We start from the raw sequence: 137590 nt of genomic DNA, 5'->3' as shown, positions 1-137590 counted from the left end.
CGTGTTCTGGTTGAGGAGATCAGGGAAGGCATAGCTTTGAACCTGCCACCACTGCTAGCCCCCTAGCCCCTCAGTTTGGATGTTGCTTGACATTAGATACATGTTTACTGATGCTTAGCTGTCCCTCACAGTATCTCTGACAGCAGTGAAAACAGTGGGTGTTCTTTTCATTTGATAGATGAAGAAAGTGAGGCAGGCTGAGGGAGGTACAGTGACATGACACATGGCAGAACCAGGGTTTTTTATTTTGCCTTTCTGACTCCAGTTAGGTGAATGAATGGTGAGTACAGCCAGAGACTGAAGCAAAGATGGGAAAGGCTCCCTGGTAGAGGAGGCTATTGGAGTCAGAGGAGATTTGTAGAAGAATTAGTTGCATAGGTACAAGCTGATTCCTCCTCCTCCACTCTTGGAAATAGGATGGGTGAGGCTCAGAAGACTCTGTGACCTCCTCTCTTCCCTCTTGATTAAGCAGGTATATGGCAGATTGAGGCAAGCTATTTTACACATGACTTCTGGAGCATGGGGCTGAATCTTTTACCTCTTATTCTCCCAGGTTCACCAGACATTGTCCGTGGAACTGGACGAAGTACTGAAAGCTCTCAGCTTTCCCAACCGAAAAGTTGCACTGCTCCTAGGTATGGGCCCTCCAGTTTCCAATGAGAGAAGGAAAGCCTCTAGGTTCTAAGATAAGACCACTTACCCAGACCAGCCTATGGATACCCCATAACTGTTCATCAAGGTCTACTCCATGACAGAGCTGGGTGGGAGATTGGGGTGGAGGCAGGAACTGGATGTGAAGATTCTTCTGTTTTCAGCTGCTATCTTAAGCTTCCTGCGGACATCCCTGCAACAGAACTTCTCCTCTGTCCTGGTGGCCTGGGTGTACTCAGGGTCCCACCCACCACCAGCCCCTGAGGACAGTGTCCTAGCTCCACTAAGAACATCACAAGTGCTATCTCTGGTCATCGGGCTGCAGAACCTTCTGGTGCAGGTAAGGCCCTTGCTGAGAAGGCCCCTGGGAGTAGGAACTGATTCTTCCAGGACAATGGGACAAGTTAACAGTGGCTCTATGAGGGCCTAGAGGGTGGCTGGTTGAGATGTAAAGCTGCAACAACAGAAACAGCTTAAATTAGCCCCTGAGTCTCCTGAGGTGACTACTGGCTTCAAGTATAACTGGTCCCAGAGGTTCAGGCAATGCCATCAGAAATCTGCTTCTGCCTTCTTGGCTCAACATTTCTGCCGAACTGGGTGGAAAGAAGCTTTTTCTTTCCCAGAAATTACTGGAATTGAGTGGCATTAACCCGGTGTGGGTAATACACTAGTCATCAGGGCTGGGGTGAGTTGTGTTCTGACCAGCCTGGCCTGGGACAGTGCCCTCTCCTGGAGCTTGAAGCATATGGTCAGCTCTCTACAGCTCATGTAGACTAGACCCAAGAAAGGGATATGTCCCCAAAGAAAGATTGTTATCAAGAAGGAATGGATCCCGGATGAGCGAAAAAGATGTCCACTCCAGAGGTGTTTAGATTTTACAGCTCAGAGGAGTGTGTGTGTGTGTGTGTGTGTGTGCGTGTGTGTGTGCGTGTGTGTGTGTGTACTGTTACAAAATAAGCTTTTAAAATCATTCTCTCTAGTCAGTCTAGGAGGTTCACAGGCAGGAAATAATGTACTACATTATAGACACTTAGCCATCTGGCCCTAATCTTAAAGTGTTTAAGATTGTGGGAGCGTAACCTTTAATTTTTAACCCTTCTCTGATGTGTGCCATCAGATATTAAGCTTCTATCGTACCTGCTAGATAATCCCTACCTTGGGTAGGATGGAAATAAGAGAAATACTTTTCCTCAATATTTCTCTAGGGGCTGAAGTTCCTTATTTAACACTCAAAACGTAGGGAATGGGACTCAAGTGGTAGAGTGCTCACTGTAAGCGAGAGTGTGAGGCCCTGAGTTCAAGCCTCTTTACTGGAAAAAAAAAATGAAGAGCATAGGGCGAGAAGAAATGATTCTCTTATATCTAATAAGACCATAAAGCTTGGCATCAATTCTGTAACATGTACAAGGGCCTGAGTTTGATTTCCTACACTGCAACCAATCAATCAATGTCATTTTTGTTGAATGATGGAATGAATGAATGAGGATACAAATAAACATGGTATAATTCCAGCCATTTAGGCACCCATAACTTTTAGGACACCAAGTTACTCCCATGATAATTCATTAATCAAGTAATAGATTAATCACCTCCCCAATGTCCTACCTCATATTAACATATGCTTTGGGGAATTAAATTGTCAAGATCTGAAGTTAAGGGACACAATCAGATTATACCGGTACTCTTTAGGTTCGTGTCTGTGATTTAAATACAGATGTCTTCCCCAGAGTGGGCCTGAGCAGAAAAGATACAAATATCCTTCTTGCTCAGATCTGGCTTCCTGCTTGGAATAAGAGGAATATGTTATCAGGTTGGAAATCACTTACTAATTGATTTTATAGCTGTAAAGCTTTAATCCCAAATATCATTTCTACAGAAGCAGGGGTTGATGTCAGGTTAAAGATTCTGTGAGATCAAGAGGTAGAGAAGATGAGAAGGAATATGCCTGTCCTGAGTTAACATATATAATTTATTCACTTTGATTCTTCTACAACTTAGAAATTACCGTCTCAGGAATTTTTTGTTTGGTTTGGTTTTTGTAAAGCTGAAACTGAAATTGTAGATTCCAGAACAATGCCCTGGTTTTCCACATGTTAGATCTGGCCATTCATTCCCATACACCAAATAAAGAAACATGGTAAAGGGCAGAGAAAATGGGGAATCACAGGAAAACAGCACTTTAGTTCCATCTTTAGCCACCTACTGGGTACAGACATACGATATAGGTTTAAGTAGATAAAAAACAGGAACGGGGCAGTCCCAATTATGATATTTTCCAGTGGTCATTATCTTGGTCCTTGTATTGGGAAATCAATGCTTTTCAACCAAAGCAGTTTTAAAGTCCCTACTACAGCACTGGGAATTGAAACCAGGGCCACGCACATGCTAAGCAAGTGTTCTATCACAGAGGCACATCCCCAGCTCCCTATCATCTCAGCTCTGTAGACAAGGAAACATCTGGTTATTAAGTAATACACCTGTGGCCACATACTATTAGGTCAGGATTCAAACTCTATGTCTTTCTAGCTCCAAAATTCATGTTCTTTCCCTGTCCCAAGGAATATATCTTGTTATCTGAGTGATATTAAAGCCAGATTCCTGGCTTCTCACCCATCATGGAGAAGACTATTGCTGATTGTATGGGCCTGGGTGAGAGTGGCAATACCCACCAGGTAGGAAAGCTGTGGCATGCGGACCTATGGGCTTTGTAGTCTTGGGTATCTGAGAAGTGGTTAGTCATGCCCACTTGTTAAGAGTTGGTTTAGCTTAGAGGAAAAGAAAAAGTTCTAGACTAGAACCTCACTCAGTCAAGCTCTAGACCTGCTACCCAGATTTCCTCTCTGGGTCTTGATTTACTTGGTTATATATAAAACAAGGTAGCTCAATCTTTTTCATGCTCTGAGCCTTTGTAGTTCTGTGGAAGAGATTTGGGGGTTGTTTTAAGAGGAGGGAATATTTCTCTCTTGGCATTTCATGGAAGTATTCATTGGGGCTAGAATATGGCCTAGTGGTAGAATGCTTGCCCCACATACACGGAGCCCTGGGTTCAATTCCTCAGTACCACATATATAGAAAAAAGCCAGAGTGGTAAAGTGCTAACCTTGAGCAAAAAGAAGCCAGGGACAGTGCTCAGCCCCTGAGTTCAAGCCCCAGGACTGGCAAAAAAAAATTCACTATTTGTTAGCAAATAGGAGAGAGACTTGTCAACTAATAAGTTTCTGCCCAGCAAAGGACATAGTTACTAAATTAGAAAGATAGACAACAGAGTAGAAGACAATCTTTACCAGCAATACATTTTGACAAGGGCCAAAATATACAAGGAGCTCAAGAAAACTAACCTACCCCCCCAAAAAACTAATAGCCCAATCAATAAATGGATAAAGGAGCTAAATAGAGATTTTTTTCAGAAGAAGTAAGGATGGCCAATAAACACATGAGTAGATGCTCAACATCCCTATGTATAAAGGCAAATCAAAACAACATTGAGATTTCATGGCATCCCAATTAAATTGGCAAGAATCAAGAATTTGAATGATAACAAAGTTCGGTGGGGATGTGGAGAAAAAGGAACTCTATTTTACTTTCGATATGAATGTACCACTCTGGAAGGCTGTTTGGAGATTCCTGAAAACACTAAACATAGAGCTACCTTATGATCCAGCCATACCACTCTTGAGCATACTCTAGAGCATTACAGGTGAGGATATGGTGAAGACACTTGCACATACATGCCCATTACTGCACTATTCATAATAGCCAAGTTATGGAAACAGCCCAGCTCTTCTACAATGGATGAGTGGATCAAGAAAATGTGGGACATAGATACAGCAGAATTTTACTCACCCATTAGGAAGAATAATATCCATCCATTAGAATAATATGTTATTTACAGAGAAATGGATGGACCTAGAAAAAATCCTGTAAGTGAAGTAAGCCAAGCTCAGAGAGACAAATGACACGTTTTCTTTCATGTGGAAGCTAGATCTAAAATACAATGTATAATAGTATATATAGGACCCAATGAATTTATACACAGACTACAGAGGAGGAATCCAAAGGTGTAACCCCTCCTAACAACAAATGTACTATTTATCAAAATGAATACCAGGAAGTGGAAATAGGTTTTGTGAGGAAGTATAGTGGGGGAGGGGAGGCGCACGATTGAAGGAAGAAAAGGTGAACAAATACAGTCATTTAATGTACATCTTATAAAAATGGAACTACATAATAAGAATTTGTCAGGTTGAGAACCATCTGCAGCAAATTCTAGACTCTATTAATCATATTACAGAAAAAGCCAACTATTCATATACTTTCTGTCATTCAAGATCCAGTGCTGCCAATGCAGCCTGCCACTTCAGTTATTCTGAATGTACCTCCTGTGCCAACACTGTCATTACACCCAACTGCATTATACCCAGCTTGCATTTGAAGCCTCATCATATTCTGCAGGGCAGTGTTATTGTAGATTTAAAACCAAAAAAAAAAACCCATCAAATTGCTTTCCAAACTGGCCATATCATTTTACCTTCCCACTAGCAATATATGAAAATTACAACTTCTCCACATTCTCACCAACACTTGGTTTTGTTGGTCATTTTACTTTTAGCTAATGGTAGGTATGTAGTTTTATGTTATGGTGGTTTTAATTTGCATTCTCTAATGACTGAGAGATTTGTTTCATATTCTTATTAGAACACAAAATTTTGTTTGATAAAAGGTTTCACTATTTAAAAAGTGGGTCAAACCCATGGGTTTAGACAAACTGTGATGTGTTCAGTGTCTAATCTATGAACCTTTTCAGAAGGTCCCAGAGTCCCATCGCCTTTTCTAACAAAACACTTTTAGAAAAGACAAATCACCCAGTATAAGCACCATGCTCTATATGTGGGTGAGAGAAGATGCAACCAACATATTGTAACTATCTATAAGGCCACACTCCAAATCTGAAGTTCTAAAATCCAAATAACTCTGAAAAAAATGGTTTTTAGTTAACATTAAAACCTGCTAGCAGTGGTTGGGGATATGGCCTAGTGGCAAGAGTGCTTGCCTTGTATACATGAGGCCCTGGTTTCAATTCCCCAGCATCACATATACAGAAAACGGCCAGAAGTGGCGCTGTGGCTCAAGTGGCAGAGTGCTAGCCTTGAGCAAAAAGAAGCCAGGGACAGTGCTCAGGCCCTGAGTCCAACACCCAGGACTGGCCAAAACAAAACAAAACAAAAACCTGCTAGCAGATTTGACCCTAATTTCTACTCTTGTTTGTTTTACAGAAGGACCCTATATTGTCTCACGCCTGTGTCAGCTGCCTGGAGGCCTTGCTTGACTACCTGAATGCCCGGAGTCCAGACTTAGGTAGAAATGTTCTCTATTCTGATGTTCCCACAGGGAAGATTGAAGGGAGCCAGCCCTCACCTTATTGCCCCCAGTCTTTCATTCCTACCCACTACGTGATTCAGACTCATCCTACTTTTTTTATTTTTGCCATTACTGGAGCTTGAATTCAGGGGCTTGCAGTCTCACTCAGCTTTGCTTGCTCCAGGCTGGTACTTTACCATTTGAACTACATCTCTGCTTCTGGCTTTTTTTTGCCTGGTTAAGTGGAGGTAAGAGGCTGCCCAGGTTGGCTTTGAACATAGATTCTCAGATCTCATTCTTCTGAGAAGCTAGTATTATAGGCACGAGCCACCAGGGTCTAGCTTACTTAACTGTTTTAACAGTGAAAGGGTATTGTCATCCCCATTATATAGATGAGGGCATCAAGGTTCAAGAGCCCTTCCTCTTGTCTGCCTCCCATAGTCATGGTGTTTATTGTTTCATTGAGCCAGCCTATAGGTAGGTAGAAGCCAATGGGAGGAAGCCAATGGAAGGTAGAAGCCTGGGGTCAGCCTATCCAATATCCCACCAGTAGCTGGCAAGTCCATTTTTGAGCCAATAGGAGAAGCTCTTCTTCAGCCGTGTGCCCTCAAGCCTTTGGAAAAGCGCTACTAACCACCTGCGGACTGGTGTTTCCTGCAGCACTCCATGTGGCCTCCCAGCCCTGGAATCGATTTGTGCTCTTCACTCTTTTGGATGCTGGAGAGAATCCCTTTCTCAGACCTGAGATACTTAGGCTTATAACCCTGGTAAGTGCAAGCTTAGTCGTATGACCTGAGGAGTGTCAGTAGGCTGGATGGTGCTGAAAAGACCCCAAAAACCAATACTTTAGGTCACCCTCACTCTGAAAGAAGGTGGAGAGGTGGGGTGGTCTTCCTGCTAGAGAAGTCCTGCTTGGAGAATTCTTTGAATTCCCACAGATCCTTATCCCAGGAAACATGCACCCATCTTTGTTCTCTTATGAAATGTTGACCAGAGTTTGCTGCAACATGCCAGGCCTACTGAAGGTGTAGCAGAGCCAAATGCTTTGCTTCTAAAGTTCCTTCAGTCTAGAGGAGACAAACAAATATATTAATAGCTAAATCTGATATTCTGAGCAGTAGAGTGGAGAAGATGCTGTGTTTGGCACATAGTAAGTGCCCACTATTTGGAGAACAAAGCGGGGAGCCTATGAGTTGTAGTGAAATGAACCCACAAAATGAACCAACAACTGTTGCTGTGGGAACACATTAAAAAAAGAGCAACTTCTGTACAATGAAGGCAGTGTTTCAGCTGAGGTTGGAAGAGTTAGTGGTGAGGAGGAAGGTGTTCCAGGTGGTAAAGTGAGAAAGGTTTTTGTAAGAGCACATGGTGGCAGGTTTTAGGAACTGAGCACCGTGTGCAGTGCGTGACAGGGAGGAGGGAGCCAGCACTGAAGCAATGAGTAAGGCCAGTTCTCTCAGGATCTTATTCTGTCTCATTTATGCCATTTTCCTGTGACACAACTCTACTCATACTCCCCAATACAGAGCTCCTTGAAGACAGGGTTCTGTGGGCTTTAGATCAGTGTCCCTAGTCCAGAGCTGAGCACAACAGGGCACAGGAAATGGCATCTCTTCCAATCACTGAATATTTGGGCTTCTCTTCCTGAGCCAGTTTGTGCGGTACCAGAGCAGTAGTGTCTTCTCTCATGAAGAAGTGGGTCAAGTTCTGCAAGCTGCAGTTTTGGCTGACTTTTCTACCCTCTCGAATACCACACTCCAGGCTCTACGTAACTTCTTCCTGCAGGTGGGTAGAAAGAGGTAATAGGAAGCCCTTTCAAGGCTAGACTGTCTTGAGGACCTTCTCCATAGAGGGTAGAAGTTTTGTCCACAAGAGCCATTAGGAAATCAGGAGTGCTGGAAGTGGGAAATTACAGAGAGCCTGCTTTCTTCACTCAGGTGCAGAGCATGGGCCTTCTGACTGACTACAACACAGCCCAGGCCCTTCAGGCCTCCCTGGAGGGCTTTTCCTCCAGCACCTTTTCTGCCCAGCCTCTTCAGGACATGCTGTATCCTTTTTTTTTTTTGCATTTGGGAGCATTGGCTTTAGTAAGGTCACTCAGGCCATGGATGCTGTGGCATCTTAGCCCAAGTAGAGAGGACTGGTGACTAGTAAGTCCTTTAGAAAGCCCATGGTTGAGACTGGTCCTGGTGGGGTGCATGCCTATAAGTCCAAGCAGTTAGGATGCTGAGAGAGGAGGATTGGGGGTTCATGTCCACCCTAGGTTGTATAGTGAGTTCCAGAGCAGCCTGGACTATATAAGGAGACTTAGACAGTTATCATGCTTCAGAGACGTTGGTGTATGGGGAGGACTGATGGGACTTCCTACCCAATACTGGTTGCCTCCCTCTCTTTCCCCTTCTCTAGCTCATGTGTTGAGGTCTCAACTTTGGAATCTACACAGCTATTTTTCAGGAGCATTTTATTTTTGTTTGGCTGTGCTTGTCCATTTGGGGCCCTGAAAGTGTGATTCTCCCCCAGTATGGTTGGATCCATTTCTCTTGTTTTCCTCTCATGGATCATACCAGCTGCCTGGGAGGGGTAGCTGTATCCCTGTCCCACATCAGAGACTAAGCCTCAGGACTTCAGAGATCCAGAAACTAAGAGCAATGAGACCTGCGGACAAAGTCAGGGCATAATTGTAGAGATGGATGACAATCTCAGCCATTCATCTGGAGCCATTTGCTCTATTGTGGAAATGGAATCCAGAAATAAAAGTGATATACATACACACACACACACACACCTTTGTGGGCTCCCACTCTAAATTCATCTTGTTTCCCTGAGGCAGTTTCTCAGCCAGTAAAAGAGTGGGCAGTTTCGACAAAGATGAATCACTTCAGGGAGAGAGCAGTTGTATTATGGCAACACTGCCTAAGGAGTATGTGGGTGTCTCACTATCCTCAGGGCTGGGAGGACAATGGAAGGCCTTAGAATTGGGGCTGCCAGTAGCTAGAAGTGAAGGTGGAGAGAGGTATGATTACCTGGCAAGGAAAGCTAGCACACGAAAACTCCCCTGGTTGCAGCCTTCCCTGGCTCAAGTGGGCCCCCTGTGTTCCTCTCCCGCACAGCTTGTTTCACGTACCCATTTGAGCAGTCCTTATTTCATGTGTGCATGCAAGTCTGAGCTCCTCAACTGTGCCCCAGCCTTGGGCTCTAGTTCCTTTCCCTCTGGCTACACCATCTGTCCACTTGGATCTGGCTGTCCTGACTCTTCGCAAAACGGTGGGGGGGGGGATGGGGGGGCTAAGTGAACGAAAAGACAACTTGGTTTGGAAGTCATTGGACGGGAGGGGAAAGCAGGGGATGCCCATACTCCATTTTGCGGACTGTGCTGGCTTCTTTAAAACAAACAAACAAACAAAAAACTTGAGTGCTAGTTTCAACCCGCCAAAATGATCCTGGGAGTTGCAATTTCCACAAAGCAAAACACGTTCACGAATGATGAAGGTGGCGCCGCCCTCAGGCCTCAGGGCCACGGTTTGCTGACGCGTGGAGCACAGATGCCACCTGCAGCTTAACTTCCTCCAACTCAACTTTAAGGAGGAGCCGCGACTGCCACCGCGGCGTCCTCCGCCAGACAACTTCAGGACTCGGTGTCGGCGCCCGGGTGGGCGGGGCCGAGCGGCGTGGGCGGGACCGGAAGTGATGTCAGCCGAGCGCGGCGGTCGCGGCCCGTTCTCATTGGCCGGGAGCAGAGCGGCGGGCGGGACGGCTCTCCGCGGTCTCTAGGAGCTGTGAGCCGGTGCTCCGCTGTTGCACGAGTCCCGCGCTACCCTGGTGGGTTTTCTGCCGAGCTGGGCTCGGAGGAGCCGAGGAGAGACTGTCTGTCCCGCCTGCCCGGTCCGCACCGCACTTTTCCGGTAGGTGATGGTGGGGCTCTGGGCTCCTGGGGCGGGGAGTGCGGGGACCGAGGGCCTCGAGCTGACTGCGGGGTGCGGGAAGGTTGTTGCGGGACTGGGACGCCTCACCTCCTTGAACAGACTCGCTCCCTCCTCCCGGAGCCCCCGGCGGGTGGGTGCGGGTCCCTGGGCCCGCGACCTCCCGGAGCCCGCTACGAGCCCGCCACCGCCACTGTCACTCCTGTAGAATGGTGGTGCAGACTCTTCCGCCGAGCGGGGAAGCGTTCTGGGACGCGTGGGACGGGAGCTTGTTTGAGAGGCTCAAGAACTAGAAGTTACTGTGGAGAAGGCCGGATCGACCGCCTAGTCTGCCTTTTTTGGCTTTCTGTCCTCCAGCCTTCTCTGGCTCCAGTCATCGTCAGCCGTCTGATACCTTCCTGCCACCACCCCCCCCCCCCCCCCCCGCCTTCTCAAGTTTTGCAGTAGCCTGGTAACGGTGGAAGATAGAAGGGTCTTGGATGAACTTGGGTTCCCTCTCTAGATTTTAGTTGTTTCGTCTGCTTATTAAGGATAGGGATTTGGTGACTTCTCTGGCCTCACGTGGTCTATAAACTGGCCATCTCTTCTCCGGGGTGGTTGTCATGGTAGATAAGTAGCCAACTGTGATCTGAGGTAGCCTATGTTCATTTAGAAAAGCAGGAAGCCGTTTGGCACCTTACACGTGTAATTCCAGCAGTTGTGATGCTACCTCAAGGGGACCCAGTGTTTGAGGTCAGCTGGGCTACATAGACCCTAGCTAAATAACAAAAAAAAAACAGGAAGGAAGGAGGAGCAAAGAACCAAGAGCCATACAGGTCTGGCCTGATGTGACTCTGGGCATTCACCTCACTTTTCTGTGGCTTTGTGGTCTTCATTATGCTAGAAGTTGGATTTCATCACAGGGTAGCTGTCACTAGAAGCCAGAGACCTCTAGATGTGTGCCTGGAACGGTGGTAAATAATTGTGGGGGTGATGCCTGAATAGAAGCAGGTGTTGTATGTGGTCCCAAAGTGAGTGAGTAGCAAAATCCCTCCAACTCTCCTACCTCCCTTCCCACTCTATACCCTTCTTTGCACTTTTATGGCAAGTTAGGGAAGGAGGGAGATAACAAGTTTTCTATACCTTCTCACTGCTTGCGTCTCCTTGACCTGATACCTTCCCTGGAGGTCAGGATAGGTGACTTCTTCAGTCCTGTGAAGCAAGGAAGCCAAGATTTAGTGAGCTGACAGTTTTCCCAGTAGCACACGAAGGCCAGAGTGACTACCTATAGCTCTAGATCCTCTACCCCTGTGCTCTAAGCATTGTTAACATTTATCTTCCTTCCTTCTCCTGTGTAACGGTCTGGTCACGGGCTCTGGGCGGATCTTAAGGGCGTCCCAAAGCTGAGTCCCAAAGCTGAGTCCTAGGTCTTTGGAGACTATGCCATGTCGGGGAAGTGGCTATTCTTTATACCCTGTGTTTTATAACATCAACCTGTAAGTCTCATTCCCTTTCTTTGGATTATTTCTCTAGCTCCACGGTCTTAGGTATGGACTTCCTTCAGTATTTAGCCTTTCTCTTTGTCCTGCTGTCTGGAACAGACACCACAGGCCCTCTGAAGCCCTTGAACCCAAGCCTCAAGATTTGTATCTTTTGGGACTTGTGATGGGATTAGTGAGCTGTCTGTGAAGAGTCAATAAGTGAGGGCTCTATGTCCCCACTCCTTGAGGGATTCCAGGAATGAGCAGATGCAACTGGTGGGATTAGGGGAGAAAAGCATAGGTGCACCAACCAGACCTTGAACAAGTCAGTTTTCTTCTGACTTTGCTTTACCATATGTTAAATGGAGAAGGCAAACACCTGATTCTCAAAGGCTCAGTGAGGACTATATTTGTGTCTAGCACCTTTTCAGCAAGACAGGACTCAGGAGTTCATCTTGAATATGTTGCTCTGGGCCAGGCCTTGAGGATGCAAAGATGAGTGAGGACCAGTCCCCAATTTTGAGACATCCATGTCCAAACAAATGGTCATTGCACTCAGTGCTCAGTGCCCTGATGAATTCAGGAGAGACTGGAAGGAACGTTGGATCTTACATAAATAGAAACTCCTAGAGAATGGCGATGGCATTCCAGGCAAGAAGGTACTGTGTGAACTGTTCAGTAAAGGTTCTGGAACAATGATTGTGAGAGACAGCAGGAAGGCCACAGTGAAATGAAGGCAGGTCCTGAAAAGTTGGCTTCAGATTACTAGGTCCAGTAGGAACTAGACAAATGATTCATTAGAGGACCCACACAATTTAAAGGCTGGAGGTATGGCTCCTGTGGTAAAGCACCTGCCTAGCCAGGGTATGATGCTGAGTTCAAACCCCAGTATCACTTAAAAAAAAAAAAGTGTATTAGTACTGAGGCTTGAACTCAGGGCCTCATGCTCTTGTTGGTTTTTTCACTCAAGGCTGGTTTGAGCCATACCTCCACTTAATGGCTTTTTGCTGGTTAGTTGAAGGTAAGAGTCTCTAGGCTTTGTCTGCCTGGGCTGGCTTTGAACCTTGATCCTCAGCTCTTATCCTCCTTAGTAGCTAGGACTACAGGTAGGAGCCAAGGTGCCCAACTTAATTTATATATAAAAATCTATCTATCTATCTACCTATCTACCTACCTATCTATCTATCTATCTATCTATCTATCTATCTATCTATAAATAGCCCCTTAGGGGTCCTAGTGATAGCCTTTACAAATCATAGTCATATGTCAAAGGCTAGTCATAGCCTTTACAAATACTTGCTGGTCAGGAATGGGTTCTCGGGGTTGGGACCACTGAATTATTCAGGCAGGGCCATCATGTCAGTTCCTTAACTTAAGCTACCCAGATAAGAAAATGTTCGAAGTGAAACGTCGGGATCAGCTGTCAGCACTGAAGAACCTGGTGCAGCTGAATGATGTTCACCAGCAGTACAAGATCCTTGACATCATGCTCAAAGGACTTTTTAAGGTGTTTGGGGACAGGGGGCAGCCTGTGGCAGGCCAGATCATTGATGTGGGCATAAATAAGTAGAAGTTCCATGAAGGGCTGGTGTTCAGTGAGAAAGACAGAAGTTGAGGCGGGATTCAAGTAAATGGGACTGGGGCCGTGAAGGACTCTACAAAGTCACTCAACCCAGGTGGGGTTCCCTCAGGTGCTGGAGGAGTCCAGGACAGTGCTCATTGCTGCTGACGTACTTCCAGATGGGCCCTTTCCCGAGGACGAGAAGCTGAAGGATGGTATGGTGTCCCTACCCTTCCCCTTTTGGCCCCACTGCTTTGGTTTTCTCTAGCTGTTCTTTCCTTTCTTCTTCTTCTATTTTTTCCTTTTGTACAGTACTGGGGCTTGAACTCGGGGCCTTGCATTCTTACTTGGCTTTTTGATCATGGATCATGCTCCTACCACTTGAGCCGTATCTCCAGTCCAGCATTTTGCTTGTTAATTGGGAGATAAGAGGCCTCTTGGACTTTGATGCTTAGGTTTCAGAGATCCTCAGAGCTGAGCTTCCTGAGTAGCTAGGATTACAGGCATGAACCGCTGGTACCTGACTTTTTTTTTTATTCTTCTTTTCTCCCTGGAGTACCCTCTTGTGTACACCTTCTAAAAGGTCTCTTTGGTAGATTAGAGCTTAGTCTGTGGTTCTTCAAGCATTTCTAGGTTTCAGAGCTGGTTTCTTTGTCTTTTTTTTTTTTTTTGGCCAGTCCTGGGCCTTGGACTCAGGGCCTAAGCACTGTCCCTGGCTTCTTCCCACTCAAGGCTAGCACTCTGCCACTTGAGCCACAGCGCCGCTTCTGGCCGTTTTCTGTATATGTGGTGCTGGGGAATCGAACCTAGGGCCTCGGGTATACCGAGGCAGGCACTCTTGCCACTAGGCTATATCCCCAGCCCTGGTTTCTTTGTCTTGACACATACTTTATGCCGTCTTATGATTTGGGTAGAGAAGCCAGGGAGGAGCCTCTGTCCATCACCATTTGGCCCTAGGGAAATAAATCAGCTTCTAGATCCAAAATGTTTAATGTTAATGGATGAGTTCAAGTAATAGAGAAATTTGAAAGCACCAGAATCTTGTTGGTCTCTTGCTTTCCTAACAACATCAGTTCCTCTGTTGGTCAACTTCTGGCGAGGAAGGCAGGAGCTGTTCAAATTTGAAGGAGAAAATATAGATGACTGTCAGTGCAGTTGTGCCACAGGGTATAATTAACAGCAGTCTTTGCTACTACCCTAAAAGGCTCACCCTGATTAAACGCTTGTGTGTGTGTGTGAGAGAGAGAGTGTGCGCATACACGCTTGCCTGACACTCTTATCACTTGAGCCACAGTACCACTTCCAGCTTTTTCTGTGTTTGTACTGAGGTATTGAGGAATTGAACCCAGGGCTCCCTGGGAGCATGCTAGGCAATCACGCTACCACTCAGCCATATTCCCAGCCCCAAGTGGTTATATTTTAACAATATTTTCTAGGTTATACTGGGAGAGGATGGAAGCAGTCCTTAAAAGTGATCTGTTAGGGGGGCTGGGGATATAGCCTAGTGGCAAGAGTGCCTGCCTCGGATACACGAGGCCCTAGGTTCGATTCCCCAGCACCACATATACAGAAAACGGCCAGAAGCGGCGCTGTGGCTCAAGTGGCAGAGTGCTAGTCTTGAGCGGGAAGAAGCCAGGGACAGTGCTCAGGCCCTGAGTCCAAGGCCCAGGACTGGCCAAAAAAAAAAAACAAAAAAAAGTGATCTGTTAGGGACTGGGTATGTGGCTTAGTGGAAGGGCACTTGCCTAGCATGCGTGAAGTCCTGGGTTTGATTCCTCAGTTATCACATAACTAGAAAAGGCCAGAAGTGCTGTGGCTCCAGAATGCTAGCTTTGAGCAAAAGAAACTCAGGGACAGTGCCCGGGCCCTGAGTTCAAGCCCCAGGACTACCAAAAACAAAACAAAACAAAAAAACATCATTATCATCTTCTATAAACTTTGCTGCAAATGCTATTTCTAATCTTCACTAAAACTATGAAGCAGGCAATGTTTCCTCCATTTTCCAGATAGAAGAGGACAAGTGATTTGCTCTGGCTTTTCCCTCTGAACCAAGCTCACTTCTGAGAGTCTCCTGAGGTTTACTATTATTCTGAAACCCAGGGGTCCGTGCTCCACTTGTCTGAGACCCAGCATGGTGTATGTTTGGTCTCTGCTTACCTCCCTTGGTGCCTGGCCAGTGCTGGGGAGGACTGCCTAGGACATCTCTGTTTCTGGAGCCAGCTTATTTATGCTCAGTGAGGCACTTGCTACCATCATGAACACTAACAAATTGACCTGTTGAGGCCGGAAGCCTGACTCAAGTGGTAGAAAGTGTTCTAGCAAGTTCCTGAGTTCAATACTGAGTTCAGTACTTCCAGGATGAACTAACTAGTTGATCGAGAAGTATATGAATAGGAAAAGTGGTAAAATTTCACTCAATTCTGTAGGTTAGTTAATATTTTGTGAGTGTCAGTGGGTGTCATTCCTTTCTCTGATTTGGGTTTGGTGTTGCCCCCATTTCCTGGAGGAGGTCTCGGGCTAGCTGGCAGCAGTGACCCCCCAACTCAGGGTCCTCTTGCCAGCTTTCTCCCATGTGGTGGAGAACACGGCTTTCTTCGGCGATGTGGTACTGCGTTTTCCCAAGATTGTGCACCATTACTTTGACCACAACTCCAACTGGAACCTGCTCATCCGCTGGGGCATCAGCTTCTGCAACCAGACAGGCGTCTTTGACCAGGGACCCCACTCACCTATCCTGAGCCTGGTAAGGATGGGTGGATGAGGCCCAGGAGCCCTCTGTCAGTGCTTAGCTTTTTGTGTGTGTGTGTGTGCATGTATATATGTATGTACGTATGTTTCTATGTATGTTTGAGAGTGGACCTCATCATATAGCCCAAGTTGGCCTTCAACTCAGAATCCTCCTGCCTCATTCTCTCAAGTGGTAGCCTTATGGTGCTGGCCACCATGCCCAGTATTTGGTTACATTTTCTGTGGTAAGTAAGCCTCTGGCCACTTTGGGCCTTGGAAGGAAGCCTCATTTCTAGAGATCCTATGCCAATCTGGGTCCCTAGAGGCCATCATTTGGCCTATATCTGCCAGGGTGGGGGACTCGAGTCCCACATGGTGGTAGTGGTGCTATTGTAAGCAGGAAGCAGAAAGCATAGAATGACTAGCTTTCTCTCATCTGCAGATGGCCCAGGAGCTGGGGATCAGCGAGAAGGACTCCGATTTCCAGAACCCATTTAAAGTAGGCCGTGCAGAGGTAAGCTTCTGGGGCCTGTGAATGTGGGATGCCTGACCAGCAGAGGCTGGGGCTTAGGTGGAATATGAAGGCTTTAGACCCAAACAAGACCTTCCTGGGTCTGGGTCTAAAGAACGGTCACTCCTTGGATCCTTTGGGCAAACCACTGTCTTCTTGAACAGACATCCCATGGCTTATTCTCTCTCACTTTATTCTTCAAGTCACCTTGTGTGTTTGGCTGAACCCTGAGGGCAGTGTCACTGCCTCAGTTGCCCTACTTTGTATAATCCAAGGCTGCCCAGACACCAGGAACAAAAGATAAACTTGGAAGGAACCAAGTTGTACCATGCTGTGTGATTACACAGGGTCACCTTTAGGGGCTGCGTTGGATAGTGTCAGGCACGGCAGAATAGTTCAGTATGTGTTGTGGATGTTTGGGTTTTCCTCTTTCCCCGATGGGAGTGACACACACACACACACACACACACACACACACACACATACACACACACACACATACACACAGCAGGTGACAGAGTGGCAGGGGTAGCTGCCACTGAGCTCAGGCAGCCCCTAGGAGGGTGGTGCTGGAGCTAAAGGACAACGCTTCATTGTTCCTGCGCCTTCTGAGTCTGTAAGTGCTGAGATTACTGCTGCAAAATCCATGTCTATCTCAGTACTGGGAGAGTCACCTTCATTAACATTTGCCCCTTCTCCCAGCCACAGGAAGGTCAAGGTGTGAGTGGTACCAGGGTAATTTTACTCATGATTTTTAGAGACAAGTTAGCCTGGTATGTAGTGCCTGCCTTTAGTTCTAGCTCTTTGGGAGGCTATAATGACAGAATCAGTTTAACCTAGACGTGCAAGGTCAGCCTTGGTGAATGGGTTGAGAAACTCTCAAAACACAAAAAAGGCCCAAGTGCTGGTTCTCAGAAATGGAATTGTTCTCATTTGCTGAGGAACCAGATGTGAGAGAGGAAGAAAGAAGCATTCAGGGTACTGAAAGGTCTTTGGCCTCAGGAAGAAGTGTCCACAGCTAGAGAGGAAATTGGGTTTGTTTCTGTACCAGGTAAGCATCTGCATGAAGATATCAAGGAGATGACTGGCCATATCTCTAGATTCACTCACAGGTGACAGTCATGCTGTGTAGAACCGCTGAAAGTCACAAGACAGGATGTGGTTGAAAAGCAGTCTGAGGATTATGGCCGGGACAGGACTACCATTAGATAATGGAGAATTGAGCGAGGCACTAGTGGCTCACGCCTGTAACCCTAGCTACTTTGAAGGCTGAGATTCAGAGGCTTACGATTCAAAACTAGTTCAAGAAGAAAAGTTTGAGATTCCACTTCCAAAAATAACCAGCACAAAGCTAGACTGAAGGGATGCCTCAAGCGCTAGGGTACCAGCAGAGCAAGCAAGCTGAGCGAGCATGAAGCCCTGAGTTCAAATACAAAGAAGAAAAGAGAAAAACAACAGGAGAAAGTTGAACCTCCACAGAGCCTCAGAAGGTATAGTCAGCTGAAGAAAATACTTTCCTAGAGATCACTTGAGAAAGCATTATAGGAGAGTGACCAGCTTGTCAAACACTGTTGAGAGTTGAAGGAAGATGAGAACTAAGAATTACTGGATTTAGAATTGAATGCTGAAGGCCATCAGTGACATATATATCACCGCCAGTCCTGGGGCTTGAACTCAGGGTCTGGGCCCTGTCCCTGAGCTTCTTTTGGTCAAGGCTAGCACTCTACCACTTGAGCCACAGTGCTACTTCTGGCCTTTTCTGTTTATGTGGTACTGAGAAATCCAACCTAGGGCTTCGTGCATGCAAGGCGAGCACTCTACCACTAAGCCACATTCCAAGCCCCCATCATTGGTCTTGACGGGAGCTGCTCTGTGTGTGCGTGTGTATGTGTATATATGTGTGTATACACATGTATTCAGAGCCATGTTCTCTAGTTTTGTTTATTCTTCTCATAGCTTGAGCCAAGCCTCTAGTCCAGCTTTTTTTGCTGGTTAATTTGAGATAGAAATCTCAGATTTTGTTGCTTCAGCTGGCTTCAAACCTCCATCCCCAGATCTCAGCCTCCTGAGTAGCTAGGATTACAGCTGTAAGCCACTAGTGCCTGGGTGATAGATGCCATTTTGATGGACAAATGAGGTAAAGATTGGGTTTCTGGAGAATAACCAGTGTACTCAGGTGAGGCAAATTTAAACAGCCATTTTGGAGGGTTTAGGTCTTGACAAGAATAAACCATTGGCAGAGTTGGGGCTGGGGGTTAAATTTTAATCAGAGAGGCAAGGAAAGCATGTTTATGTGTTGATGGGACTCTGTGGGGAGAGGCAGCTGAGCTGTTAGAGCCCCATTGGAGAGGAAGCATGATGAAAGCTGGTGTCTGGAGGGCCACCTGGTTAGACTTCCCAGCGTAGTTGTCAAAGCTAGACTTGAAGGGTAAGTAGGCATTGCCCAGCTAGGCAGGGGAGGGAGTGGGGAAAAAGGGAAGAGCATGGGCTGAGCCACCTGGAACTGGTTAAACTAGGATCTCTTGAACTACCCTTTCCCCAGCCAGAGTCAAGATTTCAGAGCCTTCTGTGATCCGAGGGGGTCTTTCAGCTCCCTTGTTTTGACGGTACTGAGGTCTGAACTTAGGGCCTTGTGCTTGCTTGCCAGGCAGGTGTTCTACTACTTGAGTCACACTCCAATCCTCCAGCTCCTCTTCTTCAGCAGCTCAGGATTCACGAATGGGATCAGAGCGGTGAGAGACCTCTTAGATTAGTCCTGGTTAGGCCTGCTTCTCTCTCTGTGACTTGCACGCATCGCTTGCCATCTCTGAGCCATGTTTGTGATTTCCCTGTCTAGAGGCATGGACTACCTACCTGGCAGGTAGATCAATAAGGCCACAAGGTGGAGCTCTTAGTTTATTTATCATGTGTACCTTGGTAGTTTGTTGTGTTTTTTTTTTTAACACTTGTTTAATTTGTTCTAGGAATGTATAAAAGGGACATGCATATTTTATAACTTGAGTTTTTGACACGATTGTCTTTCTTTGTGTGTGGTGGTGGTACTAGGCCTTGAACTGAGGACAATTTTCAGCGCTCAGCCTCCTGAGCAGATAGTTTATAGATGTGAGCACCTGGCTAGAAATTGTATTTTGTGATCACTTACTTTTAAAAAATATTTATTTTATTATTTTAATTTTTGCCAGTCCTGGGGCTTAGGCTCAGGGCCTGAGCACTGTCCTTGGCTTCTTTTTGCTCAAGGCTAGCACTCTACCTCTTGAGCCACAGTGCCACTTCCAGCTTTTTCTGTGTATGTGGTGCTGGGGAATTGAACCCAGGACTTCATGCAGGCTAGGCAAGCACTCTACCACTAGGCCACATCCCCAACTCCGTGATCACCCACTTCTTACCTGTTACTCTACCAGATTGCATGTTCCAGGAGGAACGTGTTAGCATCTGTCTGCCTCTCAGTAGCACACAATATGTAGTTTTGGGGGGACATTCTCTTTTGTTTGTTTTTTGGTAGTACTGAGGTTTGAAGAAAAAGGGCCTCCTGCTTTCTCAGTTTGCTTACTAAGCTGGCACTCTACCTGTTGAGCCACACCCCCAGCCCTGCATTTTGGTGGTTTATTTTGGTTTAATTTTTGTCCCAGCTGTCCTCAAAATGTGATCCTCTAGATCTCAGCTTCCTGAGTGGTTAAAATTACAGCACAACCCAGTGCCCAGCTCAGTGTGTGTGTGTGTGTGTGTGTGTGTGTGTGTGCGCGCGTGTGTGCTTGCTAGTCCTGGAAGTCAGGGTGTGAGCCCTGCCCTTGAATTCTTTTTGCTCAGGGCTAATGCTCTACCACTTGAGCCATAGTCTTACTTCCCACTTTAGTGATTAACTGGAGATAAAAGTCTCATGGACTTCCTGCCCAGACTAACTTTGAATTGTGATTCTCAGATCTCAGCCTCCTGAGTAGCTAGAATTACAAGGCATGAGCCACTAGCACTCAGCTTAATATGTGGGGTTTTTTTTTAATTCAAAATATAATATATTGTGCCAGTAGAAGCGTTATAAAGGCAATGATATATCAATAAATAATAGTTAAATTAAGTTCCTAAGAAAGAACCTACCACAAGAAAAGTATGTCACAGCACTATAACTGACAATAGGGAATTCCTATGAAATAGCAAAAATACAAGCAGAGTAGTCTTTAGGTTATGCCATTCATACAGATGTAAACCAGCACACAGGAATCGTTCTTAAACGTAGATAAACTTCTAAGTGTTGTTGCCTAGATATATATAAGTAACAGATATGTTATTACAATGTGGAATAATATATTGAAAAATATAATGCACCAGATCTTATAACACACACACACACACACACACACACACACACACCACAAAAAGAACTTTTTACCCACATAAATCACTGTTTGTTTGTTTTTTTGTCGGTTGGTTGAGGGACTTGAAATCAGTGCCTGGGTGCTGCCCCTGAGCGCTTTGTGCTCAAGGCTAGTTAGTGCTCTACCGCTTGAGCCACAGTTCCACTTCTGGTTTTTGAATGATTAATTGTAGAGTCTACAATTGATCTACAATTGTAGAGTCGCTGAGGAGCTCTCTGCCTGGGTGGGCTCTCAACCACAGTCCTCAGATCTCAGCCTCCTGAGTAGCTAGGATTTTAGGCGTGAACCACTGGCACCCAGCAACATAAATCACTTTAAGAGCCATACTCATTAAACTAAGGAGTATTTTGTGTGTTAATCAATGTAGCTATATATACAGCTACATGTCTAAGTAAGTACATATGGCTCTTTTTCTATTCCAATGTTACTTTGAAGGGTTTTTTTTTTAACAAAGTTTATAAAAGTGTATTGTTTAAATCAGGTTAACATTTGACACTTTAAAGCACACTTTTTTTTTAAAGTGAACCATGGGATTACTGAATTTCATGTTAAAGACTCAGCTGTCTAAGATCAGCTAATGTTGCCATGGAGGTGGTCTGTCAGGGACAAATTAAGTAGTAATAGGATCTTAGCTGTAGAATTCCACATACCAACAATAGCAAGAATGAGAACATGCTAATCAGAGAAATGGACAGAAATACATAATTAACTGCAATGTCTTGGCATAGCTGAATTCATTCCTCTTTTTTTTTTTTTTTTTTGCCAGTCCTGGGCCTTGGACTCAGGGCCTGAGCACTGTCCCTGGCTTCTTCCCACTCAAGGCTAGCACTCTGCCACTTGAGCCACAGCGCCGCTTCTGGCCGTTTTCTGTATATGTGGTGCTGGGGAATCGAACCTAGGGCCTCGTGTATCCGAGGCAGGCACTCTTGCCGCTAGGCTATATCCCCAGCCCCTGAATTCATTCCTCTTGACGTATGTGACAAATGTTGATGTTTTACTACCCTCCCCCCAAGAAACCAATCATACCCAAAGACATGTATACATTTAAAAGAATCACTTCTCATTTATACATGCATTTCTTTAACAAAACAGGAAGAAATAAAATCATGACAAGGAAGTCACACACATAATACATTAACTGTGCCCTAGAATACCTCATTTAAAAACACTGTCTAAACATATCACAGGACCTGCTTTGAATAGGAAGGAACAGTAATTTTATAATAGAAAACCTGTACTTATGCAGTACTTTCCACAGTCCAAACATCTGAACTCACACCTCTATCATTTCTTTGTTCTCACTTCCTAATATACTATAATATGCGAAAAAAAGCAAAAAGATTTTTAACATATCACAGTTCTTAAGTATGGGAAAAGAAAAACACAAAAGCAGTCTCCATGAAATCTGAACAGAGTGTAATATTCTTCAATTTCTTATTACATGCTCTTTACTTTTCATGTGTTTTCCTAAATGTGAATAAATACTATTAGACAACCAGTGTAGAAAACAACAGCAGTGAGATTTGTCAAAGCTAATCCTTATAATGTAGTTAAAAAATGATTATCAACAAAATAAGTGCTCTTTCTAACTTATACTAAATTTTTTAAATATTGTTTGAATGCAGTGAATGAAGGTCTTCAAAAGCCAATTCAAAGGCATGGTGGCGCCCCCTGCTGTCCATCACCAGAATCTAGAAATAAAGACCAACCAGACTTGAGCGCCTTAAAAAAAGTCTCTTTTGGTTTTTGGGTTTCTTTGGTGAAGACCAGAATTTAAAGTGATGTAATTAAAATAGAGTCACGAAGCTGTGGGCCTGACCTCTTACAATGCCAGGTGGCACTGAGTCATCTACACCTACACATCCATGGGCTGGCTTTCACTCTGATGCACTAGATCGGATTTCCTAAATCCAAGTTCTCAGCCTGCAAAGTAGTATATTTTTGTTTTGTTTTTCTGTTGGTCGTGGGCCTTGAACTCAGGTCCTAGTTGCTGTTTCGGAGCTCTTTTGCTCAAAGCTAGTGCTCTATCACTTTGTGCCACAGCACCACTTCTGGTTTTCAGGTGATTAATTGGAGATAAGAGCCTCACAGACCTTCCTGCCCAGGCTGGCTTTGAACCATGATCCTCAGATCTCAGCCTTGTGAGTAAACAGGATTATAGATAAGAGCCACCAACGCCTCGTGCAATGTGTGTGTGTGTGTGTGTGTGTGTGTGTGTGTGTGTGTTTAAAATTTTAAATTTGTGGGCTGGGAATATGGCCTAGTGGCAAGAGTGCTAGCCTCACATACATGAAGCCCTGGGTTCGATTCCCCAGCACCACATATACAGAAAACAGCCAGAAGGGGCGCTGTGGCTCAAGTGGCAGAATGCTAGCCTTGAGCAAAAAGAAGCCAGGGACAGTGCTCAGGCCCTGAGGCCAAGCCCCAGGACTGGCAAAAAAAAAAAAAAATTAAAAAAATTAAAAAAAATTTTTTTTTCCAGTTGTGAGGATTGAAGTCAGCCTGGGCATTGTCCTTGAGCTTTTTTGCTCAAGGGTAATGCTCTAACACTTGAGTCATAGCACTTCTGGTTTTCAGGTGATTAATTGGAGATAAGCACCACATAGAGCCTGGGCATTGTCCTTGAGCTTTTTTGCTCAAGGGTAATGCTCTAACACTTGAGTCATAGCACTTCTGGTTTTCAGGTGATTAATTGGAGATAAGCACCACATAGACTTTGCTGCCCAGGCTGGCTTTGAACCTCGACCCTCAGATCTCAGCCTCCTGAGTAGCTAAGATTACAAGCGTGTGCCACCAGTGCCCAACTTATTTATTTATTTATTTATTCATTCATTCATTTTGCTAGTCCTGGGGCTTGAACTTAGGGCCTGAGCACTGTCCCTGGCTTCTTTTTGCTCAAGGCTAGCACTCTACCACTTGAGCCATAGCACCGCTTCTGGCTTTTTCTATATATGTGGTGCTGAGGAATCGAATCCAGGGCTTCATGCAGGCTAGGCAAGCACTCTACCACTAGGCCATATTCTCAGCCCTGCTTATTTTTATTTTTATTATTGGTCATGGGGCTTGAACTCAGGGCCTGGGAGCTGTCCCTTAGCTCTTTTGCTCAAGGCTAGCACTCTACCACTTTGAGCTACAGCTCCACTTCTGGCTTTCTTGGTGGTTAATTGGAGATAAGAGTCTCACAGACTTTCCTGCCTGGGCTGGCTTTGAACTGCAATCCTCAGATCTCAGCCTCTTGAGTGGCTAGGATTAAAGGTATGAGCCACCATACCTGATTTTTGTGGGTTAATTTTATATCCTAAAATAGATATCTTTAAAAGGTAAAGACAAACAAAAATCTTATGCTTTCCCCATGCTATTCTTTGGAAGGCTGGTCAGTCTGATGGTCTGAATCCTTGTTTAGTCTCTTATAGTATGTGTGACCCTGGGCAATTTAGTTAATCTTGATGAGTGCCGATATAAAGATTACCTACATTGCTGACAGGGTTAGATGAAAATGAGAGAATGAATAAAGTTAAGCGGTGTTAAACACGGTGGCATGAGCCACCAGCACTCAGCCTAATATGTGTTTAAAAAACAACAACAAATAAATGAGAACACGAGAATATGAAAGATGAGCCAAGCATGGTGGCACATACCTGTAAATCCCAATACTTTGGAGTATTGTGAGTTTGAAGCTAGCTTGACCTGCATAGCAAGAGCCTATCCAAAACAAAATCAAATCAAATCAAATTAAAAAGCTGGGTGCAGAAACCTGAGATCTGAGGGAAGATCTGGGTTCAAAGCCAGTCCAAGTCTGTGAGGCTCTTATCTCCAGTTAGCCAGCAAAGAAAACTAGAAGTGAAGCCGTGGCTCACCCTGAATTCAAGACCCAGTACCAGCACCAAAAGGGGGCGGGGAAACCAAACCAAACCAAAACAAACAAGCTCTAAGAAGGAGTCAGCACCTAGTGTCAGGGAGCGTGCCACCAAGGAGCAGTCTCTGGAGGAGGTCCTGGGGCAATGACCGCAGAGCTGGAATTGCATAGGAACAGGCAATCCAAGAACTGGAAGATGAGGCGGCTCTGGGCTCTGGAGCCTTGCCACGTTTGGGGCTGTGTGGGAGGTGTCAGGCATTTAGACCTAGACATAGGTTTGAGGGGTAATTGGCCCCAGAGGCCAACAGAAGGGGCAGTGGGCGTGGGAGGAGCCAGCACCTTGGGTTGCAGTTGAAGATCCCTAACCAAAGTCCTTGTTTTCCACCCTTGTGCCCCTGCTCATCCTGTGTTCTGATGTCTTCCTCCCCGCTGCAGCCAGGGATCTGCCTCCGACCCACCTCTACTACTGTGTGCCACCTTACCTCGAAATTGCGCTGTGTTCACAGCAGCCGTTCCTGACCTGGACCTGTTCCCCACTTCTTGGAGGGGATGACAGGCAGGGGCTCCTGCGACTGTTCTGTCCTCAACCCCCACCCCCACCCCCAACAATGCTTCTTGTTTCTTAGTTCCCACCTCGGAACCTTTGCCTGGAAGATTCTTCTCTTCCCTGGCTTATCTTTTTTCTTTTTCTTTTTCTTTCTTTTTTTTTTTTTTTTTTTTTTTTTGCCAGTCCTGGGCCTTGGATTCAGGGCCTGAGCACTGTCCCTGGCTTCTTTTTGTTCAAGGCTAGCACTCTGCCACTTGAGCCACAGCGCCACTTCTGGCTATATTCTATATATGTGGTGCTGGGGGATTGAACCCAGGGCTTCATGTATATGAGGAGAGCACTTTTGCCATTAGGCCATATCCCCAGGCCCCCTGGCTTATCTTTTAAGAGCCACTCAGCACATTTCCTGAGCTCAGATTTTCCCACCTCCTTATCTAGGGCTCCCTGAGCCCGCACTGTGTCCAGGCAGCCCACCTTGACCTAGCTCAGAGGAAATTCCACTGCTAACAGACTAAGTGAGCCCACTCTGCTCTTCCCCTCAGTTCGTGCCCAGCACTGACTCTTTCCAGAAGGCCCTGAGGGAAGAAGAGAAACGCCGGAAGAAAGAGGAGAAGCGGAAGGAGATCCGGAAAGGGCCGAGGATCTCGAGATCCCAGTCTGAGTTGTAGTCCTGGGGCAGCTCAGAGCTCAAGGAACCACCAGGAGGCCGGTCGGGCGGAAGAGGTGATGGCCACGTGGCTACGGCTGCCCAGAGTCCTGCAGTATCATGGATCGGCGGTGAGGGTGAGCGTCGTCCGCTGCCAGACGGGGACACCACCTTCCCCCGGTCCTCAGGAGCGAAGTTGAGCCCTGACCAAAGAGACTGAGTCTCAGGGGGTCTGGTTTTCCTCCCAGGGCCCCTCAGGAAGGGGCTCTGAAGGGACCTTTAGAAGATACTGTGCTGCAGACACAACCCTGTGGGGACTCCTAGAGGAGGGAAGCGGTGCTCGCGGCCTGGGCCCCTGCTAGGTGACAGCTGATGTCCGGCTGGCCACCACGCTTGTGTAAAAGCGGAAGAACCATACCTTGAAGCCAAGTAACAACACCTGCAACGCCTGTAGCTGAGCTCCCAGCCACAGCTCCCAGCTCTCCACAGAGACACAATAAAAGCCAGCACACACATTGGCCTACCAAGGTTGGTGGAGGGGATCAGGGGCCCTCTGGGAGTTTTGAGACCAGCTTGGAGGATGTTGTTGCTTCTTCAGGAGGAGCCCCGAGCTGTGAGGGCTAGAGATGTGAGAATGTGGTTTCCGCACCAGTGTTGAGGGGGGCCCAGAAGTGTCCTGACTAGACAACCTTGACACAACATGATCTCTGCCTTTAGCTATCTGGGGACAATCATCTATCAGGCACAAGAAACAGTCACCTTGTCCTCTGTAGCAATGCAACCTGTTGGCCGTAGCTGTAGGGAACCAGCTTCTGGGGCCTGTGCTTTGTAATGGCAGGGCTGCCCTGAACCAGACTGGTCAGACGGCAAGCTTGTCTCAGGAGGTTTGCAAGCAGAGTGCCATGGCCACAGGGCAGTGTAGTTACAGGCCTTAAGCCCTGCGTGGGAAGCCTGGTTTCTGTGGACCTCAATGAGGGTAGATGCCATTCATTCCCAACCCTCCCAAGCAAGAAGGGAGGGGCTTCAGAGGAATTCAAGCCTTGCCCCTCTGACCTTGCCAAGTCCAGATCTGCTTCTTAAAGGTGCAGAGATAGGTCTCACACACCTACACCTACACGCACACAACTCACCTCCTCTCAGTTCCCAGATAAGACCTGAATCTTTCTGCCCGTCAGTCTTGCTGACTGACCTTGGCCCCACTTTTCCTTATCTGTGCTGTGGCTTCATTGGTAAAATGATATCTAAATCCTCAGCTGTTCCCTTGAAGCTACTTTCCTCCTTGCCAGGAGGCAGCCAAGGGGAGGAGGGGAGGGCGGCTAGGTCCTAGGAAGGCCTCCTGAAGAGCCCAGAACATCATGCATCCCTTCAATCATTCAGGAGAAGTCTTGAGACTGGAAGCAGCTGGGAGGAAGGCCGGAGAAGCTTTCCCATTAGAACTGCTCGGCAGCCATCTGATCTGGGAGTAGGTACCTGCAGCTCCCAGTTTGGGAGTCCAAATTGTCTGGCCTGAAAGACCTGGCCTCCTTCCCCAGCTCTGTCCCTTTTGGGCTAGGTGGCCCCAGCCACTTCCCATGAAGACTATGAGGATCGAGACACTAGTTGGTGAGCCACTGAATGAGATTCACTAACACCTGCCTTGGTACTGGCAGGTGGGGCGGGCACCAGCCCCTAGGTTCTTCCCTGCCCTCTTCATGCGGGACAGGGGTCGTGGTTGCTGACTGCTGGGAAAGGGCTTCCTCGACCTGATGGAAGAGCTTTCCAAGAACCAGGCCTGGTTGGCAGTGGACCCCGCTTTCTTGGGGGTGATGAGGAGATGAGAAGATGCCTCAGGCCAGTGCAGAGGCGGTCAGCTTTGGCTAGGGGTCCTGCTGAGACGTCTAGGTGCGCTGACAGCAGGATGCTTTTCATTTGAGGCCGGTCTGGAGAAGTGAGAGAAGCAGCCCAGTGTGGTGGGAAGACCCGGGCGGCTTGGGGCTGGCCTAGGCTCCGGCCCTTGAGCCAGGCACACCTCACTTGGATCCTTGGGCCTCCAATTTCAGACTGCTCAGACATTTGGGAGGAAAAGCTCCTGTGGGCAGAAAGTACCTAGAATTTAAGAGACTACTACAACAAGTGCCTAATGGGTCTTTGTTCATCCTACAGATTTGAGAACCCCACTGTACTTAGGACCCAAGAGCCCATTGTTGCTTCTTACATCTGGCCCATCTGGCCCCTTCTTCCTGGGCCATTGCCTCTCTACTCTCGGCCTCTTTCCACCCCAGATGGCCAAGGTTTTCCATCTGCCATCTCCAAAGAAACGTAGCCGTTCTGTTTATCCCTTCTCTCCTGTGAGCTTCCAGTGTTGATTATTTTAGCCATGTACTCTGGAAATGCACCTTAGTAGTCCTGTGCAAGCTGTGACGGCCCAAGGGAAGGTAGTTGTGAAGGCGTGTGTTTCTCCAGCCTCCTCCTGAAGATGGGATTCAACCATGCAACTGTAGCTCCACTGATTGGACATACCCAGCCTGTTTGGGAGTTGTGCTGGTGCTGTCCCTGGCCATAGATACCAAGAAGAGCAGCGGGTTCTACTGGCCAGCCCAGTAACCATTGCCTAGGAATGCCCACGATGGCGACTGAATTGTATTGTATAAGCAGTATTGGCATTGTGGTCTTGGACATTGTTGCTTTCTACTGAGCCTCCAGGTCCTGCCTATGCTATTCCTGGAACTCTGGGCTTGGGCACTGTCCCTGAGCCTCTTTGTGATCAAGGCTAGCATTCTACCAGTTGAGCCACAGAGCTACTTCTAGCTTTTTATGTGATTAATTGGATCTAAGAGTCTCAGGGACTTGTCTGTCTCGGCTGGCATCTAACTGCAATCCACAGATCTCAGTCTTCTGAGTAGGTAGGACTACAGGCATGAATAACCGGTGCCTTGCCTCTGATATTCTTTAAAGTGAGGTATCTTGACAGTGGAACTTTTTTTTTTTTTTTTTTTTTGCTGGTCCTGGGGCTTGAACTCAGGGCCTGGGCACTGTCTCTGAGCTTCTTTAGTTCAAGGCTAGCTAGCGCTCTACTACTTAAGCCACAGCGCCACTTCTGGCTTTTTATGTTTAAGTAGTGCTGAGGAATCGAGCCTATGCCTTCATGCATGCTAGACAAGCACTCTACCACTAAGCCACATTCCCAGCTGACAGTAGAACTATTGATATTTGGGGCCCCAAAACCTTGTATATGGGAGATGTCTGTCGCATGATACAGGATATTGAGCAGTATCCCTGGCCTGCTAAGATGCCGGTAGCAGTCTCTCAGTTTTGATAACTAAAACTCTAGACATTTTAACCCCTGGTTTAGATGCTGTCAGAAACCTCTCCCTGTAGTCTTTCCAGATGCAAGGAGATATTGTTGTGGGCTTCTTGTCCTAGGCCTCTGCTTTTGGTCTGTGCCTGCAACTCTCTTCCTGGCTCCTCCTTTCTCACCTGTCTCTTCAGATGGAGAGGGTTCTTTTGGCTCTCCTTTTCCTCTGGAATCTTTTTCGTGGGTAGCCATACCCTCTAGGATCTCAGAGTTGATGACATTAGCCCTGTCACCATCTTCAGTTCTTCTCAAACCAATCTTGTTTTTTCCCATCCTCTAACCTTACATTGAGGTCAAAGTCAATTTGGCTTCCTGGAGGAAGTGGTATCTGAAATAAGTCCTGAGATAATGGGAAAGGAGAAGGGGACAGGCACTAGGAGCAAAAGCCTAGAAGGAGGAATGCTAAGGAAGAAAGCAAAAACATGCAGACTGTCCAGTGGTAAATATTCTCACATAATGGTGACCTGATGTAGGTCCTCCCTTTTCAGAGCAACAGCCCAGATCCTAAGGAGCCACTGGTCAAAGGCTGCTCCAACCTGCGGAGCCCGCGATATTCTCCTTCCCCCTACAGCAGGTGTCAGCTGGAACATGTTCAGTTAGGTGGGACCCAGGGCCAAAGGGAAGCTGTCAATGCTTAGCTTAGCTGAGGCCTGTTTGCCACTACTCTTCTACCACATCTACTGGGCCTTCATTTGCACTCCCTCTGGCCACTTGGCCAGATACTGAGGCCTGCAGAGTAGGAAGCACTGTGCTCACCCTGGCCTCCTGCTGCTCAGGCAGCCTCCTGCCCAGGTTACGGGGGGGGGGGGGGGGGGGCGGGGGGGGGGGGGGGGGCTCGATCAGAGTGGGGTGTGTGGGTGTTCTTGCTGCCTTCCACCAGACTAGCAGACTGAGACTGTGCGGAGAGCTCAAGGCCAGCCTGGACTACATAGTGAGACCCTGTGTCAAAAACAGCACCAACAACCCAAAGCAGCAACCAGCTCAGTGCCAGGTCCACCCAGTTCGGGTTCTGCATGTAAACAAGAACATTCTTGTTTTATTTTCCCCAGAAGACATATGCTTATCATAAAAAGTAAATTACACAATATTAGAAAGTGAAATCTATTCCAAGTCAGCTTCTGGGAGTTTCTTACTTTTTCAATTATAACAGCTGCCTTGTCTATATTTATATGCCAGGACGTGTTCTGGCTGCAGCTCATCCTACCTACCTCATGGGCTTTGTCGATGACGTCCGTTCCTCTGTCTCATAGTTCGAGACTTAAGTGTTATTTCAACCTCCCATCCCCATGCCAGAGATTGAACCCAAGTTCTTCAGCATGCTATGCAAGCACTCTCACCACTGAGCTACCCCCTCACCCTTCAGCTCTGGTGACAGCAGATCAGGTTCCTGGTTCTCTCGTGGTGGCCTGTTACTTTCATGTTTATTTACTGCACCCCCCCTCCCACCACCAAACAGGAAGCTCTTAAGAGATCAGGAACTGTTTGCCTGCCACAGAGATGTTCTATATTGTCAAATGAATGTGAGAATTACCTCGTTTAATTTTCACAAGTATAAGTGGTGCCATTTCATCCCCATTTGAGAGATGACACAACTGAGACTTAGATATTCTGTCAACAGACCAAGCGATCTTGAGTCTTTCCACACAGCCTGTGTGCTCTTAAGCCCTAAGCAACAGTTGCGGGGAAACTCCCCTTTTGTTAGCATGTTATAGGGGCCTTTTCTTGTCAATAAATATGCATTTATGTGTCTTAATTTTTACTGGTGCTACGGTATTTCTTCATGCGGAGCTGGTTTACCCAGTGCCTTACTGGGCTTCTCAAAATCTCCCAGTTAGAAAATCTTGGGATGTTTATCTTTATAGAGACAGCTTTTCAGCAGTTCTTTGAGTACTACTCATCCTTTTCTTGGGGATAAACTGGAAGTTTGCACCTCTGTGGACAACGCAACAGCTGCGAGGTGGAGCCGTGAGGCGATTGCGGGGGGGGGGGGGGGGGCGGGGGGGAGGCGGGCTGCCAGATTACCCGCCAAACTTCTCCAGAATCCTCCGGAGAGGGGGCCGAGGTCCTTTTTAAAGGCCCGGGGTGGCTCGGAGGTGCCCAGGGCTCATAAGCTCCTGGTCATCGCAGGTTCAAAGGCGCAGAAATTGTCAAGCGTTGACCACACTCGCGCCAACCAGGGTGCTGTAGCCTGCGCTTCGGCCTTTTTACCGGGTGGGAAGCGCGCCTCTGAGTTGGGGTGGGGGTCGGGGGGGGGGTCTAACTGTGATTCCCCCCGGTTTCCCAGGCTGGGGCGGGGGTGGGGAGAGGCAGTTGGGAGGATGATGTAATGCACTCGCAGTCGCGGCTGCACCCGCAGTGCTTTAACCCTTCGGCCCCGGACCGGGAGTACGTAGTCGTCCCTGGAGCAGGTCCAACGGAAAGGGAAGCGGTTCCTTTAAGCCACGGAAAGAGGGTGGGGCTGAGGACCCCGCGGCCTCGCTCCTGGTTCGCTCCGCAGTCGTGGTGGGCGGGGTCTCTCTATGCAAATCGGAGCTGCTGATCGATGACGCGCCATCACCCCACGCGCCGCTCGGCGCGCCGATTGGCCCGGAGGAGCCTGGTCCCATTGACAACAAACGTGGGGGGGCGGGGCGAGGCGAGGCCGGCAGGCGGGGGCGCGGGCGGCGCGGGCTGGGCGGGGGAATCCCGCCCCGCCCCTTCCGCGCGGCGCCGGGGCGCAGCGCAAACATGGCGGCGACTGGCACGGGCCGGTGAGGCGGTACCGGGCGGGGGCTGGCGGGTGTCATGGGCGGTGGCGGCGGCACCGCCCCCGCGTCTCCCTGAACGGGACCGTGCTAGGGCCTCTGCGCCGCGCCGGGCGATGGACGGGAGCTCGGAGCTGGGCCTCATGGAGACCATGGAGACGCTGACGGAGCTGGGCGACGAGCTGACCCTGGGGGACATCGACGGTGAGCGGCGCGCGCGGACGCGGGGGGCGCGCGGGGAGGAAGGGGTTACGGCGGCGCGCCTGGGTGCGCGTGCGCCCACCCCGCCGCGGCCCCGGCGGGGAGAACCCGGAGCGCCGGCCGCCCCGCCGGTCCCGGACTGGCCCCCCGAACGCTCCGCGCCCCCAGGCTGTGGATCCCGGGAGGGTGGGGGGGCGTTGCGGGGGCGCCGCCCGGGACGCCGGGGGTGACAGCGCGGCCTGCGCTCCCGCGGCCCCGCGTCGCACCTGTCACTCCCGCGGGGCGGCGGGAGCGCCGCGTGCGGAGCCCCCGGACCGGGGTCCTTCCGCCCCTCCGCTCCCCGCTCCCCGCTCCCCGCCGGGGCCTCCCGGGATGGACTGACAGCTGGGTCGCCGGGCGCTCGGGACGGCGGGGGGGTGTGCGTGGGGGGGGAACAACAACAACAACAACAAAACTTTGGGCTGCTGCTAAAGCACGTTGCGGCTGGAGCGGGCGGTGGCGGCGGGCGTGGAGGCGTCCCTCCCGGGATGGAGACCCGGGCGCTGCGGCCGGCGCCCTGCCCCGGGACTTGAGCCGCCGAGGTTCTGAGCTGTGGTGGCTCCTTGGGTACAGGCTGGGGAGCGGGTGGCCTTTGTTCGTTCCTGCGGCCTTTTCAGCGGAGTGGAAGAGAACGGGTAGGAGCCCAGGGATCCCCTCTTGAATCCTCTTAGGTTCTCTCATCTCGGGACCCTAAGGTTTGGAGAGGGTGTCCCAGACTTGCCCGAGGTAACCACGCTGATGAACGCCCAGTTCTTCCAGTTCCTGAGCCAGTAGTGGTGGTTTCTTTCCACTTCACCTCTGGAGAGTCGGAGTCCAGTGAATGGGCTAGTAGTCTAAAATGGGGGTCAGCAGCGGCTGAGTTCTCCTGGTGTTCTAGAAAGGTCCCACCTACTGTTGCTTCGCTTACTCTTCCCACTGTCAGATATTCTAGAACCCTTGTTCTTAAACACTAACTTAGGGGAATTGTGCTTTTTCATTTTACAAAGTACTTTTTTGGTACCCATAATGGGACTTGAACTCAGGGTGTCGTTGCTGTCCCTTAGCTTTTTCTTCTTAAATCTGGTGCTCTACCACTTGAGGCACAGCTCCACATCTGGCTGGCGTGTGTGATGTGTGTGTGCGCGTGTGTGTGTGTGTGTGTGTGTGTGTGTGTGTGTATTGGAGATAAGAGTCATGGGGGTTTTTCTGCCCAGGTTGGCTTTGAACCATGATACTCAAGTCTCACATTCCTGAGAAGTTTAAAATTATAGGGATTAGCCACTGGTACCCTGCACAAAGTACTTTCACGTCAAGGTTCTCACAACAGTCTCACTGACCAGTATGATGGCTGTCTTCATTTTGCAAATGAAGAACCCTGTAGATTTTCTTCTAGAGGAAGAACTAAGTGGCAGCAGCTATGTGGAAAGGATGTTTGCCATTTTCCCATTTTGCTTCTGTAGCAGTCCTGCAAATGCTTCCTTTCCATTTTGGCCCTCCAGGCAGGGCAGCAAGACCTTTAATTGAGGGCCCACTTATAACCACAGACTTCTCCACTGACTGCTCTTAAACACAGAGATGGGTTATTAATAGGGGTGGGGGTTCTTGACATCTAATAAGGAGGGTTAACCATGCCTCAAGCACTCATGTCCCAGAGATTGTGTTAAGCACTCTTACACACTTCTAGTCTCCATCCTCATAACAACCCCATCCGTAGAGATCACCTCTCTCACACAGATCCTCAATTCAAGCCTAGGGCTCCCTAGTGGTTCAGATTCACTTCATCCCCATAAAATGCTGCGTAAAATGTAGACTCTGGAAGTTCAGTGGTTTTACAGGTCCCCAAACCAGGTTTAGGAAGTGCATGCAGCTTCCTGTTATCTGTTGGTCAGTATTCAAGTACTGGCTTTGGTGTCTAAACGGTAAGCAGTCACAAATGACAAGAAAGGCAGAATTTCATGGCCACATGGAGCTTGAGAGGAGTATCAGTCCGTAGTGCTGGAGATAGCTTATTATTGCCTGTGACAATAAGTGAAAATTTGATGGAGCTCCGTAGAGCCCGGTTTACTGGGAACACCAACCACATCAAAGAGCCCTTGACCTAAGCCTTAGAGGACAGGGGTTGGACAGGCTGAAGGCCAGTGATCTGTAGATCTCACTTGATCTCATCTGTTCCCTTTCCAGAATGTTAGCTAGCACAGTGAGGAGGGCGACTGAACTCTTTGCTAGGTACTTAGAACAGTACTTGCATAGTAAGAGTGCCCACTAAATATTTGTGAAGTGCCTGAATAAATATAGCGAGTGTGGGCTCCACAGGGCGCTAGATTCTATTACACGTAGACTTCAGGGTTGGATTAGATTAGGCATGGGCTAGCCAGAGATGTTTCTAGAGCTAGGTAAAGAAGCAAAGAGAATACATATTTACTTTCTTCATATGTGAACGGTGGGATAGCCTGTGCCTGCCTTCAGGAGGCGGAGGCAAACAGGCAGGAACCCTGGGTCCTTGTTCAATCCATTGGTGCCCATCGGAGGCCGTGGGCCCACGGTGGCCATACCCGTTCGCCCCTGCAGCACATAACCCACTGATGACGGATTTTAAGAGCACTCTAACTGTGCTGAGAGGTGAGGCCATCAAAGTGGAGCATAGGTAGAATTCTGGGGTCCTGCGGAAGCTTTGAGCCTGGGGCTTGGGGCAGTTAAGAAGGTAACAAGAAGAGCTGGTTTGGAGATGATGATAGTATCTTCCTCTGAAATTGAAGTAGTAGGGTGTCATGCCCAAGAAATAGGAGGCAGATGCCCTGGGAGGAGGTAAAACCTGGTAGTGGATATGGAGGTGTAGTCACTGCTGACAGAGTTGAGGGTGGGGAACTGAGGCGCGTCTGAAGAAGGGAAGTAGTAAACTGCGAGGGAGTGGGCCTTTTAAATTAGCATACATTAGTGTAGGGACTGACTTCCTGGTGAGAGGGTGAGCTTTTTAAAGAGCCCGCAGTGGGTGATGGAGCAGTGCTGCACGGGGCCGTGAAAAGATTTGGCAGTGAGAGGGTGAACCAGTAATAGAGCAATCTGTTTTTCTTTTTTTGCCAGTCCTGGGCCTTGAACTCAGGGCCTGAGCACTGTCCCTGGCTTCCTTTTGCTCAAGGCTAGCACTCTGCCATTTGACCCACAGCACCACTTCCAGCTTTTTCTGTATATGTGGTGCTGAGGAATCGAACCCAGGGTTTCATGTATACGAGGCGAGCACTTAACCACTAGGCCACATTCCCAGCCCCTAATAGATCAATCTGATGGAGGAAGAGGGGTCCTAGGCCAGATCAGTCAAACAGGAGCCAGAAGCAACTGGACAAGGGGCAAACAGAGGCAGCTGTTCTCTTTGGAAAATGTTTTCCTCAGGGGCCAGGCGTAATGATGGATTTCTGAGATCCCATCTACTTCAGGAGGCAGAGATGGAGAGGATCAAGACTTGAGACCCACCCAGCTAGTGAGCTAGTTACTGGTTGGCTCATGCCTGTAATCCTAGCTACTCTGGAAACCGAGATCTGAGGATCTCAGTTCGACTCCAGCCCAGGCAGAAAAATCCATGAGATGTATTTCTAACCAAAAAGGCAGAAATGAATCTGTGGTTCAAGTGGTAGAGCACTAGTCTTGAGTGAAAAAGCTCAGGAACAGCACCCAGGTCTCATGAGTTAAAACCCCAGGATAGCACTAGGGGAGGAAAAATGAATGAACCCCCCCCCCCCATCTCAACAAACAGGCCACTTATAGTTATTCGCATCTATGGTCCTGGCTTTGTGGGAGGTGAAGGTAAGTAGATTTTAGGAAAATGGAGGAGAACAGAAAAGGAATAGGCTGGTTAGCAGGCGAGGACTGTTTATTGAGGAACAGTGAGGGGCACAGACCTTCCCAGGAGTTTGGAGGTTGTGCGAGGGAGTGAATTTGGGATGGGGCTTATTAGGGGTCTGAGCAAGGAGGCAGAGGCTATTGAAAGCGCCACTAGGTCTAGGAAGTTGGTGGCTTTTCCTGGGGCCCACAATGGATTGTTTACAGCTGGGCTTAGGTGAATTGCCCTGCCTGCCTGCCCTGCCTGCACATCAGAGCATACCCCAGCTCATACCTGGCGTTTTGTCTGATGCCTGTATGGGCCTGGGAAAACTGGTTTGGGGTCAATACTTCAGATAAAGGCCCAAGTTCTTCCTGGACGAAAATCCCAAACCCTCATACCTTATCTGAAAAAGCTCAAAAGGGCTGTAGGCGTGGCTTAAGTGGTAGGGTGCTTGCCTAGCTAGTGCAGTTCATGCAGGGCCCTGAGTTTACCCCCAGTGGCTCAAAAAAAAAAAAAAGTTGTTTTCATGGAACTAACCTGCTTTCTGTCTTTATGTATCAGCCTGTTGTAACCCTGTCATAAGTGGAATCAGCTAGCATGTGGCTTTCTCACTTAGCGCAATGTGCAGACTCATCCACGACTCAGCCTAGCGTTTCATTGCTAGGTAGTTCATGTTTCTTTGTTAACTTTCTCCCCTTATGACTGATGGGAATCTGCTTTGTTCTCATAACTCCATGTTGCTCCCCTCTCAGCCCATTCTTTTTATGTATCCAAAGACCCTATATGAAGGATTAATTACTTGACTGTCCCTTCTAGCTCCATTCTTTCTGTGTATCCAAAGATGGACTGTGAAGGATTGATTCCTGCCTAATTATTCTCCAGGTTCAAATTAGACAACAGTCTTGACGCACATGCCTGTCCTCAGACAGTTCCAATCCGAGCCGGGCCAAGGACACCACTGTTGGTCCCCCTGGGGACAGCAGCCCCTCGCCGAGGGTGGAGCACTCCACTGTGGGGCTGGTCAAGGACGTCACCCTGGGACCATCACCCATTTTCTCTTTTCTATTTCCTTGTTAAGCCCTGTATAAGTCCACCCCAAAACCCAGTCAGCAGCACAACCTCCAAACCCGCAGGAAGGTCTCTGCCCCTCGCTGATCCTCAATGAACAAACAGTCCTTGCCTGTTGAGGATTGAGTCCGGCCTATTCCTTGTCTGTTCTCCATTTTCCCAACAGAGTACATCCTTCATCCTTCAGTAGCTTCTTCTAGGTAAATTTGGGGGGAGCTTTCATATCTAAAAGTACCCTTTTTTGGGGGGGGGGGCCAGTCCTGGGCCTTGAACTCAGTCCCTGGTTGCTGCTTCTTTTTTTTTTTTTTTTTGCTCAAGGCTAGCACTCTGCCACTTGAGCCACAGCGCCACTTCTGGCCGTTTTCTGTATATGTGGTGCTGGGGAATCGAACCCAGGGCCTCATGTATACGAGGCAAGCACTCTTGCCACTAGGCCGTTTTCTGTATATGTGGTGCTGGGGAATCGAACCCAGGGCCTCATGTATACAAGGCAAGCACTCTTGCCACTAGGCCATATCCCCAGCCCTAAAAGTACCTTTATTCTGGGCTGGGAATATGGCCTAGTGGTAGAGTGCTTGCCTCGTATACAAGAAGCCCTGAGTTCGATTTCTCAGCACCACATATATAGAAGAAGCCGGAAGTGGCGCTGTGGCTCAAGTGGTAGAGTGCTAGCCTTGAGCAAAAAAGCCAGGGATGGTGCTCAGGCCCTGAGTTCAAGCCCCAGGGACTGGAAGAAAAAAAAAAAAAACACCTTTATTCTAACCACTCCAGTTTAACAGTTGGTTGGATTTAGAATCTTAGGTGGGATATAATTTGTGTTGTTTTGTTTCTGTTTTCACACAGTCCTGGGTAACTCTGGCTGGCCTTGGACTCAGTTTTTCTGCCTCAGCTTGACAAGTGCAGTGATTATAGGGAGGTACAACCACTCAGGCACACTAGTTTTTTTCTTTTTTCCTTCGGGCTATTCTGCGGTGTTTGAACTCAGGCTTGCTAGTCAGCGCTCTCCGCTTAAGCCACTCTAGCAGCCTCCATTTCTATTCTTTTTTTTTTTTTTTTGCCAGTCCTGGGGCTTGGACTCAGGGCCTGAGCACTGTCCCTGGCTTCTTTTTGCTCAAGGCTAGCACTCTGCCACTTGAGCCACAGCGCCACTTCTGGCCGTTTTCTGTATATGTGGTACTGGGGAATCGAACCCAGGGCTTCATGTATGCGAGGCAAGCACTCTTGCCACTAGGCCATATCCCCAGCCCTCCATTTTTATTCTTTTATTTATTTATTTTTTTTGGCCAGTCCTGGGGCTTGGACTCAGGGCCTGAGCACTGTCCCTGGCTTCTTTTTGCTCAAGGCTAGCATTCTGCCACTTGAGCCACAGCGCCCCCTCTGGCCATTATTCTTGATCTCCGTTTGTGACCTGCTTTCTCCTGTGGAAACTTTTAGAATCTTGTCCTTACTCTTGGTGTTTGGGATTCCCTGACAGGGCCTCAGTGTGACTGAGGTGTCACTGATTGTCCTTACCTAGTGGGGCTCTCGAGATCTGAGTGCGTCTGAAACCTGCATTCATGCCAGGTCCCCCTGTCCTGAACCTAGTCTCCACTCCAGCCTGCCGAGGAACCACCAATTGCTGAGCCTCACGTGGCCCGGTCTCGGGTCTCTGCTGCTCTCTCCCTGCAGTCGTGCACCCTCATCCTTGGCAGAGGACTCGGCAGGACCTGACAGTGAATAGGCACTCTGTAATGGTGTGTCTAGGAGTTCAGGATATTGGGTGGCCCCAGCCTGGCGTCCACGTCATTGGCAGGTCTGGAGCCAGCGCTGGGGAGGGTGTGGTCGGCACAGCACTTGCGGTGAGGTGAGGAGGCGCACATACCGGCTTCATTCCTCCGGTGAGAGCTTTGTCAACACTGCTCAGCACGCTGCTCTGCGGTGAAGCTCGGATGGACTTTTCCCCCGTCTGAATACCTTCCTAAAGACAAAGGCTTTGTTTTGACACTAGACTACTGTTTTCTGGGGATTCTCGGACCACCAGAGCAGAGCCCTCTGGTATTTCTCCCTTCCTAGGTCTGTTTGTCCTCACCCTTCGCAAACATTCTTCACGTTCACACCCAGGCCTTTGGCCTAAATGTTCGCGAGCACTGCCTGCCTCTCCCTGAACTGTTTGTGGTCCTCATGCTCAGCCCAGATCCTTGTTGGTTTCATTTTGTTTTTTTTTTCAGAGCTGAGGACCGAGCTCAGGGCCTTGCACTTGCCAGGCAAGCGTTCTTCCGCTGAGCGAAATCCCCAACCCAGTTGGTTATTTTTTTTCTGGTACCAGTGTTTGAACTCAGTCAGCTTCCGTGCTGAGCTGTGACTCTACCGCCTGAGCTGAGCTCCTAGCCCAGTGTTTTATTGGCTGCAGCTGGAGAAAGCTGGGCTGGCTTTCCCTTCCCGGTGCTTTTCCTTTTCATGGATGCATCCAGTCCTTTTCTGATGGACATTTGAAGGCTCTTCCAATCTGTTGCTACTGAGAGCAGTACCTAGTGAATAGATTTGTAAATTTATCATTTTCAGATCTTGTGGGGTGGGAGTGCGGATGGTCTGTCTGTACCTTCCACGCTGTGAGGCTGCAGTGAGGTCATCACCATGCCCCTGGTTCTGGAGGGTTTTTTTGTTTTTGCCAGTCCCGGGGCTTGAACTCAGGGCCTGAGCACTGTCCCTGGCTCTACCACTTGAGCCACAGCGCCACTTCCGCTCTTTCCTGTTTATGTGGTGCTGAGGAATCGAACCCAGGGCTTCATGCATGTTGGGTAAGCACTCTACCACTAAGCCACATTCCCAGCCCTGTACTTGGAGTTCTGATATTGCTGTTTCTGCTGAACATTTCTCCAAGGTGCACCTGCAGCTTTACACTCCCACCAGAAGGAGGGGTCCATTTAGTCTCTTCATCTCTTCTTGCTGTGTCTTTGCCATATTCTTGCCAGTTTAACACTTGTCCCCAGCACTGCAGACCCCTCTGTCCTGACCTTCCAGCATCTCATGTAACTGTGGTCTAGTCAGGGTCACAGGAGAGGTCACTTTCTGAGAAATCCTTTCTGGTGCAGGTGTCCCCTTTGCCCAGGACCCTAGTCTTTGGAAGTGTCTTACACCTGTGCCACTTGGGTTTCTTGGAAGAACTCATCATCTGGTTTGCCTGCTGTCTTTCATGGATGTGTATATACACACATATAATGACTTGTTAATTACATAGAGTGCTCTTAGCTATCATTTGATTTGGGTTAGCTGTACATTGAAATAATAATTATTGTTCATTACTATTATACAGCACTGGGGATTGAACCTTGGGGCCTCTTGCTTGCTAGACAGGCTCTCTACCACTTGAGCCACACACCCACCCAGGCTAGGATGTCACCACTGTGACAGCTATTGAGAAGAGGTCCTTGAACCTGGGCCTTGAACCACAGTCCTTCTGATCTCAGACCTTTTAAGTAGCTAAAATTTACAGGCATGAGCCTCCAGTGCCTGGCCTTCTGAGCTGCCTGAGCAGGCTTTTTGTTTCATTCTTGGGTGGGATTGGATCCCAACATGTGATCATTGTTTTCTGTTGTGTTTGATTCTTGGTCCATGTACATAAGTAAGACCATTTCATCTTGATCTTCCAGATTGAGGATGACACCAGAGTTATCTAAGCATGACTTACCTTGTTCTTCACTGGTTATTAACTGTCCTACAGTTTCTTCTACTTTCCAGTTCTCCAGGTTTTCAAATCCATACCAGCCACTGTGTCCCCTCAGACCTTCTAAGAGGACCTGTTTTGTACTCACAAAGTAAACAAGATACTGTTTTATAACCTAACCTCTTATTATCTCATAATATATATGTAATTGTATCTAATTCTTTCTCTAAATCTAAAATGTGCTGCAGATTTAGAAACTGAGGCAGAGACCACAAAACTAGTAAATGATAGGATGATGACCAAAGTCCAGATGTGTCCAGCTCTAAACCCATGTGTTTTCCTCTCTTCTATCCCATGTCACATCTGTGTCTAATATAAGTAGGCTTCTAAGTTGGAAATGCTAGGTGTGGAATGGAGCTAGAGAAATTCAGGTCCTCTGCTCAGTTACACATTCAGTGGACATGTGCGTGTCACTGGGCACCTCAAGTGACTTCCTCCACTTCTAGGGCTTTCCTCAGCCTTCCTTTCCTCTGTGGGGCAGGGGGTTGGAGGTTTTTCATGAGTGCCGCAAGTGAGCTAGGCAGGGGCAGCCTACACCTATAATACTTGATACTTAGTAGGCTGAGATCTGAAAATTGAGATTGGAAGCCAGCCTTCGCAGAAAAGTCCATGAGACTCATATCTCCATTTAAATACCAAAAAGCTGGATGTGGAGGTGTGGCTCAGAGGGTAGAGCCCCAGCCTTGAACAAAAGAGCCACGCAAGAGCATGAGGCCCCGTACCAGCATATTGAGAACTCTTGCTCTGTGGATGAGTGGGGAGTGGGGTGAACTGCGTTTTACAAGCAGACTGTACTACCAAGGGACCTTTTTGTAGGCTATACTTTTGGAGTGTTTATTTTTTCTTTTTCATTTCGAAAGGGCTTTTATAATAAGGTGTGGTGTGTGAGACACAGAACAGTCACAGTGTAGTGTCAAGTATTCTGTTTCTGGACCACAAGACTCAGGGTCGGAAGTCCCCCAGGGACTTTAGACCATTGGAGGGCTTACAAACCGGAGCACACACCTACCTCTCCCTGCGTGTGTTTCACGCCTCGGGGATTGCTGCTGGATGTGTGTGGAAATGCCTCTAGCAGCCTCACACCTTTGTGGGGCCTAGAGGAACAGGTCTGCTGGGTTCAGAGTCTGGCTTGGAGCAGTGATGAAATCCTGAGCTGGGGAAGATGGGGAGCTGCCTGGACTCTTAGCCCTTCCCACAAGGATAAAACACAGTTCCTGAGTTGACATTCCTGCCATTCCTGCCGGGCCTCACCTAACAGTCCCCCATCACGGTGGCACTGCCAAGTGCATGCTTGAGGGTTTCTCTTTTTGTTTTTATTTTGGTTTTCTTTTTTGGTGGTACCAGGGTTTGAGCTCAGGGCTTCATGCTTGTGAGACAAACTCTCTACCCCTTGAGCTATGCTCCCAGGCTCCTCCCCCTACTTGTGCCACTCGTGGGCCTTGAACTCAGACCACTTGAGCCACAGCTCCACTTCTGGATTTTTGCTGATTAATTGGAGATAAGAGTGTTTTAGATTTTCCTGCCCAGGCTGGCTTTGAACTGTGATCCTCCTGAGTAGCTAGGATAAGAGGCATGAGCAAGCAGTGCCTGGCCTCAAACACAGTTTTGAAAAAAACAACAACAACCTTCTTTCGGTTGTGGGGCCTGAACTCTGGGCCTGGGCACTGTCCCTGAGCTCTTCAGCTCAAGGCTAGTTAGCTCTACCACTTGAGCTACGGTGCCAATTCTGCTTTTCTGGTGATTCATTGGAGATAAGAGTCTTATAGACTTTTCTGCCTGGGCAGGCTTTGAACTGCAATCTTCAGATCTCAACTTGCTGAGTAGGTAGGGTGACAGGCGTGAGCCACCACCTGGCTCAAATGCCTTCTTGATGTGTTCTTTATCAGTCAGGATTCTTGGTGGTAAGCCACATACATTATTTTTGGCTAGCTTGAAAAAAAAATTATATATATTTGTACATATATATATATATATATATTTTTTTTTTAGGGAGGCAGGAGGGCAGTAAATGAATTGACCACAGAAGCTGGAGGGTTGGGCTAGGAAGTAGACAAGGGTTACACATCAAAGCTAAGGCAAAGCAAGGAGCACCCTGATTAGAACTCACCACTTTGGTCTATTTCCATGCTTTCCTCAAGAGACATACCCAGTGACATTGTCTAAAGGAAGATGAGGATACCATCGTGGACAAATGAAAGAAAAGTGATAATATCCACATTTTCTGTGCTGCTTTTCCTGGCCTCCAAAAGGGCTGGGGATATGGCCTAATGGCAAGAGTGCCTGCCTCATATACATGAGGCCCTGGGTTCGATTCCCCAGCACCACATATACAGAAAATGGCCAGAAGTGGCGCTGTGGCTCAAGTGGCAGAGTGCTAGCCTTGAGCAAAAAGAAGCCAGGGACAGTGCTCAGGCCCTGAGTCCAAGCCCCAGGACTGGCCAAAAAATAAATAAATAAATAAATCCACACATCTTGGATGGCATCGTGGGGCTTTCTCAGTTGAACTCCAGGCATCTCAGTCTCCCCACTTTACCCATTGTTTCCCTGCTGCAACTTGGGGGACATTTCCTTTGCCTATGGCACTCTTCCCCCTTTCTGACTCAAAATCCTTTCATCCTTCTAGGCTCCCTGTCTGCTTAGATGGATGATGTTTTCTCTACCACTCTGACAACTCTTTCTTTGTGAGGAACTTGTCTGTTCTCCCCCTTGTTGGAGTTTATAAACATGTATGGGTTTTCCTGTCTTCTCTGAGGTATGTTGCCTTATGTGCTGGGGATTTAATCTGGGTCTCATGCCTGCTAGGCAAGTGCTCTTACTACTGAACCCCCCAAGCCCATCTCTGTGAGACTGAAAAGTAAAAAGAAAACCAGTACTTGCTTTCTTTCCCTCCCTCCCTCCCTCCCTCCCTTCCTTCCCCCTTTTCTTTTGTTTTGTCTTCCTTGTTATTTTGTGTTAGATGGGATCTCACTATGTAGTCCAGGCTGACCTTGAAGTCTTGATCTTCCTGCCTCAGCCTCCTGAGTGAGGATTGTAGGCATGTAATGTGAGGATTAACCACCTCTGAGTGTGAGGATTGCCGGCATGTGATGTGAGGATTAACCACCTCTGAGTGTGAGGATTGCCAGCCCAGTGCTCTCTAATTCTTGCTCTGTGCTGACTCCCACACAAGGCACTGGGGATATATAGTCCAGCTCCCAGCACTTAGCACACATCAGATGCAAGGGCTGAGTGGATGTTTCTTCATCATAGGCTGCTTTGAAAGTATGAAGTTACGGTTTCCTCCTTAGTCTTAGGGAGATTTTGAAGCTTCATTCATTAGGAATGAAAGGGTGGCGCGATGGTCCTACTTTTTTTTTTTTTCCTCGTGATTGAAAAGACTGAAAAGTGTAGAGCTGCTTTTGCTTTGTAGACTTTACCCCTAGGACCATTCTGATTGTGTGACTTGTACCTGCCTTTATTGACGGGGAGTCACCTGGCATTGTGAAACAGAGGCCTTCCTCTTTCAGAACAGAATTGTGGGGGATCAGTTCCGTGGTGTCTCACTCTCTTCATCAACTTCTAGTCTCCTGTTTCAAGAGAGTGAGAGAGAGAGCAGTGTGAAAAAGAGCTGAGGAAGACGGTGGGGGGAAGACTGGAGACGCCATGTCCTTCCCTTCCTGAGCTCAGTCATGAATGGAGCCCTGGCTCAGCACCTACCCAGTGCCCGGCTCGGAGTGGCGATATCCCCGTGATGGTGGCACCAGAGCCTCCATGTTGTGGGCGGGCAACGTGCTTGACGTTAAATCCCAGTTGTGTCATTGCTCACTGTAATGCTGGGCACGTTACCTGACCTCCCTGCAGCCTCGTTTTCTTCTCTGTAATGTGGATGATAATGACACCATCATCAAAGTGTTAGAAAGAAAAATGAATGGTAGTGTTCATTACGGTTGCTGACACATAATAAGAACCTAGTAAACACTAGCAATTTCTTTATACTCAGAGAATGAGCATTTCAAAGTAATGAATGGAGCAAGGTGGATAGCCTTACACATGGGTTGCCATGAGTGAGACGTCTTTAGCGTTAGGCAAGGATGCGGTTCCTGGGTGGGGCTCGTGCATGGGTGGGGACTTCCCAGCCATGATGAAATGGGCTCTGCTGATACTTGCTCAGAGGGAGGATGAGGAAGAATTGTGTGGAGAGTTGAATTAGGGTGACCTCTGCAGTAGGGTGCTTGGGGAAAAAAACACCGGATGGATTTGGGAGGAGAAGGGCTTCTGCCTCCATCTGCCTCTTGTCCACTCGCGTGACATTTGCTGTGCACTAGCCAGTGTCTCCCCAAAGGCTACCTGGTGGCTCACTTCTGTAACCACAGCTACATGGGAGGTAGGGGTAGAGAGGACGAGGTCCCAGGTTGGCTCAGCAGAAAGTACCAGACCCTATCTGAAAAATAACTGAAAGCCTAAGGAGCCTGTGGTACGGCTCAAGTGGTAAGGCACTGAGTTCAAACCCCAGTACTACACACAAAAAAAGAAGAAGAACAGGAATCTCATGCATACGAATGTACTTCAAAAGCTCCCTTGTGGAGTGATCATGAAGATTGTGTAACACAGTGTGTGTTCATTGTCACTACAGGCCTGCCAGACATCTTTCTCCCAAGTTGTGTGGTTAGTATGCACATAAAAACATGAAAAATGATTGCTTGACAGTGGGGAAAGCATGGGCGAAAGAGAGACAGACAAACCTTGAGTACAAGCCCAAATTCACTGTCCACTCAATCCCTTTGCAGCATAGAGGGAGGCTCACCTCATGGCATTGTGGCTGGACTCGGTGGTACTTGCTTGTCTTCTCAAGCTACAGGGAATGGTGGGGGGGAGCACATAGCTGGGAGCAGTAGTGCACACCTGTCATCGCAGTGACTAGGGGAAGCACAAATTGGAGGATCGTATGGGAGCTTTGCAGAAATCCCATATACTTGTCAACTCATCCTAGGATAATGGTAAACAAGGCCTGTAATCCTGTGACTGCTGACTGAGATCAGTGGACTGCAGTTCAAAACCAACCCAAGCAGAACAGTCCACAAGACTTCATCACTAGTTAACCAGCAAAAATACCAGACTGGAGGCATGGCTCAGGTGGTAGAGCAAGCAAACCAAGTGCAAGTGTGAGAGGCCGATTTCAAGTCCCAGTAATGGCAAAAATAAAAATACCTTATTCAGGGCTGGGGATATGGCCTAGTGGCAAGAGTGCTTCACTCATATACATGAAGCCCTGGGTTCGATTCCCCAGCACCACATATACAGAAAATGGCCAGAAGTGGCGCTGTGGCTCAAGTGGCAGAGTGCTAGCCTTGAGCAAAAAAGAAGCCAGGGACAGTGCTCAGGCCCAGAGTCCAAGCCCCAGGACTGGCAAAAAAAAACAAAAAAAAACAAAAAAAAAAACCTTATTCAGGGCTGGGAATATGGTCTAGTGGCAAGAGTGCTTCACTCATATACATGAAGCCCTGGGTTCGATTCCCCAGCACCACATATATAGAAAATGGTCAGAGTGGCGCTGTGGCTCAAGTGAGCAAAAATGAAGCCAGGGACAGTGCTCAGGCCCTGAGTCCAAGCCCCAGGACTGGCAAAACAAAACAAAACAAAACAAAAATACCTTATTCAATTATGAGGGATGTCCCTTCCAGTTTCTGGCTTGGAAAACATGATCTCCATTTTTATAGTCTGCATGAAAATTGAGTGTTTCAGTTAATCAGTGTCAGGTGTTTGGGTTTTGTTTTTGTTTTTGTTTTTTAAACTACCAGGATACTTGATACTTAGAAAAATACAGAGAAATTGGGCTGGGAATATGGCCTGGTGCTAGAGTGCTTGCCTAGCATGCATGAAGCCCTGGGTTCAATTCCTCAGCACCACATAAACAGAAAAAGCCAGAAGTGCCGCTGTGGCTCAAGTGGCAGAGTGCTAGCCTTGAGTATAAAGGAAGCCAGGGACAGTGCTCAGGCCCTGAGTTCAAGGCCCAGGACTGGCAAAAAAAAGAAAAAAAGATACAGAGAAATTGAAGCTTCTCTTCATGCACTTACAGAGCATGAGAGATTAGAAAAGCATTTATAACTACTAATTTCCAAATGTAATGTGGCAATATATGTTAAACACATTCTAATACTAGTAAGTCATGAGCATGTAATGAAATTAGCTGGATGACAAATTTGAGTCCAAGGAAAGGGCAAGAAACTCTCTTACATAGTAGAAAAAGAGGGTAGAGTCCAGGTATAGTGGCACACACCTGTGATCTTAACTTCGTGGGAGGCGGTGATCTGGAGGATCCAAGTATGAGGCCAGCACAAAGTAAAAAAAATTAGCAAGACTGCATCTCAAACGATAAGCTGGATATACTGGCACACTGTGTAGTTCCACAGTGTGGGAGGAACAGGTAGGGGGGCTCACACATCTGAGGCAAAACCAGGGGACCCTATCCAAAAATAACTCAAGTAAAAAGGGGTAAGGCTCAACTGATAGGACACCTGTAGTAAATAAGAGTCACCCAAGGTTGTGTTTCAGGAAGCATCGTGTGACTTGAAGGCAGGCAGGTGCAACAGGGTCTAGTATGACTTGAAATTGAGTACAGAGCTTTTTTTGGGGGGGTGGGGGAGGCAGTGTCTTCAAGTTTTCGATATTTTTGGTCTCCAAATGCTGGAGATCAAATGTTGGGCTGGAACTCTACTACTGAGCTACATCTTTACCTAGGTGATGTTTCCTAAAATACTTGGAATCATTATAATATGAATAATCCAATTGTCTCTACAGTTGGGCTTCAAGAGCTAACAGGTGACTGGATCTGAGATGGAGAAAGTGTCACTGATAGAAGTGATTTTGAGCTGGGCACTGGTGGCTCACAGCTGGAATCCTAAGCACTCAGAAGGCCGAGAGCTGAGGCTCACGGTTCAGAGCCAGCCCTAGAAAGAAAGTCTGTCAGACTCTCTCCAAGTAAGCACCAGAAAACTGAATGTGGAGCTGTGGCTCCAAGTGGTAAATCACTAGCCTTGAGCACAAAAGCCAGGGACAATGCCTGGGCCCTAAATTCAAGACCCAGGACCAGCACCCCCCAAAAAAAGTAATGTTGAGAGGAGGGTGTGCATGTGCACGTGTGTGCGTGCATGTGGTAGTCCTGGAGGTTGAACTCAGGACCTGGGCACTGTCACGTTCCTGAGATTCTTTTGCTCAAGGCTGGTACTCTTCCACTTGAGTCACAGCTCTCCTTCTGGCTTTTGGGTGGTTAATTGTGGTTAATAAGAATCTCCTGGACTTTCCTGCGTTAGCTGGCTTCAAACCTGGATCCTCAGATCTGAACCTTCTGAGTGGTTAGGATGACAGGCATGAGCTACTAGGGTTAGGCTGAGAGTTTTTTGAGGTTGAATGGTGACATTAGAGCAAGCAGTAAAAGTGTGCTTGGCAGTCCTGGTGTGAGGAAGCTTGCCTCGCCCGAAGGCATGTTTGAAAAGGAAGTGGGTTCCTTTGGGGGAAGGTGAAGAACTCGGTGAGTGGGAGGGGTAACGAGAGCCAATCTTCATCCGAAGCTGATACTTAAGAAATCTGATTGCGTGGGATTTGAAAGGCTGTTGGGCCGACAGGATCCTCAAAGAAGACAATTTATTTAAAGCAGGATAAGGAAGTAGAATGAAGGGATAAGGTGTAACCAGACAGAACAAGTCCAGACGGAGCCGAGGGTGGAGAGCAGGTTTTGACCGTCTTGGGCTGTAAGAGAACCTGCGAAGCCTGGACTTGCCTGTGCTCTCTGTCCACTTGTCCTGCCCAGCCGTGGCCTCTGGGACTTCTTCTGTGTTGAGCCAGAGACAGCCTAAAGGACAGTCCTAGAGTTGCTCTGGGTTTGCTGGGTGCCTTTTCTTCCTTGTTTTTTTTTGTTTTTTGATTTTTAATTTCTGCTTGTTTTCACCAGGGAATAAATCCAAGGCCTGGAACTTGCCCTGCAATCTCTACCACTTGAGCTCTGCCCTCACCCTTTTGATTAGATTGAGTCTGACCAGCTTTGCCCAGGCTGCCCTTGAACTTGCAACTCTCTTCTCTTTGCCGCCTGAATAGCTGGGAAATACAGGCTTGTGCCACCTTGCTGGGGTTTTTCCCCCCTTTTGATTTTTTTTGTTGTGGTACTGGTGGTTGTTGGTCTTTGGCTTGAACCCAGAGCCCGAGTGCTGTCCTTGGGAGCTCTTTTTGCGCATGGCTAGCACTCTACCACTTCTGGCTTTCCAGAGGGTAATTGGAGATAAGAGTCTCACAAACTTTCCTACCTGGACTGGCTTTGAACTGAGGGCCCCAGATCTCAGTCTCCTCAGTAGCTAGGATTATCGGTGTGAGCTACCGGTGCCCGGCTCCTTTTTACTTTTAACTGTTTGATTTAATATGATATTTGAACCATGCAAAGTAATAGGACACATTTGTGAATGTTCCAGAACATGAGCATTTGAGCAGCCCCGCTTTCCTACTGTTTTCCTCTGTGGTTTCTTTGCCCGTAAAAAGAATTCATTCATCTGTCATTTCACACACAGGATGCCTGAGTCACCAGTTTACTATCCTGTGTCGCTCAGTGCCTCTTTCACTCCCTTTTTCCTAGGAAGATGACCCAGAATCTCCCTTGTTCTTCCCGTGCTTGAGCTTCTTACCTTTTTTTGGTCAATTATGGGGCTTGAACTCAGGGCCTGGGCACTGTTCCTGAGTCTCTCTGTGCTCAAGGCTAGCGCTCTGCCACTTGAGCCACAGCGCCACTTCCTTAAGTTTCTTACTAAGTCCACATGCCCCTGTGTGTTTGGAGCAGTTTGAGTAGGAGTTGAGACTGAGGCTGCTGTTTGGATTTCAGGGCTTCTGGGTAGGCTACAGGGCTGGACTCCTTAAATACCTCTCCGAGTGATGTCAACAGCTGGTCCTGGGGACCGCAGGGTTGACTGCAAGAAGCAGAGTGCTAGAGAGAGGACCACAGTTGCCCCTAGTGTGGGCTTGGTTTTCATTTGACTTTGTTGCAATGGTCAGGCAAAGCCATTCTAGGAGGGGCCTTCTTGGGAGCGCTCTGGATCACAGTTATGCTCCTCTCATTCCCAAACGGTCTACACGAATAGGCATTGCAAACAATGCTGCAGGCTCCTCAGCTCTAATAGGAAGGACAAGATGAGCAACAAATAAATGAGGGAAGTTTGGTGAATAGCCCTATAATTTGGGAGGTGACTTTTTTTTCATATACTTGGGTTTGAACTCAAGATCTTGTGCTTGCTAGGCAGGTACTCTATCACTTGACACACCCTCAGTTCCTGGGATGATGGATTTTGAAAGTATAACACAAAAACTACAGTTGCCCCTTGCTATATCACGGGTCACTTATTGCGGCTTCACCATATCTCAGGTTTTGTTTAATTTTATTGTCAAGGTGATATACAGAGGGGTTACAGTTACATAGTAAGGTAGTGAGTACATTTCTTGTCAAACATGTTACCTCCTCCCTCATTTTTTCCCACCTTCCCTCCTCCCCCAACTCACACCCCCACCATTTTTAAAATACATAAGGAGTGATCCATCACCTATCTTGGGAGTTTGCGTTCCAGAGATACCACCCCTCCCCCAATGATAGGTAAAAATTTGCCAAGGACCACAGTATAGCAAGGAACGTCTGTCTAACACTGCTACTTTGCAGATTTCTACCTATTGTGGGGGAGGGGGGTCTTCTGGAATGTAACTCCCTCCAAGTGAGGGATTACTGTATCATTCACTATATAACATTAATGTCTGTACATAGTTCTTTATACAACCGTTTATGTTACTGTGACATAGGTGCATTTCTACGCTGCTATGCAAAGTCATATTTTTTAAAGGGCTCTTTGGGGAAAAGAGTTGGGGTCACAACTCTCGATGTATCATTGGGAGGAAGTGTTATTTTTAAAGATAAGAAACTGTAGCCAGGTGCTGGTGACTCACACCTGTAATCTTAGCTACTCAGGAGGCTGAGATCTGAGGACTGCAGCTCGGAGCCAATCCGGGCAGAAAAGTCCCTGTGAAACTCATCTCCAATTAACCACTCAAAAACTGGAAGTGGAACTGTGGTTCAAAGTGGTAGACATTAGCCTGAACAGAAGAGCTTAGGGACAGTGCCCACGCCCTGAGTTCAAACCCCACATCCCGCATCCAAAAAAGAAAGAAAGAAAGAAAAAGTACCTGTGTCACAGCTTTACACATTAGTGGCTAAGAAATACACAAATACCACAATAATTAAGCAGTTTGCTTTGAAAAAGACCTGGGGTTTCCTTGTGGAACTCACTGATGCTGTTAAATTGAACCCAGGGCTTCATGCATGCTAGGCAAACACACTCTACCACTTAGCCATATTCCCAACCTTAGTTTATCTTATTGGTGGTGTAGTTCTGGAGGCCAAACCAGGATCTCATATATACTAGGTAACTACTTTACCTTTCAGTTACATCCTCTGCTCTATATGTGTGCTTTTTATTTTATTTTTTGTGTGGATACTGGGGCTTGAACTCAAGGCCTAGGGCACTGTCCCTGAGCTTTTGTGCTCAGGGGTAGTGTTTACCACTTGAGTCATAGCTCCACTTCCACCTCTCTGGTAGTTAATTGGAAATAAAGAGTCTCACAGACTTTCTTGCCTCTTATGTGGCTATTTTGGCCAGCTATGTTTTTGTTTTTATGTTTTCTAGTATTTCTTTCATAAATAAACACACCCAAGATTCACATTATGCTTAAATTGTTGCTGATAAGTCTGATGCATTCAAACAAATTTGCATTTGTTTTTGTCAGTCCTGAGGCTTGAACTCAGGGCCTAGGCACTGTCTGAACCTCTTTGTGCTCAAGGCTAGCACTTGAGCCACAGTGCCATTTCCAGATTTTTCAGAGTAGTTTATTGGAGGTAAGAGTCTCACAGACTTTCCTGCATGGGCTGGCTTCAAACTGAGATCCTTAGATCTCAGCCTCCTGAGTAGCTAGGATTGCAGGCATGAGCCACCAGCACCAGCTTTGCAAATCTGTGTTTTATTTATTTGTTTGTTTTACGGGTCCTGAGACTTGAACTCTTGGCTTGGGTACAAAATGAAAAACCAAAAGCCAAACTTGGTAACTCCTCCGTACAACATCTTAATAATAACAATTTTTAAAAAGAAGAAGAAAAATAAACTTGGTACCAAACGTGGTAGCTCACATCCATAATCTCAGCTCTTTAGGAGACAGAGATAAGAGGCTCTTAGCTGGTCAGGGTAAAAGCCTAAGACGTTGTCTGAGAACACAAGGATTGGGACATAACTTAAGAGGTAAAGACGTAAAGAAAAAAGATTGAAAGCAATCATCAACCTACCATCACTAAGTGATTCAATAACTTCTGCACGCCAACCAGTACAGTGCTCTGGGACTCTTAATACAATGTTACATCCATCGTAATGATCAGCACCAGGCGATCCTCATGTTTCATGAAGCAAGCAGAGCAAGATACCACTTAGCATTCTGGATGAAATCCCATTCAATTATTTTGTAAATTTGTCTATAATGAATACATTTTTACAATGTAAAAAAAAAATGAATGCAAGTTGCATAGTAAATGCAAAATACAAAAATAAATCACCACTGCTGAGTGTGGTGCCTCATGTCTGTAATCCTAGCACTCGGGAGACAGGAAGAACTGTGAGTTCAAAGCCAGCCTGGGATGCGGAGTAAACTCTGTCACCACTTTCCCCACTCCCCAAAAACGGAACAAATGACCTTTGTAAACGAGTTTCTCCCCTTGCCTAACTAAACCAGATAAGAAATACCTACTAAAGGATTGTTGGCTAATTGCGCCCATGGGATTGTTACCCCATCCGGGAGCTTTGGATACCTGTTCTTAAAATTGATCTCTGTGGACTTCAGGATGTCTTATACGAAGCAGATGTTGCAAGGCTGAGCCGGGCACTGTAATTTATGTTACCTCCGTGTCACAAGCTCTGTGTAATACCCGTGAACTGGAGGTCTCGTGGCTGTGTGCAGTGCACGCATAACAACCAGTGCCTCTAATTTTGGTTACTTTCTGTTAAAGAGTCCAGAACCCAACTAGAGTTTCTTGGTCCCTCACATACTTTCTTGAGCAACTTATTCCTAAGTTTAAGAAGCAGCTGAAGACAGGAAAGTGATTTTGAAGAGGAGCAAGGTGTGCTCTCCCCGCCCTGGGAAGCCTGATTCTGGTACTCGCCTTTGTGAACTGCAGCAGAACCTGAATTTCATTTCCACAGCTCTATAAAACCTTCTCCCAAGCCACACTTTTCAGGTTTCATGGCCCTCCATGGAAATAAAAGCCTGTGCAACTGCAGAACACAAGTGATCAGAGCAGAAAACAGTGAGAAGACATTAAGACCGCTCCCACGCAGTGGAGCTCAAGTTAACAGGGTGAAACTGTGCCTGGGGTCTGTGTCTCGGTTCTGCTCTTGAGCTCTGTGACCAGATGGGGCCCAGAGAAAGCCAGTGCCCTGCCAGAGTAGAGGCTCTCAGAACAACCTCGTGGAATACCTCCCCTTAAAATGTTCTCCCACACACACCCCCGCCCCGGTCCTGGGGCTTGCACTCAGGGCCTGAGCACTGTCCCTGGCTTCTTTTTGCTCAAGGCTAGCACTCTGCCACTTGAGCCACAGCGCCACTCTGGCTTTTTCTGTTTGTGTGGTACTGAGGCATCGAACCCAGGACTTCATACCTGCTAGGCGAGCACTTTACCACTAAGCCACATTCCCAACCCAAAATGTGCTTCTTAAGAGACCCTCTCTGACTTCACAAGAGAAGATATAAAAATGGCAAAGAAACACATGAGGAAATGCTCAACATCCCTGGTAGTAAAGGAAATGCAAATAAAAACAACCCTGAGATACCACCTCACCCCAGTTAGAATGGCCTATACTCTGAACTCAGGCAACAACAAATGCTGGAGGGGGTGCAGGGAAAGAGGAACCCTTCTCCATTGTTGGTGGGAGTGCAAATTAGTACAACCACTTTGGAGAACAGTATAGAGGTTTCTCAAAAAGCTCAATATAGACCTACCCTATGACCCAGCCATACCACTCCTAGGCATCTATCCTAAACAGCAAAACCTAAGATATCAAAAAGACATCTGTACTTCCATGTTTATCACGGCACAATTCACAATAGCCAAAATATGGAAACAACCCAGATGCCCCTCCACAGACGAATGGATCCAAAAAATATGGTACTTATACACAATGGAATACTACATAGCGATTAGGAATGGTGAAATATTGTTATTCGCAGGGAAATGGTCAGAACTCGAACAAATAATGTTGAGCGAGACAAGCCTAGAACACAAAAAACAAAGGGGTATGATCTCCCTGATATATGACTGTTAACAAAGGGAGACGGAGAGACAGTAGAGACCAAGTCTGTGAATACTATATATGTTCTTGATACATTGTATGTTGTATATATGTCTACCTGACCTAGAGAAGGGATAGAAAAACAGGACGTAAGATATCACAAGAAATGTACACGCTGCCCTACTATGTAACTGTACCCTTTTTGCACAACACCTTGTAAAAAAAAATTTGTTCAATTAATAAACAAATAAAAAAAATCAACAGAAAAAAAAAAAGAGCCCCTCTCTTGCCACTCAGTACAAGCCTGATGCCTGGCTAACTGGAGATGGCTCCACTGGAACATTCTGTATGAGGGTTGGAAGGTGATGATGATGATGAAGAAGATGAATTTAAACAGTCACACTTTAAGTCTTATGACCTTTGCACACCAGCCCGTGTCTTCCCTCACAAAAGAGTTTCGAGAGCACTTGAGATGAACGAAGTGGGCCCGGTGTATCTGACCTGGGAGCCCCTGAAGTGCTGCTCTAAGGGCCTGCCCTCCCTCGGCGCTTTGCATAAACCACCCAGGAATTTGCAGAGCAGAGAGGCAGCCTTTTGTGGTGAGGAAATCAAAAGCGACTTAGTATTCACAGAGCTAGTTAGCTTGGCCTCCCTCCCCCCATTACTGGAATTTGAACTCAGAGCCTTTCCCTTTCTGGGGAGATGCATTACTATCATAGCCCAGCAGCCCTGTGCTGGATAAGACATGATCTTGTTAAATGGCCCAGGCTGGCCTTGAATTTAGAGTCCTCCTGCCTCATCCAGTCCAGGGCTAGGATTACAGGAGTGCCAACCTGTGCCTATCTATGAACTCTCTGTGAGGGAGAACAGGCAGCCAGACTTCAGTGCTGATTTCCCAGAGAGCTGGAATTTTATAAGGCCTCTGGAAGGTTGTTAGATTTCTCTTAACCATTTTCTTAAGCTTTCTATAAATCTTGTGTTACACTTGAAATGTGTGAGCTCTAGATTTGCGTTTGGTTTTAATTTAGTGCCAAGTCTGAGAATGTTTCTTAATTGGAATTGGACCTGTTAGGCGCGGATTGCAGTATCTGGCAATCTGCCCACTTCTCACTCCCGCACACAACAGGTCGAGTGAGGACAGAGCAGTCAAGGTGTTGGCTAGTAGTTCCACTCCCTGGGAGTTCAGTCAGCTGAAACACTTTAACCTTGCCCTTGGACTAACTGATGCTTGCGGCCCTGTAATTGAAATGCTAAGCTCTAGTTATCCTGTATGTTGATTACACTGGACCTCCCCAGATACCTCACTCGCCCCACATTCCACTCATCATCGCCCTGCCGTAAACACATGCAGTCAGAAACTTGGAGATCATTAGGGGAGGCTCAGGGAAAGGAATGGAGATGGAGGGGTTTTGTGGCTGGTTTGTGTTACAGTTCATTTGGTATCCAAATCAGAGCACCCTTTGGTCTTGAGAGTTTGGTGACGAGAGACTGTATAGTTTAAGAATATGCATTATTGGCTGGGAGTATGGCCTAGTGGCAAGAGTGCTTGCCTCGTATACATGAAGCCCTGGGTTCGATTCCCCAGCACCACATATATAGAAAACGGCCAGAAGTGGCGCTGTGGCTCAAGTGGCAGAGTGCTAGCCTTGAGCAAAGAGAAGCCAGGGACAGTGCTCAGGCCCTGAGTCCAAGGCCCAGGACTGGCAAAATAATAATAATAATAATAAATATACATATGCAGTATTAAGATGAGATAAAGGAGCGAAAAGTGGACAGTGTAGAGAAGCAGTGACATGGCTGAGTCTCCAGACTCCTAGTAGGGGAGAAAGAAGTCTAAAAGACAAATTAAGCTGGTGAGCCAGTGGCTGTGACCTATAACCCTGGCTATGTAGGAGGCTGAAATCTGAGGAATCGCGATTTGAAGCCACCCTGGGCAGAAAAATGCTTGAACCTCTCATCTCTAGTTAATCACCAAAAAGTTGGAAATAGAGCTGTGGCTCAAGCAGGGGCACTGGCCAGCAGGGAAAAAAAAAAAAAAAAAAAAAAAGCTCAGGAACAGTGTCTGGGCTCTTGAGTTCAAGACCTAGGACTGGCACGCGTGTGCACGTGCACACATACACTTCATGTTTTCAAAAGATGAATTGTCAGTCATGAAGTAAGCTAGATTTCAGTAAACTCTTGGGAGGATGGAGCCGGGAAGATGCCTTTTCAAGGGGCTGGGATTTCAAGGATCTCAAGCACTTGGAAAAGGATCTAGAAGGGAGTCAGAAGGGCCTTGTCAATTGTGGAGTCAAAGACAACGCCAGGTTGCTATGCCCTGACCTCCTGGCAGTACCTGACTAGCTGTGCGACCTTGGTCAGGTTTTCCCTGATTTCATATATGCTCTTCCCGCTCTTTCTACACCTAAAGATCTTTGACTCAGAGGCCTTCAACTTTCCAGTTGCCTCTGAATGTTTTAGTTGTGTGTGTGTGTGTGTGTGTGTGTGTGTGTGTGTGTGTGTGTGTGTGTGATGTAGGGGTTAGGACTTGGGACTTTGAATGTATTAGACAAGTGCTTTACCGCCGGGCTTGTGTTTTGAGATAGGATCCTTGCTATGTAGGCCAGGCTTGCCGCAGTCACTGTCCTGCTGTAGCCTCCCACGTGCTAGAATAACAGACGTGCACTAGCAAGCTTCTTGTCCCTGGGTTTCTGCAGGTACCAGTGGTGCCCACAGTGTGCCCTGGTTGGAGAGGAGGCCCAGTGTTTGGCTGGAAAAAGGATTAGGAGAGGTCGGGTCTGGTACCGCTGTTGTGCCACCGACAGGCTCAGGGCTGAGGTGAGAGCAAGGCCGCTCCATCCAAAGCCTTGGAGCCATGACTGCGCCCTTGGCACCCTGGTCTCCAACACACTGGGTTTCTGTGCCCCGGTTTCTTTCCTTGTTTTCTTTCTCGAGGGGAGGTGGATGGGGTGCTAAGGGTCAAACCCCAGACTTCACCCATGGTAGGGTAAGCACTGTACCTCTGAGCTGCATCCCCAGCTCCTGACTTCACTTTGTTCAGTTTGAGTTCATAGTGGGGATGGATGGCAGTCACATTACTCCTTTTCCTTTATCCACAGAGATGCTGCAGTTTGTCAGCAATCAAGTGGGAGAGTTCCCCGACTTGTTTTCAGAGCAGCTGTGTAGCTCCTTTCCTGGTGGTGGTGGTGGCGGCGGCGGCGGTGGCGGTGGTGGCGGCGGCAGCAGTGGCAGTACTGGCAGCACCGGCACCAGCAGCACCAGCAGGAGCACCAATGGCGGAGCTGGGGACCCCTCCATACAGCGGTCCTTCAGCCAGGTTCCGTTGCCTTCCTTCTCTCCCTCAGTCGCTTCCCCCCAGGCTCCCGCCCTGCAGGTCAAGATCCCTTCTACCACAGTTCCCACCCCACCACGAGCAACACCCGTGCTCCAGCCCCGGCCCCAGCCCCAGCCTCCGGCTCAGCTGCAGCAGCAGACAGTGATGATCGCCCCAACGTTTAGCACTGCTCCGCAGACCAGGATCATCCAGCAGCCTCTGATCTACCAGAACGCGGCCACCAGCTTCCAAGGTGACTCCTGAGTCTGTGTGGCAGGGGTAGGGCTGGCCCAGTAACAGAAGACGGAGGCTCGGGTAATAGCAGGCCTGAAATGTGCCTGGGCAGCAGCCAGATGTAGGCACCCACAGTTGAGAGCTGTTCATTCCACAAATGGCTCCCGAGTTCCCCTGCAGAGATGAGTCCAGCTTTTCACATTGGCCCTGCATCTCCGAGAAGCAGGCCCCAGAGCATGCCCGCAGCATGTGTTCGGGAGCGAGCAGCAGAAACACTGCTGCTTTCTGGGGTGCCTGCGTCCCAGAGGCTGTGGGGAGCCTGGGTGGGATGCGACTTGATCTGAATTTGAGGGGCTCTCCTAGTTCCTCTGTGGGTTTTGCGAATTTGTTGGAGGGTAAAAGCACAAAGCTGAGATGTGCCCAAAGCACACTTTCCCTCCAGAAAGGACGGGAGGAAATGAAGCTCCAGAGAATTGTTGATTTCCAACATCTATTAACTCTATTGCTGGGTGCAGTCATTTGTTGACTAACTTCCCTTACCCCCACCCCAGCACCCCGACTAATAAAACAGCTTGTACTCATTCCTTCAGACATGATGCAGTCCTTACGGGATGTTCTTAATCTCTAAACCAGCTTGCAAATGGCTGTGCACATCCTGGGCAGCGTGCGGGGGGGGGGGGGGGGGGCGGTTGGCATCGTTATTGCTGCAGCCACAGCAACATGCATTCCTCACCCGAGTAACCTCTCCTCTGCCCCCCTCCCCCCAAGTCCTTCAGCCTCAAGTGCAAAGCCTGGTGACGTCCTCCCAGGTACAGCCGGTCACCATCCAGCAGCAGGTGCAGACCATACAGGCCCAGCGGGTGCTGACGCAGACGGCCAACGGGACGCTGCAGACCCTCGCCCCAGCCACTGTGCAGACCGTCGCTGCGCCCCAGGTGCAGCAGGTGCCGGTAGGTGGCCAGAGGGGATTCAGAGAGGCACTGGTGGCGTTGGTTAGCTGGTCTCTTTTGGTTGAAGATAACGGTCTGCATACCAAGACAGGCTAAACAGAGTGCACATGGAACAGCATGGTAGAGGCACCAGGATGTACCTGTGAGCCTGGCACCAAGACTTGGCCGAGACTCATCTGCAGCTTCACACTGCGCCCACACACCCATGGCCCCTCAGGACAGGGTGTGTGATCACGTGGCCCACAGCCCCTCAGGACAGGCGGTACATGGACCATGAACACATACACATAAAGAGTGTAAAACTAGGAAGAAATATTCCAAATCACTATCTCTCAGGTGATTTTTTTTTATGACTCTCTATTTTCCTTATTTTCTTTTTTTTTTTTTTTTGGCCAGTCCTGGGCCTTGGACTCAGGGCCTGAGCACTGTCCCTGGCTTCTTCCCGCTCAAGGCTAGCACTCTGCCACTTGAGCCACAGCGCCGCTTCTGGCCGTTTTCTGTATATGTGGTGCTGGGGAATCGAACCTAGGGCCTCGTGTATCCGAGGCAGGCACTCTTGCCACTAGGCTATATCCCCAGCCATCTATTTTCCTTATTTTCTTTTTCCAGTCGTGGGGCTTGAACTTGGCTGGCCTGTGTGTTTGTTGTCCCTGAGCTCTTCAGCTCAAGGCTAGTGATCTACCACTTGAACCACAGTACCACTTTCAGTTTTCTGGTGGTTAATTGGAGCTAAGAGTCCCATGGACTTTCCTGCCCGGGATGGCTTTGAACCGAGATCCTTAGATCTCAACCCCGTGAGTAGCTGGGATTACAGGCGTAAGCCACCGGCACCTGGCAAATAGCTAGCTTCTACAAGGACTTTTATGAGATTTTTCCGGCAACTTTTTGATTCTCAGTTTCATGAAAATTCCATTTGCTTATTCTTTCTTGGAGGGTCTATGTGGTAAGAAACAAATGCAAAATAAGAAGAACCACTGCTTAGCTGTTAACATTTTATATTGAAGTATAAATTAAATATTGTCTTTCCCAAAGAAAGAAAATAAATGCTGCTTTTTTCTTCTTACTCCTTTCCCTCCAGGTCCTAGTCCAGCCTCAGATCATCAAGACAGATTCCCTTGTTTTGACCACACTGAAGACAGATGGCAGCCCTGTGATGGCGACCGTCCAGAACCCAGCCCTCACCGCCCTCACCACCCCCATCCAGACAGCCGCCCTCCAAGTACCGGTGAGCTCTGCCCCTCCCCCCCTTCCACTTCTACTGCTGAGAACGAGTTGGGCAATTGTGAGTCCCACTCCACTTTTAGCTTTGTTTTCCCTTGAAGCAGTACTGCTATTGTTTGTTACATGGGAGTCTTGGGATCTGTATGAGAACGGGAAAAATGCCAGAGAGTCCTGTTCCTGGGTGACAGCTCCACACGAGACCATCATCCCTTAGGCCCTATGCTGATGGAGATTTGGCTTGTAACGGATGTTGGAGAGGGGGGAGTCTCAGCCATTTTCAGCATCTGAAACAAGAGTCTGATCCAGAGGAAGGTGACTAAATTCAGGAGCACTAGCTTTATTCATAACAGCAAGAACTGGGAGCGAACCAAATGTCTATCCACATAAGAAAAAACACCCTGTACTCAAAAATGCCAGCTGGGCACTGGTGGCTCATACTTGTAATCCTAGCTACTCACGAGGCTGAGATCTGAGGATCACAGTTAGAAGTCAGCCCTGGCAGGAAAGTCCACAAGACTAATAGCAGTTAGCCAGCAAAAAGTCAGAATTGGAAGTGTACTGAAATGGTAGAGGTGTGTGGGTACTAGCCGTAAAGGAAAAAGCCAAGCAAGAACATTAATAAGTAAAGTTAAATAATTGAAGGTGCTCCACAATAAATATATATACATAGATATATAGATATATATAGATATATATGAATAAAACCACATGTCCAGGGCTGGGAATATGGCCTAGTGGCAAGAGTGCTTGCCTTGAATACATGAAGCCCTGGGTTCAATTCCTCAGCACCACATATATAGAAAAGGCCAGAAGTGGTGCTGTGGCTCAAGTGGCAGAGTGCTAGCCTTGAGCAAAAAGAAGCCAGGGACAGTGCTCAGGCCCTGAGTCCAAGGCCCAGGACTGGCAAAAAAAAAAAAAAAATGTCCAAACCCCAAAATAATATGGAGCAAAGAAGCCCATCACAGAAGAGTTGATACCAGTGATACATTAATATGAAGATCAAGAAGAGACTGTGGTGACAGCGAGAACTTTCCTGAGAACTTTCCTGAAGCAGGGAGGCTATAGCTTGGCCTGGTGGTTTTATATGTTGTATTCATATGCAAAACCTCATCATCTGTGAGTTATCTATCTCTTAATTACAAATGAAATTGAACAACGTTTTGTCTATTGGCCATTTAGTTACTAAAGCCAAAACTAAAATTGGTAGACCTAGAAACAAAGAAGGAAAAGAGAAATGAGGAAACGAAGGGGGAGCCTCTGTGGTTGGCCTTGTCATTTAAGAAAATAGTTCTGGGTGGGGAATGTGGCCTAGTGGTAGAGTGCTGGCCTCTTATTCATGAAGCCCTTGGTTCGATTCCGCAGCACCACATAAACAGAAAAGGCCAGAAGTGGTGCTGTGGCTCAAGTGGTAGAGTGCTAGCCTTGAGAGTGCTAGCACAGGGACAGTGCTCAGGCCCTGAGTTCAAGCCCAGGACTGGCAAAAAAAAAGAAAGAAAAGATGGTTCTGATTGATAGTGTTCATTTTGCCTTTGAACTTTCTGAGGCTGAATTGTGGGAAGAAATGCAATAGTTTACTTGTCATTTGTGAGAAAAAGAAAGTGTGTCCCGTGCCGAGAGAAATTTTTCTCTGGTGCCAACTAAGTATGGCTCACTCAACATGAGTCAGAGATGGTTAAAATTTGACAGCAAAACAAAAATCACATAACATGTTTCTGGTACCCATTAGATCAAAAGTTAAGACATAGCCCAACTAGTCCTTTGGTGGTGTAATGTATTGACAGTGATTGTGAAAAAGAGGTAATACCTGAAGTGACTCCTGAGGCCCTTTGATCCTGACTTCACTAGCCCAAGAAGGGTCTGAGACTGCACAGAGCGTTATGAGCTGAGGCCCTGCGGTCAGGAGCAAGCCAGCTTGTGCTTCAAGAGCGTTTTGCTTTACTCACACTAACAAAGGAATATTTCTCCCCTTGTTTTAGACGTTGGTGGGCAGCAATGGGACCATTCTGACCACAATGCCTGTGATGATGGGACAAGAGAAAGTGCCCATTAAACAGGTACCTGGGGGTGTCAAGCAGCTAGAGCCCCCGAAAGAAGGAGAAAGGCGGACCACACACAATATCATCGAGAAGCGGTACCGTTCCTCCATCAATGACAAAATCATCGAGTTGAAGGATCTGGTCATGGGCACAGATGCTAAGGTGAGTGCCACGCAGGCTGCTATTTTATGCCCTGCTGTCCTAGGCTTCAGTGAGTGAATACAGGAATGAAAAAGATAGGCTTGTTTGTTTGTACACCAGTACTGAGGCTTTGAACTCAGGACCTTGAACTCTCAAGCTACTTTTTTCATTCATGGTTGGCCCTCTACCAGTTGGGCCACACCTGCAGTTCTGGCTTTTTGCTGGTTAATTAGAGATAAGATTCTAATGGATTTGTCTGTCTAGACTGTCTTCTAACCACAGTCCTCAGATCTCAACCTCCTGAGTAGCTGGGATCCTAGGTATGAGTCATTGGCACCTGGCAAAGAGGTGCTCACTGAAGTATCTTGGTGTTTGTTAGGATTATAAAATATTAACTAATGTGAGGGGACAGTGTGGAGAGTTGGTAAACCAGTGGCCTGCTACGACCTTTGACTCCTTTGAGTGCTACTGAGAGATAGCTGTCACTTCACCAGTGGCCATGTACAGGACTGTGTGTACTTGGAAGCAGCTGAGGTTATTGCTAACATATTTTTAGCTGTATTAACAGGTGGGTAGCAGTAATTTTACCTTTTATGGAATAAGAGAAAGAAAGTAGAGGTTGGATCTTTGGCCAAGAGTAATAAACAGGAAGTTGAGTTTTCTCGCGTTTTGGTGAATGCATCTAGCAAATGGGAAGGGTTTTTGTTTTGTTTTACCTATTATCTATTTCATGTCAACTCTGTTTTGAAAGAGTTTCATTATTTGCCTATAACCTACAAATCTATAAAGTATGGGTTTTAAGTAAAAATATATACTATTACTTAACTCTCTTTTCTTTTTTTTTTTTTTTTAGTCTTGGGGCTTAAACTCAGGGCCTGAACACTGTCCCTGGCTTCTTTTTGCTCAAGGCTAGCACTCTGCCACTTGAGCCACAGCACCACTTCTGCAGTTTTCTGTATATGTGGTGCTGGGGAATCGAACCCAGGGCTTCATGTATTAGAGGCAAGCACTCTTGCCACTAGGCCATATCCCCAGCCCCCAGTCTTAGGTCTTGACCTCAGTGTCTGAGCACTGTCCCTGGCTTCTTTTTGCTCAAGGCTATCACTCATACAACTTGAGCCACAGAGCCATAGCACCACTTCTGGCTTTTTCTGTGTATGTGGTGCTTATGAGGAATTGAACCCTGGGCTTCATGCATGCTAGGCAAGCACTCTACCATTGGACTACATGAGCTCTCCATGGGACTCTTATCTCCAATTAACTACTGAGAAAAACCAGAAGTAGCACTGTGGCTCAGGTGGTTGAGTACTAGTCTTGAGCAAAAGAAGCTCAGGGACAGCACCTAGGCCCTGAGTTCAAAACCCAGGACCATGGGCTGGGAATATGGCCTAGTGGCAAGAGTGCTTGCCTCCTATGCATGAAGCCCTGGGTTCAGTTCCCCAGCACCACATATATAGAAAATGGCCAGAAGTGGCGCTGTGGCTCAAGTGGCAGAGTGCTAGCTTTGAGCAAAAAGAAGCCAGGGACAGTGCTCAGGCCCTGAGTCCAAGGCCCAGGACTGGCACAAAAGCAAAAACAAACAAAACCCAGGACCAGCACGCCAAAAAGAAAAAAAGAAAGAAAAATTAAAAAAAATTAATTTTAAATGTATATGTATATAGTTGTATGCTAATATTAGTATAAGCAGTAGGAACAGTAGCTAATATTTATTGTGTTGAATATGTGCTAAGCTCAAAGCTAAACCTCACGCGTTTTCTCATTTAGTCCTCACTGCTATGCTAGCCTGTGGTTTAGATGGTCTTGTTATTCTCATGTTAAGGAAGAAAGAAGTTCAGAAATAAAAAGTTACGTAGTCCAGACAGCCACCAATTAAACCCTCAGCCATGCCCCCGTCCACAAGCTCAGGGCTCTGCTTCAGCCTGCACAGGTTTTATGGCATTTTATGCATTTTCTTTCTCAGATGCACAAGTCTGGTGTTCTGAGGAAGGCCATTGATTACATCAAATACCTGCAGCAGGTCAATCACAAACTTCGTCAAGAGAATATGGTGCTGAAACTGGCAAATCAGAAAAACAGTAAGTATGCTTGCTGGGAAATGGCCGTGAGACCTTGGCGGTGTGTGAGAAGCCTGAGATGGGCACTAGCGAGGGGCCACAGATGGGTTCATGGCCCAGCACTGCCCCAGTGCAGGTGGATTTTTTATTTGCAGAGTTCTTGAAGGGCATTGACCTAGGCAGTCTGGTGGACAACGATGTGGACCTAAAGATTGACGACTTTAATCAGAATGTCCTGCTGATGTCTCCCCCGGCCTCCGACTCGGGGTCCCAGGCCGGCTTCTCTCCCTACTCCATTGATTCGGAGCCAGGAAGTCCTCTGTTGGACGATGCAAAGGTATGCGCTTTTGAAATTCCCCATTCTTTGAAATCTCTTCCGTTTCTTTTAAGAAAATAACAGGGAGACCACAGAGAAGTGGTCAAGCCAAGTGTTAAGAGGACTAGAGAGGAACGGGAATTCTGTGAGGTTATCTAGGAACTAGATAAAGAAACAGGATACACCTGTATTCTCAGCACTGAATAGGTTGAGTAGGAGAATTACAAGTTTTTTTTTTTGCCAGTCCTGGGCCTTGGACTCAGGGCCTGAGCACTGTCCCTGGCTTCTTTTTGCTCAAAGTTAACACTCTGCCACTTGAGTCACAGCGTCACTTCTGGCCATTTTCTGTATATGTGGTGCAGGGGAATTGAACCCAGGGCTTCATGCATATGAGGCAGGCTCTCTTGCCACTAGGCCGGCCATATCCCCAGCCCGAGAATTACAAGTTTGAGGCTGCCTGGACTACACAGTAAGATCCTACTGAAAGCAAGAAAAGGGAAGAGAGGAGAGTAGGGAAAAGGAGGGCTAGAGGGAAGGAAGGAAGGAAGGAAGGAAGGACGGAAAGGGATAGAAAAGAGAAAAAACATAAAAGAGGAGGAAAAGTAATGGAAGTGTTGAGATTGATCAAGATAAAATATTTGCATGAATAGACATGTCCAAATGAAATTACCAGCTAGGCACTGGTGGTTCATACCTGTAATCCTAGCTACTCAGGAGGCTGAGTGCTGAGGACTGAGGTTCAAAGCCAGTCTGGACAGTAAAGTTCAGAATTAGATTATTATAAGCACGCCTCCCAAAGTGGAGGTGTGACTCAAGTGGTAGAACATCAACCTTTAGCACAAAAGCTAAGGAACAACACCCAAGCCCCGAGTTCACGCTCCAGTCCCGGCAGGTGTGCGCACACACACACACACACACACACTACAAGTAATTGCTGCAAATAAACATATACACACAAAGGAGAAAACTGACTGGAGGGTAAGGTGAAGGGTGGAACTCATTGTTCCTCAGGTTTAACTGGGCCTTGCTAGAAGGCTCTGGAAGGCCCATCAGAGAAGAACGAGTGCCAGGTATGGAATGGGGACCCAGGGGCTCTGGGAATTGCTGGGGCGCCTCGTTACCTCCATTGTCTGAAACGGGCTTGGCAGGACCACTCCGTGAGGCTGATCGCTTTATTTAGGATGAGGCTACCTTGGGTCCTCTTTCTGGAAATGACTACAATTTGAAATCTTAACAGACAACATTCCAACCAAGGGCTTTAAATTGTTTAAAAAGCAGAAGAAAAGACCTCTAGTTGGAGCTTAATGGAATTAGTTAAAAGAGGCTCTAAGCCTAATGATGTCCCGGGGGACCTTAGAGACCACTGGGTCCCATATTGTGTTTTCACATTCCAGTTTCTGACTCCAAAAGCAAAGTTTCTTCCTGGTGAATGTTTTTTGACTAAGCTGTGTATTGTATCATATACTTACTTTTCCTAAAGAAGTTCTATTTTTGAAATGTCTTATAAATGTGATTCTGTTTGGTAACAGCAAGCCCTATGACATATAATTTGAATTAGGGAGGCTTCTGAGTCATCCAAAGGAATTTTCAGTTCGTATTAAAATATTGGGAGTGACATTGTTCACATCAGGGCCCAGGGGCCGTGTGGGGCCGGCCTTCCTTCCACGCCCGCCCTGGGCTGCCAGGGCCTTTGCCGCCACCCTCTGTAAAGTGGGAGAGAAAAAAAGAAATGTTCAGGGCTCGGGGACGTGGCTCAGTTGGTGGGGTGCTAGCCAGTGAGCCTTTTAAAACGTCATATACTGAGTTCCAGTCCAGGTCTCAAACCTTAAAAAAAGGGTGGGAGGGGGGAATGTTTAGATGTTAAAAAAGGAAAACTCAGGCAGATCCATGCTAAAACATTGTCTTTTGTCATCCTTGTTGAAGTATAACTTAAAAGCAGTAAGATATACCTATTTTAAATATACAGTGCCATGAGTTTTAACATATGGGTGCACCTCTGTTACTGTTACTATAATCAAAATGTGGTACGTTTCCACCAGCCCTAAGAGCTCTTTGTACACCTCTGCAGATGTTCACATACCTCTCTCCAGTCTCGAGCACCTACTAATCTGAAGGCTTCCAGGCACTCAGTTTCCTTTCACCTCCTCTAGAATTACACAGAAACCTAATCCCGCCTTGTTTTCTCTTTTATTATGGGAAGATGCACTTTAAAAGAAAGTCTCTCGGGCTGGGAATATGGCCTAGTGGCAAGAGCGCTTGCCTCCTACACATGAAGCTCTCAGTTCGATTCCCCAGCACCACATATATGGAAAACAGCCAGCAGGGGCGCTGTGGCTCAGGTGGCACAGTGCTAGCCTTGAGCAGGAAGAAGCCAGGGACAGTGCTCAGGCCCTGAGTCCAAGGCCCAGGACTGGCCAAAAAAAAGAAAGAAAGAAAGTCTCTCTGCCTTTGGTCTCTGGAACATGTGCTTTGCTCTTGTCAGGGAGAGGAATAACGTGCCAGCGTTTAAGCAACAGATTGTAAATTGTGGACTTGTTAGCTCGCTCCTGGCTTTCTTCCTATCTAACCTAATGGTCTTGAACTTAAACCTTCTAGTCTGTAGAAATCCATGAAGCAATCATTCTAACCCTGAGGCTCTGTTTTGAAGGTCAAAGATGAACCAGACTCTCCTCCAGCAGCCCTGGGCATGGTGGATCGCTCTCGGATTCTGCTGTGTGTCCTCACGTTCCTGGGTCTCTCCTTTAATCCACTGACTTCCCTGCTGCAGTGGGGAGGGGCCCACGACGCTGACCAGCACCCATACTCGGGCTCCGGCCGCAGCATGCTCTCATTGGAGTCAGGTAGATTGAGGGAGGGACTGGAGGGGCAGAGTGCCATGTGCAAACCATGTGGCTATTCACTTAGTTCCACAGGGAAAGCACCCCCCCCCCGCCCCCTCCGCTTGCTTCTGACACAGAGGCTGGCCTCAGTTACATTTTGGAGGCAACAAGGCAAACCCAAGTCTGGAAGAGCAAAACAAATCAGGATTCCATATTGTTTCAAGTACTCTGGGCAAGAGGAATGGGGACAAAGAGAGTAGAACCAATTCATGGAAGGATGTGGTGATTTTTTTTCCCCCTGAATTGTGAAACCGGTGAGATGCCCCTCTTTAGGTTCTGGAGGCTGGTTTGATTGGATGGTGCCAACTCTCCTGCTGTGGCTGGTAAACGGTGTGATTGTCCTGAGCGTCCTGGTGAAGCTCCTGGTCCACGGGGAGCCCGTGACCCGGCCACACTCCCGCTCCTCTGTCACCTTTTGGAGGCACCGGAAGCAGGCAGACCTGGACCTTGCCAGGGTAAGTTCTGTCTCTACTTTCTCTCCTCATTGAGCTTGGCCAAGAACTCAACAGCCAGTGTTGAGGCCACGAGTGGATAAAGTCCTATGTCAGGTGCCTTGGTGACAGAGAGGAGAAAGGGACCCTCTGAGTAGTCACAGGACAGTGGAGGAGAGGGCACCTGTTCATAGAGGGTGTGTGGACACAAGGTCTTCCTCTGCCATGGGAATTTGATGACTGAGGGGATGGAGGATATGAATGGGACTCTCCAAATCAGATAGGACAGAAAGGCACAGACAAGGACCGTCCAGGTGACAGTGTTATACTTGGGCTATTTGGGGACTGGCAAGTTTGATGGGTGTATGTTGGGTGCAAGATATGTGGGAGAGGGAAGAGAGTAAAAACTACTAATGTTTTTGGTTTTTTTTGGCCAGTCCTGGGCCTTGGACTCAGGGCCTGAGCACTGTCCCTGGCTTCTCTTTGCTCAAGGCTAGCACTCTGCCACTTGAGCCAGAGCGCCACTTCTGGCCGTTTTCTGTATATGTGGTGCTGGGGAATCAAACCCAGGGCCTCATGTATACAAGGCAAGCTCTCTTGCCACTAGGCCATATCCCCAGCCCTAAAAACTACTAATGTAACTTGGCCTAAATTGGAGTGAGGGTGACTCTTAAACTGACATAGGGCTTTATTTGCAGTTCTCTAGAATACCGGGCAAGGTTTTGAGCAGGAAAATTAGCTGAAAGATTTTACTCAAAATCAACAATGGGAGTTTATAGGGAGGAATCTTTGGTAATTCACAGCCCTGAAAGAAAAGCTACACGTTTGAAGGTCTTAGGAGACATGTGAATCAACATTCCGAAGGGGCAGTAAACTGTGAGCCTATTTTCCCCTCCTCCAAAGTCTATTAGGACAAAAATGCTACAGCAAAGCCAATGACCATTGTACACTTTTTTTCCAGTCCACAGTTTTTGTTTATTTTTTATTTTATTTATTTATTTATTTTGCCAGTCCTGGGCCTTGGACTCAGGGCCTGAGCACTGTCCCTGGCTTCTTTTTGCTCAAGGCTAGCACTCTGCCACTTGAGCCACAGTGGCACTTCTGGCCGCTTTCTATATATGTGGTGCTTGGGAATCGAACCCAGGCCTTCATGTATACGAGGCGAGCACTCTTGCCACTAGGCCATATCCCCAGCCCCCACGGTATTGGTTTATTTATCAAGAGAAACTATTCATTAGCCCAAATATTCATGTTTCACAGTTCAGGAACACAGGTCGTTCCAAATTCACTTTGCACTCTGAAAGATACCGGCCTTCCTCATCTCCTCAAAATCCGTCATGGAACTTCATGGATTCATAATTCCTGTAGAAATCTGCATATGCCTTTTCTTGGTTCAGCCACTCCATAGTTACAGAGAGCTGAGGCTTCCAGAGAGATGATGGGTGCTCCAACAATATGAATCCGCAGACACTTGGCCAGGAAACCTTGGGTCTGTGGCTTTGCCAATGCACCGGAAGCCATGGTAGCAACAACTGTCCTCGACACCCACGCCCTTCCCCATTGCATACTCTTTCTGCTCTTTTAGGGAGATTTTGCAGCAGCTGCTGCCAACCTACAAACCTGCCTGTCTGTTTTGGGCCGGGCACTGCCCACCTCCCGCCTGGACCTGGCCTGCAGCCTCTCCTGGAACATGATCCGCTACAGCCTGCAGAAGTTGCGGCTGGTGCGCTGGCTGCTCAAGAAGGTCTTCCAGCGCTGGCGGGCTACAGCAGCCAATGCGGCCGGCTTTGAGGACGAAGCCAAGAGCAGTGCTCGGGATGCAGCCCTGGCCTATCACAGGCTGCACCAGCTGCACATCACAGGTGAGTGGCAGCTGCTGCTTTCTGGCCTGCTGAAATGTCCCCGGGCCATCTCCCCCTTAGTTTGCTTGCCAGGTCTTCACCATGGTTGAAGCCCCTTTTACACTATTGAAACCAACCTTCCACCTGTGTGCATAGCAGCACACTTCACCATCTTCTAAGATGCTTTTTATTTTTGCCAGTCCTGGGGCTTGAACTCAGAAACTGAGCACTGTTCCTGGCTTCTTTTGACTCAAGGCTAGCACTCTGCCACCTGAACCACAGCACCACTTCTGGCTTTTTCTATATATGTGGTGCTGAGGAATAGAACCCGGGGCTTCATGTATACGAGGCAAGCACTCTACCACTAGGCCATATTTCCAGCTCCATAAAATGCATTTTTTAAAATAGTAATGTCTCGGGCTGGGGATATAGCCTAGTGGCAAGAGTGCCTGCCTCGGATACACGAGGCCCTAGGTTCGATTCCCCAGCACCACATATACAGAAAACGGCCAGAAGCGGTGCTGTGGCTCAAGTGGCAGAGTGCTAGCCTTGAGCGGGAAGAAGCCAGGGACAGTGCTTAGGCCCTGAGTCCAAGGCCCAGGACTGGCCAAAAAAAATAGTAATGTCTCTATATGCTTCATGTATCCAGTGAGAAGGGACACATCATGAATTATTCGGCAATGATAGTTAATGGTAAAACTTAAAATTATGACATCATAGATTTGATGAAATGCAGACCTTTATTTCAGTAAGCCTCTGCTCTAATAGAAAGGCAGACAGGTCATCGGATGAGTGACAGCTCAGTGTATGTGAAGTCTGGGCTTCCTGCAGAAGGTGTGCAGGTGTCCTGCAACGGAGAAGCCCCGCCTCGGGCAGCTTCATAGCCGCAGCTTGAGCCTAGCATGGGGAGGCTAGCGGAGCTCAGACCCGAAAAAGCAGGAGGATCTGGATGCTAGGGGGTCTTGTGGTGTGTGCATACAATACAGTGAAAGGTGTTAGGAAATAAGGACCCCAACAGACTGGCATCCCTGCATTTGAAGACGATCCCTCCAGTGGTAGACAGAGGCTGGGAAAGAGAGCCGTGAGGCTAGAGTCAGGGATCAAATAGGAGCTGATGCAGCCAGAAGACAAGAGATGCCTCAAAGCCAGATAGAAAATGAGCAGGTGGAATTGAATTGACAGGGCTTGAGAAGGCTGGATGTGATAGGTAAGGAAAAACCCTGACTCGGATGATTCTCTGGCTGGCTTGGGAGTCCGGTTGGACAGTGGTGCCGCTGGCATCGGTAAAGGAAACGAGAGGAGGAGTTTTCCCAAGAAAGGCTTGACCCACTGTTTTGGACACTTGTCTGTAGGACATGGAGGGGAAGTATTCATTAGGCAGCTGGACTTGGAAGAGACGGTCAAGAAGTCTGTGGCTTCCATACTGTACTCGTCCTCCCCCTTCCCCTCTCCCCCTGCTGCCAAAAGAAAGCTTTATGAGAAAAACAGATGCACCAGGCCCGTGCAGAATGAATTACGAAGGCTGAGCACTCCCCACGCCGCCATGGGGACAGCCCAGGGGAAGACCCCTCAGCTGAGTGAGAGGAGGAAGCCCAACTCTGCCACCACCGGGGCCTCAGCACACCCTTCATTGGCCAACCCTGAGATAAGGAGCCTGCTTGGCCTTGTAGTGAGCAAGCAACCGTATGAAAGCCTCAGGACAGTTGTGCTGTGCAGGGGCACCTTGTCCCCTGACCTCAAGATGACCACCCTCCTCCGGTGCAGCTTTTCCAGGTCCTCAACCTATGACCCCACACGTGTTGAGGCTCAGTGCTCGGTCTTGTTATTTTCCTGTCCATAGGATGTTTAATTCTATATGGATCGTGCATATATATGCTCAGCTCAGTTTGGGGCTTACAGGTTCGAGTTTTACGTTGGCTGTTACCTCCCCTGAAGTGTTTGGAACCTTAGAACTGTATCAGCAGAATATGGCCATGCTGTTGACACTTTTGAGTCCTGTGCAAGGATCAGCAGTCCTGCCAGCTCCCATTCTGCAGAGCCCCATGGCGTGTCCCTGGCCGTGCCGGGAGGGACCGCAGACAGGACCACACAGCTCCTACGTGGCAGAGCCTGGCGTCACATCTGGGCCTCTCCTCTCACGGACTCACCTTTCTTTCCTGCTCCCACTGTAGCAGATTGCCAGCAAAGCAGGGAGGTGTCTGGTTTGGAGATCTGTCCACATGAGCGTCTTTCTGCCTGCCCTAGGGAAGCTTCCGGCGGGATCTGCCTGCTCCGATGTGCACATGGCCCTGTGCGCCGTGAACCTGGCTGAGTGTGCTGAGGAGAAGATCCCACCCAGCACTCTGGTTGAGATCCACCTGACGGCGGCCATGGGGCTGAAGACCCGCTGCGGAGGCAAGCTGGGCTTCCTGGCCGTGAGTACCTTCCCTGCTGAGCGCCTTCCCCAGCCCGGAGCTGCAAATCAGGGTGCCTGCCCCCCCTCCCATTCCACGACCCAAAGGAAGCTCTTCCTAACCTCAGGTCCCAATTCAGGGCTGACCTGAGCTCTTTGCAGATAAGCACTGGTTTCCTTCCTTCCTTCTCTTCCTTTCCTTCCCTTCCCTTCCCCCCTCCCTTCTTCTTTCTTTGTGTGACAGTCCTGGGGCTTGAACTCAGGGTCTGGGCACTGTACCTGAGCTTTTTTTTTTTTTGCCAGTCCTGGGCCTTGGGGGGCCCATTCCCCCCTCCCATTCTACTTACAGCAGAGAGCAAAATGGACCAAGATCCCTTCCCTCTTGGCTCGACAGCTTTATAAAAACATTTTGTTGCCCTGAAGAAAGAACAGTGGTTCAGAGATATAATGAGACGTCTCATAGGGATTCATATTCAACTCTTCATTCTTGGAGGTTGTGATTTTTATCTCCTGTGTTGTTTTTTTTAATTTACTCAACAGTATTTATTGGGCACCTTGTAGGTCTCACAGCATTGTAGATCTAGAAATAAAACCTAGTGCTAGCCACGCACCGCTAGCTCAGTCACTCCTAGCCACTCAGGAAGCTGAGATCTGACGATCACGGCCTGAAGCTAGGAAAGTCTGTGAGACTCTTATCTCCAGCTCACTATCAAAAAGTAGTGGAGCTGTGGCTCAATGGTAGAGTGCTAGCCTCGAGCAAAAAAAAAGCTGGGGGGGCTGGGGATATGGCCTAGTGGCAAGAGAGCTTGCCTCCCATACATATGAAGCCCTAGGTTCAATTCCCTAGCACCACGTATACAGAAAACGGCCAGAAGGGGCGCTGTGGCTCAAGTGGCAGAGTGCTAGCCTTGAGCAAAAAGAAGCCAGGGACAGTGCTCAGGCCCTGAGTCCAAGGCCCAGGACTGGCAAAAAAAAAAAAGCTCAGGTACAGTGCCCAGACCCTGAGTTCAAGCCCCAGGACTGTCACACAAAGAAAGAAGAAGGGAGGGGGGAAGGGAAGGGAAGGAAAGGAAGAGAAGGAAGGAAGGAAACCAGTGCTTATCTGCAAAGAGCTCAGGTCAGCCCTGAATTGGGACCTGAGGTTAGGAAGAGCTTCCTTTGGGTCTGGCCAGCAAACTAATTCCTGATCCTTGTGACCAGCTCGTTCACAGTATGTGCTGACCACTTGCTTTCTCTTACTCTAACCGAAACAGGCATGTCAGGCACTTGTAGTCTCAGTCAGGAGGTTGAAGTGGGAGGATCCCTTGAGCCCAGGGATTCAAAGCCAGCCCTGGCAACAGAACAAGACCCCATCTCAGGGGAAAAAAACAAAAATTGTCCCTTATTCTCTGAACTCTTCAGGAAATATTTTGTATGTCTGACAAGCAGTGAATAGTTTAACGTGTTTCCTCAAAACTTTCTTCCTAAAATATTTATGTATGTACATAATTTATTATCATAGGTGATGGATTATACCATAAACCCTGATTTGCCTCTTCTCAACCTGATGGTAGATCTCTGGCATCTTTCTTTGTAGTTGTATGCTACAGAGGTAGCTGGTACTGCTAAAGGATGTATGGACTATTTCTAGTTTTTCCCGTTGCAACTGCTCCATGCAGAGATCATCTTTGCGCACTGTCTTCACCCACCTCAATAAGAATTTCCTCTAGAGAGGGTGATGTTGAGTCAAGGGATATAAATATTTGAAACTTGAATAGCACTGCCTAATTTGCATAGTAGGTGAGAGAGGGAAGGAGAAGAACTGATCTGGAAGGCGATCGCCCTTTCTGTTCACTCTGCTAAATTAAGAGACCCAGACAGTCCTTCCATAAAAAGGAGGAGGCTTGGAATTTGGCTCGATAGCTTGAGCTAGCAAATGAGCCGGGTGTCAGGAGCAAGAGGAAAGCTGGCCTCTCAAAATGGTTTAGACCAGAAGGTTCCAAACTTTATAGGTTCATGTCACTATTGTTGTGTTTGGTTTATGGGAGGGGTGGGGAGGGGTGGTTGTTTTGTGACAGGGTCCTGCTATGGCCTAAGCTCCTAGAACTTACCATGTGGACTAGAGTGACCTCAAGCTCATGGTGCTCCTGCTTTTGCCTCGCAATGGCTATCTGAGCATCATCATGTTTTTATGGTACCCTAGCTAGGCCAAAAATTACCTTACAACTTTGTCTGTTGGTGCCAGTCATTAGAATATACTTAGAGTAAGTATAACTTCATAGCCGAGTAGCCGTTTGGAAAAAGTCATCCATGAAGTTGAAAGAGGAAGCTGGGCGTCCATAGCTCCCACCTGTAATCCTAGCTACTCAGAAGGCTGAGATCTAAGCATCACTGTTTGAAGCCAGCCTGGGAAGAAAAATCTGTGAGACTCTTATCTCTACTAAAACTGCCAAAAAAGCTGAATATGGTAGAACTCTAGCACTGAGATAGCAGCACCCAGGCCCCAGAGTTCAAGTCCCAGGACTGGCAAAAGAAAAATTGAAAGAAGACATAATACTTGATCCTTAATAAACATGATTACTTTCTAATGGGATTGAGTACCTACTGGGCACTTGACCCTCTCAAGCCTCCAACACATATTGTATACAGACACTCCCTTTCTTGTTCCTTGTGGGTAGTCACACCATACTTGCTTTTTTTTTTTCACCTTAACAACCTCCAAAAACTCAGCTGCACCAAGATAGGATATCACAGGAAGGTAGCTATTAGAAAAATCACTATAGAGCTATAATGACAAGAAAAATGAAAACAAGTTATTTTTTTAGTTCCCCTAGTGCCTATCCTGTGTTTATGTCTTTCTAGTTCAAACTACTAGCCTCCACACTTTTCTTTTTTTTTAAAGAATTTAGCTCAAACTATACCTGGACGCAAGCTCAAGGCCCTGAGTCCCCTACCATAAACAAAATCCTCACATAGCTCAACTAGGGAGGCAGAGACGTGAGCATCACAAGTTTGAGGTGCCTGTAATCCTAGCTGCTGCAGAGGTGGATATGTGAGGATCCTGGTTCAGAGCCAGCCTGGGCAGGAAAGTCTCCGATAAATAAACTACCAAAAGGCTGGAAGTGGCGCTGTGGCTCGAGTGGTAGAGTGCTAGCCTTGAGCAAAAGAAGCTCAGGAACAGTGCTCAGGTCCTGAGTTCAAGCACCACTTTGAGCCGCAGTGCCACTTCTGATTTTCTGGTGGTTTATTGGAGATAAGAGTCTCATACAGACTTTCTTTTTCTTTTTTCTTTTTGGCCAGTCCTGGGCCTTGGACTCAGGTCCTGAGCACTGTCCCTGGCTTCTTTTTGCTCAAGGCTAGCACTCTGCCACTTGAGCCACAGCGCCACTTCTGGCTGTTTTCTGTATATGTGGTGCTGGGGAATCGAACCCAGAGCTTCATGTATACGAGGCAAGCTCTCTTGCCACTAGGCCATATTCCCAGCCCTTCACAGACTTTCTTAAAGCCCAGGCTGGCTTTGAACGGCCATCCTCAGATCTCAGCCTCCTGAGTAGCTAGGATTACAGGTGTGTTCCTCTTAGAGCAACCCACCATATTTCCTTTGTTGGTCAGGCCTGTGGAACAGGCTGTCCTTGGGAACAGGTTAGAGCCAAGAGTTGGGGGCAAAGGCCCCGGATTCTCGCCTCCCTCCCTCCCTTGTCTCCGTCACACTGTTCAGCTGCATATCCCCCCATTTATTACCATGCAGGTTCAGGGAATGCTTTGCGGGTTGCAGGGTTCCTCTCTGCTTGCTTGCTCCCCAGCTTCCTGTGCACAAAGCTGCCAGGAAAGAGGAGGGAGGACTGTGCCACTGGCCTGCGAGCCTCCCTTGTCCCTGAGACCACTGCCTTACAGCCACTGTGAGAATGTGTGTCTGTCTCTGGAGCTTTCGCAGATTCAGGCAGCTGTCTCAAGCTTCCCTTGAGAAAAGGTCCTGCCTCTGCCTCCTTGAGTGGTGGAGCTTCGTCTGTGCTATTTCTAACCCTGACATTCAAGTCTTCTGAAGCTGTTACATTAGCTGATCACTGTTTAGAGCCCAGAAAAGGTCAGAACTGCGAGACTACCAGACCATGAGCTGAATGCCCTCATGGTGGCAGTGGCTGGAGGGGGGGTCCTCGGCTGTACTGCAGTGCCTGCTCGGGCTCCCGGAGCCCCATCTGGGCCGCTTCCTCCCTGGCTGCCTCTCCCTCCTCAGCCTGGCCTGTGCACAACAGTTCCAGAGGCTGGGAAATCATGACATTTTAGGATAGCGGTATTGACATTCAAGAAAACGGTGGAACTTCCTAATGCAAGCAGTGGGCACCATGGTCCCTGCCATTCTTGTCACTCGAGCCCGGGACTCCGTTTTCCTGACAGGTGGCAGCGAGTCCTGGACTTAGGGGGCACTGGCCCTTGGAATCCCCAGCAAAGAGGCTTTCAGAGTCCCTTGGTGGTCTTTCCTCTGTGTTGGGGTTCGTGCGAGGCAGGCTGGGGGATCTCTGTGAGGTCACCCTGCAGAGACGGCATGCGCGCATGCCCGTTCCCGCATGTTCTGACGCAGACCTCCCAGCTGCCATTTTGTGTCAGTGCTGCCTGCCGTGACACTGGCCACCACCACCAACGCTTTATCGTCAGAGCTAAGAAAGGTGAAAGTGAGTAAGGGCAAAATATAACTGGGCCTAGAAATACTTGTGAAAGGCATGAAGTAAAATGACGTGACATTGAAGGGCCGCCAGGCGTGGCACTCGCAAAGCTGAAAGTGGAGTGGCCAGGGGAACGTAAAGCCCTTCCAGGCTAGGCAGCCCCCACCCCACTCTCCGGGCCGAACGTCAGCCGGTCAGGACTGGCGTCTGCAGGCTTAGGCAGGCCTAGCAGCTCAGTGGATAGCATATACCTGCCCTACCTGGCAGGGTCCCTAGAACAGAGCTGCTTTCCCTAGTTTCTGGGATAGGGGTGCTTCTAGGGGTTCTGGCCTCCCGTCACCCCCTTCTCCCATACTTCTGAACTGGCGCCCTGGTGCTCTCTGCTGACCCCGAGATCTTGCAGCCGGCCTCCGCCAGTGAAGCTCTTGTCCGTGTCCTTCCACAGAGCTACTTCCTCAGTCGCGCCCAGAGCCTGTGTGGCCCTGAGCATAGCACGGTACCCGACTCCCTGCGCTGGCTCTGCCACCCCCTGGGCCAGAAGTTCTTCATGGAGCGAAGCTGGTCCGTGAAGTCGGCAGCCAAGGAGAGTCTCTACTGTGCCCAAAGGAACCCAGGTGAGAACGCCTTCACTCCCGCCCTGACCTGCGGACGGCCACGGGAGCCGCCCCTGCGGCAGGACACAGTTGTCCCCGACCTACCTAATCCATTCAAAAACCAACCAAGCCAAGGGCGCCAGTGGCTCACGTCTGTAATCCTAGGCACTCAGGAGGCTGAGATCTGAGGATCAAGGTTCCGAGCCAGCTTGGGCAAGAAAGTGTCTGACTCTGATCTCTAGTTAACCATCAAAAGGCTGGAAGTAGAACTTCAACTCAACTGTAGAGCACTAGCCTTTAGCAAAAAACTCAGGGACAGTGAGTGCCTTCACCCTGAGTTCAAATCCCAGGACCAGCACCAAAACACACTCACATACATGCACACACACCAGGCCTGATCCTCTGGGAGACTAAATAACTTGCCTGAGGTCAAACCTGTGGGTGGCGGAGCTGGTTTTGCAGCCATGCTTGCGGAACAGTCCAAGCCTGAGGTCCTTGCATGCAGTGCCACACACGGTGAGCTGTGATTAAGTGCCGACTGTGTTCCCAGCCCTTGTTGCGGGCACTTTGGACACAGGATGTGTGGGGCTTGCAGTTTCCTGGCCTCTGGGCGCCTCGGGAAAGCAGAGGACATGTATGGAGCAGTTAGGGAACAATAGGTGGCAGGCATTTGTCAAGTGCTCCGCGTAGTGACAGGAACAGGGCTCCAGGCGTCGGAGGGACATGCCAGCTTGCTGTCCCCGGCATTTGATGGTGATCAGAGTTGACTTGCCCTGCCTCGGAGTGGCACAGGGTAGACTCAGACGCTGAGCACTCCGTAGCTTCCTGCTTCCTGCCGTGTTTGTCCCGCTGAACAGGGAGTCTGTGGGGAGGGGACACACGCCGTGCAGCTGTGGGGGAGAAGGGGCCTCAGCTCTGGAGGGGGTTGCTGTCTTTTTTAAATAGGTAGGCTCAATATAAGAAGTATGTGTTATTTTTAAAATAACTGTTCAATATCAAAAGGTTGAAGGATGAAAGCAAGAGCAGTCCTTGTTCTGCCAGCTTGTTTGCAGCACGGACTTCCCCATCTTGGTCGCGCCTCTTGGAGTTCCCAGGTCTGGGTCCTCCCAGGGGAAACCCATGGCAGGCGTCCATCTCCCTCCTCCTCTGGCCAGAGCAAGGCCCGCGGGTGGCCGGCCCATCGTCTGCTGAGCATGGGGAGGGGAGAGCAGTGGTGATGACAGGATTTGGGCCTACCCATAAGTCAGCGCTCACAGGCATGCAGGGCCCGCGGTCTCGTCAGCTCAGCCAGAGCACTGCTAATCACAGGTTCTGTGGCAAGGCTCTGTGAGATAAAAGCACAGATTCTTCATTGTTTCATTGTCAAGAGCATAGCAACCACCACTGCAGCCTTTTTTTCCTTACCTGGCTGTTCTCCCTAGCCATAAAGACAAGGGACAGCCTGTGAGACTTGGTATTGTGTACACACACTCACACTCACTCTCTGCTTATTATCAGGATCATATCACATTTGATTGTGTAGAGGAATTTAATCCCTATTACAGGGCCCCACTGTTTCTTAGATTATTCTCCCTATCTTTTCTCCATGAAGACAAAAGTGCTAAAGCATTCATCAGTAAGACCAGGGGTGGGGGGGGCGGCGGGGGCTGCTAGCCTAGAACCCAAGGCCTCATAGATGCTGAACATGCTCTTTTGCCGCTGAGCTCCATCATCAATGCTAAAGGCTTGAAGAGAATTCCCATTTAAGCTATCTTCCCTTCCTCTTCTTTAGCTGACCCCATCGCCCAGGTCCACCAAGCTTTCTGTAAGAACCTGCTGGAGAGAGCTGTGGAGTCCTTGGTGAAACCTCAGGCCAAGAAGAAGGCCGGAGATCAGGAAGAAGAGAGCTGGTAAAGTCCCCAGGCCCTGTACCCTTTGTAGTTATTTTTCTATGCCAGAGCACAGGCGTAGACCCTGTTACCAAGTAGAGCCCGCCGTTGGAGTGAGTCAGGAATTCAATGAGCCGCTTCGCTTTTTGGAGTAGAGCGTGGCCCGTTGAGAGGAGAGGAGGTAGGAATGGAGGGCAGAGATTCGGCAGAAGACAGACAGCTCTGGTCCAAATACATCTGGACCCAGGCTTCAGGAAGTACGCAGATTTTATTTGGAGGGGGTGGTTAGGGTGGGTTACTTTGAGACAGGGGCTCCCTGTGTAGCTCAAGCTAACTTTGGACTTGCGATCCTTCTGCCTCAGTCTCCTAGTCACTGAGCACGGGCTTTCCATCACAGAATGAGACCCAGGAAGCCGAGCGCTAAGGGACAGGCCATTTGAGCTGAGACAGTAGGAAACTGTAGGAGAACATGAGGGGAGGAAGGAGAGGGGGGGGGTGGCGTGTCAGTGACGGCGCAGCAGACACGTGGAAGGCGAAGGCTAGCGGTGTGAGGGGCAGAGCTGCCTGTGCCTGGGGCAACGCCAGGACACAGCCAGAAACCATCCAGCAGGCTGGACAGCGAGGCCGGAGGTGGGTCTCCACACCTTAGCCTTCCTAAGACTCTCTTTCCTTTGCAGTGAATTCTCCAGTGCTCTGGAGTACCTGAAGTTACTTCACTCCTTCGTGGACTCTGTGGGGTTTGTGACCCCCCCCTTTTCCAGCAGCGCTGTGTTCAAGTCCGCCCTGGGTGAGCATCTGGGGCTCCACACTCCAGAGGTGTTGTGGTCTGTGTGGGTCTGGGGTCGGTCGGGTGGACACAGAGCGTCTTCGCTGCTCCTGGGTTTCCAGCTACGGCCTCTGGGGAGCAGCTCCCCGGCCTGGGCAGCATTCCAGGGGACAGCGAGGGAGTGAATATCGTCCTCCGGCTCTGACTGGTTTCCCAGATGCCAGGATGGGGCAAGGTCCTGTGCAGGGACCAGGCGTTGCTTTCTGTGGGAGGAGATGCCGTGCGGCGTGTAGATACATGTGCGGCGGTCACAGGCTCCGCCAGCGTCGCTCTGCCGGTGCTGACGTTGGTGTGCCGCTGTCCCCGTCCCCCCCAGGCCCCGATGTCGTGTGTCGCTGGTGGGCCTCCGCCATCACCATGGCCATCAGCTGGATCCAGGGAGACGACGCTGCCGTGCGCTCTCAGTTCGCCAACGTGGAGCACGTCCCCCCGGCCCTGGAAGTGACTGAGTACGTAAGCGTCCTCGGCCGCTCCCCTGCCCGCTCCAGAGCAATTGCGAGTGAGCCACTGGGTCGAAGCAGGGCCACGTGTGGCCGCCCTGGGGTGAAGGACGAAAACTGGATGCTAGGTGAGAGCTAGAGGAGCAGGCCCAGGGCTCGTGGAAATTCAGGCCCTCTGTGCACGCGGGCATGGCTCTGCCCAGCTCCACTGTCCTTCCCACTGCTGTCAGCGGCTCTTCCTCCTCCCCCAGCGTCTGTAGGAGGCACGAGGGCAGTGTGACTCCTCCAGGCTTCAAGCGGAGGCAGCAGTGTGGTGTGGCCACGAAACAGACCCCAGATAGTTAGTGAGCTCCTTCAGCCACCCCCCACTGCCCTGTCAGCCTGCTTTTACCACTGAGCTTTTGACATTCCTCCTCGAGACTCGCCTCTGCACCCACCAGGCCCTTAGCAGCGGCCGCCGGCAGACACGCTGCCTGTGTCTCTCACGCCATGCTCCCAGTGCTGCTTGGGACAAAGGCCCGGGAGCAGGGTCCTGGCCTCAGAGCCAACACTGGCTCTTTACTGACAACACAGAAGGGAGCTGAACAAGTGGGGTGAACAAGTTTGAGCCCTCTGTTCCCTGAAGTAGGTCTGATGCCCCAATCTTATATAGCCCCATTTTGTTTTATTTCTTGATTACTATAAAGGTGATTTGCAAACAGCTTAACCACATAAGTCAAGTAAAGAGCACACTCCTATTTTAGACAATGTCATCCCTTCCCTCACGTTTAGCCCCATTTTACAGCCCCCCGTTGAGCTCGCAGCCACCCTGCCCCGGCCCTGCTGTAGCCTGGCACCTGAGGGTGTCTCCCTTCGCCTCCCTGCCATGGTCTGAGCTGCGTCTCTTCCCAGCGGCACAGCCACAGCTCACAGCAGAAGGCCTAGGCAAGCTCCTGCCCCCGGGGGCAGTTACCCCTGGCTCCCGCTCCTCAGGAAGTGGTGGCGTGGGAAGCCTGGGCCGGGCTTCATCCCCTGTCCTCTCCCAGCCTGCTAAGGTTCTCCAGACAAATGGTCCTTAGGGAACACACAATGGGGCTCTGGCCGAAACAAATTAACAAAAGCCAGCTCCAGTGGCGCACGCCTGTCATCCCAGCTACTCAGGAGGTTGAGATCTAAGAGTCATGGTTCAGTGCCAGCCCAGGCAGCAAAGTGCATGAGATTCTTAACGCAGTTGACCAGCAAGAAGCTGGTTAAATGTGGCCCAGATGATAGACCACCTGAGCCCCGAGTTCAAGCCCCAGTACTGGCACCAAGGAAAAAAGCCTCAGAGAGTTTTGTTGTTGTTGTTGTTTGCTTTGCTAGTCCTAGGAGTTGAACTTAGGGATTAGCGCTGTCCCGGAGCTGGTTTGTGCTCAAGGCTAGCACTCTACCACTTGAGCCACAGCTCCACTTCCAGCTTTTTCTGAATAGTTTACTGGAGGTAAGAGTCTCATGGAACTTCCTGCCCAGGCTGGTTCCAGTCACCACCTACGATAGTCTCCCGAGCAGCTAGGACCATAGGTGTGAGCCACTGGTGCCCCACCCTCAGAGGTCTGGGGTTCAGTTTCAGAGGTTTCATTCCATGGCCACTTGGCTTCGTGGCTTGGAGACCCTGGTAAGGCAGGATATCATGGTGGGGACCGGGTGGTGCAACAAAGCAGCTCTCTTTTCATGGCAGCTGGGAAGCAGAGAGAGACAGGCAGGAAGGGGCTGGGCCCAAGATACCAGACACTTCCTCCAAGCCTTCTAGTGCCCATCACCTCCCAGTAATGCCAGAGTATGACTGTCTGTGAATTAGCCCATTGATTCTGTCGGAGCCATCCTGATACAGCACTTCCCCAGAGCACTCCCTCTGAACACGGTCTTTGGCACCAAGCCCTCAATGCATGAGCCCTCGGGGACATTTCCTGCCCAGACCACAGCAGCAGCCAGTGCCTTCCAGCACCACAGATACCGCGGTACTGTGACCACTTTGATAGAGGAAACGGGATAGGGGTTGCTTGCATTCTCAAGAGGCTTCTCAATGACAGTCCTGATGGCTAAACCAGAACAGCCTAGCTCAGAACCTGTGTTGCAAAGCTTGAGCTGGCTACCACAAACTGTTATCAGCACTGCTAGGATAGAACCATGTGCCATGTGTGGCGATCACCATCTCAGCCCCTCCACCTGTTACCCGGATGCCATTCCGCCTCTGTGCCGTGCTCTGAGCTGCCTCTTGCCTCTTTGCTGCTGCAGGAGCCCCCTGGTGAAGGCGATCTTCCATACCTGCAGAGCCATGCACGCCTCGGTGTCCGGGAAAGCAGACGGGCAACAGAACTCCTTCTGTCATTGTGAAAGGGCCAGCGGCCACCTGTGGAACAGCCTCAACGTCAGCGGGGCTGCCTCCGACCCTACCCTCAACCACGTGAGTGAGGGCCTCGAGGCCCCTCCGCAGGCGCGCGCCTCTGCTCTGTAACAACTCACCCACCTCAAGCTGTGTCCGAGAAAGCACACTGGCAGCCCCATCTCCAAAATGGTGTGTCAGCGCCAGACATCCTTTTGATCCAAGAGCAAGTCCCTGAACCCCAGATCCTGCTGGCCTGGGGCTGTGGCTTCCCAGGTGAACTGCACGGCCACTGCTGCCCCTCCGCGGCTGGGCGCTTGCACCGCCCCGAGGCCCGGACGGCCCTGGCCCCTCCGTGGGCGCTGTGCATTCCCGGCGGGCAGCTGGGGTGCATTGTAGTTGCATTGCATGTTCTGGCAGTACCTATGCAATGTTTCCACAGTGCATCCCAGAGGCCGGCCCCCCACTCGAGAGACCTGCGGGCATGCGCTGACCAAGGCCCGGTCACTTGGAGAGAGAAGCCTTCCCAGAGGGCGCCGCTGTCCCGGGAGGAAGGGGAGCTGGAGTACAGCCCCGCTTCCCTGGGGGCGTGGGGTGTCAGTCCTGTAGGGACAGACATGGCGTGGAGGAGCCCAAGACCAAAGGCAGGATAGGGAGCCGCTGCCCAGCTCCCCATTCGTCTCCCTGGGTGTGGTGTGAGAGACCCCCCCCTCTGGGGAGCAGAGCGGTCGATGCCACCCCTGGGCCTGGAGTTTGGGGAGCGGAAGTGGGGGGAGCTGAGAAGAGCCTGGTGGCCTGAGCACAGGACCCAGCCCCGGCGTGGAGCTCCGCCAGAGCCCACGCCATACGAACGTCATCCCGTTCAGGAGGGGCCCTGCTCCGTGGGCCCGGGATAGGACGCGTGTCGTGTAGGCACGCAGGGTGGCTGACCTGCCAAACACGTGGAACACGCGGCGTCCAGCGCCACCGCACACAGTGCCCACAACCGCCCTGCGGTGCCATTCCTGTTCTGTGAGAGGAAACGGAGGCTCAGAGGAATGAGGTCCTGTGGCTGATAAGTGGGGACCTAGATCCAACCCCGGCCTTGAACCACCAAGAAGTTCTTGTTCCTCCCTCGAGCACTCCCATCCCCAGCCCCTTCCTCCCACCACCTCTACATCCGGGCTCTGCAGCCTCTTCAGCCGACCTTGGATTGTTTGGGTGCCAGTCTCCAGGCCAGCCATGGGGGACCCCCTAGGCCCTCAGACCTGACTGTTGACTCCCCCACATCAGCTGCTTCCCTGTCCTTTCTCACCCGAAAGGGACTGCTGTTGGGTGTTGTCCAGCCGTGGCCTTTGCGCCTGCCCTGGCGTGGCTGGGGCGGGCCTGGAGGGCGCTGAGATTCCCGCCTTGGGCTCAGCCAGTCACCGTCTCTTCCTCCTGGCCTACCCCGCAGGTGATCCAGCTCCTTGCCTGTGACCTACTGCTGTCTCTGCGGACCACACTCTGGCAGAAGCAGACGGGTGCCAGCCAGGCCCTCGGGGAGACTTACCACGCCTCGGGCGCCGAGCTGGCCGGCTTCCAGCGGGACCTCGGCAGCTTGCGCAGGCTAGCCCACGGCTTCCGCCCGGCATACCGCAAGGTGAGGCGGGGCAGGCTGACGACACGGGCAGAGGGGGTCTGGGGTCTGAGCCCCAGAACCCAGCGCAAGTGCCCGTGGAGGTCCACTGTGGGGCCGGCCCGGAGGCTGCCGGGCACCTGCTCGGCCCAACAGTGGGGTGCATGCGGTGAGCCCCTTTGCTCGGCACACTTTTGAGTACCTGGGGTCGGCCAAGCTCTGGGATGCACGCCACCCCCCAGGCCCCTCGGGAGAGAGGTTGATCTCCAGGGCAGGGCACAGGTGGGGAGCACCCGGTCCTGACCACGAGGGAGCTACTCAGACTCCTCATAGCTCGGGAAGTTCTCTGTCATTGCTTTTCCCCAGCCACTCGGGCTTCGGCCCCGCCGACGTCCTGGGCAGACGTCCCTTCAGCACTGGCGAGAGGATCTGAGATCACTCTCTGAGGAGCGTTGTACAGTGGGGCTTTCTGGACCCATGGCATTTCCCTCTTGATTTATTGCTAGCGTAATGTGTTAGACATATTGTGGATATTTGAGAAAAGGTCACTAGGTTGCCCACGCTGGCCTCAAATTCCTGGACCACGGCAGTCCTCCAGCCTCAGCCTCAATAGTTTGGACTACAGGCTTGCACCTGCCATGCTCGGTTTATGTTAAACATTTCAAAAATACATTGCTAATTTTGTTTGACACACAGCTGCCTGTATTTTAGCAGGCTATGATGTGACATTCGATACAGGCACCTTACCGATAGTATCATAATCGGCATCTCCCTCATCTTAAACGGTATCATTTCTTTGCGTTGAAAGCAGTGTGTTTTTACCTGAATTACTTTCTAAATATCTGAGTGAGAAGATCCACAAATGTCAGGGCGACAAACGGGCTGTGATAGGCGAGGAGGAAGCAGCTGCTCTGGGGACACGACCTCACCCTGGGGGCAGGGGTGCCGGCTGGCTGCCCGCGGGAGCTCCCTCCCTCCGCACGGCTGCTCACACCTGCTCCAAAAACCCCCACTCCTTCCCCTCTCTCTGCTGCCCGGCAGCGCTGAGACCCTCCCCAAGGCTAAGACACGGCGACATTCAAGACTTGGGGAGCCGGGTGCCGGCAGCTCGCACCCACAATCCCCCTAGTCGTTCTGGAAGCTGAGAGCTGAGAATGTCCATTTGAAGCCAGCCCAGGCAGGAAAGTCCTTAAGACTCTTATCTCCAAGGAACTAGCAAAAGAAAGCTGGAAGGAGCTCTAGCTTTGTGCAGAAAAGCTCAGGGATAGCACCTAGGTCCGGAGTTCAAGTACCGGTATCAAAAAGAAAGAAAAAATTGGGGGGCGGGGGGTCTGGGAATGTGGCCTAGTGGTAGAGTGCTTGCCTCGTATACATGAAGCCCTGGGCTCGATTCCTCAATACCACCTAAACAGAAAAAGCCGGCAGTGGCACCATGTCCTTAAGAAGCCAGGGGAGGGGGAGACGGAGACGGGCGGGGCGGCGGCCTCCCTCCAGGCAGGGCCGCTGGGGAGGCGACAGGCAAGGCCCAGGCTCTGACGAGTCCTTGGGCCCGCAGGTGTTCCTGCACGAAGCCACTGTGCGATTGATGGCAGGAGCCAGCCCCACCCGCACCCACCAGCTGCTGGAGCACAGCCTGCGGCGGCGGACCGCCCAGAACACCAAGCCAGGTGAGTTCCGCCCTGCCCAGCCCGGGGCCGGCGCTGTGGGCTGAGTGGCTGCCAGTCTGCCCGGAGCGGGGCATGGTGGGGGTGGGGGTGTGGAATCAGTGGGGCCCCAGCGGGGCTGCAGCCATATGCATCTCACCCTCCCCCTCCCCCCCCCCCACAGGAGAGGCGGACGCCTGGCCCGGGCAGCGCGAGCGGGCCACGGCCATCCTGCTGGCCTGCCGACACCTGCCTCTCTCCTTCCTCTCGTCCCCGGGCCAGCGGGCGGTGCTGCTGGCCGAGGCCGCCCGCACGCTGGAGAAGGTGGGCGACCGGCGCTCCTCCAGTGACTGCCAGCAGATGATCGTCAAGCTGGGCGGCGGCACTGCCATCGCCGCCTCCTGACCGCCCCGCGCCCCTCCGCTCCATCCGCGTCCCAGGGCCCCGCCTCTGTCTCCGCTGGAGCGCCGCGGGGTGCGGATGTGGGGGGGGGGGCCGCCGGGCGGGCCCTGTAGACATCGCGTCAGTAGATGCCCGTGGTCCCGGCCCCGTGTGCCCAGAGGATAGACGGGGGCGGGAATGGGGGGTGGACCGGCTCCCCCCGCTAGTCCTCCAGAGACTTCTCCTCCGCGCCCCCCCTTTTTACCAGGCTCTCACTGTGGGGGCCTCTCCGGGCTCAGGACCTGCCTGGCATGCCCCTTCCCCTTTTTATACGAACGTTTTTTATACCCGTGTGCTTGCGTCTGCCGTGATGCAGGACGAAGTTGCCGTGGCATCCTGTTTTCTCTCGTGGGTCTGCATCCTCCCCGGTGCCTGACAGCCCCTCCATTGTTTTCTCATCATTCCCAGATCAGCCCGGGAAGGAGGGGAGCCCGGCCCCCCGGAGGTGGGCGGGAGGCAGGGGCAGGCCTAGGAGTGGTTGAAATAATGTTGGCATTATTTTTTAATTTTTTAAAAAATAAATGGTATCTTATTTAATTGTCCTGTTTCTTCCCACTCCCCCCGGGGGGGCCGGGCAGGATGGAGCCTCCCACTGGGCCGGGGTAAGAGTCTCCGGCCCCGGTTCTCAGTGCCGCCCCCCCCACACCCCAACTCCTACCTCCACAGTATATTTTTATCCCTAATCTTTTGTCCTGTAAATAAGCCGAGTGGCAAGGACCAACGCCAAGCCCACCCGCGCCAGCCGCTCTTTTCAGGGTGGGCAGCGGGAGCCCAGCTCCTAGCTGTAGGGGGGTCCAAGGAGGAAAAGTGGTCCGCCTTTGCTGGATCTCGGGGCTCGGAGCCCCCTGGGAGATGATTCCTCCCCAGGACCTCCCGAAAGACCAAAAAGGACCCTCCCCGTGGGTTCCTGCCCCTTCCGGAGGCTGGGGCGGAACAGAGGGTGGGCAGGAGCCCTGGCACAACCCAAGTGCACACAGCATGGCCCCTCCTTGTGCTTGGACCCCCCCCCCCACTTCCCATTTCCTGCCCTCCCCCACTGTCGCTGTAATTTATGACCTCCGCCCACAGGGCCACCCAGCCCTTGTGTCCTGTGTGTGTGTGTGCGTGTGTGTGCACGTGTGTATGTGTGTATACTGTGCCTTTTCTCTTTAGGGATTGGGGGTGGTCTTCCACTGAAAGGGGTGCACTTATGGCTTCCTTGATGTTGAATCATTCACCGTGTCCTGGATGTAGGTTACTCAATAAACACAGATTGGTTCCACCCAGCACAAAGCGTGTGACCGTCTGTAGCGTGGCTGCTGTCGTGACTGCTCCGGTGGCTGCCGCTCTTCCTCAGCTGGGGGCCAGGGACAGAGCCGCGGGGTAGCTTTGACCCCAGCAAGCCTGGCCTCTCCCAGTGCCAGCACACACTCCAGGGCCCCATGAGGGACCGGAAGCAAAGAGCTGTTGGTACTTCTGGAGTCAAAGGTCACGGTATATTGGAACGTTCCACCTTGTTCCCTGAACAAGCTGGCAGGTGGGCTGACAGCAACCGTTGTTTGTGATTTGGGATACTAGGTCTCCTTCCTTTGGGTTGAGCCACGTTTGTGTATGTGTGCTAGTCCTGGGGCTTGAACTCCGGGCCTGTCTCTGAACTTGTGCTCAAGCCTAGTGCTGTACCACTTGAACCACAGCTCCACTTGTAGGTTTTTTGGTGGTTCATTGAAGAGTCTCAGAGTTCGCTGCGTGGGCTGGCTTTAAGACTGTGATCCTCTGGTGTCAGCTCCTGATTAGCTGGGATTACAGGTGTGAGCCCCCAGCACCTGGCCTTAGGTAGATTGCCTCCCCCTCTTCCTGCAGGCTAGAGCCCTCAGACCCAAGTCTAGCTGGGTTACCTTGGGTGGTTTCCAGGTGAGCAGGATGGGGCTGGGCTCGTGGGCCAGGTGTGGATGATGTGCTGTACTTGGGGACTGGTGTATCGCAGGTACTCGGCGATGCGGGTGAGAGGCCAGGGGACAAGAGCACACTAGGGTTAGGATGGGCCTGGGTTAGGAGAGGTGCGTGGGCCTCGGGCATGCCGTTAGGCACCAGCCTGGTGTTGAGTCGCACATCCACGCCTGAGTCCTGTTCACCTGGACAGGAAGCAGCCCTGGCTACCGCCCTGGCTACCCAATTGTGCCATGGCTACCTCATCAGCATCTTCACTAGTGCCCCCCCTCCCCCCTTAGCCTCAGCCAGGCCCTAGGGGAGACCCAGGCCTCTCGGGGCTGAGGATGAGCAGAGATTGTAGCTATGTCCCAGCCCAACCAGGGCCTGTCACCATGGTGGGTGGCCTGTGTGCCCAGGAACTGGATTGTTGCGTGCATCTCAGCAAGCACCGTGACTCAGTACCTACTCTTCCCACGGTTCTGAACAGCTGGGGGACAGCCTGCCGGGGGGGGGGGGGGGGACACTTTCCCACAAGCCATGGAGAGGCCTGGCTTTTTCAGGGCCATGGGCTCCTGGGTCCTGGTTTTTCCAACAGCTGAGGATGGCCTGCCCTCGGGGGATGACAGACCGTGCCGGGTGGGTCGGGGCCTCAGAGCCACCCAGCCAGCCAAAGGAGAGCAAGGCTGCCCCTACTCTGGGAGCAGGCTCTTCCTGCCCACACACGTCCCAGCTCCTGGGGCGCCCACAATGCAGGAGACACCCCACCTGGGAGTCAGCTGAGTAACTCCCCGCAAGTTACTTGGGACCCACGACCAGTTTCCATATCTAAAGGCACAGGAGCTCTAGTGAGGACTGCAGACCCAACAAATGGTAATTGTGCCCCATCTCAGGAAAACACCCAACCAGGTGACTTGGCTCCAATCCGCGCAGGAACTGGCTGAAGCTCAGTCCCCTCCCCCTTCCTCCCCTCCCCTACACAAACAGGCCAGCCAGTACCTGGAACTGAGGAACTTGGAAAGACACACTGGCTGCTGGCAATGTCCTGGGCCTCAGCCAGGTATCGGGAGCCCTCCTGGCAGGCAGGGACAGGCAGGGCCGGGGCATGCGCGGGGTGACTGCCCTAAGGGAGGGGTCTGCCTGGCTCCCCCAGCATCTCCATGGTTCTTACCGGGAGCAGAGCCTCTATCCCGAGCACCAGATGTCCGCATGGCCCACACGCATTAGGGGGGTGGCTCAGGGCCAGTGGGGCCAAGCAGCCTGCAGGCCAGGGGCCGGCCCAGGGCCAGGCTGTCAGCAAGGATCCAACAGGCTCAGCCAACTCAAGCTGTAGAGCGTAGAGCCAGCTGGCCCCTGGTCCAGGACACAAGCAGCACACGGCCCGACAGTCCTCTCTCCCCAGGTGCCCGCACCTCAGGGTGGCCGGGGCCTGGCTGTGCCCCTCTGTGGCTTCCCCGGGGAAGCATTAGGCTTGGCGTTCCGCCCTGGCCTCCCTCCCCACCACCTCTCCCTGGTCTCCTCTGCCCTTGCCCACGCGGTGCCCTCGGCCTGCACTGCCGTCTGTCTCGTCCATGACCGGTGCCGCCATCAAGGCCTCGGGCAGGAGCCACCGTAGAGGGTTTATTTACACGCGGAGCCCCGTGGCTGCCAGCCCAAGGCTGCAGCCCCGGCCCTTCCCACGGGTCCACCCGGCCGTGGCCGCCCGCGTTCGGTGCCGGCCCTGCCTCACACGGTGACCTCGGTCTTGCTGTTGGTGCTCAGGTGGCGAGGCCCGCGGCCCGCGCTGCCGTAGCCGAACGCCTCGGGGAGCTTCTCCGCGCTCACCTGGCGGCGGGGCGCGGGGCCGGGCCGCCGGGGCGCCGGGGAGGCCGGGGCCAAGTGGCCGCGGGGCACGCATCGGGCGGGCCGGCCGGCGGTCCAGGCGGCGTAGGGGCCCGCCGGGGCGGGGGGCGCGTAGCTCGGCGGGGCCCAGGGGCAGGCGTCCAGCAGGGCGGGCAAGTCCTCCGGAGCCGCGCGCGGGGCCCGCGCCGGGAGCGTCCGCGGGGCCAGCTCGGCGGCGGCGGCGGCGGGGAAGCGCGAGTAGTAGTCCTGCGGGGCGGCCTCTGCGGGGACAGGGCCGGTCAAGGCGCGCGCGGGGCGGCCCGGACTCCCGCCGGCGCCCGGGGTCCCAGCCGGGGCCGGGAGCCCATTGGCTGCAGGGCGGGCACCTGGGCGCGGATTGGCTGCGCCGAGCGTGGGAACCGCGGGGCCCCGCCCCCAGACCCTCGGCTCGGCGGGGCCGCGGGGGAGCCGGGGTCGCGCGCCCGCCCGCCCGCCCGCCGCGGCCACTCACTCACCTGCGGCCTTGAGCGCCGCGGCCTTGAGGGCGGCGAGCTTGGCGTAGTCGGGCTGCAAGGTCAAGCTGCCGCCGCCGCCGCCGCCCGGCAGCCGCGGCCCGCGCGGGGGGCCCGGGGCGGCCGGCCCCAGAGGAGCACTGCTGAGGCGTTTCTTGTCTAGAGGGGGCGAAGGGGAGATCAGGAGAAGCAGGCTGACCCCCCACCCCCCCCACCGCACCCCACCTGCGGCCCCGGCTCGGCGGGAACTTAGGGGATGCTCTCCAGGTGAGGCCGTCCTCCCCCACCACATCCAGGACCTGGCCCAGAAAACAAGGGCAGCCAGCCCTGCCCAGTGTGTGGCCGCCCGGCCTGTTAGGCCCGCGCCGGGCAGAGTACTGGGGGGGGGGGGGGGACGCGGAGGGGGGGGGCGGGGGACCAGGCTGCAGGGCACCGAGCCCGACAGAGCCTGACAGAGCCTGGCCGGCAAATCCTAGAGACCCCGAAACCCCCTCTCCATCAGGGCGACGCCCAGCCGGCCCTGCCCCCAGGCACATACTTGGGGAGACAGGCTCAAAGCCTCCCCTCCCCAACCAAGCCTGCGCCTCTAACACCTCCTTCTACCCGCTGCCCTCGCTCGGCTCTGCTGGGGGGGGGGGGGGGCGGATGCCCGCCTCCCGCCCACTCACCTGTGCTGTTGTGGGGGGACCCCCGAGGTAGGCCATCACCCATTTGGACCTGGACACAGCTACCTAAGGGCGGGCCCAGTGGAGGAGGCAGTGGTTCCTGGGGGCCTGGCTGCTTCAGAAGTTCTGTCAGCGTCCTGCATGGAGAGAGAACCCTCAGTCTCCTGCCTCCCCGTCATCCCTAGGGCTCGGGCCTGCCTGTCAGCCTAGTTTCTCAGGAGGCTGAGATGGGTGGAATGCAGTTCAAAGCCAGCCTGAGCAGGTTCGTCTGTAAGGCTCTCATCTCCGATTAACCAGCAAAGAGCTAGGGGGTGGGATGGGGCACGGAAACGAAGGGACAAAGGGTGAACAAATGCAGCAGTGATACTCGCTAGACACAATGCGGACAAGGAACTGTACAACTTGGAGGCAGGAATGGGAGGGGGAAACTGGGAGAGAGCTGGGAAGGGGTGAGTGACATTGTCCAAAATAAATGTATTCTTTACCTGACTTCCGTAACTGTAACCCCTCTGTACACAACCTTTATATACTAATTTTTTTTTCTTTTTTGCTGGTCCCAGGGCTTGAACTCAGGGCCTGGGCACTGTTGCTCGGCCTCTCTTTGCTCAAGGCTAGTGCTTTACCATTTTACCTACAGCACCACTTCTGGATTTTTCTGAGTACTTTATTGGAGATAAAGAGTCTCACAGACTTTCCTGCCTGGGCAGGCTTCAAACCACAATCCCCAGATCTCAGCTCCCTGAGTAGCTAGGATTCCAGGTGTGAGCCACTGGCACCTGGCTTAATTTTTTTTTTTTTTATTAAAGCTGAAGTCTAGCTCTGGATCAAGTGATAGAGCAGTAGCCCTGAACAAAGCAGCTCAGGGACAATGCTCAAGCTCTGAGTTCAAGCCCCAGGACTAGCACCAAAAGAAAAACAAAGAAGCAGAAAAGACCAGCTCTAGTTAGCAGGGTCATTGTGTGCCCTGGCCAGTTCTTTCAACCTCTCTGGGAGATCTTACGTGACACAAACCCTGTCAACCTCAAGATGGCAACCATCTTGCTGAAGCGGGTCTGCAAATGTAGTCACTGTGACCAGAGCCACCTAATTTTCCCAGGGCTCTTCTCTAAGACCCCCCCCCCCCCAGTCCCCAGGTATAGCCTCCTCTGCCCGCAATGTCCTTTTCTCCTGGGGTCTTGCGGCCTGCCCACCTGCAGCAGGGGCTTCTGCTGGGCCTTGCTGCCGGCCCAGGCAGGAAGAAGACAAGGAAGGACGGAAAGCAGAGAAGCGGGGAGCTGTCCCTGTGGCAGCCCAGCAGCACCCAAGGCTGGGTGACCTTGGACAGCCACCTCCCTGGGTACCCAGCACACCCAGCCCCCACCCAGCTGTGACAGTGTCTGACAAGCCTTCCCCACAGACAGCCAACCCAGCCTTCAGCCCAGCTGCCTGCAGCACCCAGAACCCATGATTTTCTCCACTTGGCCTGCCCCTCTTTCTGGGGCTGGGACTAGGCATGATTCATGAGGAGGTGTCCTAAAGGACACTGGGGGTGGCCAAGGGTTCGCTGTCGAGTGGCAGGGTCTGACAACGGCTGTGCCCTGCCCGGGATGACCTTCCTACTTCCCCTGTCTGCTAGTGGCTCGCTCCTGTGGTGTCATCTGAGCCAGCGACCCTCAGCCCGCTCTGCTGAACTATGGAGATCGCCATGCTTTCGGGGCCTGGCCACAAGCTTCCTCCAGTCCCTTCCATCCCTCTTCAGAGAATTCTTTTCTGCATGAGATTTGGGCTGGAGTTTGGAACAACCCCCTCCTCCCCCCCCACTCAACCATGAGCCCAAGTCCTGTTCCAGATTTCCCCAAAGAGGAGAATCAGAATAGGGGTTATAGAAGCCAGGCACCCGTGGCTCACACCTGCCATCCTAACCACTCAGGAGGCTGAGATCCGAGGACCACAGTTCAAAACCAACCCAGGCAGGAAAGTCTGTGAGACTCTTATCTCTAATGAGCCACCAGAAAACCAGAAGTAGCGCTGTGTCTCAAAGTGGTAGGACGCTAGCCTTGAGCAAAAGAGCTCAGGGACAGCGCCCAGGCCTTGAGTTCAAGCCCCATGATTGACAGGGGGGGAAAAAGGTGTTATAGGCACATAGCCAGGTGAACATGGCAGGTAGAACACCCCACCACCCCTCTCCCCACAAAAGCTGGGGGGCAGAGCATCGGTCCCTGTAGGATCAAGGACCCCAGCTAGACTCCACTGGCAGAAATAGGACAGACGGGCAGGATGGAGACTAGGCTCTCAGCCCCTGCTCTGCTCTCCGGCTGCTTGGGAAGGGTGAGCTGAGTCGTGTGTGCGTACACACATGCATGTGTACACACGTGAATGTGTGCATGAGCACGTACGTGTGCCTGCACACATGCGTGTCTACATGCCAATACTGAGGCTCAATCAACCACGGAACCCCAGGCTTTCCATTATCTTTTTGACTCAAGGCTGGCACGCTACCTCTTGGTCCACATCTCCACACCCAGCTTTTCTTTGTGGCTTAATTGGAGGTAAGAGTCTCTTAGATTTGTCTGCCCAGGCTGGCTTTGAACCTTGATCCTCGGATCTCAGCCTCCTGAGTAGCTGTGATTACAGGCGTGGGCCTGGCACCGGGCTGATTTCATGATCTTTTTTAAGCAAGAAAGCCCTCAGGCCCCCACCCCTAGGGCCCGCGGGAGGAGCGACGCCCATTTGGTCCACTACTGCCACGGCTACATGCCAGCCTGTTGCATGTCCAGCCTGAGTATGGCCAACCCCGGCAGTTCACGAGCCCAAAGGGGCCGGGCCGTGGGTGGATGTCCCTGGTGGGCCATGGAGGGTGCTGGGGGAGGGAGGGGTGTTCATGTGGGTAATGAACATTCCAGAATCAGGATACAGATGCGCCATCCCGTGTTCCCTCCCAGCTAGGGAAGGAAGCTCGGGTCCTGTGGATCCCACCGCAGCCCGCTCAGAACCCAGCTAGCACCCGGCGGGATGCTCACACCAGATCGGTGCCCTCCACAGCCCGCTCCCCTTCCCTCGCAGAGACGCCCCGACCTTCACCTTCGCCTGGGGCGGGGGGGGGGGGGGGGCATGGGAAGGCTTCGGAAACCCCAGGGGAGGAAGGTCAGGGCTGAGTCACAGCGGGGGAGGGAGGCGGCGGGAAGCAGCGGGGAGGAGGGAAAACGAGAAGCAGGAGTGGAGAAAGCCGAGACCCGGGCCTCCGTGGGGCACCGACCTTGCGCCCCGTGTGGAGAGAGGCCGGAGCCCGGGGCGGGTGGCCCAGCGCCCGGCGGCGCAGGCCGGAAGGTCAAGGGGAGGCGGCGCGGTGTCGGGTGTCTGCCTCCGTGGGGCGGGGGGCGGGGGTGGGGGGGGGTGGGGAGGGCGCGGGGGGGGGGGCGGAGGCCGCCGGGCGCTCACCTGGTGACGGTGCGCCGCGCGCGCGGGCTGTGCGCCCTCTCCAGGCCCAGGCGCGCGGCGATGCCGCCCAGCACGAGCAGCGCGGCGACGCCGCACACGGCGTAGACGGCCGTGTGGCTGCGCTCGCGGCCCGGGTCCCGGGGCGCCGCGGGGTCGCGGGCGCGCGCGGGCGGCCGGCCGGTCTGCACCCAGGCGGGCGTGTCGTAGTTGGAGCAGCGGCTCTGGTCGAGGCGCCGCGGGCCGTCGTGGCAGCAGAAGCGGTAGCCGCACGTGCCGCAGCAGAAGCTGTAGGCGCCCGAGCTGCAGTTGAAGGGCGGGTCCCACTGGCCCATCACGTCGTAGTAGCCGCGGCAGCGATCGCCGCCCGCCGCCGGGGCCGCCGGGCCCGCCGTGCCCGCCGTGCCCGCCGCCTCCGGAGCCTCGGGGGCCCCCGCGCGGCCCGACGGCAGCCCGGCCAGCAGCAGCAGCAGCAGCGCCAGCCCGAGCCCGAGCCCGAGTCCGGGCGGGCGGCGTCCGCCCCGCAGTCCCCGCGCCCCGGCCCGCTCCATGGGCCCCGGCGCCGCCCGCTACTGCGCCCCGCGCATGGCCCGGCGCCCCGGCTCCCCCCGCAGCGGCGGTGCGGCCCGCGGTCCCCGGCCGCCGGCGGCGTCCTCCTCGGGGCGGGGCGGGGGGGGGGACCCCCAGCGCCCAGGAGCTGCACCCGCGGCGGGCGCGTCCTCCTCCTCCGTCCGGGGCTCACCTCGGACCCGCGCCCGCCAGTCCGCGCGCGCCGCGCCCCCCGGGACCCCGCGCGGCTCCTCCCCGGCCGGCCCGGCGAGGTGCGGGCACCCGGGCCTAGCGGGGGGCTGCGCCGGGGAGGCGGCCGGCCGGACCCCGCTGCCCGCTCGCTCCGCGCTGCCCGCGCTCTGGCTCCGGCTCGGCTCCCGCTCGGGCGCGGGCTCGGCGCGGGCTCCGGCGGGCGGGCGGGCGGGGGAGCGAGCGAGCGAGCGAGGGGAGAGGGCGGAGGGCGGGAGCGCGGCGGAGCCGGGGGGAGGAGCGCGGCCGCCGCGAGGGGAGGGCGGGGCGCCCGGGCCGGCGCCGCAGGGGCGACCCACGGGCCGCCCCGAACCCGGCGCCCCGGCGCGCGCCGCGTCCAGCTCCGGGGACGGTCGCCTCGGACCTCGGGGCCCGCGACGGGCTGCTCCCGGCTCCTCACGCGGGAACCCAGTCGGCCACGGGGGGCAGCCCAGTGACAGCCCCCCCCAGCACCCCCCCTGCCCTGCGGGGGACAGCCCAGTGACAGCCCCCCCCCCCCCGCCTGGAGCAGGACCCCCGGAGTTTCCGAGGGCAGGGGGGAGGTTGGGAGCCGGCTCTGGCCCTCAGCGTCCGTTACTGGATTGAGTTTACTTGGCATTTGTGGCGTGCTGCAGAACCCTGACTCAGTTTCTCATGTTATCAGAGTCTGCTCCTAGGGCAGAGACCCAGCTACTTGGAAAGCTGAGGTGGGTAAGTGGGCTGGGCCTACAATGTCTATCTATCTATCTATCTATCTGTCATCTGTCTGTCTGTCCATCTACCTACATGCTAGATATATATTCTGGTCTGTCGTGGGGCTTGAACTCAGGGCCTGAGCACTGTCCCTGAGCTCTTTTGCTCAAGGCTAGTGCTCTACCACTTTGAGCTACAGGAGCACCTCCAGTTTTCTGGTGGTTCATTGAAAATGAGAGTCTCACAGACTTTCCTGCCTGGGCTGGCTTTAAACCCCATCTCCTGAAGTAGCTAGGATTACAATTGTGAGCCACTGGTGCCCAGCTACTTCCAGCTTTCTTGCTGGTTAATTTATAAGTAAGAGTCTTCTGGACTCTCCTGTCCAGGCTGGCTTTAAACCTCCGTCCTCAGATCTCAGCCTCCTAAATAGCTACGATGACAGGCGTGAGACACAGCACCAGGCCTGGGCCTACAATTTTAAAGCTAGCCCAGCAGCATAGTGAGACCAGTCACAACCCATTCCTTCGGGAGGTAGGGTCCAGGTGACGCTTCTCACCGCCCAGACGGCACACCAGGAGGACCAGGACTAGGAGTCATCGCACGTGGCCGTCCCCAGCACAGCTCAGCCAGAATGAATGAGGGAATGAGGCTAACCCCTCTGGTCTGTAACGCGGAGAAGCTGGGCGTCCCAGAGCCCCTTCTGGTCTTCTTTCCACCTCCCCTTTCTTGGTTCCTGGGATCAACTTGTGAAAGCCGGGGGTGGGGGTGGGGCAAAAAGGAAGGATTTACATGTTAAGGAGGATCAGGTTCTTCAGCTGCCTGAGGTGAAGGACTGATAGGCTAATGTTCAGGTATTAGCGGGTTAGGGCAGAAAGGAGGGGGGTCTTCCACCTCAGAATGTCTCATTTCTTGGCTAAAGATAGCCCGCCCCTCCTCCTCACGTGCACGCTCACACACATGTGCACACACACACTCACACACACTTCCATGCAGACCACACAACCCCACCCCCACTAAGATTCTCTCTTTTGCAATTTTAGAAGCAGAAAAATGCAGATGAGCGAAGGAAGGAAGTGGCATTATTTCTACCCCATCACATTAAAATAAGACATACTCTTCGGCTGGGAATGTGGCTCAGTGGTAGAGGGCTCGCCTACCATGCATGAAGCCCTGGGTTCGAATCCTCAGCACCACATACACAGAAAAAGCCAGAAGTGGCGCTGTGGCTCAAGTGGCAGAGTGCTAGCCTTGAGCAGAAAGAAGCCAGGGACAGTGCTCAGGCCCTGAGTTCAAGCCCCAGGACTGGCAAAACAAAAAACAAAAAAAACTTTTTGCTTCTGGGTTTTTGTTTGTTTGGGGAGAGTGGTGTAGTCAGGGTCTGAGCACTGTCCCTGAGCTTTGAACTACAGTGCCACTTCTGGTTTTCTAGTAATTAATTTCATACAAGTCTCATGGATGATCTTGACTAGGCTGGCTTCAAACTAGGATCCTCAGCGCTCAGCATCCTGAGTAGCTAGGATTATATGCATGAGCCTCCAGCACCTAGTCTTCGGATTTTTTGTTTGTTTTGTTGCCAGTCATGGAGCTTGAGCTCAGGGCCTGAGCACTGTCCCTGGCTTCTTTTTTTTGCTCAAGGCTAGCCCTCTGCCACTTGAGCCACAGCGCTACTTCTGGCTTTTCCTGTGTATGTGGTGCTGAGGAATCGAACCCAAGACTTCATGTATACGAGGCAAGCACTCTACCGCTAGGCCATATTCCCAGCCCCTACTTCTGTTTTATATCTGGTTTTTACCTTGCTTTTTGCTGTCTTTCAGGTTTTCTTTCCTTCCTTCCTTCCTTCCTTCCTTCCTTCCTTCCCTCCTTCCTTCCTTCCTTCCTTCCTTCCTTCCTTTCTTCCCTCCTTTCTTTCTTCTTTCTTTCTTTCTGGCAAATACCGAGTCTTGAATTCAGGGCCTAAATGCTGCCCCTTTGTTCTTTTCTGATCAAGGCTTATGCTCTGCCACTTGAGCCACAGCTCCACTTACGGTTTTTTGATGGTTAATTGTAGCTAAGAGTCTGAAGGACTTTCCTGCCCTGGCCGGCTTTGAATCTTGGTCCTGAGCTCTCAGCCTCCTGGACAGCTAGGATCCCGGGCGGGCGGGCGGGCGGGCGGGAGCCCTGGGTGCCCAGCCGTGGCTGTGCTTTCTGATTTCTGTTTCCTTAGGAGTTGTACTTGAAATGGGATCTGTGTAACAAAGGCTCCTGACATCCTGACCAGCCACCCCCACCCCCCCTGGGTCCCCAGACCTCTCCTCCTCCCCAGTTCCTGGGCACCAGGTTGGAAGAGCCTTACCTCTACTCCCTTGGGATTGTGTGCACCTGTGAAGGGGGCGACACTACAGGACCCTCCTGGGACCCTCCTTGCTCACTGTCCTGGCAGGGGCCATCTGCTCAGCACCCATCCCTGCTCGGTCCCCTCAAGTCCTGCCAATAGATGTCTCTAGGGACTGCCATTTGCCCCAGGAAGGAGGGGGATTCTCAGGGACTCATGTCCCGGCTCCCTCCTCCTCCACCACTTCCTTCCCTTCTTAGACCGATTCTGTGGTCAGTCAGCAACCACAGGTGCCCACAACGGCCCAGTCGGTGCCCGTCAGTGCCTTCTCCAGACGCGCGCCGGGCAAAGGGAGCAAGGGAGGCGGAGAGAAGCGGCGGACGGTGGAGTTCAGCCCGGCTGGGGCCTGGATCTGACTCCCCAGCAGCCCCACCGCCCGCCCGGCGCCCCGCGGGCACTGGCCGGGGACTCCAGCGGTGGCACCGCCTAGCTGAGGGGTGGGCTTCGCCCCGGAGTCTGGAGGCTCCGACCGCAGCCAGGCTTCAAGCCACTCGCCTCTTGTCTCTTCTGCCAGCCCCTCCGAAGCCTGTGTCACCAAAAATCGTCCATTGATCCAGGCTTAAAATAACCCCTGGCATCTGCAGTGAGCCCCGCAGGGCGGGTGGCGGAGCCAGCAGAGTCTCTGTGCCTGAAGGGCACCCGCCCCGCCCCCGGCTCCAGCGCTGGCAGCTTGGGTGTGCGGGGGTCTGGGTTGTTCCTGGATGGGAGTGAGACACTGGGTATGGGGGGGCTGGCACGCCCGTGGCCTTCCCCCTCTGCTTAGTCCGGGTCCTGGGAGCGGGGTGAAGGGTGGGGGGAGGGCCCCATGTGGGGCCTGTGTTGGGTCATTCTGGGTGACAGCGGCCAGTGTGCAGCGCGGACTGCCCCGCGGGGAACCGGGACGTTCAGGACTTCCTAGAGAGATACCCGAGGCCCACGCAGGGGACGCGGCTTGCCAGCCTGGCGCACAGCCAGGAAGAGCCGGGCTCTGGGCTGGAACCTGCAAGGTTTGGGGGGCTTGCTTCGGAGAGCGGCGGGAGAACCCTGGAAGCATTTCCTCCCCTCTCCCAGCCGCTGGAGGAGACGCTTAGCCTTGGGGTGGCCGTCCTGTCCCCCCGGAACGCCTCCCCAGCCTCCTGCGGATTGGGTGGCGCCGGGGCTTGATCTCAGGACCCCAGTGCTGTCCCTTAGCACATCTGCTCAAGGCTGGAGCCACCGCTCTGCTTAGGCTTTTGTTTTTTCATGTTTCGTGAGGGCGGGAAGGTGTTCGCTGGAGATGCGTCTCCCGGGCTCTCCGGCCCAGGCTGGCTTCTCGCCGTGATCTTCGGAGCTCAGCCTCCCGAGAGCGCGGGGAGGGTTACAGGTGACCCAGCAGCGCCCTGCCCAGCTTCATCCTTCCTCCTGGCTGCCATTTTGGCTCTACGGGGACGCTGTGAACCTCTCCCAGAGTGCGCTTCCTCGCCCACCAGATGGCCAGCGCGCACCTCTCGGGCAGGGCTGCGGGGCGGCGGGGGGGGGGGGGGGGGGAGCCGAAGGGGCCCCGACGATTCAATGCCCAGACACCTGCGGCCTCCCGGGAGCCCCTGGCAGAAAGTAGTGCCGCTCAGCCCGAGGGTCTCATTCCAAACTCCCTCTTTCCCCTCCCCCCACAGGGAGGGTTCCCCAAACAGCTGATTAGGGGGGTGCTGGACTCCCCTTAGATCAAATGCCAGCACCAGGAGGGGGTCTGGAGGGAGGGCCCCCAGCTGCCTTTGTCTCTTGAGAGGCAGCTAGTGACTCAGGCTCCAGCTGCAGGTGGGAGGGAGGGAGGGAGGGAGGGAGGGAGGGAGGGGGCGGGGGGGGGCTCCTAAGGTCTCCGGGGAGGGGAGGCTGGGAGCTGAGGCTCAGCCTTCCCTCGCACAAACCCAAACACCCCTGTGGGGTCACTGCCCCCCCCCCGTTCCAAACACAGGGCCCTTCTCCACGAGGCCGCCGGGCCGCCCCTCCCCAGAGGCGCCCCCCCAGGTCAGCTGAGCACACGGGGCTGCTGGGGGGCTTCCCGCCCCCCTCCGGCTTGGCCTCGGCATGTATTCAGGGCTGTGCGTGCGGGAGGATGCCCATCCCGCGTGGACCCACGGTCCAACAGCCAGAAATAGAGCTGGGGACGTGGCCGGGCCGGCGGGCTGGACGCCCCGGCTTCCGTCCTCAGCACGGGGCGGGAGGGAAAAGCCGTCGGCGGGAGGGAAGAGCCGTCGGCCCACGGGGAGCTGTGGCTCGGGGACAAACCCCAGGACCAGCACACAGGCACAGACAGACAGACAGACACACACACACACACACACACACACACAGAGCCACGCTGCTTCTGGCCCCGCCCCCATGCCCCGCCCCTCCTCTCCCCCACCCCTAGGCCATCGCCCGGTCTCCTCCTCCACCCAGCAGCTCGCTGGTGCTCACCATGTCACCTCATCACCTCGGTGGATCCCAGACCCTCGGGAACATCCCCTTCCCTGGGCTCAGCTTCGGCGTCCTGAGAGTCCTGGAGATGGGGGGGGGGGGGCGGCGAGTTGGGGAACAGGGCCAGGTCGTCCAAGGTCCTTCCTGACTCCCCACCCCCACCCCCCGTCCGGAAGCAGTGACCCTGTCCAATGGTAACCTCCCTGTCTCAGCGCCCGCCCCACGGGCATTCTTTGGCCTAAGCTGTGCAAGCTTTGGTCCTTCCTTTAATCTCAAAGGACAGCCGGGGGGGGGGGACTGGGGGGGGCTGGGGAGCCACGTTTCCTTTCGTATCAGTGGACAGAGGAGGAAAGAGGTAACGCTTCCCTCCCGAGCCTCACCAGCTGGGCCTCCCGCCCTGCCCCGAACCCCCAGCCCTTGACTACCAGGCAGGAAGTGAAAGGAGGAACTGAGACTTCAGGTGCCCCCCCCCCCACCTACTGGCCCCTAGGGACCTGGCCAGAAACAGGTTAAGGAGAACAGGGTGCCTTCCTCTATCCCCGCCTCAGTCACCCGTCCTTCCAGAGTCTATCTCGGATCCTTCTTACTGCAAGACAAGGCCACTTGACAAAAATCTCTGAGCAGACACCCTCAAGGAGGGAGTCGGCAGGTGACACCCCGTTGGGCAGGGACACTACACAGGGCAAAAGGCCGGGTGTGGCCCAGCCCAGCGCTAATCGTGGTCTGTGTCACGGAGTGAGCGGTCCCTCCACCTCTCTGCGCCTCTCTTTTCCCCCTCGCAAAGTGGGCTGCAGAGACCGTGCACATGGCTGTGAACCGGCCCTGACTTTCTGGAAATCAACTCCAGCAGGGGCCGCTGGGAAACACCCAAAGATCGACGCGGAGGGCGGCTTCCTGTGCCTCCACGCCAACAGCAAAACCTGAAGCTCACGGGGTGCTCAGGGGGAAGGCCCGGACGACTTGGAAATGTCTGAAGATGAGAAACTCAGCACGTGGGATGGGCAGCGGGGTTCAGGGCCACTCACGCCGCAGGGCGGTGTCGCTGAACATGGGCCACCTCTCTCTAGCCTCCTCTGGAGAGGCGCTTGCTCGTCCTCACTTCGGTTCAATTTTAATAAAGCTTATTTTCAAGCAGACACAAAACCTGCCCAGTCCCCCCCCCCCACCCCCGCCTTCCATGTGCTGTTACAAAGGGCAAACTTAGGAAGTAACACCTAGGGGGGAGCCCTGTGCTGGCTTCTTGCCCATCCCACCGCTGGTCTGTCCTGTTTCTTCCCTCCTTTGTCCAGGACAATGTTCCCAAGTGGTTTCCTTCTCTGGGGTTTGTTTTCCTCATCTATGACATGGAGAGGCAGCTGAGAATCCTCTGACGGTCTTTCCAGCTCTTCTCCTTTGTGGAGTCACAAACCAGGGAGAATACTTTGCATCCAACTCCCCAGTTTTCAGAAGAGGAACCTGAGATCCGCAGCCCGGGGTTGACTGAGAGGTGACCCCCCACTTGCCCCGTCCCCTTCAGAGTCAAGACCCTAGCTGATGGGGGAGGGGCAATGGCACAGACTCCTCTCAAGCGAGGAATGGAGTGGGGGGACCATGTGATCTCCCCTAGACACCAGACTCCCTGGGGGGATCTGAGATGGGTTCAGACGGAGATGTGGATACGAATGGCCAGGTTCTAGGGGCTCCAGATGACACTGGTGCCTGCCTCAGTGGGCAGCTCAGAGAGCAGCAGGTGGAACACAGCCCAGGCCCTAGAGAGGGGAATTAGTATATAGAATCCCATCTTTTTTTTTTGGGGGGGGGGCCAGTCTTGTGGCTTGAACTCAGGGCCTGGGCCCTGTCCCTGAGCTCTTCAGCTTAAGACCAGTGCTCTAGCACTTGAGCCACAGGGCACCACTTCCGGCTTTTTCTGTGTATGGGGTACTGAGGAATCGAACTCAGGGCCTCATGCATGCGAGGCAAGCGCTCTACCACTAGGCCACCTTCCCAGCCCAGCCCATCTTTTGGCTCCCAGTCCGACGCTCCCTCCAGAAGGGGCTAAGCAGTGACCGGGTCGGGAGGAGCTATCCGAGGCGGAGCTGAGGTTCAGTCCTGTGCAGGAGGCAGACGGCAGGGAGGAAGGCAGCTAAGGTGAGGCACAGCGGGCCCCGGTGCCCGGGACACCACCAGCCACAGGCCTGGCCTGCCTGTGGAGTCACCTCCTGTAGTTCCCAGCATGGCTGAGGAGGCCGGGCCCCCCAAAGTGGCTGGGCTCCCGGCGGCCCCCCAGGGGGAGTCTTGCCAGGGTGTTTGGGACGGCTGGGTTTTGCAGCCCAGCCGGTGCCGCTGTATGTAGATCTCCCGTCAAGCTCAGCCTCTGGCTCGGGTAGCTGCTTCCAAGGTGGAAATGGAGTCTCAGGTCCGGGTGATTGGGTCAGGTTGACCTAGGTTTGACCTTGGAATACCGATACTGAAGAATAATCCAGCACAATATTTTCTTTCCTGTGTGTATGCGTGTGTGTTTCCCTAAAAAGTAATCTCAGAGCCCACTGACAGGGCACTTACCTAGCAAGAATAAAGCACTGGGTTGTTCAAAGAATTCTAAAAATCTTAAAAATTACAAATAGGGCTGGGACTCAGTGGTAGAGTGCTTGCCTAGCACGCATGATGCCCTGGGTTCGATTCCTCAGCACCACATATATAGAAAAAGCCGGAAGTGGCGCTGTGGCTCAAGTGGCAGAGTGCTAGCCTTGAGCAAAAAGAAGCTCAGGGACAGTGCTCAGGCCCTGAGTTCAAACCCCAGGACTGGCAAAAAAAGAAAAAAAAAAAATCACAAATAATTTTATGCTGAATCCTAATGAGAAGCTGTCAGCTGATCACTGGTGGTTGCTATTTGCATCATTTTAAAAGCAGGGCAGCTCTGAGAACAAGTATTAAAGAAATACAACAGTGACAAATTAAGCATCCTCCCACTTGGTCTCTTTCTCAGATTAATCTTATCATCATAGTAAGTCTCCCCCAAGTAAAAGAAAAACCTCTTCCTCATAGTATCTGTTAGTCCATTCTGTACTGCTATAACAAAATGCCTGAGGTTGGGCAACTTTATAAAGAAAAGAGGTTTATTGAGCTCACAGTTCCCGTGGTCTGGCTCAAGAGCCCACACGTAAGCATTCCTGCTGGCAAGAGCCAAGGTGTGTTCACTGCGTCTCTTCTGCTCTTCTTCAGCCCTGTCTCTACTTCTAGTGATCACCGCCCCCGCCCCCAAAGTCCCATTTCTTAAATCTTGAGCCCATCACGACAGGGATTAAACTTGAACACGTCGAGTCTTGGGGAACACACTCAGGACACTCAACTGATCTCTCTGCCCATTCAGAAGCGTGGGAGCCGTTGGGGGCTGAGACCCGAGGATCGCAGTTCCAGGCCAGCCACCACCGGAAATGCTGGAGCACAAGACACGAGCAAGAGTGCCAGGCCCTGGGTTCGAACCCAGCGCCATCCCACAGCGAAGCGCGCCGCCTGGCAGGGGTCCCTGTGGTTTGTAGTCCCTAGGCGGGCTCGGCGGACGGCATCCTGGTTCCCGGGCGGAGGGGGGGGGGGACCCCCTGGCCCCTGGCTGCGGCCCCCCGACGGCTAGGGCGGCTCGGGGCCGGCTGTCTTGGTGGTCACCAGCTCGGTGGAGCCCAGCTCGGTGGCGGGCACGGGCACGCTGGGCCCCGGCGCGGGGCCGTCGGTCTCCGCCCCCGGTGCAGGCCAGGCGGGGGCCGAGGCGGCTTGGCTCTCGGAGGCGGGGATGCAGACGCGGTCCGGGGGCTCTGGGGGGGCGGGCAGGGAGGGCGTGGGGACACGGGGGGGGGGGTGAGAGCTGCTCCCTGTTCTGGAAGCTTCCTCCGAAGGGGCCCCCGCTGAGCCCCACGACACCTGACCCCATGACAGGCCCGGAGCAGGAAGTGCGGGGTCCGGACGCGGCCCTCGTGGCCCGCCTCCCCCCCCCCCCCACCCCGGAGCCTCGGGCGGGACTCACCGTCCGGGCCTCCTCCGCCGGGGGCCTCCGCGGGCTCCGCCGTCCCGCGCCGCCGCCGCCGCCGCCACCGCCAGCTCAGCAGGGCCACGAGGGCGACGGCCAGCGCCAGGCCCAGCAGCACCGGGGCGCCCAGGAGCAGCGCGGGGGGCGGCGCCCCGCGCGCCCCGAGCCCCGCGCCCCCCGCCCCGCCCCGCGGCTGCAGCGGCGCCGGCCCGGGGCCCGCGCTGCTCCCGGGCCCAGGGGACGGCGAGGCGGGGCGGGGCGGCCGCGGCGGGCCCGGGTCTGCGGGAGGAGAGCCTGCGGGGGTGCGGGGGGGGGGAGAGGGGCGGTGAGGGCCGCGCCCCGACGCCCCCGGCCCCCCGGCCGCCCCCCCCCCCGCGCCCCGCCCGCTTACCGCGCCCCGGCTCGGGCGTGCGGAGCCGCCAGCAGGCCACGCAGCGCCGCAGCAGCGGGTCGAAGCAGTGCGCGCGGGCGCACGACGCCGACATCGCCCCGGCCCGGCCCGCCCGGCTCCGCGCCCCGCGCCGCGCCCGCCCCACTCTGGGCGCAGCCCCGCGGGGCCCCGGGGAGGAAACCGGCCGCCCGCCCCGCCCCGCCCCGCCCCGCCCCCCGGCCCCGCACCTTCCCCCCCCACCCCACCCCCACCTGCGCTTCCTCGGGCCGCCACCCAACCCTCGCCCCCCCCCCCCGGGGCGGGACGGACGCCTCCCCCGCGCGGCCCCCCCCAGTGCCCGGCGGGACCCCGGCGGCGGCGTGGCGGGGGTGGGGGGGACACCCTGGCCTCCCAGGCACGCCCCCCTTCCTCGCGGAGCCCCCCGGAGGCCCCGGCGCACGGGCTGCCCCTTCACAGCCCGCAGCAGGCTCTAACCCCCCCCCCCCCCGTGGCCCTCCACACCCAGGCGGGTGCGGTGGGCACCCAGAGGCAGAGGAGCGTGGGGAGAGAGCCCTTTAGCGGGGCACCCGGTGGGGGACTTTGCCCTTGGGACAGGGGCAGCGGCGTAGGAAGGCTGGAGAGGTAAGGACCCCCCCTCACCCATACTTGGAATGAGGTCTGGCGGCCACCACGGTGAAGTAGGGGGGCTCCAGGAGCCCCAGGATGGCAGTGAAGAGCCCCAGAATGCCGGGGAAGAAGGGGGTCTCCCTGGGCTGTTGGTGTGTGTCTGCCAGTCCTGGGCTTGAACTCAGGGCCTGAGCACTGTCCCTGGCTTCTTTTTGCTCAAGGCTAGCACTCTGCCACTTGAGCCACAGCGCCCACTTCTTCTGGCTTTCTCTGTGTAAGTGGTACTGAGGACTCGAACCCAGGGCTTTGTGCATGCTAGGCAAGCACTCTACCACTAGGCCACATTGTCAACCCCTGTCCTGGAACGTTTTTTGCTTAAGGCTAGCACTCTATTGCCTAAGCTACAGCTCTACTTTTTTTTTTTTTTTTTTGGGCCAGTCCTGGGCCTTGGACTCAGGGCCTGAGCACTGTCCCTGGCTTCTTCCCGCTCAAGGCTAGCACTCTGCTGCTTGAGCCACAGCGCCGCTTCTGGCCGTTTTCTGTATATGTGGTGCTGGGGAATCGAACCCAGGGCCTTGTGTATTCGAGGCAGGCACTCTTGCCACTAGGCTATATCCCCAGCCTACAGCTCTACTTTTTAGTATTTTTTTGGTGGTTAGTTGGAGAGAAGAGTCTCTGGGACATCCCTGCCCAGGTTGGCTTTGAACTACCCATCCTCAGATCTCAGTCTTCTGGGTTGTTGGGACGACAGGCATGAGCTTTGTTTAGAAGGCCGGGTCCCTGGCTGGAAGGATCAGGATCCCGGAGGCTGGAGCCCTGGGCCTGAGCAGAGGGCTGATGGATCTGCTCACCCCGCAGGGAAGGGGACAGGCCTGCCCCCAGGTTTCTAAGCTTGGGAGACCCTAAGGACTCCTGCAGGCCCCGGGGGGCCCCTGGCGGCCTGGGGGAGTGGGTGGGCTGGCTCTGCTTGTGGGCCCGTGACTGCAGCAGGAAGGTGTAGGCGGCAGGGCAGCTAACAAAGGAGAAGTGGGTTGGAGGAGGTGGGTGTCTGGGGGTGGAGGGGAGCCTGGACTGGAGACCCCAGAGACTGGCGTTTTGGTTTTGTTTTGTTTTGAGCCCCATAGGGGTGGGGACAAGGGCAGATGGCCGCCCCCTCTCCCCACACCCACTTCCAGCTCTTCTGGTAGTTCATTCCCTGTTTCCGTTAGGGTCCCCGGCACACCAGGCTCCTGGCTTAGAGCCAGACACGGGGCTGGCGCCCACTGAAAGCCCCTGTCCCTGGGCGAGGTGGCCCGTTCAGTGTCACTCAGGAGCCTCCGTGTCCCAGCCTTGGCGGCTCCGCCTCCCTCTGAGACTCTGGGTTCTTCCCCGGCGCCCCAGACCCCAAGAGGGAAGGCCAGAGCCGTGTGTCACCGACGGAGTGACAGCATCCGTCACCTTGCAGAGGGCAGGCCTGGAGTTACTCATGTGATTGATACGCACGCCAGATGTCCCGGGCTAAGCGGGAATGGCCTGTGGGATTCCGTCAGCGGTGGGGGTGGGGGTGGGGGGTGTGGCCCCCGCCACACCTTCCGCTTGGGCCTCCAAAGTGGGGTGGGGGTTGTGGTAGACCTCCAATTCTGCTTGGATGACTTGGTGGTTAAGAGAAACTTCACCAGTGTGGGAAACCTTAGGGTGCACTTCAATAGACTTTCTTCCTTGCTCTTAAACCAAGTTTATAAAACCTGGGGGGGGGGCAGCAGTGCTGGGACTTGAACTCAGGGCCTGGGCACGGTCCCTTAGCTTCTTCACCCAAGGCTGGCTGGGGTTCTGTTACTTACTACTGTCTTTTTGGTGGGTAATTGGACATGAGAGTCTCACAGCGTGCGCTGGTGGCTCACGGCTGTAACCCTGGCTACTCAGGAGCCTGAGATATAAAGATTGTAGTTCAAAGCCAGCTTGGCAGGAAAGTCTGGAGACTCTTATCTCCAATTAACCATCAAAAAGAAGCCAGTGGGGGGGGGGCTGGGAGTGTTGCCTAGCATGCATGGAGCCCTGGGTTCGATTCCTCAGCACCACATACACAGAGAAAGCCGGAAGTGGCGCTGTGGCTCAAGTGGTAGAGTGCTAGCCTTGAGCCAAAAAAAGAAAAAAAAAATCCAGGGACAGTGCTCAGGCCCTGAGTTCAAGCCCCAAGACGCAAAAACCAAAACAACAACAACAAAACAGTGGCAGAGTGCTAGCCTCGAGCAAAAAAAAGCTCAAGGACAACGCCCAGGCCCTGAGTTCAAGCACTAGGATTGGCACAAAAAATACAGAAAAGAAGGTCTCCCGGCCCCGGCCTTTGAAGCGGCCTTCTCAGAGCCGAGCTCTCCGAGTGGGGGACTCGAGTAGCGGGGGACTCGAGTGGCGGGGGACTCGAGTGGCGGGGGACTCGAGTGGCGGGGGACTCGTGCGAGCCACCGCTCCCTGGCTGGATAGCGTGTTTCATTTCTTTATTGTGGAAGCCATGTAGAGAGGGGCTGCAGTTTCCTGGGGCAAGGCAGTGAGTGCAATTTGAGGTCTGTCAGGGGGAAGGAACTTTGGCTCCTACGCCTCCCCCCAAACACCCAGGATACACAAGCTGGGGCGTAGAGGGGCCCCCAGGTAGAGGGGCCCCCAGCAGGCACAGAGGTAACGGCCGGCCTTGGGGACAGCACAGCGAAGTGAGGCCACCCTCTCTGGGACAAGGGCAGCGGGGGGGGGGGGGGAGGGTCGAGTCCCTGGGGGGCAGAGCGGCCCAGCCCCCCCAGATCTGGATATGAAACCTCGGTGAGACCTGTGACCCCCCCCCCCCCCCGGACTGCACACTTAGTTTGCGTTGTGATTTCGCCAGTCATTTCTGAAGCCATTCTCATGGAAAAGCCCCCCACAAGACAGACCTCCCAGTAAGGGGGGTTTCCCGGGGGGCCAGATGTGGCCTCAGCTGGCGGGCGCTCGGAAGCCCCTCGCTGAGGGCTGGCCGTGCGTGTGGGGTGACGGGTGTGGCGTCGTGTGGCCCCCCCCTCGTGGATGGCCGTCTGTCGTCTTCGTCTCCGCTGAGGGTGCGGGGCCGGGGTGGGGTGCTCTTGCCGCACCCCGCTTTGTGTCGACCCTCAGCTGTTAGGTTCGAGGCGGTGCTCCGCCACCTGAGCCACCCCTCCGCGTCGGCGTTGGGCTGGTTGCTTGGAGACGAGTCCCGTGGCCTTTGCTGCCAGGCGCTGGCTTCCAACCGCGATCCTCGCAGCTCGGCTCCCCGCGTGGCTGGGGTGACAGAGCCTGGCTCCCCGTTCCGGCGCGGCCACACGGATGCTCGTGTCCACTCTGCACGCGCGCACACACGCGTGCACGCACACCGTGGAATGCCACGCGCGCGGGGGTCCTGCCGGCCAGGCTGCCCTCGCCACCCGGCGTGGGCCTAGAGGGACCCAGGGCCCTCTGTGAGGTGAGGCAGGCCACTGCAGAGGCTCGGCCACAGGAAATGGGGTCCCCCGCCCCCCCCCCACCCGGGGCACCAGCCAGCAGGTCCGGGGTGCAGGGGCTGCTGCTTCCTGGCTTCCTTCCGGAACACGGGGCTCTGGGCCTTCTGGCCCCGTGCGATCAGGCCACGCGCGGACACCCCAGCCTCCGCCGTGAGTGGGTGCTGACTGAGCACCTACCAGGCGCCACCAGGCAGGACTGACGGAGTAGAAGCCCAGCAAGATCTTAGCGGATGAGGAAGGGAGAGGGCTGCGTCCTCGTTGGTCCGTTTTGACGAGGGTTTACTTTAGTACGACAGGGTTAGAGTGGAAAGAAACGGGGTGAAACCGGCCCTGCGCCTCGTGCAGGAAACGGGAGTTCAAGTCTCAGCCAGGGGCAGCCTCTTGGGACCTGAGTGACCTTGAGGGGGGCGGGGCAGACGGCGTGGGAGGGCACTGGGGGCAGGGCCGCCCCAGCTCCGCCTCGGCGGGGGGGGGGGGGCAGGGGGCAGGCCCAGCTGTGGGGAGCCCGTGTTCCTTCAGAGAGGGTGGATTCTGAGGGGGGCCCCCTCATGCAGACCAGGCCACTCTCCTGCCCGCCTCTGGCATTTCTCCGAGTGGGAGAGGGCCAAGCCTCCCCCCCCCCCAATGCCCGCCCATCTTCCTGGAGTTGGTCCTCCAGCTCCCCTTGGTGTGCGGGCCTCGCCTTTCCCACCGACACCGGTGGCCCAGGCTGGGGGCAGCGCTGACGCCCGCCACGGAACCCGGCGAGGCCCCGGTGGGAGGACTCGGAGGGCCGGGTCCTGCGGCTTTCTGATCTGCCCCGGGGTGGGGTGGGGGGGCCTCAAGGGTCCAGGGTGCATTGTCCCCCTCCTTGCTGAGGTCTGCCGTGTCCGCAGGGATATGAAAAGCCACTGGTCAGGTGCTGGCGGCTCAAGCCCGTCTGTAAGCCCAACTACTTAGGAGGCTGAGATCTGAGGATCATAGATCAAAGCCAGCCCGGGCAGAAGAGTGAGCGAGACATGTGTCCCCAAGACACGTGTCCCCAAGCAACCACCAGCAGGCCCGGAGTGGAGCGGTGTGGCTGCGGTGGCAGAGCGCCAGCCCTGCGTGGGAAAGCTAAGGGACAGTGCGCAGGCCCTGTTCAAGTCCCAGTGCTGGCGCGCACACACACACACACACGCACACACACATGCACACACATGCACAGCACCAAATTAGGGCTAGAACCCATGAGCCTGGGTTGCTTCTTGGAGAGAATTCCAGCTTCCTGGGCCCAGCCCCAGGGTTGTGCAAAGCCAGGTGGCCTGTGGGGGACAAGGGAAGTTGTGTGACCTGGAGCAAGCCCGCCCCTTGAGTTCTGGGCACTTCATCTAGGAAACTTCCAGGCCGGGCGGGCCTGTGGTCCCTGGAAGCTGCCTCCAGCGAGCCCAGCCCTGTCCCACAAGGAAGGGAACGCCACTCACCGGGACAAACGACCTGCCGAGGCCGAGTTACCGGGATGCAGGCCCTCCCCCCCCCCCCCCCCCCCCCCCCCGCCCACAGGGCTCCCGGGGCAGGCCCTCAAACTCCCCCAGGCTCCTCCTGGGGGCTAGCTTGGGCCTCCTGTCCCCAGCCTTTGGGGGACAGCAGGTGTGTGGGGGGGGCACCTGATGCGGGCCGGGCCGCCCCTCCATCCAGGCTCCTCCTGCCAAGCCTGCCGGGGAGCTGGCAGCGATGGCAGCCCCGAGTTCCCCCAAACGCGGTGCCACTTCTCTTGTTAAATGGCACCAGGTGGCAAGGAAAATGTGGCACGGGGGCCGTGGGGAGAGGAGTGCCCCATGCTGGCCGGGGGCAGGGTTGGGGGGCGAAAGGTGGAGTCCCCGAGGCGGCAGGCTGCGTGGGCACGGCCTTCCCCGCCCTGACCCTGCTCCGCTGCCTCCCAGAGTCCCGACCTCGATGGCCTCGGATGGGGGGAAAGTGGGGGCTGGATGGCCCCCGGGCCTGCGCCCTCAGAAAAGGGCGGCTTTCGGGTCTGTCCCGTTAAGGACAAAGCAGTCCTTTGCGGCTGGCTGCAGGTTGATTCCGGTGACCCCCCGATGCGCTGGGGGTCTCTCCGAGGCCGGGGCCGGGGCCGGCCCTGTGCCGCGCTCCCCGTCACGGGGGGGCCCACGGCAGCGATGAGGGCGCAGGCGCCAGGCGCGGGGGCTCAGGGCTGCCATCCCAGCCACTCGGGAGCCCGAGGTCTGAGGACCGGGGTTCCAAGCCAGCCTGGGCGGGAAAAGCCTGGGACTCGACGAACCCCCGGAAAACCAGAAGCGGCGCTGTGGCTCCAAGTGGCTCGGGGCTAGCCTTGAGCAAAAGAGCTCGGGGACGGCGCCCGGGCTGCGAGTTCCAGCCCCGGGACCCCCCCCGCCCCCCCCCCCCCCAAAAAAAAGAAGTCTGTGAGACTGCAATGTTTAATTAACACAAAGCCAGCAGCAGAGCTCAAGGCGCAGAGCTCCAGCACACCGCGGGGCGGCCCGAGGAGCGAGGGAAGTGGGGGCAGCCGGGAGGTCATGACCTCTGAGCCGGGGACTGTGTGATGCCCCGCCCCCCCCCCCCAGCACGGTGGCAAGGGCTCGGCGAAGCGCCACCAGCCCCGCCATGCCTCCCCGGGCGCTGGGGGCCCCCGCCTGCGAGCCTAGTTATTCAGGAGGACGAGGCCCAAGGATCGAGGTTCGAAGCCAGGCTAGGCAGGAAAGTCTGCCGTCGCGGGGCTCAGGCGGGGGGGGGGGGGGGGCAGGGCAGGGGAGGGGAGGGCAGGGGAGGGCTCGGGGCCTGGCCCGCCCGGGAGCTCCGAGCAGGTGGGGCTCCCCAGGCCACAGCGGGGACCTGGAAGAACAGCAGGGCCGGGGTGCGGGGTTCCGCCGGCCCCCGGCGCCCCAGCCCCCCGCCCCGCGGCCCGTTCGGAGTCAGTTTCCCCATCTGCAGAGCAGAGGCGCAGTGATTTCCAAACGCTGTGCGTGTGCGTGTGTGTGCGTGCGTGCGTGTGCATGTGTGCGTGAGTGTGCATGTGTGCGTGCGCGCGCGTGTGTGCTCAGCTGTGGACCCTCTGTCCGCTTGAGATCTGAAGTGGAGGTGCACCATGACATCAGAGGGACGAAGACGGGGGGGGGCTCTGCTGGAGCGGGCGGGGGGGGGGGTCCCCGCTGGGGTCGCGCCCCCACGCAGGCCCGCCCGCAGCTCACAGGTCCTCCTCCTCCGGCGCGGGGCTCTCGGAGCTGCGGAGCAGGGGCAGCAAGTTCAAGGCCGACACGCCCCGCACGTGGCCCGCGCAGATCTGCAGCATGCGCACGAGGCGCTGTGCCATGGAGGCCCGGAACCTTCCCACCTGCGGGGGGGGGGGGGGGAAGCTGAGGCGGCTGGGGGGGAACGGTCTGGGACGACCTCGGGAGCAACCGGCCCTCCTGGGAGCTCGCTCTGTTGCTGGGGTGCCCGTGTTCCCTTCCGGACCTTTCCTCGAGCCCCAGTCCCACGGAGGTGGCTAGGGATCCCCGGGCCTTGATTTCTGTGCTTGAATTTAGGGCCTGGGCGCCATTTCTTAGCTTTTGGGCATTTTGTCCCTCGAGCCACGGCCCCGCTTCTGGTTTCTTAGTGGAGAGGAGTCTCTTAAGTTGGGCACTGGTGGCTCACACCTGTAATCCTGGCTACTCAGGAGGCTGAGATCTGAGGATCACGGTTCAAAGCCAGCCCAGGCAGGAAAGTCTGTGAGATGCCTTGAACACAAAAGCTCGGGGATAGGGCTGGGAATGTGGCCTGGCGGTAGAGTGCTCTCCTCATATACATGGAGCCCTGGGTTCGATTCCTCAGCACCACAGATATATAGAAAAATGCCAGAAGTGGCGCTGTGGCTCAAGGGGCAGAGTGCTAGCCTTGAGCAAAAAGAAGCCAGGGACAGTGCTCAGGCCCTGAGTTCAAGCCCCAGGACTGGCAAAAAACAAAAAAAAAAGAAACAAAAACAAAAGCTCAGGGACAGTGCCCAGTCCCCGAGTCCAAGTCCCAGGACCAGTCTTAAGAAAAAGTCTCACAGACTTTCTTGCCCAGGCTGTCTTTGAACCTTGATCCTCAAGTCTCAGCCTCTTGAGCAGCTAGGATTACAGGCGTGATCTTGGCACCTTTTCTTGATTCTCTAGATTGTGAGAAGGCAGGGCCACCGCCTTGTTTGTTTTCCACGCACAGGTAGCACAGGTCTTACAAGCCGACAGCTGCCATTACACCAGGCCCGCACCTCCTGCGGAAGATGCCCGCCACGCGAACCCTACAGCCCCAGAGCGGCTAGAGCCCGGTGAGGCGGGAGAATGCGCTCAAGGGACTGCTTGTGAAGCGGCTACAGTCCAAAGATGGCACCAAAGGTGAGGCTCATGTGCCGCAGCACCTGCCTAGCAAGAGAAAGGCCCCGAGTTCAAACCCCAGTCCCGCCAGAAACAAAGCTGGGGAGCTGGTTGGCAGGGTCCAGGGCTGTGCTGGGAGCAGCTCCCGCGGCCGGCTCCGCTTCCTTCCGGGGACCCGTGAGCTGGAGCGGCCTGCCGCCTCATGGTCGCCCGTGGAACTGCACCATCTGTCGCGGTTAGAGGGCGCCGAGGGCGGCAGCCCCCACACCCGCCCAGCGAGAGATAAGGAACGTAGCCAGGGGCCTGGAGACCCACACCTGCGATCCTAGCTCCCTACTCAGGAGGCTGAGATCTGAGGATCGCGGTTCAAAGCCAGCTCAGCAGGGAGGCCCATCAGATTCTTTAAAAAAAAATTATTTTTATTGTATTTTTTTTTGTCCTGTGTAGGGCTTGAACTCGGGGCCTGGGGGCTGTCCCTGAGCTCTTTTGCGCAAGGCTACAGTGCTCTACGGCTCCACTTCCACCTTCTGGTTGGCTTTGCACTGGGATCCTCAGATCTCAGCTTCCTGAGTAGCTAGGATTAACAGGCGTGAGCCACCAGGGCCCGGCCCATGAGACTCCTATTTTCCAATTAACCCCGCAAAAGCTCCAAGTAGAGGTGTGGTTCAAGTGGAAAGCACAAGCCATGAGGGAACGTGAGGGTGTGAGGCCCTGAATTCAGGTCTCAGGCACACATGCGTGCACACACACAGAGGCACCAAATAAGAGAGACCGGCATACACCCTTCTTTCCACCTGTGTACCTCAAGGTGACCCCTGCAGGACCGGGGTTCAAACCAGAGTCTTACCATGTATCGCTTCCACATTATGAGTCCCTCACCTGGGCGCCCGCCCCCGCCCCGCCCCCGCCCCGCCCCCGCCCCGCCCCACCGTGCACGGCACCCTCACCTCCAGGTCACAGAAGAGCAGGGGGCTCCGGTAGGTCTGGGCCAGCTTCGTGACCGTGCTCCGGTGCACACTGCAGCGGCTCTCCCGCCCGGCTGCAAAGAAGCCGGACGCGCGCGGTGCGTGTGGAAAACCCCGGCCCGGCGCGCGCCAGCCCCCCTGCCGGGCCTCCTCCGCTTCTCACTAGTCACTCGTGACAACCCCGTTACATCTGCTTCTCATCAGACAACGAGGCCAAGAGTGCCGGCTGAGGTGCAGTGGCTCGTGTCTGGAATCCTGGCTACTCGGAAAAGGGATCTAAGGATTGGGGTTCGAAGCCAGCCCTGGCAGGAAACTCCATGAGACTGCTATTTCCAATCAGCCAGCAAAAAGCTGGGAGTGGGGCTGTGGCTTAAGTGGCAGAGCACCAGCTTTGAGCAAAAAAAAAAGTTCAGAGACAGTGCCCAGGCCCTGAGTTCAAGCCCCAGAAAAGATTAACAATATAAAAATAGTATTTGGGGGGCTGGGGAATATGGCCTGGTGGCAAGAGCGCTCGCCTCCTACACATGAAGCTCTCGGTTCGATTCCCCAGCACCACATATATGGAAAACGGCCAGAAGTGGCGCTGTGGCTCAGGTGGCAGAGTGCTAGCCTTGAGCAAAAAGAAGCCAGGGACAGTGCTCAGGCCCTGAGTCCAAGGCCCAGGACTGGCCAAAAAAAAAAAAAAAAAAGTATTTGGTAAAGGTTAGCTACTACTATTAAACACAAAGTCTCAGGAACAACTCTTTCAGGAACTGTAGCTGACCCAAGGAATGAGAGTAATGGGAGCTGATACCAGAAGACAGGAGCAAAAGACTCTTTCTTTCTTTTTTGCCAGTCCTGGAGCTTGAACTCAGGGCGTGGGCACTGTCCCTGAGCTTCTTTTGCTCAAGGCCAGCACTCCACCATTCTGACATTTTCTGTGTATGTGGTACCGAGGAATCGAAGCCAGGGATGCGTGCAAGGCAAGCACTCTACTGCTAAGTCGCGTTCCCAGACTTACTGTGTGTTGTTTTTTTCTGATGACGTCTCGCTACATAGTGAAGGCTGGCCTGGACCTGGCAGCGCCCCCCCCCCCCCCCACCAGGACTGGACTACGGGTATTTGCCACCAAACTCTGCTTAGTCCACATCTTTATAAGAATTGGGGCTTTACTATGAAAGCCAGAAGACAGTCGGCAACTCAGCCACAGTGGGGCTGTCTGCTCAGAGTCAGTGGTAGATGACTCGGCTGCGCTGCTCCGCGGCCCCAGGATGGAGATGGGAGTTGGGGGGCCCGGGGGAAGCAGCTGGTGATGCTTACCCCCTGTGGTGAGGAAACAGAGCTTGCCCAGGAAGAATCTGGCGTCCACGTGGCACAGGGACTCCTCCACGGTCTGGAAGCTGGGTGGCCACGGGCCAGGGCGAGAAGGGAAACCAGAGGGCAGTTTCACAACGCAGTGAACATCAACCCTCAACTTTTCGCTCAAGGCTAGTGCTCTACCACTCCGCGCCACAGCGCCACTTCCAGCTTTTTCTGTGTAGTTTATTGGCAGTGAGTCTCACCAACTTTCCTGCCCCGGGGGAGGGGGGGGGAGAGGCTTCAAACTGCGATCCTCAGATCTCAGCCTCCTGAATAGCTAGGATTACCAGCGTGAGCCACAAGTGCCCCGCTTTTATTATTTGTAAATTATCATTCTTTTTATTCGTTTGGTGCTGGAATGGGGGGGACTGAACTCGGGGCCTTATGCTCCTGCTTATTAGCTTTTCACTCATGACTGGCTCTGCCACTTGAGTCACATCTCCAGGCTGGCATTTTACTGGTTAAGTGTAGATAAGAGTCTCTGGGGGAGGGGTGGGGGGAAGGCAAGCTCCTCACCCCCTAGGTTGGTCCCAGGCAGCCTGTCACCACCTCCTCCCTGAGCTCCCACAGTCTGAGCTCCTGGGAAGCCAGGCCAGCCAGAGCCCTGGCAGCCCCCACCCTCTGGCTCTCACCTGTATTTGCTGTGAAGGTTAATCAGGAAGACAATCAGGTCAATTCGGGGGTGACTCCCATTGGGAGGCAGCGGGAGGAACTTTGCAATGTGGCTAAAAAAAAAAAAAAAAAACCAGGTTAAAGAGATACAGACCCAGCTCACCATGGCCATTTCCCATGTGGCCGGGCGCCCGCGGCTCACCCCTGTCACCCCAGCTACTCAGGAGGCTGAGATCTGAGGATCCAGGTTCAAAGGCAACCTGGACAGAAAAGTCTGTGAGATTTTTTTGTTGTTTTTTTTGGCCAGTCCTGGGGCTTGAACTCAGGGCCTGAGCACTGTCCCTGGCTTCTTCTTGCTCAAGGCTAGCACTCTGCCACCTGAGCCACAGCGCCACTTCTGGCCGTTTTCTATATACGTGGTGCTGAGGAATGGAACCCAGGGCTTCAAGTAGTCGAGGCAAGCACTCTTGACGCCAGGCCATGTTCCCAGCCCCATCCGTGAGATTCTTAACTCCAATAACCACCAAAAAACCAGAATTGTACTCAAGTGGTAGAGCACCAACCTTGAGTGGAAAAACCAAGCAAGAGCAAGAAGCCCTGAGTTCAAGCCCCAGCACCAAAAGAAAAAATATCAACCTCTGAGCCCACCTTTCCACCAGGGAGAATGATATACATTTAGTCACCTAACTAGACTATCAGCAGTTTCTGCTCCCATCAGAAAAGCAAATACACTTCTACTTTCTCCCCACATTTAGGAGATATCAAGGAATTCTCAGAATTTTGTGGTGGGAATGGAGAAGTTTTTGCAGCCAGTGAAGCTTGCTGATTGTAACTATTTTCCAATATATTTCATTAGGTTTGGAAGGAAGAAAGTTTAAGTTTTACAGACATTTCCAGCATCCTTGCCTGGGGCTGTCCCTTAGCTTTTTCGCCCTTCTTTTTACTGGAGTGTGTGTGTGAGTGTGTGTGTGTGTGTGTTTAACTGGAGTCAAGAGGGTGTGTGTGTGTGTGTGTGTTTAACTGGAGTGTGTGGTGTGTGTGTGTGTGTGTGTGTGTGTGTGTGTTTAACTGGAGTGGGTGTGTGTGTGTGTGTGTGTGTGTGTGTGTGTTTAACTGGAGTCAAGAGTCTTACTTTTCTGCCAGGGCTTTAAAACAGGACCCTCAGATCTCAGAGTCTTGAGTAGCTCAGGCTTGCAGGTGTGGCCCCCACCCCCCCCCCCCCCGCCCCCCCTCCCGCCCCTGCTGACAGGTGACTGAAGTGCTAAGAGAAAGGCAGATGACACGATGGTGACGTGATCTAGGGCTCCTTTGGGTGTTCAAGTAGGTTTGGTGGGGGGGGAGGGCTGGGCGGGATTGGCAGGCAGGCACCCCCACCCCACCCCAGGCTTCCCGCTCCTTCCCGCCAAGGCCTCAGCTACTCACACCTGCAGGTTGGACGCGCAGTCCTCCTGGAGCATCGCGTCCGCCAGCTGCTGCAGAAGTGCATCCTCGGTGCCCACCAGCTGCCGGGGGGAAAGCGTCCCGCTGGGACTCGGGCAGGGCTGTGCCTCGGGGCACCCGGCCCTGGCAGCCTGTCTGCCCTCCCCGGGGGAGATGGGGCCCGAGGCAGCGAGGAGGGCACAGCCTCGGCGCCCAGGCCCGCGGCGGGTCACTGAGGCTCCGGGCCGCCGCACTCCGCCCACGCCGCCCAACCAATCGCAAGCCGGTACTGAGCCAGCCGCGCACTGTGATTGGCTCTGCGAGTGGACGCCCCGCCCACCGCGGGCCTCGCTCCTCCGTGCGGCGCGGGTGGAAGCGCCCCGACCGCGGGGGCCGAGGCGCGGCCGGGGAGGAAGGCAGGTCGCGGATGCGGGGCCACCGGCACCTACCAAGATGGTGGCCTTGTTCAGACCGGGCAGCTTGTTCATCGGCCTCAGCACCGACATCCCAGCTGCCAACCGTGGTCCTCCCGGTACGCGCCGAACGTTCAAACCGCCTGGAGCTCCGCCCCGCGCACGAGGGCGGGGCACGTCAGTCGATGGGCGGGGCTTCTCCGGGAGGGGCGGGGCACTCTTAAAGGAACCGCTACCTCTTTTTTTTTTTTTTTTGGATGGAAGGGAAAGCAAAGACTCTGTGGGTAGACTGTAGACCACCATGCCCAGCTCTTTATCTCCTACATTAAAGGGACATTCTCACACTGAACTCAGGCACATTTGTCATGTGCCTCAGGTTTTCTGGGATTCATTCATTCCATTTCATTCATTCATTCATGCTCATTTACCATACTCTAGATCTACCCCCATCAGTGAACTCCAGCCTTACAACTGCTGACAATAAAAGCTTGGGGTCGTTCTGGACTCTTCTTTATACTCTTCATCAAGTCAGCAAGCAAAACCTATCCAGTCTAACAACAACATATCTAAGAAGCTGGCCATACCCCCCCCACACACACACCTCCTCTTTCTCTGTCAGCACCAGAACCAGACGCCTGGAATCTGTCACCTGGCCACCTGCTTCCATCCGGTTCCCCAGGGCTGCCCCTAGTCTTCACACAGTATCAGAATGACAGCAGATCACGTCTCGGATCAAACCCGCCCCCCATCCCCTTCTCCTTCAGTTCACCGAAAGGCCTGGCATGACCTCTGTCCCTGACAATCTGAGCACATCTGCTCTTCCCCCTCCAATATCCACTCCCACCATACCGGCCACTAGATTGTCCCTGAGGGACAATCCCTGCCTCTGAACCGTTAGCCCTGCCATTCCCTCTGGATGAAAAGCTCCTCTCCAAAGTCAATGGCTTGTTTGTTTGTTTGTTTTGGCCAGTCCTGGGCTTGGACTCAGGGCCTGAGCACTGTCCCTGGCTTCTTTTTTGCTCAAGGCTAGCACTCTGCCACTTGAGCCACAGCGCCACTTCTGGCCGTTTTCTGTATATGTGGTGCTGGGGAATCGAACCCAGGGCTTCATGTATACAAGGCGAGCACTCTTGCCACTAGGCCATATCCCCAGCCCTGGCTTGTTTTCTTATTTCATTCACATTTCTGAATCATAAGATGACTCAGTCACCTTACCAGAATCCTCACCTAAAATAACAACCGCCCCTGGGCTCGATGCTTCTTTTCTGTTCCTGCTCTAGTTTGTCCACAGTGCTAGTCTCCAGTTCATGTCATTCTCAAGAACTGCTGCCAGTCACTAGTGGCCCGTGGCTGTCATCCTAGCTACTCTGGGGACTGAGATCTGAGGATCATGGTTTAAAGGCAGAAAAGTCTAAGAAATTCCTGTCTCTGATTAATCAGCAACGACCTAGATGTGGAGATGTGTCTCGAGTGACAGAACGCTAGCCTTGAGCAAAAAAGCTAAAAGTTAGCACAGAGGCTCAGAGTTCAAGCCCTCAAACCTGCACAAGTACCAAAGAAGCTCCCTGGAGCCAATGTGCCCTGTCTGTCTCAGTCCTGGATCTTTTCTCTAACATGTGGCCCTCATTGGCTCTGCCTGTCACTGCTTCGGTGTCCCCATCCACTTCCCAGACACCCCAAGTTCTCCCTACTCTCAAACCCTCCCAGTTTTATTAGCAGCTCTGAGACCCAGCAGCCTCTCATTGCTCTGCATTCCCAAATCCTGCCCTCCCTGTCATGGGCTGTACCACGTGCAGATAGAGGGAACCAGAAAAAAGGAGGCTGGTTGCCAGGGCAACAGAGAATAAAGCCCTGGCACTATCAGGCTGCTGATTGGCTGAGGCAGGTCCCGCCTTCTGAGAATGGGGGCAGAGGAAAGGGTCTCCCATGGACAAGCGAAAGATACCAGGGTCCTGAGCCAGCCCAGGACGCCCCCCTCCCGGCCCCCGAGCCTGAGAAGCTCTGTCTCCTGTGGGAGCCACTGACCTAATCCTATCTCTGCCTCCAACACCCAGAGCGGTCACAGATGGCAGCGTCCCCGGGGACTGCAGCTGCGACTGAGTCCACGGGCCGACGCTGAGCTGCTCAGGCGCTGTCAGTGCCCAGCCCCGGCCGGGCGTCTGCAGGGCGTGAGGTGGGTGCATGGGCGTACAGGGGGCACCCAATGGTGCCGGAGGCTCGGGAGGCAGCGAGGGGGCTTTGCTTCCTTCACACGGTCCCTGCCGGGACCTTGTCTGAGATGGGCCTGGGAAATTCCTTCCAGATCATTTGGCAACCTCCACCCACCCTTGTCACTGCAGGAAGGAGCCCGGAGGCCCCGAGGGGTGATGGATGAACCAAGGTCATACAGCTTTCTCTAAGCTTTTGTGTGTCCACCGGGACTTCACACAGTAAACCACGCTTCCTTGTGGCCTTCCATGAACACGGCCTTAGAACAGCCTGTGGGGACTCTAGGGGGCAGTGTGCCAAAAGGTGGGGGACCCCAGACCGAGGCAGGGCCAGGAAGCGGCACTTTCCCCTCCCCTGAGCAACCTCCATGGGATTGGAGGAGAAAAGGAGCTGGAGTTTGGGGGCTGAAGACAGAAGGGGAGAACTTTCAGCCTTTCCCTCTGCTTCCCTCCCAGAAGCCACACTGGGCTCCTGGCTCTTTTCACCCTGCTCCTCAGATGTCTCCCTACCTGCAGGGGACTCACACCTCCAAACATCACTGTCGTCCCCCCCCCCAGCTCTGATCAGGTGGACTTTGATTTATACCTGTCTGAGATCTGTGGAAGGGCCGGGCCCGGCCAGGTTTAGGGGGGATTAAATAAGTCCTGTGGCATTCTATCCCTGGAGCAAGCAGATGATCTGGGTTTAGTAGTATGAAGAGGAGTTGGCCTGGAGAACAGGAACGCAAAGAACATTACCAGGGAAATGAAGAATAATACACAGGTGACAGACAGGCACTTCCATGATAGCTCATGGGGGGGGTGTGAACCTGAGGTAGGGAGATGGGTGAAAGGAGATGGTGGGAAACATTCGGGGGCCGCTTGGGGCTTCTGAAGGCGTTCCTCTGTGTAGCACTTTCCTGCAACCTCCGCTTCATTGCTTCTCCACCTCTGCCTCAGTGGCTATTGCTCGGTGCTGATTCCGTGCCAGGCAGCGCGGTGTGAATTCATTTTTCTTTTTCAATTGTTATTATAAAGGTGATGTATGAGGGGTTCCAGTGACGTGAGTCAGGTAGAGTACATTGCTTTGGGGACAATGTTACCCCTTCCCTTGCTCTCTCTCAGGTTTCCCCCCCCCCATCACCACCCAGAAGTTGTATACTTCATTTTCAACGTGTCCACTGCCCAGTGAGGACCACTGCTGCATTTGCTCCCCCTTTTGTTCATCCATTTCACCACCAAAGACGTATAAATGAACAGGCAGAACAAAAAGGAAAGAAAAAAGAAACTTCTTAATTTCATTTCCTGGAGTTAATTTATCTCTCTTTTTTTTTTTTTGGCCAGTCCTGGGGCTTGGACTCAGGGCCTGAGCACCGTCCCTGGCTTCTTTTTGCTCAAGGCTAGCACTCTGCCACTTGAGCCACAGCGCCGCTTCTGGCCGTTTTCTGTATATGTGGTGCTGGGGAATCGAACCTAGGGCCTCGTGTATCTGAGGCAGGCACTCTTGCCACTAGGCTATATCCCCAGCCCCAATTTATCTCTTATTTAATGATTTTTTTGTTTGTGTATGTGGTACTGAGGAATGGAACCCAGGGCCTCGTGCATGCTAGCCATGCACTCTACCACTAAGCCACGTTCCCAACCCGATAAATATTATTTATATGCACGTAGGCATTGTGCCTTTCTGTGCCTCTCCTAAGAGTCTTCTCATTTGGTCTCACTGGGTGTGAACGCCTAGATTCCTGTATAATTTATCATGCCCTGGCATATTTTAGACCTAGCTGCTGCCTATGAGAGAAAGTACGCACTGAGCTTGTCTTATTTCACTGAACATGATTTCATCTAGGTCCGCACATTTCCCTGCAAATGGCATAGTATTATTATTTCTAATGGCTGTGTAAAACTCCATTGTGTATAGCTACCACTTTTGGGGGGTTCACTCATCTATTGTAGGGCATCCGGGCTGTTTTTTTTCACAACTTGGCTATTGTGAATAGTGCAGCAGTGAACAGGGAATAGTGCAGCAAGTGTCGTTATGATATCTTTGCTTGTGATGGTAATGGGTAGATGGCCAGGGGTGGTATGAACTTTTCTCTTGTGCCAGGACTGGGGCTTGTACTCATGGCCTGTGCATTGTCCCGTGTGTGTGTGTGTGTGTGTGTGTGTATTTCCTTCCAGATTTCCTCCTTCTTCTCTGCTCCCAACGTCCCTTAGCTTTTAGAAAAAGATGCATCTATTGTCAAAGTGCTGTACAGAGGGGTTACAGCCTCACGCACAAAGCAGGGAGCGCGTTTCTCATGCTCTGCCACACCTGCACCCCCAGCTGCCTGCCCATCGAGCTGGAGAGAAAGGTCCCCTACCTCTGCCTGCTGGGCTCTGAGGGGTGCTGCTCGCAGCTCCGGCGCGGGCAGAGCTGGTGGGGGAAAAGGCTGGGTCCCGGCCACCCCAGGGGGACCCTGCGGAGCTCACCACGGGCGGGAGAAGTTCCCACGGGAGAGGGTGGGAGCTGCATGGCGTCCGCCCCTTCTCCGGGCGGCAGCTTCTCTCTGGGGGTAGAGGGGAGGGAGGTGGGTGGGTAGTGAGTGGATCTGGGGGGGCCAAAGGGAGGGGCTGAGGACCCGAGGCCGGGGAGATGCCAGCAGTGGGCAAGTGGTTTATTATTATTATTAATTTTCCCCCCATGCACTGCGGGATTGGAACCCAGGTCTTTGCCCCGGGGCGGGGGGGGGTGGGGTGGGGTGGGGTGGGGGGGTGAGCGCGCTCCCCACGGCGCGGGCCGCGTGGCCGGGGCGGGGGGGGGGGGTGGGGAAGCCGGGGCTCACGGCCCGCGCCCGGCGTCTCGGCAGCCCGGGCCCGGCGGCGGCGGCGGCGATGGCGACGCCTCACTTCCTGGACTGGTTCGTGCCCGTCTACCTGGTCATCTCCGTCCTCATCCTCGTGGGCTTCGGCGCCTGCATCTACTACTTCGAGCCGGGGCTGCAGGAGGCGCACAAGTGGCGCATGCAGCGCCCCCTGGTGGGCCGCGACTTCCGCAAGACGCTGCTGGTGCGGGACAACCTGGCCTTCGGGGGCCCCGAGGTCTGAGCCCCGCGCCCCGCTCCGCGCCCGCGCCCGCGCGCGCCCCCTCCTGGCCGGGAGGCCCACCGCGCCCTTCCCCCCTCCCCCAATCCGCAGTTACCCCCCCCCCCCCCCCACACACACACCCCATGGAGCTGAGCCTTATGCTTTGGGCTTGGGTTTGGAATGGGTGGGGGGGGGGGGAAGATCACAGGGGAGGGGCAGGTGTCACTGGGAGGTGTGCGGAGGGGAGGGAGTGGGGACCTGGGGGGTGGGGGGTGGGGGGGGGAGGTGGGCCCTGTGGGCAGTGAGGCCTGGACTTCAACAGGCTGCAATCCTCCTTCCCTTTCCCCAAGGCTAAAGTAGGCGCCTAGAGCCCCTGCGCGCCCCAACACACCCTCCCCGCTGTGCACTTACTTCGGGGCCAAGCCCAGACCCCCCTGCCCCCCAACATCTACCCCCCCCCCCCGCCCCCCAGCACCAGTCTTGCTCCTGGAGCTCCCTCGGCAGGCTGCCGCCGGCTCACTCTCTTTTGCCTTTATTGCCATCCATGCACCACAATAAAGACTCAACCACCGCCTTCGCCTCGACTGTCCTTCCCGCGTCTGTCACCTCACTGGGTCCCTGTGAGAAAGACGACAGCTCAGTGGCCCCCCGTGGGGAAGGTGGAGATGTCAGATCCCAGAGAAGCCCGGCACCGGTGGCTCACACCTGGAATCCTAGCGGCTCAGGAGGCTGAGATTTGAGGATCGCCATGCAAGGCCAGCCCGGGCACAGAAGCCCCTGAGGGTCTTCTCTCTCCAATTAGCCACCCAAACCCGATTGGCCCAAGTGGTAGAGCACCAGCCTTGAGCCAAAAAACTAAGCTCAGCACCCAGGTCCTGAGTTCAAACCCTAGAATCGGCATGCACACGCGTGCATACGCGTGCGCGCACAAGGCAGGGAAAAATGAAGACAGCTATCAATTTCTTGTAGTGGGGATCTGCCTGGGGCCCCAGATCTCCTGGCTGGAGCAGAGCTCAAGCCCCGTCCTGGGAGGGTCAAGATGAGAGAGGTAAAGCGCTGTCTCCAGGCACTGTCTGCTTCTCTACCAGGTAGACCCGGGACTGCCTGGGGCTTGAACTCAGGGCCTGAGCACTGCCCCTGGCTTCGTTTTGCTCAAGGCTAGCACTCTACTACTTGAGCCACAGCGCCACTTCCAGCTTTATTCTGTATATGTGGTACTGAGGAATCGAACCCAGGGCTTTATGCACGCTAGACAAGCACTCTACCACTAGGCCACATTCCCAGCCCCTCTTTCAGCATTTTTTATTCCTGTTTCAGTGCATTTGTTTACTGGCCACTTTTCAGATTCTCAAAATTTGGAAAACAGCAGCCAACTGCTGTCAGGTTTTTTGTTGTTGTTTGTTTTCATCTTAAAGCCTCAGAAGCCCTGGGTTTGATTCCTCAGCACCACATAAACAGAAAAAGCCAGAACTGGTACTGTGGCTCAAGTGGTAGAGCGTTTAGCCTTGAGCCAAAGAAGCTCAGGGACAGTGCCCAGGCCCTGAGTTCAAGCCCCAGGACTGGCCAAAAAAAATAAAAAAATCTTAGAGCTTGCAGTCAGTAGAGAGAGTTACTGAAACCAAAGTTTCAGACCCCAAGCCCAAACTCCTGGGATGTCAAATGTCAGGGCTGGCCACTTACCTGTATAAAGAGACATGGTAGAAGGCCCAGAAGGGAGGTGTAGGACCATGGCAAGATGGCATAGTTGACCCTCAGCTATCTCCCAGGTCCACTGGTGAAGTTTAGATAGAGAAGGAGGGCGGGGAGAGAAAGGTATGGGGAAACAGGCGTGTCCTCCTTGGTGGTTACCTCCGGGTTCTGAGCAATCTCTGATGCTCCCTTCTTCTCTCTCCTTGTAAACCTGCTATCGATCCGTCCTAGCCTTGCATGGTTTAGACAAAATCAGATGATAACTGGAAACCAGGATGCCTAGCTCATCTCCTGTTGTTAGTTCATGTATGAGCCCAAATAAGTTGTCAGAGCTGTTCCGCAAAAGCTGCTTGTAAGTAGCTGTTACAGTGCCCATCTCAGGACCGTCCACACCTCAGGGGAGGCATCCATTGGCTTATCTCAGGCCACGTGACCAGCCAGTCGCCCAATAGTGGAGCAGGGCTCCGTGGATGGTCGGGTTTGGGTCAGAGCTCAGCTGGACAGTTCAACCTGACCTGGCCTCGAGTCATCTGAGACCAAGGCAGCGCACATGGGTGGCCTTAGAGGAAGACAGAAAGAATGATGGAGGGGTGGGAGGCATGGCTCAAGTCGCCAGCCAGTGGGGGGAAGGCCAGTGTCCTGTGAGATCAAATCTCAGCTCAGGACAAGCAGATGACCCACCTCTCTAAAGTCTCCGCCCAGTACCTGTGTCACTGAGGGTTTGGAGGTGGAGGCTGTTGGAGGCTCAGGAGTGGAGGTTTGGAGGTCAGGGCTGCTGGTCTGGGTTCTGGGTAATTAGCCCAGGACAAGGTAGTCACGGTTCAGTATTTGGAGATGGAGGGCTGTTCTGGTTCTGGGCTTTGGGTTGTAAATAAAACTCTTTTGTAAAGGAAACCCCTTTCCACCTTTAGCGGTCCCTCCGTGGATTTTTCTCGCTCTCAGGTCATTACAACGCCAGCCCTTGAGTCTGGAAGAAGTCTCATGAGGCGGGGGCTGCACCTTGTCAAGAATTGACCGATAAATACTTGCCAGAATTCAGAGTATACAAGTGGCGTGGACGTGAATGTCGAGGCCAGCAATGGGATTGGTGAAAAGTCTCGCGTGGCGTCTTGCAGCAGTTTGGTTGGCGGGAAAAGGGCCATCTGGACTGGGGATACTCCTCAGAGAAAAAAAGGAGAAAAGCAGGGGAATTCCACCTGTCCCGACTCAAAGCCCTTCCGGGGTCTGAGGCACCGTGTGTGAAAGGATGTTGCTTGGCGGGAGGGAAGGGCTGACCCACCTCAAGGCCAAGCCTTATCTAGGGCAGGGGTGGGGAGGGGTGGCCAGGCATGCCAGTTACCTAGGTAACACAGGTCCAGGGTGGAGACTTTGGGGGGGGGATGGCATCTGCAAGGAGCCCTTCCAGAGTGGACCTTACAAGACACTTTGGGGGGATGGGTTCTGACTAGCAAAGCTAGGGAGACGTCGCTTGTAGTCGAACAGCACGCACATTGGTTGCCAATATTTCCAGGTCAGGAGATTTCGCGTTCCAGCCTCCTTTCTGACTCCTTTAAAAATAGGAATCGCCGCCCCACTGCACCTGAAATGGAAACAAGCTGGGCCAGGAGGTTCACACGACAGCAGGGAGGAGCCAGCAGGAGGCTGGCCGGGACCCGGGCTGGGACCTGGTGGGGGGGGGTTGGTCCCCCCAGAAGAGCCATCTCTGTCCACAAGGAGTCTGGGCCACGGTGGGCTGGAGTTTCACCAAGCCCTCTGCTCTCAAGCCCTGATCCTTTCCTAAGCATTGTTTCCCTGGGCATTGTTCTATGAATGTTTGTTTACTCCTGCTCTGCTCCAGAAGGATCCAAGAAGATTTCTGTTGATGGACTCGCTGTGTGTCCATGAGAAGGAAATGTAAAAGGCCCTCACCAACTTTTCCATATTGTTTTTTGCTCAGTCTTGGGGCTTGAACTTGTGGGTGCTGTCCTTGAACTCTTTTTATTTTTTTCTTTTGGCCAGTCCTGGGGCTTGGACTCAGGGCCTGAGCACTGTCCCTGGCTTCTTTTTGCTCAAGGCTAGCACTCTGCCACTTGAGCCACAGCGCCACTTCTGGCCATTTTCTGTATATGTGGTGCTGAGGAATCGAACCCAGGGCCTCATGTATATGAAGCAGGCACTCTTGCCACTAGGCCATATTCCCAGCCCCTTTGAACTCTTTTTGCTCAAGGCTATTGCTTCACCACTTTGAGCCACAGCTCTACTTCCAGTTTTCTTTTTTTTTTTTAATTTCTTTTTGTTTATTTATTTATTTATATTTTGGTGCCAGTCCTGGGCCTTGAACTCAGGGCCAGAGCGCTGCCCCTGGCTTCTTTTTTGCTCAAGGCTAGCACTCTGCCTCTTGAACCACAGCGCCACTTCTGGCCGTTTTCTATGTATGTGGTGCTGAGGAATCGAACCCAGGGCCTCATGTATACGAGGCAAGCGCTCTTGCCACTAGGCCATATCCCCAGCCCCTTTCCAGTTTTCTTGTGGTTAATTGCATATAAGAATCCCACGGACTTTCCTGCCTGGGCTGGCCTTGAACCTGTGATCCTTAGATCACAGCCTCCTTAGTAGCTGGGATTACAAGTGTGAGCTACCCGCACCCAGCAACTTTTCCATGTTTGGTAGGGACAGAGGCAAAGTGAATTCATTAGGAGGTGGAGACAGGAAGAGCCACACAGTTAGCTTGAGACCTGGTCTGAAAAACAAACCACAGCTTGAAGGGCCGAGGACGTGGCTCTGTAGCACCCTGTGCATGGTCCCCAAGGAGTGTGTGCATGTGAGAAGCAGCCAAGCAGAAACCAACTTGTAGTTCTGATCTTTTCCTGGGTTAATAGTATATACAAATGTGATACTTCAGGCTGGGAATATGGCCTAGTGGCAAGAGTGCTCGCCCTCGTATACATGAAGCCCTGGGTTCGATTCCCCAGCACCACATATATAGAAAATGGCCAGAAGTGGCGCTGTGGCTCAAGTGGCAGAGTGCTAGCCTTGAGCAAAAAGAAGCCAGGGACAGTGCTCAGGCCCTGAGTCCAAGGCCCAGGACTGGCAAAAAAAAAAAAAAAAAAAAAAAAACACAAATGTGATACTTCCTATTTATCTTCCTTTTTTCCTTTGTGGCCACTTGTGGACATTTTCTATATATGTGGTGCTGGGGAATCGAACCCAGGGCTTCGATTCTTCAGCACCACATAACAGAAAAGGCCATAAGTCTAAGTCTCACTGTGGCTCAAGAGGTAGAGTGCTAGCCTTGAGCAAAAAGGAGCCAGGGACAGTGCTCAGGCCCTGAGTCAAAGTCCGAGGACTGGCAAAAAAGAAAAAAAGAAAAAAGAAAGATATAGTACCTAAATGCAAAGAGCTCACAAATGAGGTGCTAGTAGATTTCTATGATAATTACAGTAGATTGGAGCCAGGGCAGTGACTGACACCTATCACCCTGGCTAGTCAGGAGCTTGAGATCCGATGATTGCAGTTTTGAAGCCAGCCTGGGCAGGAAAGTCTGTGAGGCTCTTACGGTACCTCCAATGAATGGACCACCAGAAAAAGGAAGTGGCACTGGGGCCCAAAATAGGAGGACGCCAGCTGCGAGCAAAAGAGCTCAGGGACAGCCCAGGCCCTGAATTCAAGCCCCACACCGGACGTAAGCCAGATAGCACATCGACTGGAGAAACCAAAACCAGAGCTGAATAAGTGCAAAACTCCCTAGGCAGGGTGGTGGTAATAAGGAAGGCTGCCAGGAGGTGACTTCTAGGCTGGGTTTTGAAGGCTGTATAAGAGTTTTCCGGGTTAGAAGGAGAGTGGCCTGCCAGGGAAAGAAACCACTGAGAATTGCCTGTAAGAGGAGTTGGGGAAGGGAGCAGCTGGGGGATAGGGTGGGGGGGGGTTGGGGGTGGCTTTTCGAGTATGGCTTAGCCAAGGAGAGAACCCGCCGAGCCCTGGGGGCCAGCTCCTGGGGGAAGCCCTCGGAGTCAGCCCTAGCCTTGTGTGCAGTTCAGTCACGAGTTGCAGGGACAGCCACTGCATCTCGTCGCCCTGGACACGGCTGCCTGGCCCTTGGCAGGGCCTCCTGGACGGCTTGTGCACTGGGTGAATGGACCCAGTCTCTGGAAAAGTCTTTTCAGAGGCTGCCCATCTGTGTAGGGAGCGGGCAGGCCCCTGCGTGCGGCTTCCAGGGGCTCGGGGGGGGGGGGGGTCTTGCAGTGTCCGGGGAACCCGTCTTTCCCACCCTGGAGGAGCGGGCAGGGCGGGTGGGCCCCGGCTCGGCCCCGGTGGGGAGGGCAGGAGGCGGCGCGGGAATGGATGCTATGTTCGGATTCTGGCCTGAGGGGGCGGCACAAGCTCCACATTGTTCGGCCCTGTGGGTCTCCACTCGGGCCACGTGGGAAGGGGTTCAGCCACAATCGCCGGCGACAGTCCCCGGCAGGCCCCGGCGAGGTGGCGCGTCTCTGAGGTGAGAAGGGTCTGGACCTGGAGCTTGGCCGCCCAGGTGTCAGGCCATGGATTCGCGGAGGGAACCGGCATCGAGCTGATGTGTCTCGCTGTTCCTGTCGCTTTAAACGCCTGGCCCCGATGTGACAGTCAGGGGAAATCATGCAGGCTAACCAGACAGGGAGACCAGAACTCCAAATCCAGCCCTCGTGGCTCACCCCTGTAACCCTAGCCACTCACGGGGCTGAGATGTGAGAATCAGCGTCCACAGGCAGCCGGGGCAGGAGAGGCTATGAGATTCCTGTCCCCAACAACCAGCAAGAGGCCTGCAGGGGAGCTGCGGCTCAAGGGGCAGAGTGTCCGACGAAGCTCAAGGACAGTGTCAGGTCCTGAGTTCAAGCCCCAATATTGGCAGAAGGAAGGAAGGAAGGAAGGAAGGGAGGGAAGGAGGGAGGGAGGGAGGGAGGGAGGGACGGAGGGAGGGAGGGAGGGAGGGAGGGAGGGAAAAAGAAAAGAAATAAGCAATAAGTGACTTGTTCAAATCCACCCAGTTGCAACCAACCTCAGTTTGAGAGACTCCAGAGCCTGGGCCCCCTTTTCTGGGAGGCCCCCCCCCCCCCCAACAATCTGTGTGTGCTTCTCGGAGGCCACTTTTACGCCTGTCAATCTTTCCTTTGGTGGAAAACAATGGAGGCCACAGACAGGAGGAGGAGATTTCACCTTGACCCACTAGAGGGCAGGCAGTGTCCCCTACGGCCCAGTGGGGCTGAGGGCAGCAGCCACCAGACAGGACAGACAGATGGACAAGATTCAGGTCTGGCTCTTCCGGAGCAAGCAGGAGGAATTGTAGATCCCCCCCACGTGAGAAGAGACCACACGAGGGCGCCATCCCTACTTGAAAGGCCCGCTGAGACCCAGGAGGGAGGACCCGTGACCTGGGAGAGCCTGGTGGTCTGGTGGCTCACACCTATAATCCTAGCTATGAGGAGGCTGGGATCTGAGGATCGCGGTTCGAAGCATGCCTAGGCAGGAAAAATCTGTATGACTCTTATCTCCAGAAAATGCTGGGAGTGGCACGGTGGCTCAAGTGGTAGAGCACTAGCCTCGAGAGAAACAACCTCAGGCCCTGAGTTCAAGCCCCAGGATGGGCGCGCGCGTGCACACACACACACACACACACACACACACACACGGTGACACAGTGAGTTGGTTAAGAGGGAAGAAAGAGAGCCCAGGACCCCTTGATGTCAGCCCGGGGTGGCTGTCTCATAGAAGTACTGCAGTCCAGCGGGGCCTAGTGCCCTGCCCACATTTGTCCAGGCTGAGCTGTTCCTTCTTCTCCCCTAGCCTCCCTCCCCCCACGGGCACCCCCACACATTGTCCTGGTAGGCAGAGCACAGCCAAACTTGAAAGCCTCAGGCTTGAAGGAGAGAGAATGGAGAAGAAAGAAGAAGAGAAGAACTGCCCCCCTCCCGGCTGGTGGGCTCCCTCACCCTTCCCTCATTGATGTATTCATTCACTCTTTCATTCACTGAATACAAAGAGACTCAGGCTGATTCCCGCCAGGTCCTGAGATCCAAGCCCTTCAATATTGTGTTTCCAAGGTAGCCACGGATTAAAAGGAAATACAATTTTGGTTCCTTGATAGCTACGTGTGTGTGTGTGTGTGTGTGTGTGTGTGTGTGTGTGTGTGCATGCCAATTCTGGGACTTGAACTCAGGGCTTAGGCACTACCCTTGAGCTTTCTTGCTCAATTCCACTTCTGTTTTCTTTTTTTTTTTGCCAGTCCTGGGGCTTGAACTCAGGGCCTGAGCACTGTCCCTGGCTTCCTTTCGCTCAAGGCTAGCACTCTACCACTAAGCCACATTCCCAGCCCCGCTTTCTTTTTGGTGGTGTATTGGAGATAAAAATCATAGAGTTTCCTGTCTGGGATGGGTTTGAACAAGGACGCTCAGAATTCTCAGCTCAGACGACAGGCGTGATCCGCCACAGTCCCTGGTGGTAGCCACATTTTCACCACTAGCCCTCTGTGGCTAGTGGTTATCGTATAGAGCAGAGTGGATCTAAAACATTTCCATGATGGCAGAAGGGCCTATTGATCAGATGAGCCCAGAGGCTCACCGACTCGCGACAGAGCAGAGGGCTGCGCGGGGAAGCAGGCCAGCCCCCCGCCGCGCTGCGGCCTGCAGCGTCCTCGCTGGCAGGGAGCAGGTGGCAAAGCAAAGATGAAAGCCGATGCCGGGGAAGCGTGACTGCTGTCGTGGGAACCTGCTCACACCTGTCTTCCTGTGAGCAGACTGTGAGCTCCTCCAGCCTGGCGCGGAGCCTGGCACTCAGGAAGTACCATCACCACCGCTACCCCACCGCCCAGACAGAGGCAACCCAGGGCTGCCCAATCTGAAAAAGGCCACCAAGGCTGGGTGCCTATGAATCATGCCTATGAATCCTGGCTACTCGGGAGGCTGAGATCTGAGGATCGTGGTTCAAAGCCAACGCAGGCAGGAAAGTCTGTGGGAGGGACTCTTACCTCCAATGAGCCACCAGAAAACCGGAAGTGGTGCTGTGGCTCAAAGGGGCAGAGCGCTAGCCTTGAGCAGGAGAGCTCAGGGACAGCGCCCAGGCCTTGAGTTCAAGCCAGGGCTGGCTGGCCATTTAAGGCTAGATCTAGCCCTGGGGTCATCTCTACACCTTCAGAATTGTATACAGGGTTCCACTGACAGGAGCTGGGGCTCGGAGACTAGTTTAAAGGGGACAGGCCCAAGCTCAGAGGTTCCAGCTTCAGGTGCCCATGGAGATAGCCTGAGGATCAGAGAACTGTCCAGGCCTGGGGGGTGGAGGGCGGGGGGGAGCTGCTGCAGGGGGAAAGCAGGAGTGAGGGCCTCGGGGATCACCACAGTGATGCCTTCTTTGGAATCTCCTTGCTCTTCTTCTTCTTCTTCTTCTTCTTGGTGCTGGCCCAGGGGCTTGAGCTCAGGGCCTGGGCACTGTCCCTTAGCTTTTGCACGCAAGGCTGACGCACTGCCAGTTGAGTCACATCTCCTCCCGGGCTTCTTGGTGATTCCTTGGAGCTAAGAGTCTCACGTGTTGGCTTTGAACCTGGGACTTCAGATCTCAGCCTCCTAAGTAGCTAAGTTGGAGGGGTGAGCCCCCCAGCACCTTGCTCCGTCTTTCTAAAGGCCAGTCTGGAAAACAAAAGACATTTGGGGGTGGGGGGGGCATCGCCTCCCCGTGTAGCCTCAAGCTCCAGGCAGCTCAGCCTGGCCGCTGAGAGCCGCCTCTGGCCCTTCGGGATTCCAGAGACTCCCAGCAGCCATTCCCTGACACCCACTCCGGTGCAGCCCGCCCCTCCCGCCGGGGGCTCGGCCCAGCGGCTGGGCCTGCGGCGGAGGGAGAGCTCGGGAGAGAGCCCACGAGGAAGACCCGGAGAATGACGCCACGGAGCCGGCCCCACCCGACTTCTGCCTGCAGAGGAAGCGAGGGGGCTCCCTAGCGTTCCAGACTGACCACCAGCCCCGTGTCCCGCGAGCAAGGTAAGCGGGCATCTGATTAGGGGGGCAAGTGGGGCAAATGGGACAAGAAGTCCGTGTGGGGGGGGCGGGGCATGAGGCCTGAAGCCTGCAGAGAGGATCAGGACATAAGAACAAGGCCGTCCCGGGGGTCTTGTCTTTGAGCTGGCGCTCCGCTGTGGCGGTGGTTATAGTTCCATGCAGAGTAAACATGTAAACTCGGCCTGCCGGGCACGGGCAGTGGCAAGTAGATAGGAGGGCAGAGCTGCGGGGACATGCCAGGCAGGGAGGGGACAGAGGGCCAGGAGTCTGGAGGAGAGAGATGAGGGGCTGGGGACATTAGGTTGAGAATCTTCCTGCTGTCCTGTCTTCTCTGCCCTGCTCCGGAGCTTACAGAGCTTCTAGAAGATCCCACAGCAGTCTCTTACATTCAGAACCCCCTGCCCCCGCCCCCAAGCCCTGTCCTGTCCTTGTACACGGCAAGTCCAATCAGCTGTGTTAAAAGTGACGGAAATAGCCAGGTGCCAGTGGGTCAGGCCTGTTAATCCTAGCTACTTAACAGGCTGAGATCTGAGGATCATACGTTCAAAGCCAGCCTGGGCAGGAAAGTCTGTAAGACTCTTATTCCCAAGTAACTGCCAAAAAGCCACAAGTGGAGCTGTGGCTCAAGTGGTAGAGCACCAGCCTTGAGATAAAAGCTCAGAGACAGCGCCCAGGCCCTGAGTTGAAGACCCAGGATGGGCAGCACACACACACACACAAAGTAACAGCAACAGTGTTGTCCCAGAAAATGAGTTATATGGAGTCTGGGGTGGGCACTAACTGGCTGGCTGGGTGGCCCAGAGCCCGCTTCAGGGAGGGGCTCGTCAACCCAGACCGCTCAGCATCCAGCACGGACTTGTTCCCACCTCCACATCCCGCTGGGCACCCTGGCTTCAGCTTTGTTCCTCTCGGATCCCTCTGTCACACTGCTCCTGAGTGACTATTGCCACCTGCAGACATGACCAGACCATCTTCCAGCACCGAAGCACCTCCAGACCCTGGCCTGGACCCTGACCGCCTCCCACTTTATCCTTATCCTCTTTCCGCTAGGTGTAGCCTAGGAGGAAGTTTCAGAAGGTAGTTATATTTTCTTTTCTCCTCTCTCCCTCCCTCCCTCTCCTCCCTTCCCCTGTCCTCCCTCCCCCCCGCCCCCAGTCCCTGGGCTTGGACTCAGGGCCTGAGCACTGTCCCTGGCTTCTCTTTGCTCCAAGGCTAGCACTCTGCCACTTGAGCCACAGCGCCCCTTCTGGCTTTTTCTGCTTATGTTATGTCAGGGCAGGAAGGTCCGTGAGACTCTTATCTCTAGTGAGCCACCAGAAAACTGGACGTGGTGCTGTGGCCCTCAAGTGGTAGAGCGCTGGCCTTGATCTGAAGGGCTCAGGGACAGCCCCGAGCCCCGGAATTCAAGCCCCACGACCACCACCACCACCACCACCAAAAAACTTAGCTGTCACCCTAACAAGGTTATTTTAGACGGACAGTGCCGACCTCTGATTAGAGGGGGGAGGGCTGGGCTCTTTAGGCCCCAGTAACTCGTCCCTGTTGGATCTTCTCTCTGTGGTGGCCCCAGGGGAACCCGAATGGCCTACACCGACCTGGGACGTGGGCCTCTGGAGATGCAGTCACCCGGAGCCCCGGGGCCTGGGAAGCCCTTTGCCCGCAGCCACACGTTGGGGCACCATGCTCACCCCGCAAGGCTCCCCGGAGGCCCGTCTCCCCTCGTCCCGCTCATCAAGAAGACCGCCCACCTGGACGCCTTCTCCCAAAGCCACATCCCACAGACCGCCGGCCGGCCCAGCCTCAGAGGCAGGCCCAGGAGCGTGTCCTCCGAGGAAGCCGGCCTTGCCGCGGGGACTGCCCCGCCGGCCGGCAGCCTTGGGCCCAGGAAGCTCAGCTCTATCTCCTTAACCATCCGTCAGCACATCCGGGCGCGGGCCCTGGACCTGCCGCTTCCTCCTCGGGAAGAGCCGCCAGTGCCGGGCAGGGAGGCTGCTGCCCACCGAGGAGGAAGGGTGTCTTCCTTCAGCTCCCCTCCGGAGCGCCTGCCAGAGGGCACCCAGGGCCCTTGGAACCCAGGCCTCACCAAAGCCAGCAGGATGCCCACAGCAGAGAAACCCCTGGTGAGCTCGTACCTGGCCTTACCTTTCCGATCGAGGCTAAGCCAGTGCTCCTGGAACCTTGCAGAGCCCGGCCCTGCGGGTCAAGGACACCCCAGAGCTGCTCCTGGAAGAGGCAGGTCCCGGCCTAGGGGGATCCCCAGGCCCCGCGCAAGTCTCCAAAGGGCCATTCCTGTTATGAGTTTGGAGACTGTGGGCACAAGGTCAAGCCCAGATAGACACCTGGCCACAATGAGTGCCAACAGGCCAGCGTTGGCTAACCATTTGGTTACATCAACTATATCCAGACTGGACACAGGTACAGAATTGCCTGCTCTGGAGACCAAGGTGGGGATGGCCCTGGACTTCACTGCAGCAGGAACAGCCCAGTCAGGCAGAGCCACGGACGGGACTACCGCAGACACAACCAAGCCAGACACTGCCATGAGATTGGCCAAGCCAGGCAAGGCCACAGACCCGGACCAGCCGGGAAAAGCCATGGTTCTCGCAGGCCCAGCCAAGCCAAGCATGCTCGTGGGAGGCCTCGCTGTGGCCCTGGCAACGCCAGATCCAGTCAAGCTGGACACAGGCACACTGGACGTAGCCACGCTGGACACAAGCAGGCTTGGCACAGCCACGGATCCAGTTTTGCTCATCAGCCCAAACCCAGCCACTGAAGGGACAAATCTGGTCAGCGTCAACCACCTGAGACCATCCGGCATTGCTACCTATCCACTCACGCCAAACGGAAGCACGGACCCCAGCCAGAACCACGCCACTACAGATACTGCCACAGGTCCTGCCGCCACGGACGCGGCCAGCTCAGCATCTAGAGGTAAAGGCAAGCGTCCGGCTGGGGATTTCCGGGGTAGCTGGAGAGGACGTGAGCTGTAACAACCCGGAGGATTGTGCTTGATTAGATTGGGAAACAGAGGGAGGACTGCAGGGTTCCAATTGAGTAGGTTGGGAGAAAAGGGAACAGGTTGAGGGCCTGAACATAGGGGGTGGACCCTCGGCTGGTCCAGCCTATCAGAGGTGGGGCTGAGGGAAGCCCTCAGAAGGTTTCTGGGAGTAACTTGGGGGAAAGCAAAGCTGAGAGTCCTCCCTTGAGTATCTCCTAGAGCTGTTTCTTTGGTTCCCCAAAGACCGAGGAAAATTGGGTGATCAGAAGGTGAGTCCAGTTTTAAAAACAAGTCTATGGCATCAGTGGCTCACGCCTGTCATCCTAGCTACTCAGGAGGGTGAGATCTCATGGTTGTGGTTCAAAGCCAGCCCAGACAGGAAAGCCCATGAGACTCTTATCTCCAGTTAACTAAAAGTGATAGAGCTCTAGTCTTGAGCCAAAAAAGCTCAGGGACACCATGCCCAGGCCCTGAGTTCATGATTGTCTATAGCAGAAAAATACAGACTAGCACTTCAGTAACAGCAAACACTGACCTCGCCTGAGTCCTTCTTTTTTTGTATGCGTGTTGGTAGTGGGGCTTGAACTCAGGGCCTGGGCACTGTGCCTGAGCTTTTTCTCTCAAGGCTAGTGTTCTACCACTTGAGCCACAGAGCCACTTCCACCTTTTATGATGTTCAACTGGAGTACGAGTCTCACAGACTTTCCTGCCTGGGCTGGCTTCCAACCACAATCCTCAGATCGCAGCCTCCTAAAGTAGCTAGGATGACGGGCGAGCTCTTCTAATAAACACAGATGTAGAAAGTTAGTAGCCTGCTGGACTCTTTGACTTGAGGCCTCTTGGGAAGTCTAGAGGCAGTCTCTTCCTTCTGGAACCAACTTCTGTCCTCCGTCTCATTTTCTCAACTGTAGACACTGCCCACCTCTTTCTTTCTTCTTCTTTTTAGTTCTTAATTTTAATTAATTTTATTTTTGCCAGTCCTGGGGCTTGAACTCAGGGCCTGAGCACTGTCCCTGGCTTCTTTTTGCTCAAGGCTAGCACTCTGCCACTTGAGCCACAGCGCCACTTCTGGCCATTTTCTGTATATGTGGTGCTGGGGAATCGAACCCAGGGCTTCATGTACGCTAGGCGAGCACTCTTGCCACTAGGCCACATTCCCAGCCCCTCAGATTGGTTCTTGACTCATCATTGGTTCTAGGGCTCATCATCCCAGACCAGACTTGGCCTGGACCCTGGGGCCCTCGGCCTAGGCAGAACCATGGAGCTGGGGTGAAATCCCCGACCCTCTGGACGGGCAGCAGCCAGGGGGCTGGGAGGGAGGAGCTGGGGGTCCAGGAGGGTCTGGGAGCCTGAGCCGGGGGTCTGGGCGGGAAGGAAGAGCTGGGGGTCAAGGAGGGAGGGAGGGGGGTCCGGGCGAGAGGAAGGGGGCCAGGGAGCCCAGGCTGGGGGTCTGGGAGGGAGGGAGGGAGGGAGGAGGAGGGACGGGGGTCCGGGCGCCCAGGGCGGAGGTCCGGGC

At 53.3% G+C, this 137590-nt stretch overlaps 6 protein-coding genes, 1 long non-coding RNA gene and 1 pseudogene across 20 annotated transcripts in view; 4 read left to right on the top strand and 4 right to left on the bottom strand.

The window, feature by feature from the left end:
* Positions 1-9006, top strand: part of Mei1 (meiotic double-stranded break formation protein 1) — a 42506-nt gene extending 33500 nt beyond the window's left edge. For 8 of the 9 annotated variants that reach the window (XM_048354646.1, XM_048354637.1, XM_048354614.1 and 5 more), the window contains 7 exons: positions 554-635; positions 816-991; positions 5925-6006; positions 6670-6776; positions 7663-7794; positions 7947-8056; positions 8577-9006. In XM_048354646.1, the coding sequence (XP_048210603.1) occupies positions 554-635; positions 816-991; positions 5925-6006; positions 6670-6776; positions 7663-7794; positions 7947-8056; positions 8577-8622 (735 nt within the window). In that variant the 3' untranslated portion in view covers positions 8623-9006. Of the gene's footprint in view, positions 1-553; positions 636-815; positions 992-5924; positions 6007-6669; positions 6777-7658; positions 7795-7946; positions 8057-8576 lie in introns of those variants that run through there. The other variant, XR_007212189.1, reaches the window with a different exon arrangement.
* LOC125357783 lies at positions 6281-22257 on the bottom strand. Its single transcript, XR_007212201.1, has 4 exons — positions 22011-22257; positions 20795-20801; positions 20305-20309; positions 6281-6293 (listed from the first exon to the last, which is right to left on the bottom strand). It is a non-coding gene; the product is annotated as an uncharacterized LOC125357783 (long non-coding RNA).
* Ccdc134 (coiled-coil domain containing 134) lies at positions 7947-28275 on the top strand. 2 transcript variants are annotated; one of them, XM_048354672.1, is made up of 7 exons: positions 9759-9911; positions 11442-11554; positions 12775-12896; positions 13081-13165; positions 15512-15693; positions 16120-16191; positions 25504-28275. In XM_048354672.1, exons 2-7 carry the CDS (start codon positions 11458-11460, stop codon positions 25627-25629), a joined length of 684 nt encoding a protein of 227 aa, XP_048210629.1. In that variant the 5' UTR covers positions 9759-9911; positions 11442-11457; the 3' UTR covers positions 25630-28275. The 2 variants fall into 2 exon arrangements, with proteins under 2 accessions (XP_048210634.1, XP_048210629.1); XM_048354677.1 differs by lacking the exons at positions 9759-9911; positions 11442-11554 and adding an exon at positions 7947-8056.
* A 3390-nt stretch (positions 28276-31665) lies between these two features.
* Srebf2 (sterol regulatory element binding transcription factor 2) lies at positions 31666-100537 on the top strand. Of its 5 annotated transcripts, none has more exons than XM_048354580.1 (20): positions 31666-31889; positions 56919-57386; positions 58136-58317; positions 59396-59542; positions 61515-61736; positions 63676-63790; positions 63925-64106; positions 66733-66925; positions 67238-67419; positions 68981-69257; positions 71481-71650; positions 76714-76882; positions 78633-78750; positions 79407-79516; positions 79872-80004; positions 82249-82417; positions 83772-83957; positions 85489-85600; positions 85761-85987; positions 100501-100537. In XM_048354580.1, exons 1-19 carry the CDS (start codon positions 31802-31804, stop codon positions 85979-85981), a joined length of 3444 nt encoding a protein of 1147 aa, XP_048210537.1. In that variant the 5' UTR covers positions 31666-31801; the 3' UTR covers positions 85982-85987; positions 100501-100537. The 5 variants fall into 5 exon arrangements, with proteins under 5 accessions (XP_048210537.1, XP_048210531.1, XP_048210549.1 ...); XM_048354592.1 differs by lacking the exons at positions 31666-31889; positions 100501-100537 and adding exons at positions 32365-32427; positions 32459-32560 and having other exon boundaries at positions 85761-86554; XM_048354574.1 differs by lacking the exon at positions 100501-100537 and having other exon boundaries at positions 85761-86554.
* Positions 68599-68948, bottom strand: LOC125357772 (annotated as a pseudogene).
* On the bottom strand, positions 89630-94885 carry Shisa8 (shisa family member 8). The gene is made up of 4 exons (XM_048354663.1): positions 94338-94885; positions 90924-91057; positions 90259-90414; positions 89630-90024 (listed from the first exon to the last, which is right to left on the bottom strand). The coding sequence occupies exons 1-4, from the start codon at positions 94883-94885 to the stop codon at positions 89648-89650; spliced, it is 1215 nt and encodes a 404-aa protein (XP_048210620.1). The 3' UTR covers positions 89630-89647.
* An 11705-nt stretch (positions 100538-112242) lies between the features above and the next one.
* Cenpm (centromere protein M) lies at positions 112243-118292 on the bottom strand. The gene is made up of 6 exons (XM_048349326.1): positions 118178-118292; positions 117732-117811; positions 116330-116422; positions 115659-115738; positions 114342-114433; positions 112243-112394 (listed from the first exon to the last, which is right to left on the bottom strand). Exons 1-6 carry the CDS (start codon positions 118232-118234, stop codon positions 112248-112250), a joined length of 549 nt encoding a protein of 182 aa, XP_048205283.1. The 5' UTR covers positions 118235-118292; the 3' UTR covers positions 112243-112247.
* A 4906-nt stretch (positions 118293-123198) lies between these two features.
* Positions 123199-123411, top strand: Smim45 (small integral membrane protein 45). Its single transcript, XM_048340224.1, has one exon. The coding sequence runs from the start codon at positions 123199-123201 to the stop codon at positions 123409-123411; it is 213 nt and encodes a 70-aa protein (XP_048196181.1).
* The last annotated feature ends 14179 nt before the right edge of the window (positions 123412-137590 follow it).

The sequence above is a fragment of the Perognathus longimembris genome, chromosome 1, assembly GCF_023159225.1.
Source record: "Perognathus longimembris pacificus isolate PPM17 chromosome 1, ASM2315922v1, whole genome shotgun sequence".
NCBI lineage: Eukaryota > Metazoa > Chordata > Mammalia > Rodentia > Heteromyidae > Perognathus > Perognathus longimembris.
This window is presented reverse-complemented; position numbering and strand designations above follow the sequence as displayed.

Excerpts from the sequence above, each read along its gene's own strand:
- Cenpm (XM_048349326.1), bottom strand. The coding sequence starts at position 118,234 with ATGTCGGTGCTGAGGCCGATGAACAAGCTGCCCGGTCTGAACAAGGCC. Across the intron at positions 116,423-117,731 it reads TGCGCGTCCAACCTGCAGGT|CCACATTGCAAAGTTCCTCC; the intron begins GTGAGTAGCTGA and ends TTTTTTTTTTAG. Across the intron at positions 114,434-115,658 it reads CTGTTTCCTCACCACAGGGG|CCGGGCGGGAGAGCCGCTGC; the intron begins GTAAGCATCACC and ends GCTTCTTTGCAG.
- Srebf2 (XM_048354580.1), top strand. The coding sequence starts at position 31,802 with ATGGACGGGAGCTCGGAGCTGGGCCTCATGGAGACCATGGAGACGCTG. Across the intron at positions 82,418-83,771 it reads CCGACCCTACCCTCAACCAC|GTGATCCAGCTCCTTGCCTG; the intron begins GTGAGTGAGGGC and ends CCTACCCCGCAG. Across the intron at positions 83,958-85,488 it reads TCCGCCCGGCATACCGCAAG|GTGTTCCTGCACGAAGCCAC; the intron begins GTGAGGCGGGGC and ends TTGGGCCCGCAG.
- Ccdc134 (XM_048354672.1), top strand. The coding sequence starts at position 11,458 with ATGGACTTCCTTCAGTATTTAGCCTTTCTCTTTGTCCTGCTGTCTGGA. Across the intron at positions 11,555-12,774 it reads GAACCCAAGCCTCAAGATTT|ATAAGAAAATGTTCGAAGTG; the intron begins GTATCTTTTGGG and ends TAAGCTACCCAG. Across the intron at positions 12,897-13,080 it reads TGCTCAAAGGACTTTTTAAG|GTGCTGGAGGAGTCCAGGAC; the intron begins GTGTTTGGGGAC and ends GGGTTCCCTCAG.
- Smim45 (XM_048340224.1), top strand. The coding sequence starts at position 123,199 with ATGGCGACGCCTCACTTCCTGGACTGGTTCGTGCCCGTCTACCTGGTC.
- Shisa8 (XM_048354663.1), bottom strand. The coding sequence starts at position 94,885 with ATGGAGCGGGCCGGGGCGCGGGGACTGCGGGGCGGACGCCGCCCGCCC. Across the intron at positions 90,415-90,923 it reads GTCCCCCCACAACAGCACAG|ACAAGAAACGCCTCAGCAGT; the intron begins GTGAGTGGGCGG and ends CGCCCCCTCTAG. Across the intron at positions 90,025-90,258 it reads CGCGGCGCTCAAGGCCGCAG|AGGCCGCCCCGCAGGACTAC; the intron begins GTGAGTGAGTGG and ends CTGTCCCCGCAG.